Source organism: Hevea brasiliensis, chromosome 8 (genome assembly GCF_030052815.1).
Source record: "Hevea brasiliensis isolate MT/VB/25A 57/8 chromosome 8, ASM3005281v1, whole genome shotgun sequence".
NCBI lineage: Eukaryota > Viridiplantae > Streptophyta > Magnoliopsida > Malpighiales > Euphorbiaceae > Hevea > Hevea brasiliensis.
This window is the reverse complement of record NC_079500.1, coordinates 11,129,663-11,273,841: the sequence shown is the minus strand read 5'-3', so window position 1 is coordinate 11,273,841 and position 144,179 is coordinate 11,129,663. Positions and strand designations below refer to the sequence as shown.

The 144,179-nt window shown below is 34.2% G+C and overlaps 4 protein-coding genes, 3 long non-coding RNA genes and 1 other non-coding gene across 18 annotated transcripts; 2 read left to right on the top strand and 6 right to left on the bottom strand.

Annotated features, from left to right (window-relative positions):
• Positions 1–4,951: 4,951 nt before the first annotated feature.
• On the bottom strand, positions 4,952–8,172 carry LOC131182289 (uncharacterized). 3 transcript variants are annotated; one of them, XR_009150573.1, is made up of 3 exons: positions 7,828–8,117; positions 6,804–6,870; positions 6,457–6,649 (listed from the first exon to the last, which is right to left on the bottom strand). It is a non-coding gene; the product is annotated as an uncharacterized LOC131182289 (long non-coding RNA). The 3 variants fall into 3 exon arrangements; XR_009150574.1 differs by lacking the exons at positions 6,457–6,649; positions 6,804–6,870 and adding an exon at positions 4,952–5,821 and having other exon boundaries at positions 7,828–8,172; XR_009150572.1 differs by lacking the exon at positions 6,804–6,870 and having other exon boundaries at positions 7,828–8,172.
• A 3,387-nt stretch (positions 8,173–11,559) lies between these two features.
• LOC131182287 (uncharacterized) lies at positions 11,560–14,098 on the bottom strand. The gene is made up of 2 exons (XR_009150566.1): positions 13,919–14,098; positions 11,560–12,470 (listed from the first exon to the last, which is right to left on the bottom strand). It is a non-coding gene; the product is annotated as an uncharacterized LOC131182287 (long non-coding RNA).
• Positions 14,099–39,286: 25,188 nt separating this feature from the next.
• LOC131182482 (uncharacterized) lies at positions 39,287–41,118 on the bottom strand. The gene is made up of 4 exons (XR_009150789.1): positions 40,888–41,118; positions 40,628–40,785; positions 40,120–40,178; positions 39,287–39,550 (listed from the first exon to the last, which is right to left on the bottom strand). It is a non-coding gene; the product is annotated as an uncharacterized LOC131182482 (long non-coding RNA).
• A 23,593-nt stretch (positions 41,119–64,711) lies between these two features.
• On the bottom strand, positions 64,712–71,465 carry LOC110656047 (uncharacterized). 8 transcript variants are annotated; one of them, XR_002495059.2, is made up of 4 exons: positions 69,317–71,465; positions 67,871–68,043; positions 66,340–66,406; positions 64,712–66,185 (listed from the first exon to the last, which is right to left on the bottom strand). XR_002495059.2 is itself a non-coding variant. In XM_058151280.1 (2 exons), exon 1 carries the CDS (start codon positions 71,040–71,042, stop codon positions 69,321–69,323), a length of 1,722 nt encoding a protein of 573 aa, XP_058007263.1. In that variant the 5' UTR covers positions 71,043–71,465; the 3' UTR covers positions 64,712–68,043; positions 69,317–69,320. The 8 variants fall into 8 exon arrangements, 4 of the variants coding, with proteins under 4 accessions (XP_058007263.1, XP_021668274.2, XP_021668286.2 ...); XR_009150564.1 differs by having other exon boundaries at positions 64,712–66,406; XR_002495062.2 differs by lacking the exon at positions 66,340–66,406.
• A 5,963-nt stretch (positions 71,466–77,428) lies between these two features.
• LOC110656039 (beta carbonic anhydrase 5, chloroplastic) lies at positions 77,429–83,226 on the top strand. Of its 2 annotated transcripts, none has more exons than XM_021812572.2 (9): positions 77,429–77,708; positions 77,832–77,899; positions 78,852–79,010; positions 79,097–79,145; positions 79,286–79,399; positions 79,524–79,577; positions 80,110–80,192; positions 80,310–80,415; positions 82,783–83,226. In XM_021812572.2, exons 1-9 carry the CDS (start codon positions 77,604–77,606, stop codon positions 82,984–82,986), a joined length of 942 nt encoding a protein of 313 aa, XP_021668264.2. In that variant the 5' UTR covers positions 77,429–77,603; the 3' UTR covers positions 82,987–83,226. The 2 variants fall into 2 exon arrangements, with proteins under 2 accessions (XP_021668264.2, XP_058007262.1); XM_058151279.1 differs by having other exon boundaries at positions 77,664–77,708; positions 78,860–79,010.
• Positions 83,227–86,178: 2,952 nt separating this feature from the next.
• Positions 86,179–86,625, bottom strand: LOC110656465 (putative zinc finger A20 and AN1 domain-containing stress-associated protein 8). Its single transcript, XM_021813292.2, has one exon. It carries the CDS (start codon positions 86,614–86,616, stop codon positions 86,206–86,208), a length of 411 nt encoding a protein of 136 aa, XP_021668984.2. The 5' UTR covers positions 86,617–86,625; the 3' UTR covers positions 86,179–86,205.
• A 1,623-nt stretch (positions 86,626–88,248) lies between these two features.
• LOC110656457 (protein PELPK1-like) lies at positions 88,249–90,534 on the bottom strand. The gene is made up of 2 exons (XM_021813281.2): positions 90,216–90,534; positions 88,249–88,523 (listed from the first exon to the last, which is right to left on the bottom strand). Exons 1-2 carry the CDS (start codon positions 90,532–90,534, stop codon positions 88,249–88,251), a joined length of 594 nt encoding a protein of 197 aa, XP_021668973.2.
• A 14,942-nt stretch (positions 90,535–105,476) lies between these two features.
• Positions 105,477–105,583, top strand: LOC131182611 (small nucleolar RNA R71). Its single transcript, XR_009150874.1, has one exon. It is a non-coding gene; the product is annotated as a small nucleolar RNA R71 (small nucleolar RNA).
• Positions 105,584–144,179: the final 38,596 nt, after the last annotated feature.

Genomic DNA, 144,179 nt, shown 5'->3' with positions numbered 1-144,179 from the left:
AAATAGTGTTGTAGATGCTAATAGAGTTAGTTTAATTGGTAAAATTCATTTAGTGCTGCCATTAACACGAGAGTTCAAGTATTACTAACTTTCCTAGTGAGAAATCCATAATTTCTTTTTGTAATCCTCAACAAAAATAGTGTTTAAGAAGGTGGGGTCGATAATGGAGTTGTGGATTAGATATCAATAATAATCTTACGAAATAAATAAATAATTTTAAATGAATAAAGACGAAAAACTAAAAAAAATGTTTTGCACTTCTGATGTACAGTGCCAAATTATATATATATATATATATATATATATATATATTATTACCAAGTACTAACATGTATCCTTTTAATTTAATCGCTTAAAATATTTTTTAGTGATTTATTGTTTTGATTTATAAATTTTTTAAAATTAATAATTTTTTAGAATTAATTATTTTTTAAAAATATTTTCATATTAATTATTGTTAATAAAAATTATCAGCAAACTTTTAATAGTGTACGTAAATTTCATAATTTAAAATTTTTAATAATATTTTATATTGATTTACCACATTCTTTCATATAATATTATATATATTATTTATTATTTTATATATTAACCTAATATCCAAATATGTTATCTTAATATTATTTATTATTTTAATAATATATACAAAAATGATGATAAAAAGGCATTGTCAAAGCTTAAATTTATTGTAGTGTTTAATTGATAAAATTTAGGAATAGTAAAGCCTATTAACATTAATAAATTTTTATTTATATTTTGTAAAATATAATTAGATTAAAAAATTAAAAATTAAAATTTTATTAAAATACAAACTAACAGATCTTTTAAAAAAAAACATTATCCAACAACTAAGCATTTTTTTTATACTTTAAACAAAAATCTAAATTTATATATTTTTTAATAGTAAATATGTAACACCCCAAAATTTTAAAATTTATGAGCATTTTTGGTATTTTAATTTTATTTAAATTTTAGGAATTTTTTTGAGATTTTTCGGATTTTAAAAATCGGGTTCGATTTTCCGAAAATATAAACTTTGATGATTTTTAAAAATTAATTTAAAGACCACGTGGCAAAACTAAAAATATATTTGGAGTCTACGTATTTTTCTGAGTTTTATGGAATTTTTTCGGAATTTTTGGACCTCGTTTTCGGTCCCGAGGCAGAGTAAAAATTCAAAATTTTGTATTTCGAATCGAACCGGCCGAATCGAACCGGACCGGATCGGACCGGTCGAATCGGACCGGTCTTCTTCTCTTTTTCTCCTCCCTCCCGCGCGCGATGGCCCTCTCCCTTTTCTCTCTCGTTTCTCTCTCCTCCCCACCCCCAGCCGCCGGCCAGCCACCAGCCCAGCCCCCCAGCAGACCGGCGCCGCCGCCCAGCCCAGCCAGCCGGCCGGCCGCCGCCCAAACGGCCGGAAAAACGCGCGCGAAAACGCCCCCTGCGTGCGCGCGCCGCTTCAGCGTCCCCGGCCGATCCGGCCACCGATTGGACCGGGTCTTGTGTCGAAAATCATCTACTCGGCGAGAGCTTTCCATAGACACCAAGAACGCCGAAATCCATCGAGCGGTTTGTCCGATTTTTGCTCGGGAAGATTTTAGCCCATTTCGACTTTTGGGCTAGATTTCTCGAAAACCGTGAATCCCACGAGAAAACCGAGGCTACCAGCACGCTCCATTCGACGAGAGCTTCGCAACGACATAAATTTCGAATTTTTTCGACATCGTTTTTCGGTGGGTCCCACGGAGCTTCGCAGTGTTTTTCCGAGCATTTAATGAGCTTAGAAAATTCTGAAAAATTTATGTACTAACCCCCGTGTTATGGGCTTCGTGTAGGTATCCTCGATTCGCGGAAATTCGACAGTTGACCGGGTCTGCAAATTTCGGGCCAGACAGACCCGTTACCGGAAAAGTCTCCGAATTGGACCGAGGTTTTGGCTAGCCCCCCATTGTCAGACGTCCCGAGCGCGTTCCCGAAGTCGGAATCGGCAAAGGTAAACCCGAACCTTGCTTTTTCGTAATTTTCTAGTGCTTAAATAGGATTAAAAATCCATAAAATATTCGTGGTAGCTTAGAAAATTACGATTCTTTTTGCAATAGCTTAGTAATATTGCTAAGGACCGCGGGGCAAAGTTTTATAATTTTTAGAGCTTGTTTGGGCAGTTTTTGCAAAAATGATCAATAATAAGGACTAAATTGAAATTTTGCGTATTGTGATGGATGACTGATTTGATGGGCCCAGGAGGGGCTGTGTGATATGATTGAACTGTGGATATATGGATTGTGAGTATAGAAGTGTGTTTTGAACCCTTTTGCAGGTTGGGTAGGTCCTAGGTATAGGGGAGACTCTGCCGGATTTTCGGCACGACTTAGGACGTAATTGGTCTTTTTCTTTGTTTGTATTGAGTCAGATTGTATTAAATAATTGTAATATAATTGTCAGGTGAGCCGGGACAGCCTTCTTCCTCCGCCTTACCGACCAAGTCAAGTCTGTGAGTAAAATATTAATTTTAATTGTAATTTCGATATTATTATATGTTTAGCATGCCCATGCATCACTTATATACATATATTTATGTAGTTAAACTCTAGGCACGATTTATGATGCATTGATAAATGTTTAAGTGCCATGATGTTGTTGTGGTAATTTGGAGCAGTGTGCGTGCGTTGGCGTGCGTGTGATGTGGTGTGGACTATGGATAGGACGGGTAGTCACGGCTTGAGTTCTTCGCTGGGAACCCGATCCTTCGAGGGGTAGTCACGGCTTGAGTTCTTCGCTGGGACCCTCGATTTGGTTTATTAAGCGAAAGTCCGGCTTGAGTTCTTCGCTGGCACCAGGTTGGATTTAAGAGAGCTGTATAGGGGATCAGCTCCCATATATTATGATTGATACTACGGGGTGCGTGAGTGCTCCAAATTACCTTTTTGATGTTATGATGTGAAAATGTTGTGGATGTTGCATTTCATTCTACAGGGTGCATTAGTTTTAGATAGTTATAGAGATTATGGTTAAAATTGATATTTTACTCTCTGAGTCGAACGCTCACTCCTGTTCAAAAATTTTTACAGGCCACAAGAGGATATTTTGTTCTGGGTTAACCTGCTTTTCTACTTCGCAGGTTGTTTATTAATATTTGTGTAATTTTAATTACTCCTAGAATTTCCGCATGTGTTAGCAGTAATTATTTGAATTTGGTCTGTAATATTATTATCATGTTGGACCTGTAAACTTAATATTTTAAGTCTGTTTTGATGGATTGGATGAGGGAGCTGAGCTCCCATTTATTATTATGTTGATGAGTATGTGGAGGGTGAGCTGAGCTCCCAAATTAGCTATATATTGTGTTTACAGGTCGGGTGAGTCGAAAACTCCCCGTTGGTAAGTCCATTTTATGGCCGGACTCTGTCCGTTTGTTTTCTTGATATTGGGCCCAAATGGGCCTTAGAATTGGGTAAATGAACAGTTAAGGCTTACTACGGGCCTCGGGGGCTTTAGGCTGGCCCAGGTCCTAGTGCCGGTCCGGCCCATAGGTTGGGTCGTGACAAAATAACTTGTCAATAAACAAAAATATCCTTAACTTCAAATTTTTTATAATATTACAACTTAAATAAAAATAATAAGATAAAATATTGTAAATACTTACAATAAAAGGGGAAAAAAAAAAGCTCTATTTTAACTTGAAAAAGGAAAAAAAAAATAGCATTATGCGAAACATAAAAACAAAATAAAACTTTAACATTATTTTTTTTCAAGGAAAACTCTAAAATTATTTAATATATTGAGAATTGAAAATTTCATAATATAATAAGTGTCTTTATTTTCATATAATAAATTATGCATTGAGATTCTATTCACATATAAATGTATTGTGAGAATGAGTTATATTTCATTTTAAATATTTATTGATTTTTTTGTAATTTATTAAATAAGAAATATATTGTTAACATTGCTATAATTAAATATCATGTAAATTTAAAAATTAATAAAATATGTTAAAATAAATTAAATTGGATCTTTTATAATAATTTAATCTAAAGTAACAATAATAATTGCACAATCATGAATATTAAATAAAGCTAAATATATATTTTTAACTTTTTAAGACTATAAATTCTAAAAAATTAAACAAATAAATAATAAATCAACCAAAGATAGATATTAATTCTGAAACCTAACTAAAGTATATTTAAAAGGAATTTTATTTGATTTTAATAAAAAATAATGCTAACAATAAATCATAATGATAACTCGATTTTTATTTTTTATCAATAATTATATTGTACCGAAAACATATTATATTATGCCAAAAAAATAAGTAAAAAACAATTTTATGAATGTATACTTTATATTTTTAAATATATTATAAAATTTTAATATAATTATATGTTTATACGTAATTAAATAAAATATATAGTATATTTATAATAATAAAATATTTATATTCTAATATTATAATTTATTTCTTTAATTAGATGTACATATGCAAAGAGTATTAACAAGTAGAGTAAAATTGTCTACTTAAAAAATAATAAAAATTGTAGGTAGTTATTAAGTCTATTGAGGTATACATAAAGAAAAAATATTTATGAACAGAATAAAAACATGTACAGAAAAAAGATAAAAAAAATTTCAAAATTTTAGAGTACTAATATATATATATATATATATATATATATATATATATATATATATATATATATATATATAAAGAAAACAAATATATAAATAAATAAAGAAAATAAAGAAGATAAAATTTTATAGATGAACTTAAATATAAATATATATAAAAAGAAAAAAAAGCATTTAGGGCAAATATTTCTTTTAAGTGTGGTGTGTGTTGTGACATTGAATGTGAGAAACATATCTTCATCATTTATCTAAAATCTAATTGGAGGAATATTCATATTTTTCTTTGTTAAAACAAAATATTTAGTGATTTGCAAATCAATACAAGAGAACATGACATAGAAAAATTTTAAATAATAATGAAAATTAAACAATAAATCAACATTTACACGTGTTATATTGTCATTAAGTAAAAGGAAACAAGAACTTAGCTCTACTTCAGATCAAGTGTTATACCTGTAGTTATTCAACAAAGTCAGACTAGATAAAATTAGTTAACTCGATTTTGATTAGTTTTTAGTTAGACACCTCTCTTGATGCAATTTGCTATTCCTTCCTTTCCATGTGTCATAGATGTAAGTGTAGCAAGCATCCATAAGAAAAGAAGACATGAAATTCTCTTGGGTTAAACGCTTATTAGCCTTGAAAGCAACAAAATTGCATTCTTATTCCATACTGCCTTCAATGTCTTTTCCTATTCCAACTAAACCAACTAGCCTTCTCTCCCTCTTCTCAGTCCACTCCAAATTTAGCTTACTTCTCCTTGTCCAAATTTAGCCACCCATCTTTCTCAAATGTAGGGTTTAGGGTTCACCTCTGTCATATACTCCTCTTTATTTGAACGCTTTGATATTTTCTTCATGCAATTCCCGAAGGGGTATGGTAGCCCTTGTAAACAGATCCAAATCCTCCCTGACCCAACTTCCTTTAACTCGAGAAGTTTTTGGTAGATGAAACAAGATCCTGGTAAGAATTATCTTCTTGGACCTGCTACTCTTTCAATCTCATCGTTCATTGATGTTAAGTTCATTTTCTCTGTTGTCTGTTCACCCTACTTCTTCCTTATCCAGAAAATAAGGAAGGAATAAATGTTGGAGTTGTTCAGGCCCATAAAAACTCACTCCAGAATTTAGTGGAATGTGAGATCCAACAGGAACAAGGAAGAAAGCGAGCCCAGAGCCATACTGGTTAGGACCTTGGATGACAATGAAGAAAGAGAAATGGGCAGTGATATCGGAGAGATGTTTGATTTTGGAATTCCTGATGGGCACCTTCTAAACATATAAGTGGCTCGACCAACTTGGCCCATGTAATCGACACTGTTAAATTTCAACATTTCCAGCAATAGGTGCTGGTGTGTTTGGGATCAAAGTGTGTTATTTCAAAGGATATTGGATTAAAGAGGAGGAGGAGGAGGAGGAGGGAGTGGAGGTGACTTTTTCAAGTTGTGGCAAGAGGTGACCAGAGAGTGACACCGATGAGGAGGAGAAAGGTAGGAAGGGAAATGTGAGATTAAGAGGGAACAAGTCAAAGGTAGTTCGGTTTAAGGAAGGCACCCTTTAAAGGTTGCTAACATGCCATATTTAACTCAAAACCAAACTTTAACACTAATTCAAATAACAATGCCAAACGAGTTCCAAGTAACTTGAACAGCCCAGTGGAACTATCCAAAACCCCTGAAAAGGATGAGACACTAATTTTTGGTGGGGGAAGGGCTGGGAAGAGAACAATAAGAATCCAGATTTCACCAAGTGAAGAAGGGGGCAAACCATCACCAACTATGCACGAATCCATCATGCAACAGCTCTAGAAAACATTTAGACACCGAGCCAACATAAGAAGCAATCACAATAAATAACAGATCAGTTGTTGCACAAAATAGATTAGCGTAATCAGATTTTTGAACATGGCGACAGTGTTGCAATTTGCTGTATCACTTTGACCATCTTGTGTCTTAGTAATTTTCAAGTACCCCACTTGCCACTTGTCTCAGCTGTGCATTCATGCCCTGAGTTCTGCTAAACTAGGAAACAAAGGGAAGAAACATGCATACTAGATTAAAAAAGGGTGAGACAACAGTATCGTAAAGAAAACAAAGAAAATCACAACAAATAAATTCAGAATAATTTCAATGGCATGACAATCGTCCACCAAATCAAGGAAGTAGAAACACTCACAAGAAAAAGATTCGCAGTTTAGCCCAATACATTCAATGGTCTCTCATTGCTCAAAAATACTTTGGTCCTGAATTTTATAAAATCAGCAGTTTAGAGTTTTTCCATTTTCCAGTTTCTTATGTTCTTTAGAGACCTACTTTAGCCAATAAAGGACCTAAAGGTTAAATTTTTATAAAGCCAATGGAGCAAAGTGACCAATTTGAAACAAAAATGAAGTCTCAGCCCAGGACCTACCAAACATGCCCCAAAAAAATGCTGCAAAATCTTTAGCAAACAAGAAATAATCATGAAAACAGATGGAGATATTTCACTTCCATGCACTTGCAATGTTGTTGGACACGTTGAAAATCATGAAAAGAAACAGAAATTGAAGTAGATGAGAGAAGATAACTACTCAAAAAAAACACAATACATGATACATACAGAAGCAAAGTTTTCATCACAACATATCTCATTTTTTACCCTAAAGCACCTCTTCATTTGAGTAATTTGGTACATGGACCTTCAGTGATTAAGCTTGGGTTGAGAGGGAAGATGAATTGAGAATAGTTAGTGATTATTAATTACAAGAAACCAATCACAGATCTTGCTTTTTACTACCTAACCCACCAAGAAAAAGGGAAAAAAAATTAAAGGATATTCAAGAAGATCATCAATCAAAGAAAATAAAGAAAATTTTACCTATAAATGGAAATTGCAGAAGAGGAAAATAAATTTTCTTTCTACTAATACTGTATTTAAAGGGGAGAAAACTTGAAAGAAATTGAAGATAAAGAGGAAATTAGCAAGTACACCCAAGTTAGAGAATGTTTCTGTAAATGGAAATAAATAGAAAACTCTCAGCAGTGATAAGGGGAAATCCTGAAGGAGCTAAGAATCTGAACATATGCTTAAAACGATTTTTAAAAAAATAAAAAAAGAATCTGTACCAACACTAACAGGAACAGAAAAAGACCTTGCAAAGAACCCTAGGTGAAGAAATTAAGAGGCGAAGAAAGAAAGAATAGTTGATGACAGAACCTACCAGTGGCAATCTAGGCTACAAATCCAAGCTCATTTACAAGAAGCAGAAGGCACGAGGATTGACCAGTACAGATGTCTAGTTTCAGCCATTGCTTTGCTTTTCTCTGGTGCTGTCCTTTTTGGTGCTGTTGTCACTGTAAATTCAAGGCCACCAATGGCATTAAAGGAAAGAAAGAGAAAGAGAAAGAGCTTATCAACTTAACCTAGTTGATGAATGAAAAAGAAAGATTCTTTTTATGGCCAAACAATGAATAAAGTGACTGTGTGAAAACTTCTCGCTTTGGTTTTGGTAGATAAAATGGAAAATATAATAAAAGAAAATTCTTTTTTTTGGGAAAAAAATATAAATAAATAAAATATATTTCAAATTTCAATATAATTTAGTGTCCACAAACAAGTGTACTCTTACATTATTAATGGAGATTTCATGTACACTTATTTTGTTCTTTTTGTTTTAGTGGATAAAATATTTTTTTATTCAATTTAATAATTTATTTCAATTTAAATTTATTATTAAATTAAAATTATTCAAATCCAAATGTTGAATAGATTTGAAAGCCAAATTTAGAATTAAAATCGATATTTTATGACTTTGAGTCAATCAATTCAAATTTCACTGATAAATTTTTTAAGAAATTGATATTTTGAGTGAGAAATGCATATCTTAATTTGAATATAACTTAAAATTTATTTTCCCTTATAAAAAGTTGATGTTTAATTTCTTGTATATTAAAAAAAAACTAGATTAATTATAGAATTACTTAAATTCCTATGCAATAAGCAATAATCACTCAATTATTAATTATATTTGCTAAGTTATTGTTTAATGATTAAATAATTTATTTATTATATAATGTTCTTTTATTAAAAATTTTAAAATTTTATCTAAAATCTCCATTTAATTTCAGTGTGACTAATTTCTTTTTTCTAGAAAGTAAATAATTTCTTAAACAAGATAAAAAAATATAATATAAAAATTAATGATGATAATTAATTACAATAAATGAAATTTGAAATAAAAGCTTATTTTTGCTCTAAACTTTTTATTTATTTTAATTTTATCCATTTTTATGTTTTTAGTCTATGGCTTTATTCAGCAATAACTTTTAAAGTAGTATTTAATATTTTGAATATAGTCAAAATACTACTACTCTTATTTATATTATTTGGGTATAATATTTATACTAATATTTAAAAGTTAATGAATAATTTATGAAAAATTACCCTCTAAATTTTTAACAGTTGAGAAAGCATCTGATTAAGATAAAAAATAATACTAGTATTTTTAAATTTAATAGTTAATCTAATAATTATTTTTATCAAATAATTTTACTTTAAATTACTATATAAATAATTAATTATTAATAATTAATATTTAATAAAATAATAATAACTGTTAAAATAATTATTAAAATAATTAATATTATCAAATAAGGCCTAATTTATCTAAACTTTTTAATTTAAGCTCAAATGAGTCATTTCCATATGAAAGTAATGTATTTGTTTATTTTTTAATAAAATTAACAAATGAGCAAAGTTAAGATGGACAAAGTTCAGGAGAAAATAGCTTTAATCTAATGAATTTTCTAATATATATTAATATACATTAATTATTTTTTCCGTTCAGATGGACATGCAGACTGGGCTGTTAGCTTGCGACACCTTTGTACCCTCGTACCAATTTTGTCTCTCACCATTTAATAATTATTAAATAAATATTATTTTTTAAATGAAAATTATTATTATTATTATTATTATTATTATTATTATTATTATTATTATTATTATTATTATTATTATTTAGTTTAACCACTATATGCAGAAGCAATTTCAGATTTGAAATGTGGAGAAGTGTCCATCCATCCAATTCATTTCACAGTCTCATGTTCAGAGGGGCACCCTTCACCATTCTTGGGGTTTGATTAGAAATTAATAATTTAGGTTTTGTTTTATTATTGCATCTTCGAACAGATGGCAATAGTGTATTACAAGTGAAATTATTTCGCATGATGTTACAAACTATTATTATTATTATTATTATTATTATTATTATTATTATTATACAAATTAAATAGAAAAAAAAGCTTGAAGTTAATTATTTAAACAATATGAATAGTATAAATGAAAATGTGGATTATAAGAAATGAAAATATAAAATTTTAAAAATTGAAGAATTGAAATGAAGAGAATTCGAAAATTGAAAAAATGTTGATATATGTAATCGTTGATTGTTCAATGGTCAACTTTTGGACCGTTAGGCGGCCAATATAAAGGAGAGGGAGGAGGGTGGATGTTGAGTCATTAGAGTCATCCCGTAATGCCTTATAGACCAATCAGAGAGTACCATGTAGCACTTTTTAATTGATCCTTTTAGTATAAATTAAAAGAAAAAATAAAATGAACCTCAAAACTGACTCAGACTAATAATTTGAATCGGCTAGAAACATATAACCAACTCCTATAAGCCGATACATGAATCGGAATCATTGATCCAAGTCAATATCAATTCAGTTCACGATTCGAATCAACTTATAATTGAGTTTACTTTATTTGTCTTGTTTTATAAAGATAGATTTTTTTTTATTCATCTCAAATTATAATCCACTCTCATTTTAAAAGTAGTTAATATATTAATTTTTAATACATTTAATATATATTTTATCAATAAATATACTATTAATTAATTGTAATTAGAGTCATTAATATGAGTAATGTAGTATTAATTAAATATATTAAAAAGCAAAATTTATTATTTTCATAATTTTAATATTATTTAAAAAATTTAAAAAAATTTATTTAATTATTTTAAAGTTTGAAAACATTATAAAAAATTAAAAAGAAAAAAACTATTTAACACTGTGGTAAATGATTAAAAAAATTATAAAAACATAGTCATTGTTAAACTTTAAAAATAATTTAAAAATGAGAAAAAGGCACTAAAAGAAGGGTGTTTAGAAGGGAGAGGGTACATAATAAAGCCGTTGGTGGAATTGGGTTGACTTACATTCTAGGGAAAAAGAGAACAATTTTATAAAATTTGTAAAAAATTGTAGGATTTTATCTGTATAATTTTAATAATTAAATAGGTCAAAGTTAATTTTTTAATGTGATTGGTATTAATTGATATTTATTTTAATTAAAATAAATAATAATTTTAATTGTATAAGGATTACTTAATAGATGTATCAGATTAACTGTTGAATACATATTTATATAAAATTTAATTCTCTCTCTACCTAAAAGATTACATATATTTTCTTTCATAAAGTTTGAGATATTAAGATCATTTCAAGAAAATTTTTCATCATTAAAGTTTTGTTTGTAAATAACAAAGGTTCAATAGAGAGAAAACAATTTATCAAATCAAATGATCACTCTCAACAACTAATATGGTTCAATCAAATTCTGCATCAGATACACTTTATAAATCTGTAAAAATTTATTTATTTAAGATCTAGTTGAATTTTCTATTTATAATTAACATTATATTTATAATTTATTATGATGTATTAAAATTATTTTACACGTGGTATCAAAACTCTATTTTTAAATAATTAAAATTCTCCATTAAACTTATGATGATGAACATGATATTGATATTCTTAGATCGTGAAAGTTTAATGATTATTTAATGATTAAATTTAATAATTAAAATAATAATAATAATAAAATATAGCTAAATTAAGTTTTAGACATGAAGATTATTAATACAATGAAAAATCGTGTTATACAAAAATTTAAGTTTGGAATAATTTAAGAATTATCCTGGTAAGAATTATCTTCTTGGACCTGCTACTCTTTCAATCTCATCGTTCATTGATGTTAAGTTCATTTTCTCTGTTGTCTGTTCACCCTACTTCTTCCTTATCCAGAAAATAAGGAAGGAATAAATGTTGGAGTTGTTTAGGCCCATAAAACCTCCTTCTCCAGAATTTAGTGGAATGTGAGATCCAACAGGAACAAGGAAGAAAGCGAGCCCAGAGACATACTGGTTACGACCTTGGATGACAATGAAGAAAGAGAAATAATTAGTGAAATCGGAGAGATGTTTGATTTTGGAATTCCTGATGGGCACCTTCTCAACATATAAGTGGCTCGACCAACTTGGCCCATGTAATCGACGCTGTTAAATTCAACACTTCCAGCAATAGGTGCTGGTGTGTTTGGGATCACAGTGTGTTATTTCAAAGGATATTGGATTAAAGAGGAGGAGGAGGAGGGAGTAGAGGTGACGTTTCTAAGTTGTGGCAAAAGGTGACCAGAGAGTGACACCGATGAGGAAGAGAAAGGTAGGAAGGGAAATGTGAGTTAAGAGGGAACAGGTCAAAGGTCGTTCGGTTTACGAAAGGCACCCTTTAAAGGTTGCTAACATGCCATAATTAACTCAAAACCAAAATTTAACTCAAAACCAAACTTTAACACCAAATCAAATAACAATGCCAAACGAGTTCCACGTAACTTGAACAGCCCAGTGGAACAATCCAAAACCCCTGAAAAGGATGAGACACTAATTTTTGGTGGGGGAAGGGCCGGGAAGAGAACAATAAGAATCAAGATTTCACCAGGTGAAGAAGGGGGCAAACCATCAACAACTATGCTCGAATCCATCATGCAACAGCACTAGAAAGCATTTAGACACCGAGCCTACATAAGAAGAAATCACAATAAATAACAGATCAGCTGTTGCACAAAATAGATGTGCATAATCAATTTTTGAACACGGTGACAGTTTTGCAATTTGCTGTATCAATTTGACAAACTTGTATCTTAGTAATCTTCAAGTACCCCACTTGCCACTTGTCTCAGCTGTGCATTCATGCCCTGAGTTCTACTAAACTAGGAAACAAAGGGGAGAAACATGCATACTCGATTAAAAAAAGGGTGAGACAACAGTATCGTAAAGAAAACAAAGAAAATCACAACAAATAAATTCAGAATAATTTCAGTGGCATGACAATCGTCCACCAAATCAAGGAAGTAGAAACACTCACAAGAAAAAGATTCGCAGTTTAGCCCAATACATTCAATGGTCTCTCATTGCTCAAAAATACTTTGGTCCTGAATTTTATAAAATCAGCAGTTTAGAGTTTTTCCATTTTCCAGTTTCTTATGTTCTTTACAGACTTACTTTAGCCAATAAAGGACCTAAAGGTTAATTTTTTATAAAGCCAATGGAGCAAAGTGATTGATTTTGTAAAAAGAAGACATAGTTGTTTATTACTAATTTTGCCATGGAATATCACTGCAGTATTTTATAGTGACCAATTTGAAACAAAAATGAACTCTCAGCCCAGGACCTACCAAACATGTCCCAAAAAAATGCTGCAAAATCTTTAGCAAACAAGAAATAATCATGAAAACAGATGGAGATATTTCACTTCCATGCACTTGCAATGTCGTTGGACACGTTGAAAATCATGAAAAGAAGCAGAAATTGAAGTAGATGAGAGAAGATAACTATTCAAAAAAAACACAATACATGATACATACAGAAGCAAAGTTTTCATCACAATATATCTCATTTTTTACCCTAAAGCACCTCTTGATTTGAGTAATTTGGTACAAGGACCTTCAGTGATTAAGCTTGGGTTGAGAGGGAAGATGAATTGAGAATAGTTAATGATTATTAATTACAAGAAACCAATCACAGATCTTGCTTTTTACTACCTAACCCACCGAGAAAAAGGGAAAAAAAATTAAAGGATATTCAAGAAGATCATCAATCAAAGAAAATAAAGAAAATTTTACCTATAAATGGAAATTGCAGAAGAGGAAAAGAAATTTTCTTTCTACTAATACTGTATTTAAAGGAGAGAAAACTTGAAAGAAATTGAAGATAAAGAGGAAATTAGCAAGTACACCCAAGTTAGAGAATGTTTCTGTAAATGGAAATATATAGAAAACTCTCAGCAGTGATAAGGGGAAATCCTGAAAGGGCTAAGAATCTGAACATATGCTTAAAATAATCTTAAAAAAGATCAAAAAAGAATCTGTAACCAACATTAACAGTAACAGAAAAAGACCTTGCGAAGAACCCTAGGTGATGAAATTAAGAGGCAAAGAAAGAAAGAATAGTTGATGAGAGAATCTACCAGTGGCAATCTAGGCTACAAATCCAAGCTATTTACAAGAAGCAGAAGGCAGGAGGATTGACCAGTACTGATGTCTAGTTTCAGCCATTGCTTTGCTTTTCTCTGGTGCTGTCCTTTTTGGTGCTGTTGTCACTGTAAATTCAAGGCCACCAATGGCACTAAGGGTATGTTTGGGAAGGGAGGAAAGTGAGAGGGGAAAGAAAATGTGAAGTCCATTCTTTTGTTTGGATTGAGTAGAAAATAAAGAGGAAAAATATTAGAGAGAAAATAAAATTATTATGTTTTTTTCTCCTTTCTCTCTAAAATGGGAGAAAAATAAGAGAAAAATATTTAAAAATATAAAAATATTTCTATATTTAATAATTTTTTTTTTAATTTAAGGGTAAAGTTATAATTTTATTATTCATAAAATAATTTTTCCTTTAATATTTTCCTCTCTCAATTCAAATAAGAGAAAGAAAAATAATTTTTATTTTTATTTCTTATTTTTCCTCTTTTATTTTTCTTCCCTCTTTTATTTTTCTTCCTCCCTTCCCAAACATAGTGTAAAGGAAAGAAAGAGAAAGAGCTTATCAACTTAACCTAGTTGATGAATGAAAAAGAAAGATTCTTTTTATGGCCAAACAATGAATAAGGTGACTGTGTGAAAACTTCTCGCTTTGGTTTTGGTAGATAAAATGGAAAATATAATAAAAGAAAATTCTTTTTTTTGGGAAAAAAATATAAATAAATAAAATATATTTCAAATTTCAATATAATTTAGTGTCCACAAACAAGTGTACTATTACATTATTAATGGAGATTTCATGTACACTTATTTTGTTCTTTTTGTTTTAGTGGACAAAATATTTTTTTATTCAATTTAATAATTTATTTCAATTTAAATTTATTATTAAATTAAAATTATTCAAATCCAAATGTTGAATAGATTTGAAAGTCAAATTTAGAATTAAAATCGATATTTTATGACTTTGAGTCAATCAATTCAAATTTCACTGATAAATTTTTCAAGAAATTGATATTTTTGAGTGAGAAATGTAATTGGTATCACACAAATGTAATGGCCCGGCCCACTAGTGATATTGTCCGCTCTGGACCGAAGCCCTCACGGTTTTAAAACGCGTCACTAGGGGTTACGAACCATCAACTTATGAATCCAGCATCTCTCCCGTGTTTTGTCGATGTGGGATTTGCCTAGGGTGTTACAATCCACCCCCCTTATGGGACTCAGCGTCCTCGCTGAGGTTTGCCCCACCATCGTTCAAGTTTGCACGCGGAACCTGGCTCTGATACCACAAATGTAATGGCCCAGCCCACTAGTGATATTGTCCGCTCTGGACCGAAGCCCTCACGGTTTTAAAACGCGTCACTAGGGGTTACGAACCATCAACTTATAAACCCAGCATCTCTCCCGTGTTTTGTCGATGTGGGATTTGCCTAGGGTGTTACAAAACGAGACTCAAGAATCAAAGGACTCATTCCGTCAACATTATGGTCAAGTAGCTGGTAAAGGACTTAAGCCAAAGGCCAACAAGTTTAAGAAGAAAAAAAAAAGGATATTCAAATGGTTCTCAAGCCGAGAAAAAGGAACAAATGGCAAATAAGTGTTACTTTTGTGAGAAAGTAAGATGCTATTAGAAAGATTTCCGGAAATGTAAAGCTTGGTTCCATAAAAAAGTTATTTCTTATGCATATGTATGTTTCAAATTAAACTTAATTGAAGTTCTAATAATACTTGATAGCTTGATTCTGGTGCTACTACTCATGTACCCAACTTGATCAAGGATTTCTTATGATCCAAACCACAAACCCAACTAAGGACTTCCTATTCATGGGGAACCGAATGAGAGCTTCAATTGAAGACATAGGGATTTACCGTTTGATCTTGGGTAATGGTTACTAGTTAGATCTTTTATAAACTCTCTATGTACCTTCAGTTTCTAAGAATGTTATTTCTATTTCAAAACTTGATGAATCTAGGTTTAATGTTAAGTTTGGACATGGATGTTTCAATTTATTTAATAATAATAATAATAATAATTCCATTATTGATTCTGCAATTCTTACTGATGGTTTATAAAGGATGAAACTTGATAATAATTTTGCTGAATCCTTACTTGTCACTTGTAGCAATGTTGGGATTAAGCGTAGTAGACTAAATAAAAAATATGTTTTCTTGTGGCATAAGCATTTGGGTCATATATTCAAAGAAATATTAGAGAAGTTGGTAAAGAATAAGATTCTACCGAGTCTAGATTTTATCGATCCTGATGTGTGTGTGGATTATAATAAGGAAAAACAATGTGTGTGGATTACAATAAGGAAAAACAAACCAAATACAATAAGAAAGAAGTCACAAGAAGCAATCAGCTTCTTGAAATTATACACACTTAATTTGGTTTAGGTTCAAATCAACTCGTGATAAAGTTTACTTTTATTTATCTTGCTCTATAAAGATAGATTTTTTTTTTTAATTCATCTCAAATTATAATCCACTTTCATTTTAAAGGTTGTTAATATATTAGTTTTTAATATATTTAACGTATATTTTATTAATAAATATATTGTTAATTAGTTGTAATTAGAGTAATTAATATGAGTAATATAGTATTAATGAAATATATTTTTTTTAAAAAAAGCAAAATTTATTATTTTCATATATTAAAATCTCATTTGTTATTGAGGTTAGGATTCTAAAAGACTTTTTTATTTGAAAAAATATTTTTTGTCAATATCATTAAAAAAACAATTTAAAAAATTATTTAATTATTTTAAAACTTAATTTTAAAAAGTTGTACAAAAATTAAAAAGAAAAAACTATTTAACACTGTGCTAAAGGATTAAAAAAATTATAGAAACATAGTTATTGTTAAACAAAAAAAAAATTGCACTAAAAGAAGTGTGTTTAGAAATGAGAGGGTACATGATAAAGTCATTGGTGGAAATTGGGTTGATTGACATTTAGGGAAAAAAAGAGCAATTTTTTGTTAAAAAAAATTAAAAAAATTAAAAAAGAAAATCAAAGATATATGAGATGGATTAAAGCTTCCACCTATAGGAGTTCTACTATGCCTTTTCCCGGTTCATTTGGCATTTTCAAGGATCCTATCTTTGTTGGTTGAAGAAGTGGCTTCCTAGATTTCAAGCATCTGCTTATTGGTTTGGAGTCTATTGATCATGGCCAAATGATTGCTTGCTTCCTGTTTGGTGCAACTTTCCAGCATTTATGCTCTGTTGAGCGAGCCGTGGCTACTAATGGTAGCTGATGATAAGGGTGTAAATGAGTAGAGCCAAGCTGAGGTGAGTCAAGGTTTAGCTCATTCAGGCTTGGCTTATTAGTACTAGTTCAGGCTCAAGCTTGAACTTGAGCTCGGTTTGAGATTTAACATTAAGGTTCGAGCTTGGCTCACTCAAAATATGTTAAATTCAAGCTCCATTCGAATTTGGCTCATTTTAAATCCTTTTATTATATTAAATAGCTAAATTTGAGCTTTGCTCGTGTCAATCTCGATAAGCTCATTAAAACGAACTTGAGAGTGAGCTCGATAAGCTCAAGTTTGAGCTCGAGTTCAATAAGCTAGATTCAAATTCGATAAGTTTGAGCTCAAGTTCGAGTTTAATAAGCTGGAGCTCGACTGTTATTATATCTATTTTAATTCATAATTATTTTCATAATACATTATTACATGAGTCTATAGAAATTAATAGTAAAAAATGTAACACCCTAAATTTTTAAATAATTATTTTATAAGTAAATCATAATATTTTATTTTATTAAATATTATGAAAATGAAATTGGAATTTTCTGAAATTTTAAAATCAGGTTTAATTTTCTTAAGACAATAAATTTCATCGATTTTTAAAAATTAATTTAATACTCACGTGGTAAAATTAAAAATATATTTGGACTCCACAAATTTTTCTGAGTTTTTGATAATTTTTTTTTTGAATTTTTGGACCTCGTTTTGGGTTCCAAGACAGATAAAAAATTAATTTTGAGTCCCTTGAATTGAATCGGCTGAATCGAATTGGATTGAATCTGACCAATAGAATCAGACTGACCTTTCCTTTTTCTCCTCCCTCTTTTCCCATGCTCAGCACCTCCCCCCCTTCTCTTCCATTTTTCCCTCTCTTCTCCCTTCCCCCACACCGGCCGACCACCCCCAGCCCCTCCCCACTTGCTGGTGCCCCCATGGACACCTCCCAATCGCCGACCGCCACTACTGTTGCTGAAAAATCGACCTTGGATCCCTCCCCATGAGTAGTGCGCCGTTTTGCATTCCCGACGATCCAATCGCCAATCAGACCGGGTCTTGTGTCCATTTTGTTTTACTCTTTAAGATCTTTTCAAAGACACTAAGAACACGAATTTTTATTGAGCGATTTGTCCAATTTAAGCCTAAAATGTTTTAGTTCATTGTGACTTTTGGGCAAAATTTCTACTAAACTGAAAATCTCATGAGATTCTGAGAGTACTAGCATGCTCTACTCGGTGAGAGCTTCGCGGTGATATGAATTTCAAAATTTTTCGACACCGAAAATCCGATGGGTCCTATAAACTTCACAGTATTTTTTTGAGCCTTTAATGAGCTTATTTAATTAACAAAAATTATATTCTAACTCCTGATGTTGTGGGCTTCGCGTAGGTACTTTGGTTTTGTGAAAATTCCACCGGCGCTGGGATCTGCATTTTCAGACTGAACAGGTGGGCTGCCAGAATTATCTCAGAAGCAGTCTGATATTACAATCCTCGCCAATATTTTTAGATGCCCTGAAATAGTTCTCAGCATTAGAATTAGCGTAGATAAACCTAAACTCTAAATTCCCTTAATTGCCTAGTGTCGGGTTTAGAATAAAAATTCTTAAAATATTTGTGAGTGACTAAAAAATTATAATTCCTTTTGCAGTAGCCTTATAGCGTTATTAAGGATCGCGGGGCAAAATTTTAAAATTTTTAGAACTAATTTGAATGATTTTTACAGAATGTCAATTTTAAGGATTGCAACTAAAATTTTTGAGTATGTGAGTTTTGCCTAGTTTGGAGAGCCCAGGAGGGGCCATGTGATGTTGTTGAGATGTGAGTTTGAGACTTGTGATTTTAAAAGTGTGATTTAAACCACTTTGCAGGTTGAGTAGGTCCTAGGTATAGGGAAAACTCTATCGAATTTCTAGCATAAATTAAGATGTCTTTGTTCTCTTTAAAGTTTTCTTTTAAAGTTAGTACTGATAAATTTATAATATAACTGTTTAAGTGATCAGGGTTAGCCATCCTCCTCCACTCAGCTGCCATAGTAGCTTCTAGTAAATCAGTGAGTAGATATTGATTTTATTTATGATTTCAATATTATTATACATTCAAGACATGCCCATGCATCATTTATAAGTATATGTATCTAGCTATTATTAGGCACGCCTTGTGTTACATTCTTATTTGATGAAATCGATGTGGGTGTCGCCTTAGGGTACTTTGGAGCTGTGTGCATTTGTTGGTGACTGTGGCATGGTGCTGGATATGGGTAGGACGGGCAGATCGATTAGAGCTAGTCTTACTGGGGCCCGATTCTTTTTGTGATATGTCAGAGTGAGTACGACTTTGAGTTGATCTCACTGACCCCTGCATTTAGATTATTAAAAGAAAGTCTAGCTCGAGTTAATCTTTCTAGCAGGTATTGAATTAAGAGAGCTGTATAGGGAATCAACTCCCATATACATACATATGTTTGTGTGATATGCGGGTGTGTGAGTTCTCCAAATTATTTTTTGCACGAATATTGTTTGAATTTAGTTGAATATATTGGTTATTATTGCATTTCATCCTTAGGGATGTATCAGCCTTAGGTAGTTACAGAAATTATATTTAAAATCAATATCTTACTCTATGAGTCAAACGCTTACTCCTATTCACTCTATTTTTCCAGGTTACATGAGGATCTCCTTCTTGTGATTAACTTGTTTCCTTCTTCATAGGTCTCTTAGCAGTAATATCAGTATTTCATAGTATTAATTAAAAATCTAGAGCTCCGCATATGCTAGAAGTATTTTATTTAGCTTGAGACTGTAATAATTTATTTATTTTGAAATTGTAAAACTATTATTTATGCATGTATGGATATATGGGATGGGTATTTATCTTGAATGATGGAGTTGAGCTCCCATTTGATTAAATTGCTATGTTGAGGATTATGAGGGTGAGCTGAGTTTTCCAAATTATATTATTTTGTGATTATAGGTCGAGTGAGCTAAAAAAAACCTGTTTGATAGTCTAATATATGGCTGGACTATGTCCGTTTATCTTCTTGAAATTAGACTTTAGTGATGGACCTTAGGTTTGGGCTTGGAATAGCTAGGCTTACTACAAGCTTTGGAGGCCTTATGCTAACCCAAGTTTTAGTGCCGGTCCAGCCCATAATTTGGGTCATGACAAAGTTGGTATCAGTGCTTAGGCTCCAGATTCTTGGAAAAGAGTGTATTTGGGAATGTAAAAGGAGTTTTATTATGAGTCACATGCGGAGTATAGGATCCATATTCGTTCTTACACTGTTATCCTTGCATCTAGTTTCTACTTTATGCACTTGTATATGATTATGGGTTATAGAGATGATTAGTATACTGTTTTGGATTTGTGTGGGCTAATACTGTTGAATTTTAGGAAAAAAATGTGTAGAGGTAAGAGAGTTACCACAGCGCCAGAACGGGAAGTGCCGGACGAAGTATCGGCATAAGATGAGGCACTTGTCCTAGGAAATGGGGTAGGAAACCTAGAGCTGGTCAAGTGGAAGAGCAACAACCACTAGTACAAAAATTGTCCTTTATTGCCTAGGGTCCTATGGATCCAATGGCAGCCACCCTAGCTGGTCTATAGAGAACCATTGACATGATGGCACAGTATGTGGTCTGCCTTCCACAACAGCAGCAGCCCTCAGTACAGAGAGTGAACCTTATAAACAGATAATAAATTTCAAGAAGTTAGTGCTTGGTACTTATAATACTATAGATGATGCATATTGGTTTCTATACTTTTGTAAATAGGTAGGAGTGGAGCTGCAGTTAATTGACAAGAGGCTAATAAAGTGTGTGTAGCATGTGATGGGACCTGTGCCTAAACTATAGATGATGGATTATGTGCTCCCTCGCATTGAGGGGTTATCTTGGGCACAGTTTGTTGAACTGTTCATAAATAGATTTGTGCTAAAAAGTTTCTGATATCAAAAGCAGTCAACCTTTGAAGCCCTAAAATAGAATGGCAGGTTAGTGGATGAGTATACTTCAGAGTTCTTAGAGTTGAGCAGGTATGCTCCTACTACAGTGGCCATAGAAAATATGAAGGTAAAGAGATTTTTGAAGGGGCTGGGCAGGAGGTATGCAAACTTAGCCTTATTGTCGGACCAACCATTTGATGTGGTAGTTGATCGGGCTCGATAGATTAAAATTAGTTATATGGGAGATGATGAAAGCAGAGCAAAGAAGAATAGAGTTGAAGGGTCACTTGGTATGCCATACATGAGTACCATGGGTGGTGGCAACTAGAGTCACCATAGTGGAAAAAGTAAAGGGAACAAGAAAGTGGGCTTCAGACACTGAGCTAGAGGGTTTAGGTCAAGCTATGGTTCTAGCAGTGGACAGATTTCAAACTACAGCAGTTCTTTCAAGATCTTCCTTGGCACCATGCACAAAGTGTGGGAGAGTACACTCGGGGCCTTGCTTGGTAAGCTCCAGTGGGTGTTTCAGATGTGGCCAGTAGGGCCACTTTTCCAGGGAATGTCCCATGTTCAGTGAGCACTTGATGGGGTCACAAGGTTCAGTTGCTAATGTACCCTACCAGTTACACCCTAATACTTCCAGCATGGTGGGCAACCAGTTCAGTGGCCAATAGGGCCGTGGTTAGGGAGGACATGGTTCTGGAGGTAGATCTGGAGGTAAGAGTCAACTTCAGGTTTCTGCAATTCAGGGCAGAGTTCAAGCTCGGGTTTTCACCCGACACACCAGGATGTTCAGGCTTCACACACAGTGGTGGCAGGTATTCTTCCAGTTTTTTATTTTGAGGTACATGTTTTGATAGACTTGGGTGCTACGCATTCATTTGTTTCCCCTGTGTTCGCCTTAAGATTGGGTAAGAATCCTATAGCTCTATCCATTATCTATAGCTACCCCTCTTAGTGACAACATAGATGTAGATATGGTTTTTTTGAGTAGTCCAGTGGTAGTTAGTAAAAAGATTCTTCCGATAGACTTGATTCCTTTGCCAGTGATAGTTTTGATATGATCTTAGGTATGGATTGGTTGTCAACTCATTATGCCACCCTAGATTATAGAAATAAAAAGGTGTATTTTCATATACCTGGAGTAGAAGAATTCAATTTGATGGTGACAGAAGCGTGGCTCTGTACAACTTAGTGTTGGCCATTAGTGCTAGAAAGATGTTGAGACGTGGATGTCAGGGTTATTTGGCACTAGCAAAGAACACATCTGTTGAAGGTGTCAATGTGGAAGATGTTCTCGTTGTTAGGGAATTTATGGATGTATTTCCTGAGGAGCTTTTAGGGTTGCCACTGGATCGAAAGATAGAGTTTTGCAAATACATTGTGCAGGGCACAAACCCCATTTCTATGCCATCCTACAGGATGACACCAGCAAAGTTAAAGGAACTGAAGGAGCAGCTACAAGAGCTTCTGGACAAGGGTTTCATCCAGCCAAGTACTTCACCTTGGGGTGCTTTTATTCTATTTGTGAGGAAGAATGATAGATCTTTGAGATTGTATATTGATTATAGATAGTTAAACAAAGTGAGTGTTAAGAACAAATATTCACTTCCTCGGATTGATGACCTGTTTCATCAACTGCAAAGGGCTAGATTTTTGTCAAACATAAACCTACGGTTGGGCTATCACTAGTTGAAGATCAGGAATGAGGATGTGCCAAAGACAGTGTCCAGGACTAGGTATGGTCATTATGAGTTCCTAGTGATGTCTTTTGGACTCACTAATGCACCGGTGGCCTTTATGGACTTAATGAACAGGGTATTTAGGCTGTTCTTGGATCCCTTTGTCATTGTATTCATAGATGACATTTTGGTGTATTCTGGAATCGAGGAAGAGCATGTGTGGCATTTGAGGATGGTGTTGCAAACATTGGGGGAGCATTAGCTGTATGCTATATTTTCAAATTGTGAGTTCTAGCTGGAGAGCATCTCATTCTTGGGACATGTGGTCTCTAGTAAAGGTATTTGAGTGGACCACAAGAAAATTAAAGTAGTAACTAATTAGCTTAAACCTACCACAATCACAGAAGTATGGAGTTTTTTAGGCCTTGCAGGATATTACAGACGTTTTGTGCAGAACTTTTCCAAGATAGTAGCTCCTCTAACACGGTTGATTCAAAAGAATGTCCCATTCTTTTGGTCAGACGAGTATGAGGAAAGCTTTCAGAAGCTTAAGGAATGTCTAACTACAGCCTTTGTGTTGACCTTGCCAATGAGTGGAGAAGGATATATAGTGTACTGTGATACCTCCAGAGTTGGGTTGGGGTGTGTCTTAATGTAGTATAGTAAAGTAGTGGCTTATGCTTCAAGATACTTAAAGAGGCAAGAACAGAACTACCCCACTCATGATCTAGAGATGGTGACTATAATCTTTACATTAAAGATCTGAAAGTACTATCTATATGGTGAGGTGTGCGAGATATACACTGACTATAAGAGTTTAAAATACATCTTCCAGCAGAAAGATTTAAATCTTAGGCAGAGGAGATGAATGAAGCTTTTAATAGTGTCACGACCCAACCTATGCGCCGGATCGGTACTAAGACCTGGGCCAGCCTAAAGCCCCCGAGGCTCATAGTAAGCTTTACTATTCCTAAACCCATGACCTGACCCATAATTTAGGGCCAATATGCATATAAAATAATTTAAATTAAACTATTATAATTTTATTTCGGGCTAACTTAACCCAAAAATTATTCGAATATAAATTAGGGGAGCCCAGCTCAACCCTATTACATTATTTATAAACTATTTAAAACTCATAAAATTTTTTCATTCATTAATACAAAAACTTAAATTCATACAGTCCCTGACAGAATTAATACTATTACTAGTACATGCAGAGTTCTAAATTACAAATTTAGATAATAATAATACAATTAAGTAATTTTTCATAACCTGCGAGGAAAGGAACAGGTTATTTTGAAAAAGGTCTCCTCCTGTAGCCTGAAAAAAAATAAGGTGAATAAGAGTGAGCGTTCGACTCAAGGAGTAAAATACCGATTTTAAGCACAATTTCTATAGCTATCTAAAGCTAATGCATCCTAAAGAGTAGAATGCAACACTTTCATAATTTTCATACAAATCACATCATAGCAGCAAAAAGGTAATATGGAGCACTCACACACCCAGTAAGGTTTAAACAGTACATATATGGGAGCTGATCCCCTATACTGCCCTCTTAATCCAACCTCTGCCAGCGAGTGTCTCTCAAGTCGGACTTTCGCTTAATAAACCAAATGCGAGGGCTAGCGAGTGTCTCTCAAGCCATGCCTACCTCAACTTATCCATAAAAGAACCGGGTCCCAGCGAGTATCTCTCAAGCTGCGTCTACCCGTCCTGTCCATAACCCATATCACACACCACACGCATGCCAATGCACGCACACTGCTCCAAATTACCATAAAACAACATCCATGAGCATTTCATCAATCAAAGACGCAACATATAATATGCCTAGCATTTAACTACATAAATATATTTATAGATGATGCATGAGCATGCCTGAACATATAGTAATATTGAAATTATAATTAAAATCAATATTTTACTCACAGTACACTAAGGACTATTGTGGCTACTGGATGGAGGAATATAGCTGACCTTGATCACCTAATTAATTATATTATAAATTTATTAGTACTAAGTCAAAATAAAACTCTAAAGAAATAACAGACAGTCTAATTCATGCCGGAAATCCCGCAGAGTTTTCCCTATACTTAGGACCTACCCAACCTGCAAAAATGGTTCAAATAACACTTCTAAACTCAACCCAATCTCATCATCATTATATGGCCCCTCCTGGGCCCTTCAAACCAGGCAATACTCACAATCTTAAAAATTATGTTTTAGTCCCTATAATTGACATTTTGTAAAAATCCACTCAAACAAGCTCTAAAAATTCTAAAATTTTGCTCTGCAGTCCTTAGCAATATTATAAGGCTATTGTAAAAGGAATCAAAATTTTCTGATCATCCACGAATATTTTATGAATTTTATTATAACTCAGTATAAGACAAAAATTGAGTAATGTAGAGTTCAGGTTTATCTATGGCAAATTTGACACTTGGAACACGTCCATAATGTCTAAAAATGCTAGGATTGACTATAATATCGATCATTTTCTGAGACGGGCCACCAGGCAGCCGGATCTGGCTGAAAATGCGATCCCGGCACCGGTGAGCTATCCTCAATCTTATTGCATCTAAATTAATTCCAAATTTTGTTAATAATTATCATAAAATTATTTTTAAATTTTGGGAATCGAAAAAGTTCAAAAATCTCACCAAGCGATCTGGACCGTCCGATTATCGCCTTTTTCAAACGGTGTCTGATCAGAGCTGGACCAGTCCTATCTTGAAGATTTCGCCGTCCTGAGTCCATAGGTGGTCTTGGATTTTTGATCCAATAGTTAGATCAGCGGGAAAATGATCGAAACCAATGAAACCCACATGATTTTTTCTCAACTTTTCCTTGCCGGATTGTCTCTCTCCGGCCACCATTGGAGGTGAGGCTAGTTGGGTCTTGAAGCTTGTTGTGCTAGGAGTTGAACAAGCCCTACCTTGCCGGAAACAACCATCGGACGATGCCGAAATAAGGCCGAAAAGTAGCTGCCTCACACACGCATCTGTCTCCCTCTCTCTCCTTTCTTGCTGCTATGGTGGTCCTTGCTGGCGTCCATGGTTCTTTGGAGGGCGACTGTCGGTCTGAGGGTTCTTTGGTGAAGGCGGTATCACACCGCCGCCATGTCACCCTCATTATATATATATATATATATATATAGAATACTTTATAAATTCATTTAAATATAATATTTTTTTTAAAACACTTTATCAAATCTCTAATCAAATCAATATTAAGGTATTATTAATGTTTATAATAAACTCTTACTTCATAAATTAATTAAATATAATAATATTATTATTAATAATAAGAATAATTACATTAAATTTAAAAATATTTAAACATAAAATTATAATAAAAATTCAATATTTCTAAAGATTAAATCCAAAATAATTTTATAATGTATTAAAATGACTAAACAATTTTTAAGCAATTAAATACATAAATTGTTTATTCTTTAGCTAATAATAAGATCAAGCACAACTTAATAAATTGTTTAAATCAATAAAATAATATTAAAATAATATTAAATTTATAATTTATATTTTTATATAAGAATTTGGATTGTTACATTCTTTCCCCCTTTTTGAAAATTCGTCTTCGAATTTTCAAATAAACAAGGGATAAGGAAAGAGGGCTATTGGGATAGGTGTGAGCATTTACTCTTTCAGCTAAGCAAAATGATTAAAACACTTTATTCTCCAAACTCTTCGTGCGCTATAGATCGCATTCCTCTGCTCTCTGATTTTACTGTAGTGTCCTAACTGTCATCATATTTTACTAGAGATGCTCTTATCTCTTAACTATTCATTGACCATTTTTCTGAGATCTCAAATATTCACTATACCTCTTTGTACTTGACTTGATGTCTCTTAACTTCAATCAACCTTGGTGCTTACCCCTCAACCTTTCACTTCCCAAGGACACGGCTTATGTTTCTTATCCTACAATATTCTATAAGATGTTTTCTGTAGCACCTATTATAGGCATCTTTATTCTAAATCTTTACTTGCCCTTTGACCTTAACGGTTAGTACATGTGCATCTTCTCACTTTCATGATACTTTAAATTTCTAATTTATTTATATCATTGCTAAAATACTTAGACTAAACTCTATCCATCTTATATAACTAGTCAGGTAGAGTTCCCTCCAAGAGACAAGTGTATCATTTATCAACATTGGAAAGTGAACTGGGTCTCTCCTTCTATGTGACAAAAGTGTTTGTGTTCCCTGATAACTTAGTTAGTGCAACCTTATCATTTCCCACTCCTTCTCTAGAATGGAAGTATCTTGACTTCTTCCTAAAGCTTCTGATAGTGTGACATACCTTTTGATACAATGGCACTTAGATCGAGGCTCTATTACTCCCTTAATCTATCATCTCACTATAACTTGTTTTGAACATCCCTTAGTGTATCCTTAGCATACTTATTCCTCCTTATTCTCCTCATTGTAACCAACTCTATTTTTGCTATTGTTGATATCTTTTCACCCTACTGTACTTATTCCTTAACCTTAGTCCTATCTTGATTACTAGTTCCATTACTTCTAGAATTCTAACCTTGCGATTAACTCCTACCAGCACATTCTTCCATTATGTGACATTTATAATCGACCATAGAAAATTTCTTCTTGTATCTCTTTTCCCAACTTGACCTTCAGAATATTATTATTTCCTACTACCCTTTGTAGTAAATTACTCTTCATGGTTAGATAAGTATCCTTGAATCTATAATTTTTACCTGAACTTTCATAGTAGTGAGAAATGAGTATTGTATTATAATCCCAGACAAGATATTTCACGTATTCTATCTCTTTAATATAGTCACATCCATGGCCCATAGCTTTCCAAACTTCAGCCTCAAATTTACCTATCAACAGCAATTTCATCCACTGAAACTCATCCACAAATAACACCTAATACAACTTATAGTTCAAAAGGGTTGCAAGCCCTGATATTTAACTCAATTTAACTCTTCTTACTACTTTGATCATCCTTTCATACTTAATATTAGGTACATACTTAATGTCATTTCCTTTTAAGGAAAATGTGTGCAGACTGGTGCCTTCCAAATTCTTAAATACTGAGTCATCTCAATATTATTTTCCTTGCCTATGTAGACTTTCAGAGCCAAAAGTATGATCTAAACTTGAAGAAAAAGAGAAGTTTTCTCCTACTGACATCAACACACTATTTATATCTCATGGTCTTCTCCCTGAAGTTTCATCATCTTTTCTATAAGATATCAATTATATCAATCCTTCTATTGTACCATCGATTTGCCTGACATATCATCTTAAGATTTTCTATCTTCACTTGTACTCCATTTCTACCTTTTTATGCCTACCCTCGCTCCTTCGCATCCCTATATCTTATTATGTTCTAGAAGATACCTCTCACTAACAGATTCTTCTAGAACTGATTCCAGTCATACTTATGGTCATAACTCTTATCCTTGTACTACTCAGTAACTTGTGACTACAACTGATACATATCTCTTCCTAATCTATCTCTTACTGTTGTCCTGTTATTATTGCTTCACTGCAAAGTGATTCTATTGATCACACTAAAAATGTTCGCCTGACATTCATAACAAACCTCTAACTACCTTCTCACTATCTCAAAAGTCTAACCTAAAGCCTGTATGTCACTATCTATAATTCTTTCCTCTCATCATACCTATTTGATTCATTAGATCAACTTTTATTCAACTTACTACTTACTAACTTCTTTTCTCTACCTAATTAGATAATTCATAATACCATTGCACACATTCTAGCTTTTGCTCATTATTATTTTATTTCTCGCCTAATCTTCTTGATACTGTTAATAAGTTAAAGAAATCTTGCTCCATTGCTATCCACTTCACTTTAGGAATAGGGAATAGATAGAGTATGATCCAATCATGCAACTCCAAAATCTATATTCTAGCCCCTGGCACTATCTCAACTACATCATGCTAGGAGTATCACATTTCTAGATTCCATACCTCCATCACTATTATCACTAATGTGGTCCCATTTTGGGTTCTCCGCCCTTGTCATTCACCTTGCCAAGAATAACACTTAGCCTACCCTATATCTTAACTTTGTTCATTTTATTCTGCGCCCTTCAGGTTGTCCTTTCATTTATTTCCTTTGTCTTACCTAAAATAGAACTTGACTATTCTATCCCTGGTTCCATTTTTCTTCTTAACATGACAGCTGTACTTGCTAACTATATCTTTCAGAGTCTCTACCGGGTTATCACATATCTGTGCTACTTAAATTTGCTCCTTTGACCATTCTAGCTAGTACTGCCACTGCCATTTAGATTATATTGCATCTGTAATCAATTGTCCAAACTTTCATTCTACACTTTCTCTATCCATTGGCCTTCTGTGATTTATCTTCGCTAATTTATTACTCTTAATACTATTATAATTAGATCATACTATTATTTTGAACAATATGAAGTTAGAAAGGAATTCAGGAAATTGTAGTCATACTTTTATTGTATGATCTCTATTCTTATCTTTTAGCTTAGATAATACCCTTACTACCTCGAGAACTGATTCTGCGGCAATTTTATTTATTTATTTATTATTATTATTATTATTAATTTATTATTATTTTTTTTTTATTTTATTTTTTCACGTTTACTCAATTAGCCAAAACTTAAGATACTAAACACCCAAACCCGTCATTCAAAGGCTTTACATCATAACTGACTACAAAAAAATGTACTACATCTACCACCTTGCCACAACCATGTCAGGCTATCTGCTCTCTTATCATACTTTAAACCCCTTAAAGTGTAGTTTCACAGGCTATGAACATCATCCATAGCATCCTGTCTCCTTTAGGGGAGAAAAATCGTACCCTGCGTCCTGTTGCTACACAAAGAAGACACTATTTTTCACTAAACTTTAGGCAAAAGGCCCATTGCAATGCCAAAACTATCTAAAACCCCATATCAAAGACCAAATGGCCTCAACCTATAGGTGTTACCTTTAATTTATGACTATATTGAAACTTTTAGCCTTTCGGCAATTCCTGATGTAAATGTAACTCATGCTATGGTAATTGAGTCACTGACTCTAGCTACGTTACAGCTGTGACTCTTCGATATTTTAGCTCTAGGGTTTTAAATCTCTACTTAGGATTTCCAAACTCTGTTGCAGTAATAGAACCTTGTTCTGACATAACTGTACCAAAGCAGAGACTGTCTGCAAACATCCTCATAATGAGCACTACGGAGAAGCATGTAGCTCTACACAATAATTCCATGTCAGTACTATAATTTGGAACTTACAGTACAAACATCAAGAATGTTGCATAGTTAATACGATACGTCCTGACAGACTAGGTTTCCTAATTTCTTATCACTCTTGAATCTACTTATATCATAAACTTGCTCTGACTGGGTCATCCACTGACAACTGCCAGCAATGGTATCCTCACCCTTATCGAGGGCAACTGTATTTTCAAGACTCACTTTTATTTACTCATGCCTTGCACCAGATAGGCACACCACTTAAAGCCATACTGACAAAAATATAGTATTTCTTGGAATACATATTTCCATGGTAGACCTCAACACGTCTGCTAAATCTATTTCACATCACCATGTACTTCACAAAACTAAGGTGCTAAACTGAAGCTCTCTTATACTAACAGTGGAATAACGCAGAATCTAGAAGCAAGGAATTACAGAAGAAGACGAAACAGAATCCTATACTCCGCATGTGACAAAATCTAGGTATTAACTTTCCCATGAACCTAAAGCCTAAGCTCTGATACCACATTTGTCATGACCCAACTTATGGGCTGGACCGACACTAGGACCTGGGCCAGTCTAAAGCCCCTAAGGCCTGTAGTAAGCCTTACTGTTCCCAAACCCATGATTAGGCTCACAATTTAGGCCCAACATGCATATAAAATAATTTAAATTAAACTATTATAATTTTATTTCGAGCCAACTTAACCCAATAATTATCTGAATCTAAATTAGGGAAGCCCAGTTCAACCCTGTTACATCATTTACAAACTATTTAAAATTCATAAAAAATTTTCATTTATTAATAGAAAAACTTAAATTCATACAGTCTCTGACAGGATTAATGCTATTACTAGTACATGCGAAGTTCTAAATTATAAATTTAGATAATAATAATACAGTTAAGTAATTTTTTTATAACCTACGAGGAAAGGAATAGGTTATTCTGAAAAAGGTCTCCTCCTGTAGCCTGGAAAAAAAATAAGGTGAACAGGAGTGAGCGTTTGACTCAGGGAGTAAAATATCGATTTTAAGCACAATTTCTATAGCTATCTAAAGCTAATGCATCCTAAAGAGTAGAATGTAACACTTTCATAATTTTCATACAAATCACATCATAGCAGCAAAAAGGTAATATGGAGCACTCACACACCTAGTAAGGTTCAAACAGTACATATATGGGAGCTGATCCCCTATACAACTCTCTTAATCCAACCTCTGCCAACGAGTATCTCTCAACCTGGACTTTTGCTTAATAAACCAAATTCGGAGGCCAGCGAGTGTCTCTCAAGCCGTGCCTACCCCAACTTATCCATAAAAGGACCGGGTCCCAGCGAGTGTCTCTCAAGCCGCGTCTACCCATCCTGTCCACAACCCATATCACACACTACACGCACGCCAATGCACGCACACTGCTCCAAATTATCATAAAACAACATTCATGAGCATTTCATCAATCAAAGATGCAACATATAACATGCTTAGCATTTAACTACATAAATATATTTATAGATAATGCATGAGCATGCCTGAACATATAGTAATATTGAAATTAAAATTAAAATCAGTATTTTACTCACAGTACACCAAGGACTATTGTGGCTGCTGGATGGAGGAAAATAGTTGACCTCGATCACCTAATTAATTATATTATAAATTTATTAGTACTAAGTCAAAATAAAACTCTAAAGAGACAACAGACGGCCTAATTCATATCGAAAATCCAGCAAAGTTTTTCCTATACCTAGGACCTACCCAACCTGCAAAAATGGTTCAAATAACACTTCTAAACTCAACTCATATCTCATCATCATTATATGGCCCCTCCTGGCCTCTCCAAACCAGGCAATACTCATAATCTTAAAAATTATGTTTTAGTCCCTATAATTGACATTTTGTAAAAATCCACTCAAACAAGCTCTAAAAATTCTAAAATTTTGTTTCGCGGTCCTTAGCAATATTATAAGGCTATTGCAAAAGGAATCAAAATTTTTTGATCATCCACGAATATTTTATGAATTTTATTCTAACCCAGTACAAGATAAAATTTGAGTAATGTAGAGTTCAGATTTACCTATGTCAAATCTAACACCTGGAATGCATCCAGAACGTCTGAAAATGCTAGGATTGATTATAATATCAACCATGTTCTGAGACGAGCCGCCGGGCAGCCGGATCTGGCTAAAAATGCAATTCCAGCGCCAGTGAGCTATCCTCGATTCGATTGTACCTAAATTAATTCCAAATTTTATTAATAATTATCATAAAAATATTTTTAAATTTTGAAAATAAAAAAAGTTCAAAAATCTCACCAAGCGATCTAGACCGTCCGATTATTGCCTTTTTTAAACGGTGTCCGATCGGAGCGGGACCGGTCCTATCTTGAAGATTTCACCGTCTTGAGTCCATCGGTGGTCTCGAATTTTTGATTTGACAGTCGGATCGCCGGGAAATGATCGGAAACCGATAAAACCCGCATGATTTTTTCTCAACTTTCCTCCTCGGATCATCTCTCTCCGCCCACCATTGGAGGTGAGGCTAGTTGGGTCTTGAAGCTTGCTATGCCAGGAGTTGAACAAGCTCTCCCTTGCTGGAAACAACTATCGGACGACGCCGGAATGAAGCCGAAAAGTAGCTGCCTTGCACACCCATGTGTCTCCCTTTCCCTCCTTTCTTGCTGCTATGGTGGTCCTTGCCGGCGTCCATGGTTGCTGGAGGGCGGCTGGTTAGTGAAGGGGTGGCTGGGGAAGGCGGCTGGAACCTTGGTTGGCAGTGATGGTGGTTGGCCGGAGGAAAAAATGGGAGAAAATATGAGGGAACGGGAAAGAGAAAAGAAAGGTAGGGGGGGTTGTTCCCGTTTCTGGTTCTTTCAATATGCATTTTTTTTTTTTGTGATTGACAAATGAGGGTGCACTGCAACTGAAATTGCAGTTTTCACGTCACCCTCCTTATATATATATATATATATATATATAATACATTAACATTTAAATTCATTTAAATATAATATTTTATTTAAAACACTTTATCAAATCTCTAATCAAATCAATATTAATATATTATTAATGTTTATAATAAACTCTTACTTCATAAATTAATTAAACATAATAATATTATTAATAATAATAAGAATAATTACATTAAATTTAAAAATATTTAAACATAAAATTATAATAAAAATTCAATATTTCTAAAGATTAAATCCAAAATAATTTTATAATGTATTAAAATGACTAAACAATTTTTAAGCAATTAAATACATAGATGATTTATTCTTTAGCTAATAATAAGATCAAACACAACTTAATAAATTGTTTAAATCAATAAAATAATATTAAATTTATAATTTATATTTTTATATAAGAATTCAGATTGTTACAGAAGGACTGTGACTATACCATTGATAAGTGCATAATTTATTAATTTTACTCCCATCACATTTAGTATTTCGAGTATGTTTTTATGTTTAATTCAGCTGGTTAAAATATATTTATCATTTAGGCATATTTTTAGATAGTTGTAGAATAATTGTGTTAAATGGAGAAATTTTCAGCATTTGACCTTTACTGTATTTTTTAGGTGTTTCTAAAGTTGTGGGTGTCCAAATTAATTGCTGTTTAATCCATTGAAAAGCTAAGATAGAGCGCTTCAAATGATAAAGAGGGACCAAAGCCCAAATCAGTCTCCAAGGTTGACAAAATGAGCTATGGATATATTGCAAAAGCCCAGACTCAATGGGTCACAACCAGTTTTAGTATTTATTTTGTATCTGGAGTTTCAGTCATCCAAATAAAGCAAGGCCAAGCCCAATTGAACCTTAAGAGCCACCTGTACAACTTCTATGAAGGGCTGGACGAGAGATGAGGCCATTTTAATTGTAAAAAACGGCAATGAAGTCATCACAATGGGCTGGATCGTCTAACTGAACCAGTCCTAGTTTTTGGGCCATAACTTGGGCTGTAGACCTCGAATTTAGGTCCATGAGTACCCGTTGGAAAGCTAAGAAATAGGGCTACAACTTTCCTAAAGAGGACAGAGGCAGATTCAGAAAGAAAATTGTTGAAAATCTGCCTTGATTCCAGAAACGTGAATGCAGGCTGAAAATTTGTATCTTGAATTTCAAAACCTTTCCTAGTTTGGTTTGGTTCCTATCTTTGGGGTTAGGTTTTTTACTATAAATACGTTTTTGGGCAGCAGCAAAGGGCATCCCATTCAGACCTTCGTTCTCCATAGAAAACATTCGTTCTCCATTCTTTCTTTAGATTTCTTCTTTATTTTTCTTTATTTTTCTGTAAGCCATGAACATGAGTGGCTAAGTTTTTAATTTAGTTCAAGGGATTCAAGTTCTTTTACTTGATTTGTGAGACCAGGTTCTTAATTTAATTTATATCTTTTTGAATATCTATTGTTTTCTTATTTAATTATTTCTGATCTATTGAATGATTTGCTAAAAAGGCCTATTAGTTAATTGTTTGATTTGATCAATTGCTAGTTCATCTTCATAATCCGTAATTGTTGTGTAAGGGTGAACATGAGTAGCAATTAGGTTTTATTGATTATGATCCTAGTTTTCGATAATAACCTAAGGAAACAATAGGGTGAATTAAATGATTTATGCTTCATAAATTGTTGTTCAGCTTAGCTACTTCCTATTCTTAAAGCGATTATTAATTTGATGAGGATTGCTTAATACCAACTCAGTTACTAATTAGAGTCAATAAGAGTGCTGGGCTCGAATTGATGAGTATAGGGAAGTCAGGGTTTTACCTCGCTGTTTGGTAAATCTACGTTAAGTATTCAATAAGATATAATTGTATTTCTTTTGTCTATGTTCAAATCAATGCATTGGAATGTGAATTACCTTGGACTGAAGTTTGTTTAGATTGAGATTTTCATATTTAGTTCTTGAATTTCTGTTTTCTTTTGATTTTGTGTTACAAAAGCCCCCCCCCCCAATCTTTGTTTCTTTCATTTTCTATCACACAAGTGCACGAAATTTAATAATTCAGTCTCTAGGGTTCGACCTGGATTCACCACTTACTGCAGAAAATATTTCATACTTGGTGATTTCAGTTAATTTAATTTCTGGTGGATTCGACACCCATCAACCATCTAGTATCACCCAGGTAAGGCGAATGTGGTAACAGATACCTTGAGCAAGAAATCTTCTGGCAGCTTGGTTAATATATCAATGGAAAAAAGACCATTGATTTTAGAGATACATGAGTTGATGGATTAGGGCCTGATCTTGAATATGACAGATATGGGTGCACTTTTGGCACGTTTTAGAGTAAGGCTAGACATGCGAGACAGGATTAGAGTTTCACAACATAGAGACTCACAATTAATGAGGATTGTGGAAAGGGTATAGCAAGGAAAAGACTGTGAGTTTGGGTTTGGTACAGATGGTACCCTTTTGCAAGGCTCTGGGGTATGTGTGCCTCATGTGGACAACCTCTGAAATGAGATTATGTAGGAGGCACACCATGCAACTACAATGTCCGCCCAGGCTCCACCAAGATGTACCATGATGTGAAAGATAGGTACTGGTGGAATGGCATAAAAAGAGACATTGCAGATTTTATGTCCAAGTACTTGACTTATTAGAAGGTAAAGTTTGAACATCAGAGGCCATCAGGAAAGTTGCAGGAGATTCCGATTCTAGAATGGAAGTGGGAAATGATTACTATAGACTTTATAACTGGGTTGCCTCGTACCACATGAGGATATGATTCTATATGGGTGATTATGGATTGTCTGACTAAGTCGGCTCACTTCTTGCTTGTGCAGACCACCTATTCTATTGCCTAATACACCAGGCTATATATTCATGAAATAGTCAGATTGCATGGTGTTCTTGCTTCCATAATATCTGACAAGGGGCTCTTGTTCACTTCTCGATTTTGGAGAAAGCTGCAAGAGGCACTTAGCACATAGTTTAACTTTAGTATAGCCTTCCACTCTCAAGTAGACGGACAGTCTGAAAGGACAATTTAGACATTAGAAGATATGTTTCATATGTGTGTCCTAGATTTTGGAGGACAATGGGATGATTAGTTGCCGTTAGTGGAGTTTACTTATAATAACAACTATCATTCCAGCATTGGGATGGCACCTTATGAGGTGCTATATGGCAGGAAGTGTAGGTCCCCTCTGTGTTGGACAGAAGTTAGAGAGGCAAAACTACATGATGTAGACCTGGTGCAGTATACTTCAGAAATGATTCCTTTGATCAAGGAACGTTTGAAAACAGCCTTCAGCAGGCAGAAGAGCTATGTAGATTGATGCATGAGTCCGCAAGTATACGGATCGTATCAAGTAATAAAGTGATAAGTAAAGTATCGTTCCCATGAGAATTTTCTGTTTGAGTACCAAACTATGAATGAAGTGATTATTTGGGCTAATGATAAATGAAAGTAAGATGTAAACGCAAATGAACTAGGTAAAATTGATAAATCTAAACAAAATAGATAAAGAGCAAGTAAATAAATTCTAAATCTAGATGCAATTGAACTAAATTAATAATGGAAAATTGAAATTAAATGCTAATTAATAGTAAAATAATTTCAGAGTTGGGGGTTCATGCATAAATTAATTGGGATTTATCTTGGTTATTCCAATTTTAAGGGAAAATAGAGTTTGAAGGTGATTGATCCTTGATTTCTTTGATATCTTTTTTAAGCAAATCAAAGTGTATTTTAAGAAAATCAAGCCTACTTTCGTACAATATTTGATTAACTTAAAACCCATTAAGTTTTGTAACGAATCAATAAATCCTCTTAAAACCTTAGTTTATTTCTAAATCTAGGTGATTTTAAGTTCTAATATTTGATTATCTGTCAATGATCTTCACCTTTTGGTCATTCAATCAAAGATTAATACAATTCCCAATGGGTACCAACATTAGGCAAGTAAATTAAGCACACAAGGAAAGAATCAAAACTCATGTTTATATAAAAAATGAAAATAACCAGTCCAAATCCATAAATTAATCTAAAATATATTTTCTAACTCTGAAATCGAAAGATTCTACTCACTCATATTGGTATTTACAAGAGAAATTGATGGAAAAGCAAAGAAAAACATGATAAGGGGACTAAAAATAGAAAAACTCAGGTAGAAGAACCCAAAACTCTGAGTCGTGGAGCTTCCAAAAAATGGCTGCTGCAGCTCCTTTTCTTTAGAATTGATGGCATTCACCTTCCTTCTATTTTTGTAATTTTCTTTCCTTTCTTTCTTATTGTTACTTCTTGTGGCAAAAACTAGAAAATGATGCTTTTATATGGTCCCAAAAGTTGCCTTAAAAATGGATAAGAGTCAAGGAGTGGATAGGAAATGAGGTGTAAAAATATCCAGGTCAGTAAAGTTGTTCACGTTCTGGGCAGTCTGCTTAGGGTACTGCTTACCCAAAGTAACATTTTCAGCAATTTTCGGCTCTACATACACTGTCTGCTTAAGGTTAAGCAGACCCTCAGCAAATCTCAGCAGGTTTGAGATAAAATGATTTTTTCTGCTTATGTTTGACTTTCAGCTTGACCTGAATTGTACCTTAAGCAGTGCCGCTTACCCTAAGCAGGATCTCAAGGAGGACCAGGACCCTAAGCAAATCTCGATAAGCTTGTGGATGAAAACTTGAATGTGTTGGATTTAAGTTGTGCTTAACTTGCGGCTTGCCCTAGGCTTAAAGTTAAGCAATACGACATACCCTGAGCAACATCATAAGCAAAATCTCCAGTAAAATTCGGCCACTTAATCTTCCAAGGCTTGATTTTTTCAACTTTCCTCCATGCTTAAGGGGCTCCAAATTTCTTCAAATCACTTCCTGATGCACTCATTGACCTTCAATTTGCCACAAAAACCTATTAAAAATAACAAAATTATAAAAATCAAATACAAAGTAACTAAAGTTAACAAATAAGCTAAAATAAAGCTAAAAATATAAAATATACTAAAATATAAGGGCAAAATGGATGTAAAGCTACCCTAAAATGCCTATATGAAATGAGTGCAACACAGATCCCAGACGGAAGGATATAGAATTTACAGTGAGTGACTATGTATTCCAGAAGGTCTCTCCTATGAAAGAGGTCATGAGGTTTGGGAAGAAAGGCAAGCTAGCACCCCCATACATAGGGCCTTTTGAGATCACGGATAGAGTAGGAGCAGTTGCCTACTGGTTGGAGTTACCACTAAGCCTTTCTCATGTCCATCTAATACTCCACATCTCAATGCTTAGAAAGTACATTCCTTATCCTTCTCACATGCTGCAGCCAGACACAGTGGAGTTAAATAAGGATTTGAACTTCGAGGAGCAGCCTGTTACCATAGTGGACTATTAAATAAGATAGCTTCAATCAAAGCAGATCCCTATAGTTAAAGTTTTGTAGAGGAGCCAATCAATGGAGGAAAGCATGTAACACCCCTATTTGTATAGCCTGGTATATTTCACTGTTCCGGTGACCAGAGTCGGTCCGGACAATTAAGGACATTAGAACCATACTTAAGACAACTAGATAACCTATAAACACAAATAATTAGTAATGTCCAATTAGTTAAGTATAAACAAGAAAAATAGAACATAAGAACTTAAACGAGCCGAGAGTCACAGCGATGGGTGACCTTCTCGGGAACGACTGCGAAGTCATTTTAAACTCAAATTTTGAACCGTAAAATGTGACGCCGCGGTCGTTAGGACCCTTATAAACACAGTGGAAAAGAGAAAATTACGAAAAAGAACTGTTAAGCCAGTCAAATAATTAGGTCAGGGAGCCGGAAGAAATATTGGATTATTTGCAAACCGGAAAGAACCGGCGATGGGCAATTTGATCAATTGACCCCGAGAGCTGACTCCTGACCTAACTGTCAAATAAAATCTAAGAAAAGAAAATTTCGGAATCGAGAATTAAATTAAAGAAATAATAAAAAAAATAAATAGAAAAAAAAAGAAAATAAAAAAGTTAAAAGGTGATGACATCATGCATGACTTCATGCATGATGACATAAAAACAATACTTAATATATGTCACGACCCAACCTATAGGCCGGACCGGCACTAGGACCTGGGCCAGCCTAAAGCCCCCGAGGCCTGTAGTAAGCCTAACTGTTCATTAACCCAACTCTAAGGCCCATTTGGGCTCAATATCAAGAAAACAAACGGACAGAGTTCGGCCATAAAATGGACTTACCAACGGGGAGTTTTCGACTCACCCGACCTGTAAACACAATATATAGTCAATTGGGGAGCTCAGCTCACCCTCCACATACTCATCAACATAATAATAAATAGGAGCTCAGCTCCCTCATCCAATCCATCAAACATGCATAGCATATTAAGTTTACAGGTCCCAAAATAATAATTTAGTTTACAGACCCAAATCAAATAACATTTCTAACACATGCGGAAATTCTAAGATTTAACAAGTTTATACAAACAGTAATAATTGACCTGCGAGGGAGAAAAGCAGGTTAACCAAAATAAAATCCTCCTGTAGCCTGAAAAAAATATTGAACAGAAGTGAGCGTTCGACTCAGAGAGTAAAATATCAATTTTAACCATAATCTCTATAACTATCTAGAACTAATGCACCCTGTAGAGTGAAATGCAACATCAACAACATTTTCACATCATAACATCAAAAAGGTAATTTGGAGCACTCACACACCCTGTAGTATCAATCATAACATATGGGAGCTGATCCCTATCTGACTCTCTTAAATCCAACCCGGTGCCTGAATTACTCAATCTCGGACTTCCACATAATAACCAAATCGAGGGTCCCTGAATTACTCAAGCCGTGACTACCCCTCGAAGGATCGGGTCCCTGAATTACTCAGCCGTGGATCGCCGTCCTATCCATAGTCCACACCACATCACACGCACGCCAACGCACGCACACTGCTCCAAATTACCACAATAACATTCATGACACATTAACAGTTATGAATGTAACATAATTCGTGCCTAGAGTTTAACTACATAAATATATACATATAAGTGATGCATGGGCATGCTGAACATATAATAATATCGAAATTACAATTAAAATTAATATTTTACTCACAAACTTGACGACAAATTACTGTGGCGGCTGGGCGGAGGAAGAAGGCTGTCCCGGCTCACCTGACAATTACATTACATCTATTTAATAAATTTGACTCAATACAAACAAAGAAAAAGATCAAGTACGTCCTAAGTCGTGCCGAAAATCCGGCAGAGTCTCCCCTATACCTAGGACCTACCCAACCTGCAAAAGGGCAAAAAAATGCACTTCTATATTCATAATCCATATATCAACAGTTCAATCATATCACACAGCCCCTCCTGGGCCCATCAAATCAATCATCCATCACAATACGCAAAATTTCAATTTAGTCCTTATTATTGATCATTTTTGCAAAAACTGCCCAAACAAGCTCTAAAAATTATAAAACTTTGCCCTGCGGTCCTTAGCAATATTACTAAGCTATTGCAAAAAGAATCGTAATTTTCTAAGCTACCACGAATATTTTATGGATTTTTAATCCTATTTAAGCACTAGAAAATTACGAAAAAACAAGGTTCGGGTTTACCTTTGCCGATTCCGACTTCGGGAACGCGCTCGGGACGTCTGACAATGGGGGGCTAGCCAAAACCTCGGTCCAATTCGGAGACTTTTCCGGTAACGGGTCTGTCTGGCCCGAAATTTGCAGACCCGGTCAACTGTTGAATTTCCGCGAATCGAGGATACCTACACGAAGCCCATAACACGGGGGTTAGTACATAAATTTTTCAGAATTTTCTAAGCTCATTAAATGCTCGGAAAAACACTGCGAAGTTCCGTGGGACCCACCGAAAAACGGTGTCGGAAAAATTCAAAATTTATGTCGTTGTGAAGCTCTCGACGAATGGAGCGTGCTGGTGGCCTCGGTTTTCTCGTGGGATTCACGGTTTTCGAGAAATCTAGCCCAAAAGTCGAAATGGGCTAAAATCTTCCCGAGCAAAAATCGGACAATCCGCTCGATGGATTTCGGCGTTCTTGGTGTCTATGGAAAGCTCTCGCCGAGTAGATGATTTTGGACACAAGACCCGGTCCAATTGGTGGCCGGATGGGCCGGATTTGGCCGGGGAAGCTGAAACGCCGCGCGCGCGAGGAAGGGAGATCGCGCGCGTTTTTGGTGATACAGGCGTGCCGGCTACCGGGAGGAGGGGAGGCGGCGAGGAGGAGGAGAGAGAAACGAGAGAGAGAAGAGGGGAGGGAGCGTCGCGCGCAGGAGGAAGAAAAAGAGAAGATACCGGTCTGATTCGATCGGTTCGATCCGGTCCGGTTCGATTCAGCCGGTTCGATTCAGGACACAAAATTTTGAATTTTTACTCTGCCTCGGGACTGAAAACGAGGTCCAAAAATTCCGAAAAAATTCTATAAAACTCAGAAAAATACGTAGACTCCAAATATATTTTTAGTTTTGCCACGTGGTCTTTAAATTAATTTTTAAAAATCATCAAAGTTTATATTTTCGGAAAATCGAACCCGATTTTTAAAATCCGAAAAATCTCAAAAAAATTCCTAAAATTTAAATAAAATTAAAATACCAAAATGCTCATAAAAATTAAAATTTCAGGGTGTTACATTCTTCCCCCCTTACAGAAAATTCGTCCTCGAATTTTTACACAAGGCAGAATAAAGCACATGATTATACATTGAACAGATAAGGGTACTTGCTACGCATGTCCCGTTCTGACTCCCAGGTGAACTCTTCCACTGACTGACTCCTCCACAAAACCTTAACCATAGGGATCTGTTTTGATCTTAGCTGTCTTACTTGGTAGTCCACTATGGCTACAGGTTGCTCCTCAAATGTCAAGTTCTCTTTTATCTCTATCACATCCGGCTGCAGTACATGAGAAGGATCGGGAATGTATTTCCTGAGCATGGAGATGTGAAACACGGGATGAATGTGAGAAAGGTTGGGTGGTAGCTCCAACCGGTAGGCAACTGCACCAACTCTATCCGTAACCTCAAAAGGTCCAATATACCGAGGTGCTAACTTGCCCTTCTTTCCAAATCTCATGACTCCCTTCATTGGAGAAACCTTCAGGAATACATAGTCGCCCACTGCAAACTCCACATCCCTCCGTCTGGGGTCTGCATAACTCTTACGCCATCTTGAAAATTGTCGTTCCTGATTAAGGGAACCATCTCTGAAGTGTACTGCACCAGGTCTACATCATGCACCTTCGCTTCCCCCATTTCTGTCCAACACAGAGGAGACCTACACTTTCTTCCATATAATGCCTCATAGGGTGCCATCCCTATGCTGGAGTGATAACTGTTATTGTAGGCAAACTCCACCAAAGCTAGCTGCTCATCCCATTGACCTCCAAAATCCAAGACACTCATGCGAAGCATGTCTTCCAGTGTTTGGATTGTCCTTTCAATTTGTCCGTCTGCATGCGAGGTGGAAAGCCGTCGAAGTTCAACTGTGTGCCAAGTGCCTCCTGCAACTTTCTCCAAAACCGAGAAGTGAACTGGGGCCCTCTGTCAGATATTATGGAAGCCGGAACTCCATGCAATCTGACTATTTCTCGAATGTAGAGCCGGGCATACTGTGCCACAGAATATGTAGTCTTCACAGGTAAGAAGTGAGCTGATTTGGTCAAGCGGTCTACAATTACCCATATCGAATCATATCCTCGCGTGGTACGAGGCAACCCAGTCACAAAATCCATAGTGATCATTTCCCACTTCCATTCTGGGATAGGGAGCTCTTGCAGCTTCCCTGACGGTCTCTGGTGTTCAAACTTCACCTTCTGACAAGTCAAGCACTTGGACACAAAGTCTGCAATGTCTCTCTTCATACCATTCCACCAGTAGCTATCTTTCACATCATGGTACATCTTGGTGGAACCTGGGTGGACACTGTACAGTGTGTAGTGTGCCTCTCGGATGATTTCATTCCTGAGGTTGTCTACATCGGGCACACATATCCTAGAACCTTGTACTAGGGCACCATCATTGGTAAATCCAAACTCACCACCTTCACCTTGCTGTACTCTTTCTATGATCTTCATCAATTGTTGGTCTCTGTGCTGGGAAACTCTAACTCTGTCCCTTAAGTCTGGCCTCACTGAAAAGTGAGCCAACAATACCCCCTCATCTGAAAGATCTAGGATTAAACCTTGATCCATCAACTCATGTACCTCCTGAATCAATGGTCTCTTCTCTACTGAAATGTGCGCCAAACTGCCAGAAGATTTTCTGCTCAAGGCATCTGCTACAACATTGGCCTTTCCAGGGTGGTACTGGATGGTGCAATCATAGTCTTTCAGAAGCTCCATCCATCTCCTCTGTCTCAAGTTTAAATCCCTCTGCTGGAAGATGTACTTCAAACTTTTGTGGTCGGTGTATATCTCGCACACTTCACCATACAGGTAGTGTCTCCAGATTTTAAGTGCAAAGATTACAGCCGCCATTTCCAAATCATGGGTGGGGTAGTTCTGCTCATGCCTCTTCAGCTGTCTTGAAGCATAAGCCACTACTTTTCCATTCTGCATCAAAACACACCCTAGGCCAACTCTGGAGGCGTCACAATACACGGTGTATCCTTCACCACTCACAGGTAGTGTCAACACAGGCGGTGGTTGGTTAGACACTCCTTAAGCTTCGAAACTCACCTCACATCTGTCCAAATGAATGGAACATTCTTCCTGGTCAACTTAGTTAGGGGAGCCGCTATCCTGGAGAAATCTTGTACAAAACGCCTATAGTAACCAGCTAAACCCAGAAAACTTCGCACCTCAGTGACTGTTGTAGGCCTAAGCCAATCAGTTACAGCTTCAATTTTCTTGGGATCCACTTGAATGCCGTCACTAGAAACCACGTGTCCCAAGAATGAGATGCTTTCTAGCCAAAATTCACATTTTGAAAATTTGGCATATAGCTGGTGCTCCCTCAACGTTTGCAACACCATCCTCAAGTGCCACACGTGTTCTTCCTCGGTCCGAGAGTATACCAGAATGTCATCTATGAATACGATGACAAAACGGTCCAAAAATGGCTTGAACACCCTGTTCATCAAGTCCATGAAGGCTGCTGGTGCATTAGTGAGTCCAAAAGACATCACCAAGAACTCATAATGACCATATCTTGTCACGAAGCCGTTTTGGACACGTCCTCATTCCCGATTCTCAACTGATGGTAGCCTGATCGCAGGTCTATCTTAGAAAAGAATCTAGCTCCTTGGAGCTGATCAAACAGATCATCGATCCGAGGAAGTGGATACTTTTTCTTCACTGTCACCTTGTTCAGCTGTCTGTAGTCAATGCTCAACCTCAATGACCCATCCTTCTTTCTAACAAATAGAACAGGAGCAGCCCAGGGTGAAGTGCTCGGACGTACGAAACCCTTGTCCAAAAGCTCCTGTAGTTGCTCCTTCAGCTCTTTCAATTCTGCTGGTGCCATCCTGTAAGGTGGCATGGATATGGGGTTTGTACCCGGCACAACATCAATGCAAAACTCTAATTCCCTTCCTGGTGGCAACCCTGGAAGCTCCTCTGGGAAGACATCCATAAATTCTCTGACAACAGGAACATTTTCCATGCTGACACCTTCTACAGATGTATCTCTCACCAATGCCAAATACCCTTGGCATCCACGCCTCAACATTTTTCTAGCACTAATTGCTGACACCAAATTATACGGAGCCACGCTCCTGTCACCATCAAAGCTAAACTCTTCCACACCAGGTATGTGGAAATACACCTTTTTGTTCTTGCAGTCTAAAGTGGCATAGTGAGTTGCCAACCAATCCATCCCCAAGATTACATCGAAATCCATTACTGGTAGAGGAACCAAGTCTGCTGGGAGGATCTTTCCATCCACTACTACTGGGCTACCCAGAAAAACCATATCTACATCTATATTGTCACTAAGTGGGGTAGCTACCGACAAAGGGCATTCTAAGGTTGTAGGGTTTCTACCCAACCTCATGGCAAACACAGGGGAGACAAATGAGTGCATAGCACCCGGATCTATCAAAACACGAGCCTCATAAGAATAGACCAGAAGAATACCTGCCACAACTGCATTTGAAGCTTGAGCATCCTGGTGGGTCAGGGTGAAAACTCGAGCTTGACCCCTACCCTGAGTGGCAGAACCACGACATCGACTTCTACCTCTGACCGCCTCCAAATCCACGTCCCCCTTGTCCTCGGCCCTGTTGGCCACTGAACTGACTGCCTGCCATGTTGGAAGTACTGGATACAACTGGCGAGGAACATTTGCAACAGAACCCTGTGACCCCATCTGTGGCTCGCTGAACATGGGGCATTCCCTAGCAAAGTGACCTGGTTGGCCACACCTGAAGCATACTCCTGATCCCATCAAACAAGGTCCTGAATGTCCTCTTCCACACTGTGCACAAGGTGCCAAGGAGGATCCTGAACTGGACCAGGCTGTTGTACTCGTGACCACCGCTTTGGATCCGCAGTGCAGATCCTCGTGGTCTGTGTCTAAAACCACTTCTCTTGCTCCTACCCTTTCCTCTGTAATTACCACGCCACCACCGTCCGAGTACCCATGGAAGGGACACACGAGGAACCCTCGCTCTGTTTTCTTTGCTCTCCCACTTTGTCATCCACAAAGATAGCTAATCTCAATCTGGCTCGATCAACCACCACATCAAAAGACTGATCCGACATCATGGCCAGGTTCGCATACCTCCTGTCAAGCCCCTTTAGGAACCTCTTCACCTTCATAGTTTCTGTAGCCACTGCTGTAGGGGCATATCTGCTCAATTCCAGAAATTCTGTAGCATATTCATCTACAGACCTGCCATTCTGTCTTAGGGCCTCAAAGGCCCACTGTTTCTGATCTCTGAAGCTTTCTGGCACAAACCGATTGATAAAAAGTTCCACAAACTGAGCCCATGTCAATCCCTCCATCCGGGGTAACACGTAGTCATTCATCCATTGTCTAGGCATAGGCCCCATGACATGCTGCACACACTCTATCAATCTTCTATCAGTCAACTGTAATTCTATTCCTGCCTGTCTGCAGGAATCCAGAAACCGATATGCATCGTCTGACACATCATAAGTACCAGGCACCAACTTCTTAAAATTTATGATCTGTTTGTAAGGTTCCCCTCTTGGTGCGGTGGACTGCTGCTGCTGTGGAGGGTGGACCATATACTGCGCCATCATGTCGATGGTTCTCTGCAGACCAGCTAGAGTAGCTGCCATGGGGTCCATGGGACCCTGTGCCATGAAAGACTGTTCCTGAACTGTGGGTAGCTGCTCTTCTACTTGAGCAGCTCTAGGCCTCCTACCCCGCCTCCTCGGGGCAGGCGCCTCATCCTGTGCCGACACCTCGTCAGGCACATCTGGTTCAGTGCGATGGCAGCTCTCACCTTTTACGCATTTTCCTGAAATTCAGCAGCATTAGCCCACAAAATTCAAAACTGCACATTGCACAGCTCTATAGACTCATATTTACACACAATATATGAAGCAGAAACTAGAAGCAAAGACGACAATGCAAGACGAATATGGACCCTATTTTTCCGCATGTGACTCCTATTAGACTTTTCCCAACACTTTAGACAACATTCCCTAAGAATCTGGAGCCTAAGCTCTGATACCACATTTGTCACGACCCAACCTATGGGCCGGACCGGCACTAGGACCTGGGCCAGCCTAAAGCCCCCGAGGCCCGTAGTAAGCCTAACTGTTCATTAACCCAACTCTAAGGCCCATTTGGGCCCAATATCAAGAAAACAAACGGACAGAGTCCGGCCATAAAATGGACTTACCAACGGGGAGTTTTCGACTTATAGTCAATTGGGGAGCTCAGCTCACCCTCCACATACTCATCAACATAATAATAAATGGGAGCTCAGCTCCCTCATCCAATCCATCAAACATGCATAGCATATTAAGTTTACAGGTCCCAAAATAATAATTTAGTTTACAGACCCAAATCAAATAACATTTCTAACACATGCGGAAATTCTAAGATTTAACAAGTTTATACAAACAGTAATAATTGACCTGCGAGGGAGAAAAGCAGGTTAACCAAAATAAAATCCTCCTGTAGCCTGAAAAAAATATTGAACAGGAGTGAGCGTTCGACTCAGAGAGTAAAATATCAATTTTAACCATAATCTCTATAACTATCTAGAACTAATGCACCCTGTAGAGTGAAATGCAACATCAACAACATTTTCACATCATAACATCAAAAAGGTAATTTGGAGCACTCACACACCCTGTAGTATCAATCATAACATATGGGAGCTGATCCCTATCTGACTCTCTTAAATCCAACTGGTGCCAGAATTACTCAAGCTCGGACTTGCTCTTAATAACCAAATCGAGGGTCCCAGAATTACTCAAGCCGTGACTACCCCTCGAAGGATCGGGTCCCAGCGAATTACTCAAGCCGTGACTGCCCCGTCCTATCCATAGTCCACACCACATCACACGCACGCCAACGCACGCACACTGCTCCAAATTACCACAACAACATTCATGGCACATTAACAGTTATGAATGCAACATAATTCGTGCCTAGAGTTTAACTACATAAATATATACATATAAGTGATGCATGGGCATGCTGAACATATAATAATATCGAAATTACAATTAAAATTAATATTTTACTCACAAACTTGACGACAAATTACTGTGGCGGCTGGGCGGAGGAAGAAGGTCATTCGCTCACCGACAATTACATTACATCTATTTAATAAATTTGACTCAATACAAACAAAGAAAAATATCAAGTCGTCCTAAGTCGTAAGAAAATCCGCAGAGTCTCCCTATACCTAGGACCTACCCAACTGCAAAAGGGCAAAAACGCACTTCTATATTCACAATCCATATATCAACAGTTCAATCATATCACATAGACCCTCCTGGGCCCATCAAATCAATCATACATCACAATACGCAAAATTTCAATTTAGTCCTTATTATAGATCATTTTTCCAAAAGCGCCCAAACAAGCTCTAAAAATTATAAAACTTTGCCCCGCGGTCCTTAGCAATATTACTAAGCTATTGCAAAAAGAATCGTAATTTTCTAAGCTACCACGAATATTTTATGGATTTTTAATCCTATTTAAGCACTAGAAAATTACGAAAAAGCAAGGTTCGGGTTTACCTTTGCCGATTCCGACTTCGGAACGCGCTCAGGACGTCTGACAATGGGGGGCTAGCCAAAACCTCGGTCCAATTCGGAGACTTTTTCGGTAACGGGTCTGTCTGGCCCGAAATTTGCAGACCCGGTCAACTGTCGAATTCCCGCGAATCGAGGATACCTACACGAAGCCCATAACACGGGGGTTAGTACATAAATTTTTCAGAATTTTCTAAGCTCATTAAATGCTCGGAAAAACACTGCGAAGTTCCGTGGGACCCACCAAAAAACGGTGTCGGAAAAATTTGAAATTTATGTCGTTGCGAAGCTCTCGACGAATGGAGCGTGCTGGTGGCCTCGGTTTTCTCCTGGGATTCACGATTTTCGAGAAATCTAGCCCAAAAGTCAAAATGGGCTAAAATCTTCCCGAGCAAAAATCGGACAATCCGCTCGATGGATTTCGGCGTTCTTGGTGTCTATGGAAAGCTCTCGCCGAGTAGATGATTTTGGATACAAGACCCGGTCTAATTGGTGGCCGGATCGGCCGGATTTGGCCGGGGAAGCCAAAACGCCGCGCGCGCGAGGAAGGGAGATCGCGCGTGTTTCCGTTGCCGGCTGCCATTGGCCGGGATACCGGTGGGGCGGCGCGAGGAGGACGCAGGGGAGGCGGCAGGGGAGGGGAGGAGAGAGAAACGAGAGAGAGAAGAGGGGAGGGAGCATCGCGCGCGGGAGGAAGAAAAAGAGAAGAGACCGGTTCGATTCGACCGGTCCGATCCGGTCCGGTTCGATTCGGCCGGTTCGATTCAGGACACAAAATTTTGAATTTTTACTCTGCCTCAGGACCGAAAACGAGGTCCAAAAATTCCGAAAAAATTTCATAAAACTCAGAAAAATACGTAGACTCCAAATATATTTTTAGTTTTGCCACGTAGTCTTTAAATTAATTTTTAAAAATCATAAAGTTTATATTTTCGGAAAATCGAACCCGATTTTTAAAATCCGAAAAATCTCAAAAAAATTCCTAAAATTTAAATAAAATTAAAATACCAAAATGCTCATAAAAATTAAAATTTCGGGGTGTTACAATATATTTATTTAATTGGGATTTTTGGGTCTTCCATAAGGATAAAAACAAAACAAAAGAAAAGAAAAATAAAAATCAAAGTCTTCTTCCACCAAGCTTGCCGCCCTCACACACACTCTCTCTCCCTCACCATTGCAAACTCCATTAAAGCTTGTCTTCAAGCTTTGAAACCCTCACTAAACCTAAACTTCTCCCATACTTGCTTCACAAAAACTTGTTCTAGTCACTTGGGAAGGAGCTTGACAACAAAAAGAAAAAGAAAAGAAGAAGTTTTGAAGAAAAAGAAATTCTACATAAAAGGTTAGTAATCAAATTTGATAATTTGAGTTTGATTCTTACATTTCTAACTTATTGAGCTTGTAAATAAACTTAAAATGGAAAGAAAATTTGTTGAGGGATTATATAGAATTTTGGACAGCTAGGGTTTGGTTGGACAAAGTATAAATTTGTTTGAGCTAAACATGTTAGGAAGCTTAATTGAGTTAAGGGAGCATGTTTATAAGTGTTTAATTAGCTAAGTGCAACAAATGACATGAATTAGGGTTTTGAACATTAGGGTTTAGAGACCAAAAATATGAAGAAGTGCTAAATGATGTTTTGACATAGTTTTAGGTGAGAAATGATCATTTGTGACCTAATTAGGTGTGTTAGAAGTGTTTGAATCAAAGCCAAATTCGGATTGGGTATGCACCATGACCAAAAGTCAACTTTGAGGGACCAAAAATGGAATTTTACAAGTCCAATTGGTATGGGAGCAATTGGGAATGAAAATAGGCACTAAATGACACAATTTTCATTTAGGAAGCATGCCCAAAAAGTGACCAAAACCTAGTGAACAAATTGACCAAAATTGGAAAATTGTAGGCTGCCCTGTATAAACTGACCAAATGAACAATGTTTGTTCATTTGGTCATAACTCGAGCTAGACAGGTCAAAATGACCTGAAATATTACCAGTGATTAGATGAGATATAGACCTAAAACTTTCATGAAGAATATAAACCCAAATTATGCCATTAACCCAAACAAATTACTGAACAAAGTTGAACCACTGAATCTGTAGAACTGCAGATTTGCCATATGAACAGTAAAGTTTCAATGGCTATAACTCTCTCTAGAAAACTCTGATTTAGGTGATTCTTGAACCGATGGAAACCTAAGACATAGTAGAACATTTCATATGAAGAACATTAGACCAAATTATGGACTTAACTTGACCAAATTGCTGAATGAAGTTGGAGCAATAAATCTACAGAACTAAATTCCACAGCATGAACAGTAACTGTATTTTGGCTATAACTTGAGCTACAAAACTCCAATTGGAGTGATTCAAAAAAGGAGAATAAACTTAAGACAATAGGGAACATTTTCTATGAAGAAAGTTTTGTTAAATTCCAACAATAAAAGGACCAATGAAACAGTGCAACTTAGGACATCAAAACTGAAAATTGGCAATTTTGCCTTAAAGACCTAAGTTTTGAGAAAATTACCAAAACCAACAAATTTAGTGACCAAAATGTGGTATGTGGGTGAAGTTGGAGTTTCCATACCTATTAAGCCTTAGAAAGTCAACAATTTGACTTGAATAGTGTAGTGAATTGTAACCCGAAACACAAAAATTTCAAGAACGTCGAGTTTAGCACGTTAGAGCTAGGTAAAAGTGAAGCTAAATTTATTTTGGGTTTATGTTAAGTTCTAGTACTGAAACATTGTAAAATTGTGTGTTTCAGTTGGAAAGAATACCAGGAAAGAACCCGAGGAACCGAGTCGAGGCCAAGAGGCGACTCGCTTGAGGTTTGTGCACAACGTGTAATTTTTGTAAATTATTTGCTGCATATTGTTTTGAATGATTTGAAAAAGTGAATTGAGACATTATTTATGATGCTTTAATCGAAATTGTTGAAAGTTATTGTGTATATTTGAAATGACAATGTTTAGCAAATTATTAAGATAAGTTTTGAAACCACAGTGTCATGACCATATATTTGAACACCTCACTAGTACGACTAGTGGGGGTAATTAGTTTCGAATTTTGATTCCTTCTCTGGAGAAGTGTTGAGGTGTGCCAGTAGAAGAGGATGTGAATGGATATCCATATATTTGAGCTAGCTAGCCTTGTGATGTGATTTCTCTTTAGCCTCTAGCTATTGAGATTCTATTTATTTCGAATGGCATGAACTAACTGTGAGTTTTATGAAATGTGTTTGATACTTCGAAATGAAATTGTTTGGAATAAAATCTCATAATTCATGTTTTGTGTTTAACTCGCATGCTCAGTTTAATTTTTGAATAAATGTGATTTAAATTCTGCATAAAGATTATTTTAGTATGTTGTGCACCACTGAGTTCTAGTACTCGTGATATAGTTATTATTCTTTATTGAGATAGAGACTAGAGGAAGCGTGGCAGCGTGAGGTTGAGGATCTATCAGCTTGAAGTTATCGGGTATAGTTTATACCCTGGCTGTAAATATTTATTTTGATGTATGTATTGCACATAAATGTATGGACATGTAAAAATGGTTCTTGAGCAGCTTGTACAAAGTTTGTATAAAATTTGTAATAAATTTTAGTTTGAATTTTCTAAATGTAAATTGTAGTATGATGTATATACAAATTGTTTATCTTTAAGGAAATATGAATGAATGATATTGATTGACAGTATTTTGAGAATTGTTGAATTTTGAAATTGAGAAAATGGTTGAGATTGATTGTGAATTTGAAGAAGTAGTTGAAAAATTATTGGAAGTGCTTTTTTTCAAGTATTTGAAGAACTGTTTTCTCAAAATACAGACGAAACTCTGACAAAATTTTTATAAAATTTGCGGAAAAATAAAATAGACCAAAAATATTAACTAGTTTTAATTTTAATTAAATGTTTTAAATACCTATTAGAAAATGCTCACCACTGAACAAAAGTAAGAAAATTGTTTTAAAATCCCTTGTAGGGTACTTAATGAGTTATCGGTAGGTGAAGTTTGGTAGTTCATTAGGTATTTTACAGGATCATGTTATGCCTTACAGAGGAGTAAGGTGTGACATGTTTTAGTGGTATCAGAGCAAATTTTTGAAGTATGTTTTAACTTGAAATTTTGTGTCTTTCCTTGTTAAGTACAACTGCTCAATGTCCATATTTGTTACATACAGTGCATTACATAATAAATATGAACTAACGGAGGAAAATCTCCTTGTGTTATTTGTTCAGGAGATACCCTAACTTCAGCCTGAAATGGAAGAAAGGGATCGCTCAGTCGAGCAATCTGTTGGAGCTGAGGCACAAGGGGAGGCCCCAGCTTTACAGAATGTCAGTGGATCTGTAGCATCAGCCCCACAAATGCCGCAGTTTTCTGCACAATTTATACAGCAGATGGCTGCGATGTTTCAACAAATGGCTGGGGGTATACCTGCTCAAGCTCCACCCCAGACATCTGTGGCACAACCACTGCCTCCAGCCAGACAGTATGATAAGTTATTGAAGTATGGGGCTACAGAATTTAAGGGTACAATTGACCCTTTAGAGGCAGAACAATGGTTTGAAAGGATGGATAGAGTATTTAAGAAGCTGCACTGCCAAGATGAATTGAAGTTTGAACATTCTGTGTCTCTACTGCAAGGGGATGCGTATGATTGGTGGAAGACCATCCCCCACAGCTTAGCTGAACCACCAGTATTGACCTGGGATGACTTTATCAGAGAATTCAGACAGAAATACATCCCAGATGCATATGTTGATCAGAAACTATAAGAATTTTTGAGTTTGAAACAAGGGAATCGATCAGTGGCAGAGTATGAGAGGGAGTTCTCCCGCTTAAGTCATTATGCTGGGAGTCTCCTTCTACCAGCAAGGCAAGATGCAAGAGATTTGAGACTGGTTTGAAGCCCAGTTTGAGGATGCAAGTAGTGGGATTCAGGCACAGCAATTTTTCAGAACTCATGTCTCAAGCACTTGAGCTAGAAAGGATTGAATCAGAAGCAACCCCAATAAAAGAAAAATCAGAGAAAGTTGAGAAATCAGAGAAAGACAAGGGGGAAAAGTCAGTAGAGCCGAGTTTTGGTGGTACCTCTGGAAAGAAAAAGAAGTTTAGTGGACCCAGCAGGGGTCGAGGTGGAAGATTTGGTAGGGGCAGATTTTTCGGACAGAGACCCCCTAGGTTTGATCAGCAGTCGAGCAGGGGTTCACATTTTGCCCGCCCCTGTGAGACTTGTGGCAAGATACATGGGGGGGAATGCTATTGGGCCACTGGAGCCTGTTTTAACTGTGGAGGCAAGGGCCATTTAGCAAGAGACTGGACTAGTGCTCTGTCTCCGAGATATGGTCCAGCTCCTACTACTGCCGAGGGATCTATTCAGAGTCCTGCTCCCAGAGGTTCACAGTCAGTTGGCAGAGGAAGAGGCAGAGGTAGAGGCACTGCTTCAGGCAGTCAAGGCACAATTGGTCAGTCAGCACAGGGAAGTGCTTCAGTCATGGTTTATTCAATGAGACAATGAGAAGAGGCTGAGACTTCTGATGTAGTAGCTGGTATATTCTCTATCTTTGATCAAGAAGTATTTGTATTGTTTGATCCGGGTTCAACCCATTCATATGTTAGTGCTAGCATAATCTGTTCACTTGCTATTCCATGTATGCAAATGGATTTTGAAGTGCTAGTAACTAGTCCGTTAGGACAAGAGGTCCAGGTCAACAGAATCTATAGAGACTGTCCTTTGGTGATCCAAGGACATGTTTTCTTGTCAGACTTGATTGAAATGCCCTTCAGAGAGTATGATATCATCTTGGGCATGGACTGGTTAGCCAGGCATCACGCCATGATTGACTGTAGACTGAAGACAGTCACTTTTGGTCTCCCTCTGTACGGTGATGTGGTAATACACGAGGAGAGGCATTTACTGCCATCAAACATCATTTCAGCTGCACTAGCCAGAAGGATGATCAGAAAGGGGTGCGAAGCATACTTGGCACATGTGATAGACACCCAAGTGGGGAGTCCAACACTAAGAGACATCCCTACTGTATGTGATTTTCCGGATGTGTTTCCTGATGAATTGCCAGGATTACCTCCAGAAAGAGAGGTGCAGTTTGAGATTGATTTTATGCCTGGTGTGGACCCAATCTCCATAACGCCATACAGAATGGCACCAGCAGAACTAAAAGAATTGAAAGTACAGTTGCAAGAGTTGCTTGATAAGGGCTTTATCCGCCCTAGTGTGTCACCTTGGGGAGTGCCAGTGTTGTTTATAAAGAAGAAAGATGGCACTCTCCGCTTGTGTATTGATTATCGGCAGTTGAATAAGGTGATAATAAAGAACAGATATCCATAGCCCCGCATTGATGACTTGTTTGATCAGTTGAGGGGTGCAGCTGTGTTCTCCAAAATTGACCTGAGATCAGGTTATTATCAGCTGAAAGTACAAGAGCAGAGTATTCTTAAAACTGCCTTTAGAACCCGCTATGGCCATTATGAGTTTTTGGTTATGCCATTTGGGTTAACTAATGCTCCGGCTGCTTTTATGGATCTGATGAACACTATCTTCAGACCATACCTCGACCAGTTTGTTGTGGTATTTATAGATGATATATTGGTCTATTCGAGGAATGCAGAAGAGCATGATAGACATCTGCGGATTGTACTGCAGACTTTGAGGGAGAAACAACTATATGCCAAGTTGTTGAAGTGTGAATTTTGGCTGAAGGAAATATCTTTCTTGGGGCATGTAGTATCAGAAGAGGGTATCAAGGTAGATCCTAGTAAAATTGAAGTTGTCCTTAATTGGAGGCCACCCAGAAATGTCACTGAGATTTGCAGTTTTCTGGGTTTAACTGGATACTACCATCGATTTGTGAAGGGATTTTCCATGTTGGCCTCTCCATTGACCAAGCTGCTTAGAAAAGATGTGAAATTTCAGTGGACGGATAAATGCCAGCAGAGTTTTGATGAATTGAAGAGATGTTTGACTGAAGCTCCAGTCCTGACTTTACCTACCTCGGGTAAAGAATACACAGTTTACAGTGATGCTTCTCACAATGGGTTAGGTTGTGTATTGATGCAAGATCGAAATGTCATTGCCTATGCATCACGCCAGCTAAAACCGCATGAGAGGAATTATCCAACACATGATTTGGAGCTTGCAGCTATTGTGTTTGCTCTTAAGATCTAGAGACACTATTTGTATGGGGAGAAATGCTACATCTACACAGATCATAAGAGTTTGAAGTATTTGGGCACCCAGAAAGAGCTGAATTTGAGACAGAAGAGATGGTTAGAGTTGATAAAAGACTATGATTGTCTAGTAGACTATCAGCCAGGAAAAGCTAATGTTGTGGCTGACGCCTTAAGTCGCAAGACTATGGCAAGTCTACGGGTTACTCCTTTGTCTTTGGTACATGAGTTAAGATCGTTGCATGCCAGCTTAGAGATTAATGATGATGGGCAGACAGCAGTTGCATGGCATGTACAGCCAGTGTTGATTGATGAAAATTTGGTCATGAACAATGTTTGTTCATTAGTTTCGAATTTGATTCCTTCTCTGGAGAAGTGTTGAGGTGTGCCTGTAACACCCCGTTTGCATAGCCTGGTAGATTTCAGTGTTCCGGTGACCGGTGTCGGTCCGGACAGTTAAGGGGATTAGAACCACACTTAAGACAACTAGATAAGCCACAAACACAAATAATTAGTAATGTTCAATTAGTTAAGTATAAATAAGATTAAAAGAAACAAAAGAAAAAAAAAATTAGAAAAAGTCTTCTTCTTCCCTTGGTTTGCCGCCCCACTTCCTCTCAAGTCCTCCATGAAATTTTCTTCCATTAAGCTTACACTTAAGCTTAATTTGCTCCACTTAATCTTCATAAATCCCCTAAAAACCTTGTAAGAACTTGCAATCTCAACTTAAGCACAAGGATTACAAGAAGAAAGAGGAGATAAAGATAGGGTTTTGAAGATTTAAGAAAGGTTAGTGTGCTAACTTATTATTTTACTTCTTTAAATGCATATGCAATGGTTGAAATGAACTTAGGATTAAGGAAATGAAATAAAAATATGGGGGAAGGACAAACTGAATTTTTGGCCAGCTTGAAGGGAGTATGAATTGCATGAATTTAAAGGGTTTGAATGAGTATAAAAACCTTAATTAGTTGAATGATGATAGTTTAGAACTTTGAAATTGTTAATGGTAACAAAGTTGTGAGTTTAGGGTTTGAATGTTAGGGTTTGTGAACCAAATTTTGGAGAAATGCATAAATGATATCTTTGACCAATTGTGGACTGAAAAATGGTCAATAATGACCAAAGGAAATGTATGGGAATTGTTAGAATGGAAGACAAATTCGTAGGTCAATTGGTCATGCTGCTGGCAGCATGACCAAACCAACTTTGAAGGAGCAAAACGAAAATTTTACAAGTCAAATTGATATGCCACCAATTGGGGATGAAAATAGACATATAAGGGCACAATTTTCATTAAGGAACCATGCCCAAAAACTGACCAAAACTGGGTGAACCAATTGACCAAAGTGAAATGAGAGCAGGCTGCCACTGCACCAAACTGACCAAATGAACAGTAACTGTTCATTTGGTCATAACTCGAGCTAGGAAGGTCAAATTGACCTGAAATTTTACCAGAAATTAGATAAGATATAGATCTAAAACTTTCATGAAGAACACCACCCCAAATTATGCCATTAACCCATTCAAATTATTGAGCAAAGTTGAGTTACTGTACCTGCGATTCTGCAGAATTCCATTTGAGCAGTAATGTTTGAAGGGCTATAACTTTCTCTAGGAAACTCGGATTTAGGTGATTCTTGAACCGATGGAAACCTAAGACATAGTAGAACATTTCATATGAAGAAAGTTAGACCAAATTATGAACTTAACTTGATCAAATTACTGAACAAAGTTGGACCAAAAATCTGCCAGAACCAAAATCTCAGCATGAACAGTGCACGTGAACAGTAATTGTATTTTGGCTATAACTTGAGCTACAAAACTCCGATTGGGGTGATCCAAAAATGAGAATACACTTAAGACAATAAGGAACATTTTCTATGAAGGAAGTTTTGCCAAATTCCAACAGTAGATTGACCAATGGAATAGTGCAACTTCGGAGCACCAAAACCGAAAATTGGCAATTTTGCCAAAATGACTTAAGCTTTGAGAAAATGACCAAAACCAACAAATTTAATTACCAAAATGTGGTATGTGGGTGAAGTTGGAGTTCCCATACCTATTAAGCCTTAGAAAGTCAACTATTTGACTTGAATAGTGTAGTGAATAGTAACCCGAAACACAAAAATTTCGAGAACGTCGAATTTAACACGTTAGAACTAGGTAAATGTGAAGCTAAATTTATTTTGGATTTGTGTTAAGTTCTAGTACTGAAACATTGTAAAATTGTGTGTTTCAGTTGAAAAGAATATCGGGAAGGAACCCGAGGAACCGAGTCGAGGCTAAAGGACGACTCGCTTGAGGTTTGTGCACAACATCTCCATGCTTTAAAATTCATTGATAAAGTGAATGAAATATGTATTTTACTTGTGCTTTGAAATTGTTGAAAGTTTATTTGTGACATTATTTATGATTTTTTGATTTAAACTGTGAAAGTTATTGTGTATATTTGAAATAGCAATGTTTAGCAAATTGTTAAGATAAGTTTTGAAACCACAGTGTCATGACCATATATTTGAACACCTCACTAGCACGACTAGTGGGGGTAATTAGTTTCGAATTTTGATTCCTTCTCTGGAGAAGTGTTGAGGTGTGCCAGTAGAAGAGGATGTGAATGGATATCCATATATTTGAGCTAGCTAGCCTTGTGATGTGATTTCTCTTTAGCCTCTGGCTATTGAGATTCTATTTGTTTCGAATGGCATGATTTAACTGTGGGTTTTATGAAATGTGTTTTGATACTTCGAGATGAACGTGGTTTGCATTAAAATCTCATAATTCATGTTTTGTGTTTAATGCTCATGTTTAGTCAAATTTTTGAATAAATATGATTTTATTTTTGCATAAAGATTATTTTAGTATGTTGTGCACCACTGAGTCCTAGTACTCAGCGATAGCTTTTATTGCTATCGCAGATACAGAGACTAGAGGAGCAGCAAACTGAGCTGCTAAAGATTGAGGATCATTCAGCTTAAAGTCTTCGGGTATAATTTATACCCTATCTGTAAATATTTCTTTTGATGTATATATTGCACATAAATGTATGGACATGTAAAAATGGGTCTTGAGCAGTTGTATAAAATTTGTATAAAGTTGTAATATATATTGTAGTTTGAAATTCTCTTAATGTAAATTTTGTAATGATCTATTTAAATTGTTTTGTACTATTTTATTTAATTTGAATGAAATGGATTGTTAGTATTTTGATGATCATTGGATACTGGATTTGAAATTGAAAGTTGATAAATGTGTTGAGAAATTGTTTGAGATTGAGTTTGAAATTGAAGCAGTTGTTGAGAAAATTTTTAGAAGTGCTTTTTACAGGTATTTGAAGAACTGTTTTCTCAAAATACGGAGGGAACTCTGTCAAAATTTTTATAAAATTTGCGGAAAAATAAAATGGGCTAAAATTTTCAACTAGCTTTCAACTTAATTACATGTTTAAAATACTTATTAGAAATGCTCACCACTTATCAAAAATAAGAAAATTGTTTTAAAATCCCTTGTAGGGTACTTAATGAGTTATCGGTAGGTGAAGTTCGGTAGTTCATTAGGTATTCTACGGGATCATGTTATGCCTTACAGAGGGGTAAGGTGTGACAGTGCCAGTAGAAGATGATGTGAATGGATATCCATATATTTGAGCTAGCTAGCCTTGTGATGTGATTTCTCTTTTGCCTCTGGCTATTGAGATTCTATTTTTTTCGAATGGCATGAACTAATTGTGAGTTTTATGAAATGTGTTTAATACTTCGAAATGAAATTGTTTGGAATAAAATCTCATAATTCATGTTTTGTGTTTAACTCGCATGCTCAGTTCAATTTTTGAACAAATGTGATTTAAATTCTGCATAAAGATTATTTTAGTATGTTGTGCACCACTGAGTTCTAGTACTCAGTGATAGCTGTTATTGCTGTCGCAGATATAGAGACTAGAGGAGCAGCAGACTGAGCTGCTGAGAGTTGAGGATCTATCAGCTTGAAGTTATCGGGTATAGTTTATACCCTGGCTGTAAATATTTATTTTGATGTATGTATTGCACATAAATGTATGGACATATAAAAATGGTTCTTGAGCAGCTTGTACAAAGTTTGTATAAAATTTGTAATAAATTTTAGTTTGAATTTTCTGATTGTAAATTGTAGTATGATGTATATACAAATTGTTTATCTTTAAGGAAATATGAATGAATGATATTGATTGACAGTATTTTGAGAATTGTTGAATTTTGAAATTGAGAAAATGGTTGAGATTGATTGTGAATTTGAAGAAGTAGTTGAAAAATTATTGGAAGTGCTTTTTTTCAGGTATTTGAAGAACTGTTTTCTCAAAATATAGACGGAACTCTGACAAAATTTTTATAAAATTTACGAAAAAATAAAATGGACTAAAAATATTAACTAGTTTTAATTTTAATTAAATGTTTTAAATACCTATTAGAAAATGCTCACCACTGAACAAAAGTAAGAAAATTGTTTTAAAATCCCTTGTAGGGTACTTAATGAGTTATCAGTAGGTGAAGTTCGGTAGTTCATTAGGTATTCTACGAGATCATGTTAGAGGAGTAAGGTGTGACAATGCACCTAGGAGTCAGAGCGGGGTATGCACAGCAAGTACCTGCTTTTGTGTAATATGTAATCCTATACCTTATTCTGCCTTGTGTAAAATTTGAGGACGAATTTATGCAAGGGGGGAAGAATGTAACACCCCAAATTTTTAAATAATTATTTTATATGTAAACTATAATATTTTATTTTATTAAATATTATGGAAATTAAATTTGAATTTTCTGAATTTTTAAAATCGGGTTTGATTTTCTTGAGATAATAAATTTCATTGATTTTTTAAAATTAATTTAAAGATTACATGAAAAAATTAAAAATATATTGGACTCCACAAATTTTTTTAAGTTTTCGATAATTTTTTCAGAATTTTCGGGCCTCGTTTTGGGTCTCAGGGCAAAGTAAAACTTTAATTTCGAGTCCCTTGAATCGAACTGGCTGAATCTAATTATACCGGATCGAACTGGTTGAATCAGACCGGCCTTTCCTTTTTCTCCTCCCTCTCCTCTTCTCCCACGCACAGCACCTCCTCCCCTTCTCTTCCATTTTTCTTTCTCCTCTCCCTTCCCCCATAGCGACCGACCACCCTCAACCCCTCCCCACGCACAGCGCATCATTTCACCTTCCCAGCCAAAGTTTAGCCCATTCGACCACCAATCGGACCGAGTCTTGTGTCCATTTACTCTTCGAGAGCTTTTCAAAGACACCAAAAACATGAATTTTCATCGAGCAGTTTGTCCGATTTAAGCTCGAAAAGCTTTAGTCAATTTCTATTTTTTGGCTAGATTTCTCCCAAACTGGGAACCCCATAGAGTTTCTCAGAGTACCAGAGTGCTCTACTCGGCGAGAGTTTCGCAGTGATATAAATTTGAAAATTTTCTAACATTGAAAATCTGGTAGATCCCATGAACTTCGCAGTGTTTTTCTGAGCCTTTAATGAGCTTATTTAATTCAATAAAAATTATATTCTAACTCTTAATGTTATGGGCTTCAAGTAGGTACTTTTGTTTCATAGAAATTTCACTGGCGCCTGAATCTGCATTTTCGAACCGGACAGGCTGGCTACTAGAATTTTCTAAAAAGCATGCTGATATTATAGTCCCACCACCATCTTCAGACACCCCGGATGCATTTTCAGTGTCAAAATTAGCGTAGGTAAACCCAAACTCTAAATTCCCTTAATTGCCTAGTATCAAGTTTAGAATAAAAATCCATAAAATATTCGTGGGTGACTAGAAAATTGTAGATATTGAACCATCATCCTCCATTCGTGGATTTCCTTTTTGTGATTAACCTGTTTCCTTTTCTGTAGGTCTCTTAGCAACAATATCAGTATTTCATAGTATTAATTAAAAATCTAGAGCTCCGTATGTACTAAAAGTATTTTATTTAGCTTGAGACTATAACAGTTTATTTATTTTGAAATTGTAAACCTATTATTTTTGCATGTATGGATATATGGGATGGGTATTTATCTTGGATGAGGGAGCTGAATTTCTATTTGATTAAATTACTATGTTGAGAATTGTGAGAGTAAGCTGAACTTCCCAAATTGTTATATTTTGTGATTATAGGTAGGGTGAGCAAAAAATTCTCCGTTGGAGAGTTCAATTTATGGCCAGACTCTATCCATTTATTTTCTTGAAATTGAATTACAGTGATAGACTTTAAGTTTAGGCTTGAAATAGTTAGATTTACTATGAATTTTGAGAGCTTATACTAACTCAAGTTTTAGTATTGATCTGACCCATTATTTGAGTCGTGAATTTTATCTAATGGAATGTTGAATAGCTCTCATTTACACCCTAGCTGGAGATTTCAGCGTGGATGGCAATAGTGTCTGACAATGTTGCTGGTGCTTTTCCGGCCGTGAGTTCCGATCTCCACCTGCTATTTAGGCCTAAGGTTCTGTTGTATGATTAAGCCTTTGACTTTTCTTTCAAAGCCTCGGTTAGGTAGTGATTAGATGCTTTGGCTTGTTTTTAGACATCGAAATACTGTAGTTGGCTTTATCAGAGATGATTATCACTTCGGAAGAAAAAAAGGACTACTTGTTTTCGTATGCTGTCCTTTTGGTTACATATTTGGTCACTTATTTAATGGCAATAGGAGAATTGCATTAAAATGTCATCAAAGCTATAATACAATTTCCAACTCTTCTTCCCAAAAATTACAGCATAAATAAAGAGATAAAGACAACAACATCATGAATTTTAAATAAATTTTGGATTATCAAATGATTTGATTTCAAAAGGTTTTTTTTTTTCTTATTTACATTGTTTTTTATTTTTTTTTCAAAATTTTCAATTTTTTTTTAAATTTAGAAATTTTAAATGAATTGATGTTGATATGTCAAATTATGTAAAAAATAATTATAATAAGAAAAAAGATTTATTAAGACTTTCTTTATTTTATAGAGAATATTTTTTCAAAATATTTTTTAAAAAAATATTTTCAACATTCTCTAGCGTTTAGAGCACTTACAAAATAATTAATAAAAAATATTTTTTTAATTAAAAAAAATTAAATTATTTTTAATGGTATTATCAAAGGGCAATATTTATTTTTTAAAAAGAGTAAGTTATTTTTTTATTTTTTAAAATTTAATAATTTTATTAAAATATAAAAATATTTAAACATAAATAAAATAAACATAAATTATTAATTTAACGTTATAATCAAATAATGAAAAATATTTTTATTTTTTTATATTAAAAATATTTTTCATATATAAATTACATTATGTGAAATAAAAGAAATTTAAAAATAATAAAAAATATTTTTTATATATAAATTATTTTTTACAAACTAAAACAAAATCTAAAAATAACAATGTACTTGCTAATGGAGTTAATTCAATTGGTAAGATTCATTCCGTGCTACCATTACTTTCTATTACTTTCTTTTTGTAATCCTCAATGAAAATAGTGTTTAAGAAAGTGGGGCGATAATCGAGTTGTGGACGAGATATCACTGATAATCTTACGAAATAAATAAATAATTTTAAATGAATAAAAAATTATGAAAAACTAAAAAAAAATGGTTTGCACTTTTGATGTACAGTACCAAATTATATATATATATATATATATATATATAAGTACTAACACGTATCCTTTTAATTTAATCACTTAACATATTTTTTGATAATTTATTATTTTTTTTAAATTAATTATTTTTTAAAAATAGTTTCATATGAATTATTGTATACTGTTAATAAAAATATCAACAAACATTTAGTGATATACATAAATTTTATAATTTAAAATTTTTAATAATATTTTTATATTGATTTATAATATTATATATATTATTTATTATTTTATATATTATCTTAATATTTAAATATATTATCTTAATATTATTTATTATTTTCATATTATATACAAAATGATGTTAAAAAAGGCATTGTCAAAGCTTAAATTTATTGTAGTGTTTAATTGAATAAAATTTAGGAATAGTCAAGTCTATTAACATTAATAAATTTTTATTTATATTTTGTAAAATATAATTATATTAAAAAAATTAAAAATTAAAATTTTATTAAAGTACAAACTAACAGATCTTAAAAAAAAAAAAAAAAAAACATTATCCAACAACTAAGCATTTTTTATACTTTAAACAAAAATCTAAATTTATGTGTATATAAATATATATATATATATATATATATATATATATATATATATATATATATATATATATATATAACTTGTTAATAGACAAAATATCCTTAACTTCAAATTATTTATAATATTACAACTTAAATAAAAATAATAAGATAAAATATTGTAAATACTTACAATAAAAGGAAAAAAAAAACTCTATTTTGACTTGAAAAAGGAAAAAAAATAGCATTATGTGAAACATAAAAACATTGTTTTTATTTTTTTCTATATTCCTCCTATAAAAATAATAAAACTTTAACATTATTTTTTTTCAAGGAAAACTCTAAAATTATTTAATATATTGAGAATTGAAAATTTCATAATATAATAAATGTCTTTATTTTCATATAATAAATTATGCATTGAGATTCTATTCACATATAAATGTATTGTGAGAATGAGTTATATTTCATTTTAAATATTTATTGATTTTTTGTAATTTGTTAAATAAGAAATATATTATTAACATTGCTATAATTAAATATCATGTAAATTTAAAAATTAATAAAATATGTTAAAATAAATTAAATTGGATCTTTTATAATAATTTAATCTAAAGTAACAATAATAATTGCACAATCATGAATATTAAATAAAGCTAAATATATATTTTTAACTTTTTAAGACTATGAATTCTAAAAAATTAAACAAATAAATAATAAATCAACCAAAGATAGATGTTAATTCTGAAACCTAACTAAAGTATATTTAAAAGGAATTTTATTTGATTTTAATAAAAAATAATGCTAACAATAAATCATAATGATAACTCGATTTTTATTTTTTATCAATAATTATATTGTACCGAAAACTATATTATATTATGCCAAATAAAAATACGTAAAAAAAACAATTTTATGCACGTATTTTTATATTCTTAAATATATTATAAAATTTTAATATAATTATATATTTATATGTAATTAAATAAAATATATAGTATATTTATAATAATAAATTATTTATATTTTAATATTATATTTTATTTCTTTAATTAGATGTACATATACACATCGTATTAATAAGTAGAGTAAAATTGCCTACATAAAAAAATAAAAAAATTGTAGGCAGTTATGTATAAAATTTTTATTAAATCTATTGAGGTATACATAGAAGAAAAAAATATTTATGAATAGAACAAAAACATGCATAGAAAAAAGATAACTTTTTTTTTTCAAAATTTGAGACTACTAAAATATATATATACAAAAGAAAATAAAAACATTTAGGGGAATATTTCTTTTAAGTGTGGTGTGTGTTGTTACATTGAATGTGAGAAACGTATCTTCATCATTTCTCTAATGTATGGTTTAGGGTTCACCTCTGTCACATACTCCCCTTTATTCGAACGCTTTGATATTTTCTTCACTGCAATTCCCAAATGGGTATGGTATCCCTTGTAAACACATCCAAATCCTTCCTGACCCAACTTCCTTTCACTTGAAAAGTTTTTGGCAGATGAAACAAGATCCTGATATTCATCTTCTTGTACCTGCTACTCTTTCAATCTCATCGTTCATTGATGTAAAATTCATTTTCTCTGTTGTCTGTTCACCCTACTTCTTCCTTATCCAGTAAGGAATAAATGTTGGACTTGTAGAGGCCCATAAAACCTCCTCCTTCAGAATTTAGTGGAATGTGAGATCCAACAGGAACAAGGATGAAAGCGAGCCCAGAGCCATACTGGCTACGACCCTGGATGACAATGAAGAAAGAGAAATGGGCAGTGAATTCGGAGAGATGTTTGATTTTGGAATTCCTGATGGGTACCTTCTCAACATGTAAGTGGCTCGACCAACTTGGCCCATGTTATCGACACTATTAAATTCAACATTTCCAGCAATGGGTGCCGGTGTGTTTGGGATCAAAGTGGGTTATTTCAAAGGATATTGGATTAAAGAGTAGGAGGAGGGGAGGAGGAGGGAGTAGAGGCGACGTTTTTAAGTTGTGGCAAGAGGTGACCATGGTGAGAGCGACACCGATGAGGAAGAGAAAGGTAGGAAGGGAAATGTACGTTAATAGGAAACAGGTCAAAGGCAGTTCGGTTGAAGAAAGGCACCCTTTAAAGGTTTGCTAACATGCTAAATTTAACTCAAAACCAAACTTTAACACCAATTCAAATAACAATGCCAAACGAATTCCAAGTAACTTGAACAGCCCAGTGGAACTATCCAAAACCCCTGAAAAGGTTGAGACACTAATTTTTGGTGGGGGAAGGGCTGGGAATAGAAGAATAAGGATCCAGATTTCACCAAGTGAAGAAGGGGGCAAACCATCATCAACTATGCACGAATCCATCATGCAACAGCTCTATAAAACATTTTAAGACACTGAGCCAACATGAGAAGTAATCACAATAAATAACAGATAAGTTGTTGCACAAAATAGATGTGCATAATCAGATTTTAGAACATGGTGACAGTTTTGCAATTTGCTGTATCAATTTGACCATATACAAGTCTTAGTAGAGTAATTTTCAAGTACCCCACTTGCCACTTGTCTCAGCTGTGCATTCATGCCCTGAGTTCTACTAAACTAGGAAACAAAGGGGAGAAACATGCATACTAGATTAAAAAAGGGCGAGACAACAGTATCGTACAGAAAACAAAGAAAATCAGAACAAATAAATTCAGAATAATTTCAATGGCATGACAATTGTCCACCAAATCAAGGAAGTAGAAACACTCACAAGAAAAAGATTTGCAGTTTTGCCCAGTACATACAATGGTCTCTCATTGCTCAAAAATACTTTGGTCCTGAATTTTATAAAATCAGCAGTTTAGCCAGTAGGTGACAACCAGCGTAAAAATTTCGTTACACCTTATGATATGGATTATGAGCAGTTTAGAGTGTTTCCACTTTCCAGTTTCTTATGTTCTTTAGAGACCTACTTTAGCCAATAAAGGACCTAAAGGTTAAATTTTTAAAAAACCAATGGAGCAAAGTGATTGATTTTGTAAAAAGAAGACATAGGTGTTTATTACTAATTTTGCCATGGAATATCACTGCAGTATTTTATAGTGACCAATTTGAAACAAAAATGAACTCTCAGCCCAAGACCTACCAAACATGTCCCAAAAAAATGCTGCAAAATCTTTAGCAAACAAGAAATAATCATGAAAACAGATGGAGATGTTTCACTTCCATGCACTTGCAATGTTGTTGGACACTTTGGAAATCATGAAAAGAAACAGAAATTGAAGTAGATGAGAGAAGATAACTATTAAAAAAAAATACAACACATGATACATACAGAAGCAAAGTTTTATTCACAATATATCTCATTTTATACCCTAAAGCACCTCTTGATTTGAGTAATTTGGTTCAAGGACCTTCAGTCCATAACATATTACAATATATGCAGCTGATAAACCAAGGAGTAGAGAGGAGAAAAACCAAGTCAATGTGTAAAGAGAGATAAAGATAGAGAGGCATGCCTAATGCATTGCCCATTGGACATTTGAAGAATAGGAGAAAGAAGTCGCTATCACCCCTTTGCCAATAAATAGTATCAGGAACATAAAACTAAAAAGAACTTGAGGCATCTTGATCTTCCTATTTAGAATCAAACCAATTAAGTAGCAGGCAACAGGGAATGTAGAACTTACAATATGAATTCTCCATCATATAGGAATCAGTGTTTGAATATAAAAGATTTAGTTGCTCATTTAATAGAAGTGCTGGGATTTGAAAAACCATAACAGTGAGGAAACTTGGAGGGCATCTCTCAGAAAAACTAAGTGTGCATTAATGGTTCAGATATAATATGTGAGAAAAAGTTTTGGAAAAAAATAAAATAAAATAATGTCCCAGATTGTTGGCAGGTGCCTTAAAGTTGAACTATACAATGCTTCCTTCATAAGCGAATCTCATGTTAAAAAACAAGACATGACATCTGAATAGATCAAAAGATTGTGCAACCCCTTTTTTCAATTTAACTTCAGTGAGAAACATTGTATAGCAAAAGGCAGCTCCTATATCACTCAGAGTGACTAATCCACAAATCATAAAATATTCTTGAGTACCATAAAAATCAAAGTATCAAATGACAAAGTCTTAAATTTGAACATTGCAAGCTTCTAGGATTGATTTTAATGCAAAGTTATAGAGTAGCATAAAAAATAGCAGCACAGCAGCAAAGCAAGATAAAAAAATAGCAGCACAGCAGCAAAGCAAGATAAAAAATAGCAGCACAGCAGCAAAACAAGAAGCGTACTTACCAAGAACACAAATGCACATCCATCACATCTAGAAATATCCATGGCAAAGCATGGAATAAGCCCAACAGTAGATCGTGCTAGCTCAGTAGCCTAGGATGAAAATAACAGAAGCAGAACCAATCCATAGCAGCAGCGAACATGGAATGATGGAAAATTTGGGCATAAAAGTATCACTGAGCAAATTCCAAGTCAAAGAAACCAGTTTAGCCACCTCAAATGTTTGTCTATAGTATTGACCTCATTTTAGAGCACAGCTTCAAGACACTATACAAATGAGAAATTTTGCCGTATTTATATCAAAACTTCCTGGTTTAGAAAAACCTTTGCATTTTGAAATTAGTTTTTAGTTAGTATTTGATTAGGTTTATACGGATAGAAGACAATATGTAGTTTGCAGACATATCTACAACATCTGCCTAGAAAGAGAGAGAGAGAGAGAGAGAGAGAGAGATTTTAAATATCAAGCCAGTGATCTATTTCTGAAGACTTGCATTCAGCAACTATAATAGTTCTCTCTAATATGCTAAGAAACTTCTGTCATGTAATTTTATTCCATTTCCAAGTTCAAAAAATAACTTCACTTTATTGATTGCAATGACATCCAACAGGAAATAAAAGTCGCTCCACCTTGTTTTAGCCACTTAACCGTTTAAAATTAATATTAAGGTACAAGTAGATGATTTTCTTAGAGACTAATTTGACTCAAAAGTTTTTAAGCACGCTAATAACATAAACCTCAACATGAAAATATCACTATATTATTTTACTTTTATCCAGTATGCAAACATTTGAAATACGTAAACAGCAGTCACAGCAGAGAAAGTCATCTCTATTGTATTTTATTCACAGAAAACAACTACTAATCCTCCTCTTTTAAATTTTCACTTGGTATTTATGTTCCAATACAGAACCTAAAATCTGCTCAAAAACTGATATCATCTCCACAATTCTAGTTCTCGCACATCTAGAAATTTAAGTAAACAGTTAGAATCTAGACAATGAAACGACATATATTTGAAGCCAATTTATTCAGAAAGGTAATAACAAGTTGGGAAGCATTTTAAAAGAGAAGATGAAAAATCATATGTATAAAAAATGGGTATAATGCACATTGGCAGAAAGTTATCTTTAACACATTAAAGGTTCTGCTACACAGAGATTTTATTCGGACTTCAGCTGACATTGACTTTCTTAGCCGTCCACTGGACCTAATTAAAAGTTAAAACTTGCAAAAGCATGATCCACAGGGGAAAAGCACTCATTTCAGAAAGTTAAGAGATCAGGAAAGCAACATGCCTGCAAAATATACACTGGATTAAACAGCTAGGCATATTTGCAAATGAAATGCTGGCACCTCTCCATGATAAATACTACAGCCATACAACAATAGACTAACAAAAAAAAAAAGGGAAAAAAAAAGAAAATTAACAACGAAATAGGTCTTACTTCACTAACTAGCCTTGACCTTGTCATCCCCAACAACAGAAAGTATTGGCAAGCTGCTCAAAAACTCATCAAGACCCTCGAAAAATCCAATCCCTTCAATATTATCCTCCTCCCCGTTTCCGGCTCCATTCCCTTCGCTCACTCCTGGCACTGCCTCCTCCACCTCATTGCTAAACATTACATTCAAATCCAACTTCCCCAAGTCCTTTGCTCCCTTCTTCTTCCCACTAGTCCCCTCTCTCTTCCCTACCACCTCTCCTTGCACATGACTCCCGCCATCCACATTTTGAACATTCACCTTCTTTGCCCTCTCATTTTGTGATTTCTTCACATTTTTACTAGGGGTTGCTTTCCCTTTGGCATTTTTTGCTTTCTTTCTTCTACCATCCCAATCATCATCATCCGAATCAGACTCATCATCACTCGTGTCAGAAAGATCTATGTAGACATCATCTTTGTAAATCACTTTCGGCTCAGATCTCTTAGATGGATTACTCTGTTTTGATTTTTCTCCTCCTGGCAAAGGGGTAGTAAACAATGCCGATATTGGTGACCAATTACTACCAAAACCACTTGCACCTTTACCATGACCGGAAAACCCTAATGGGAAATACCCCCAACAACAAAAGTAAGTGTTTTTACCTGTTATGGGCGGTGATGGTATCACTACCGCATGGAACGCTCGTTTACATTTCTCACACCTAATTGCACAGTTTTCATAACCCTTTGGATACTCGTAGAGAATGTAACAGTACGGACATGCAGTCCAGAAACTCGGCACCTGTGACTCAGTCGCACTTGGCTGGGTCGTGGACAGTGTTGTACGTGAGTCAACGCTAACAGGCTGGGCAGCTGGTCGAGCAGGCTCGGAAGCTTTCAGCTGGGGTGCTGGCCGACTCGGCTCCACTGCTTTCGGCTGCGGAGCTGGCCTACTCGGCTCCACTGCTTTCGGCTGCGGAGCTGGCCTAATCGGCTCAGTTGCTACAGGCTGTGGTGTAGGACGAATAGTCTCAGTTGTTTTAGGTTGAGGTACCGGCTGCGGCACAGAACGACTCGGCTCAGTGATTTTATGCAGAGGTATCGGCCGAATCGGCTCAGTCATTTTGTGCGGAGTTTCTAAGCGAGTTGACCGAGTTGACTCTGATTGAGCCACGTCATCCTCGTCCACTACTACTCTACCATCCCTGCTCATTCTAGGGCTTCTCTTCACATTTCCTTGTGACGATTGCCCCTGTGAAAACTCTTGACCAGGCATGCCAAGTTGGCCGAGTGGCCCCAGTTGCCCAAGCTGTCCGAGCTGACTCAACTGCAACTCGTGATCGTACATTGCCTTCTTTGACGGGTTCGAGAACACCATCCAAGCCTCAGAAACAAGTCTAAAAGCATGATCAGAAAAAGAAAGCCTATTCCTGGTAGGATTCAACAACAAAGCAAGCTTACGGTACTGACTCGCGACAAGTTCCATGGACTGAGACAATCTCGGGAGTTGAAGGATCGCGTAATAGTCATGGCTACCACCGCCGTTGTAGTTAATGATTCTCAACTCTCCGGCCAGGAGCGTATCAGCGATGGCGATAATTTGATCGGAGAACTCTAGGAGCCTCGGGTCAGACTCTCGCGCTCGAATCGCGAAGGACTTGGCGCCCTGGAAATCGCGCGCCGTGAGAAGCTTCTCGGCTATGGTGAGCCACCGCTCCGCTTCTATTCTGTAGCCACTACCGTCCATTTTCCCCTTTCTCTCTCTACACTTTTTTTCTTAATTTTTATTTTTTAGGTCAAGGGAAGAAGAGAGAGAAGAGAGACAAAAGGAAGAGGAACTTTCTGAGTGGACGAAAAAGGACTGTACTTCTCTAGAAATGATGACAATTTTCAAGCTTCGGGTAAGGTATCAGGCATTTTAGAACGAGGGCGTTTTAGTCATTTGGTAATATCCAGTTCTGGTAATCGGAGATGTCCCTTCTGTTTTGAGCGGACGAAAGAGGACAATGAAGAAGAGGAAGTGAAAGGTGAGGAAGAGAGACAGTGAGAGGGTAATATGGTCATTTAGGGGGACGGAGCGGAGGGGTCGAGCTTACCTCTGTCAGGTTTTCCTTACGTTTTTTTTTCTTCTGGTTGGGAGAGTCTGAGAAGGGCATAGACGGAATGTGGGATTTGGAAATATGTTTTGGGTTGACGAAAAAGGACAGGAAATTTAGGTAAGTTTGAGGGGTAAAATAGTAATTCAATGAGAGAAGAAATGGAGTGACGTGATGATGAATTGGATATCTTACCTCTCTTTGGTGAATTGTTATTTAGTCCTGGCTCTCACATAGAACTCAGCCCAAAAATTACAGCGCCAACGGTTTAGATTTTGGGCTAACTCGGTGTATCGTGGACAAAATTTTATTGTAATGTGGGCTTGTAATGTGCTTATAGGTTTATTTACTTTGATTAACCAATTTTTTTCTACTGAACCAGATGTGAATTTCCCTCCTCCCCACCTTGGGTTAGGCTGTGAATGAAGTTTTTGTAAGTTTTGTTGTTTGATTGCAACTCCTCGTGCTCATCAAAGAGGGCATAAAAAGGAGTTGCGTTTTCATTGTTGGCAAGGCGTAGATTTGCAAACATTTGTTTGGGGGTTTCTGTCTATAGAGGATGTTATCTCCAAAGACGTTTACGGCACCTCAATGTAGGGTATCTGGTCCCTTACGACTTTAAGAGATTAAGCTCTGCCATTTTCTCCATAGTGCTTTGGTCATCCATTGTCCTGTTGGCTCTTAGTTTTTGTTGTTAGATCTGGGTGATGACTTGTGGAGGGGATTTGTCTTTTTTAGCGTTACATGGCCAGAGACCACGACGGAAAGAGTATCAATGAAAATTATTATATTAAAATTCTAACTCAATTAATATTATTAATATTTAAAAAATATTCAAATCAGTTTAAGTTTATATATTTTAATCAATAATATTTATGAAAATTATTATTATTAATTTTTATGTTAAAATTTAATTTTTATAAAATATTTAAATTCTATTTATTTAAAATAAAATATATAAAGTTGTATAATTATTTTTATAAAAAACTTATATTTTTTATTTAATTATTTATTTATATAAATAAGTTCAGATAATAATACCAAATATATAAAACTCGATCTAATCAAAATTCGTCACGATTAATATTCTTTAACTCGAATCCATTTCAAATCTAATTATATTCCACTTAAACTCCTTAGATTGTCATCAACACATACCCAATCCATCTCTATGCATGGATCTGAGGAGAGAGACTATAAATATAAAAGTATAAATATAAGTAGTTAGATTGTAATATTAACTTAACTAATTATATTAATATGTAAAATAATTTAACCACTTATATAAACTTAAATTAAAATAAATAAAAAACGTAATTTAATCAGTACCCTCTCTAACTTTAACAGAGCCACCCTTTGTTATGTGATTGTTAGAAAGTTTTTCGTTTCCCTCAGCTCTAGAAGATTGAAGGACAATGACGATGAAGCTTCATTTTTGCTGGTTCTGTCTCCTTTAAATTGGGCACCTAGCTAGCTTTAGAGTTTCTCTTTGTTGATGGTGCTTGCTTCTCTTTTTGGGCTAGTATTTATAATCAAGAATCATTCCATGTTTTGGGCCCTGGCCATGTAACTTCCTTGCACATCACCAATGAAATCTCTCTGTCTATTGATTAAAAAAAAAAAAAGAAAAGAAAGAAAAAGTCCACTTTGAAGCTATGCCTTAAAGTTGATGTGCAGTTGCCCATATGGATTGCATAACCACATAGCCAACTCACCATTTGAAGTCACTGTCAATTTCTTATTCTATTTTCTTTTTATCTATATAAAGAGAATTTTACCAATGATATATCATTCACAGTTGAGAGGATGGAGCCTCTGGCTAATAAAAGAGGACATTTTCACTTTCTACATGTTTATTGAGTTATTTTTCTTCATTCCTTTAATTTTTTACTACTAAAGTATATTTTATGCTAAAGAAAAGAATTTTTATTAAATTTGATGATATATCATTAAATAAAGGATTTGGATTCATAATATAAAATTAAAATAGATTTTTTTTATTGATTTAACTTTCACTAAGTTTAAATTCGAGAACTTATAATTTACAATTAATTATAATATCACTGAATTAAAATTTATTAATAAAAATAAGAGCAATTTGAGATGCTAATAATACTTGCCCTAATTAAAATAAAATTATTTTAACCCCTTAAAGAAGTCAACTCTATTTGAAATTTAATTAATTAAAAAAATCAATTCAAATTAAAATGATATCAACTTATTATGTGTTAAAAATTCAAGCAAGAGGAAGAAAATGATTAATTATTTATTTATTTAATTACTATTAGTATAATAGAAAAAGGATAATTTATTTAATTACTATTAGTATAATAGAAAAAGGATAATGAAAAAAAAAGTTGATTGAATTATACTAATAGTATCTTAATTTAGTATTATGTAACAGTAAAATTGTGACACCCCTCATCCGTTTACAGTGTAGCCAAGTAAGGCATGCCACACAATGTGTCGAAGCATCTTAACTTATCTTATTACAATTTTTAATACCTATTTTATTGATTAAAAAGGCTTTTATGCGAAATTCATACCATTTATGTCATTTATTTAAAATTTTTATTTAGTTGAATTTTCATAAATTTTATTGAAAATCCGGCAGAGCGCCGGTCATAAATTAAAAAAATAGGTCTTTCTGAACCTGTTGAAAACACTTCAAATATAATCATGTTATTAATTCCAGTGAACCACCAATACAATTTCACAATTTCTCATTCATCTCAATATTTCAAAAGCCAATTTATTTCATATCATACTCAAGCCCAATTCATAAAGAAATACTCAAATTTTATTTATTAATAAAGTTTACAGATAATTACATCATCATATAATTATATGAGTTTATAATGTACAGAATAAAAACTAATATTTATTACAAAATAAAGAATACAAAATCCAAAAGATGTCTAAGAGTCCTACTAAGGATGCACTGTAATAGAGATGACTCTGGACTCACTGCAGCTCTGAATGATCACCCAATTTGAGATCTGCTCGGCTCTCTATCAATGTCTTCAGTATTTACGCGTGGCAAATAACGACGCGCTAAGTAATACAATTTAATACTACCAATATAAACTAAAAATAAATTAAAATAAACAAATATGCCGGCATTTTATTGATATTTCATGCAACCTAAAATTTTAGTAATTATTAATAATATTATCAATTTGGTACTTATATATTCATTATTTGATAATAATTTATTAAAACTTAATTTAGTTGTCAAAGTAACCTATGCAAATTGACCAGACTGGATAAATGGGTAAACTGGCACTGAGTACCAAATACCTCGGGCCATCACACCATCAATCACAAAGTGTCTCCAAGTGTGCAACAGAACAATTAATAACCCGTAATAATCATTGGGCACAAGGTCAAGTGTATCAAGCATAGCAAAATGGCCATAGACTATAATATTACGAAACGGCGCTAAATGCCATAAATCATGGAACAGTATAAAATCATATGTAGTACTGCTATCAGAACCCTATTGGTAAACCAACTTATCTAAAAAAATCATACTATGACATATTACAAAGTTAATTGTGTAATTCATTGTATTTGATATTTAGGAGCTACTATTCACCTTACTAGTCAACCAAAATATTAACTTTTTCATAAACAATAAGTATGTTAGTTCTAATGACACTAACATACCACATTTTGAATTCTACAATTGTTGGCATTTATTACAAATTTCATTTCAAAGCTCATTAAAGGTTATTTCAAATTTTTAGATTTCATGGCTTATGTTTACTATTCAATTGGATATTTCTACAATAGAAATTTGATTACATTCCTTTTATTAGAGTTGCTCCTTATTGTGTTTTCTTTAATTTCCTTTTTAAATCACTCCATTTGGAGTTTTGTAGCTCAAATTATGTCATTTTTCCCATGGCTAGCCAGATTGGTCATTACCCAAAATTTCTGAGCAGAAATTGGTTCTAGTTGTTTTAGTGTCCTGATTTTGGTGGATAATTTCATTAGGTTATGATCATAATTTGGGTTTATGTTCTTCATAAAAGTTGTTCTAAATTGTCTGAACTTTCTATTGACATAAAAATCAGGTCAATTGGACGTTTCTATACTGAGTTATGACTATTTGAATAAACAATGTTTATTTAGTCAATTTCCAAGTCTAGCAAGTTGATTACCTGGATTGAGACAGATTTTAGGTCATCATAAATTGGTTTTCTGGGCAGAGTTTTCCTCATAAAAAATGTGATTTAAATTTCATCTCCAATAAGCCTTACACCAATTAGAGCAACATAACTCAAGTTATAATTCCATGAAGACACTAGACTCAAAGGGTCCAACATCCAAATAATGAGGCAGCACACCACTTTCAATTTCAATGCCACAATTGCTTCCAATTTAAGGTCAAACTTCATCAGATGGTCACTAATTGACCATTAGAATGTTCATTCACTATCACATGAGAAAAACCCTAATTTTGCTCAAAACTCTAATTCTCAAATTCCAATTCTCGCACTAAACTTACAATTCAATGTTTTAATTACTCAATTCATGTCAAGGGGTCATCAACTTCCATATACAATTCAACTAAATCATTAAAACCCTAATCTATACAAGGCTGCTGAAATTTCAAGCTAATTAAATATGCATATTTCTTTACCATTCCTTCAATTCCTAACCTAATTCAAGGTTAATCCAAGAACATAAAGAGAGAGGTAAGAAAATTGAGCACTAACCTTATGTGAAGACTTTTCCCAATGCTTCAAAGTTCACTTTCCTTGATTTTCTTGACTGCCAAACACCTTCCTAAAAGGAGTTGACAAGTTTTAGTGAAGAGAATTAGGGATTTTATGGTGATTTTGGTGGGAATTGAAGCTTGAGACAAAAGCTTCAATGGAGTTTCTAGAGAGAGTGGTTTGGCCTACAAAGGAAGAAGATGATGGCTGTTTTGTTTTTGATTTTTTTTTTATCTCTTTTTATTTGTTTTATAAGAGTTTGTTGCATTTTGATTGGTTGGGATTTTTAATTGCATGATGCATATGCCATAAATCCTATTTAATTTCATTTTTATTTTTCTTTTCTTTTCTTCTTTCTTTACTCATTTTTAATAAATTTTTCATCAATATTTATTCACATTTTATGTCATAAATCTCACTTACTTAAATGGACAAGTTGGTTAAAAATCATCTCTAAAGACGAAAATGCCTCCTCCATTTAGCTTAGCGAGCTAAAATCGTCTGTACCAATTGATTTAATTTTCCTTGTGTTTTCTTAGCAATTTATTTTCATCGAAGCCTCAATAACTCTTCACTAGAGTCCCAGTATTTATTTTACAAGGTTTTCAAAAGTTTAGGGTTGCTAGCTGTCTTTAGCTTCCCGTTAGGGCATCTATCACTGGAGTTACGACTCATTTAACCTTATTGTATTTTATTTCTAAAATTTTTCTTAAATTTTTGTTATCATTATTTGATTTATTTATGACTCCTAACTCTAGTTTAAATATAGTTCTAGACATTCTGACTGTCCGGTCAAACATTTGTTACTGGAACAGTAAAATGTACGAACTATCTAAAGTGACGGCGTTACAAAAATATTTAAATTTTAATTTGTAATATAAAATTTTTGATTTTTAATTTAAATAATATAAAACTCCAAATAATATTTAATAGCCAGTTTATAATTTATTTATACTCACATGTTATTTATTAAATTAAAAAAAATATTTTAATAAATTAATAGCTTTAGGTATATAGGTTCTGGATTATTTGAGTATTAAGCATAAATTGAATCATTAAAACTATGAATGAAGGCAATAATTTTTTTTTAATAAATGTCTAATTAATAAGAAAAAAATAATCTTTTAATTTAAATAACAAGCGCCATATTAAGAAAAATAATATAAATATTTGCTGCCAAAGGTTGTAAGAATTTTTATATTTATAAATTAAAATTTAAGTACTTTATTGTTATATATTTATAAGTTAAGGTATTTTTTATGTAATTTACCAAAAAAAAGGATAAAAGTTGGGAACTTTCAACATCTGGCCATTTAACAAGAACTTCGAATTCTCCGTCTTTCTTGGAGACAAACGAGTATTCCTTGATCCAACCAACACCTACCCACCTTTTTTTAAAGCTATACTCATAAATGCCTGTCTCAAATCCACATTTCTTTCACCATTTCACGCCTCAAAAGCACCCCTTTACCTTTATAGGCCGCTCCAATGGCACTTCTATCTCCAGCTCCCTCTGTTTCAAAGGAACCCTTGCCTTGTCCTCCCCTGATGCAAGCCACCAATTCCAAAATTTTATCATTGAGAGCACAGACAGTACTTTCTTTCTCTCTCTCTCTCTCTCTCTCTCTCTCTCTCTCTTGCTTCATATACACGTTTGTATCTATGTACCATTTAGTTCTTGCTTCTTAAGGTGTATGTTTATTTGTATTGTTACAGATCTTTGGTTCTAAAGGGAAATTGGATGGAATTGAGCAGACCCATTTGAAATTGTGCACTGATGCGAAGTAAGTTGATGTCCACTTCGTTTTCCTTTTTTTTTTTTTTTTAATTCTTTATTCTTTTATGGCTTATTATTATTATTATTATTATTATTATTATTATTATTATTATTATCTTTCCATATATAGTCCATTCACTTTTGGGTATTAAAGAGGCGATATTTGATATTTTTTTATTTGGTGTTTTCAGCCTTGCCTGAGCGTCTTATATTTTTTCCCCAATAATATTTTATATTTATGTTGCTATTTCCTTGATTTAGTACAGCTACTGGTGCTGTAAGTTGCTTTTGCTGCTGAATTGTTTACTCCAAGAGATGATCTTAATTAACTGAGCTGAATGTCTTAAGTTGCTTAAAATGTTAGCTTTTCAGCTTTTTGATATGTTGTATGCTGCTTTTTATAATTAGAACTCGGCGTATTCTGGAACATGACTTGATAATTCTTAAAAATTAACTCAAACAATACTTTTAGCAGATTTCTACTGATACATATTGATATTCAACTTGTGTTGATTTGGTTCATCCATCTAATTATTAGAGTTTAAACGTTTTATAAAATTTTATCAAGATATTGAATGATGTCTTAATTAAATATTTTTCTTAGATTTATGATATAGTTCATGTTGAAATTTGAATTACAAATTCTGGTTATGATTTAATGCCTACATGAAGCAACTCACGTGTAATACCTTGGATCATTTATAATTTGAGGTGGAAAATTTACTGATTACATTTCTTCCAATGAAAATTTTCTAATGGGTATCTGAGAATTTTATGCCTGGTAGTTTCTGAGTTCAATATGTTATTGTCAATGATATATTTATAGGAAAAAGCTTGGAATTATATGACAATGACTACAATACAACCTTTGGAATTGTATAGGCATGTCTCTTGTTTGATACATTAAAGCTGTTTTTCATTGAACTTGCTGTTACAAATGTCTTCTTCAACCTTTTCAGCATTTCAGGCCTGAAATTGAAGGCTTCAATGGAGACTCCAGGGCTGACCAGGGAACCTAAAAGTGACAAGCTGGAGAGCCCTGTGGTAACTAAAAATGGTAGCAAGTTATTTGATGAGATGAAACTACGTTTTTTGAGTTTCAAAAAGCATAAATACATGTAAGAGTGAAGAATTTTTCCATGATGTTGTTTATCTTTCGTGAAAATAATTTGGGCCAGTTAGCGTGGCATTCATTTTTGAACAGGGAAAACCTGGAACATTTTGAAAATCTTGCCAAGGGTCAAGCACCTAAGGTAATAATGGCTGTTCTAGTTTACTAAATAACAATATGTTATTATGCTTTACACATAATTTTCATGAATCTTGTTTGATTTATTGCAACTGGCTGCTGAAGTGTTGGAAATATAAAATTGACTAACAATTTGAAGATCAGTTTATGGTGATTGCTTGTGCAGACTCCAGGGTTTGCCCCTCAAGCATCCTGGGATTCCAACCAGGAGAAGCATTTGTGGTACGCAATGTTGCAAATATGGTCCCCTCATATGAGGTATATTATATGTCAAATTTGATTTATCCAAACTTGTTAATCTTTGATGCTTTGAAGTGAACTGTTATGAAAGGTAATATGTAAATGTTTATTTTTTTGGTTTCTTCCCTTTTTGTTTATGCAGAGTGGACCATCAGAGACAAATGCTGCACTAGAATTTGCTGTAAATTCTCTTAAAGTAAGTTATGCTATAAATCTTGGTTCCCCACAACCAACCCCCACACCCCCCCCTCATCATAAGTCATGCATCTTGTGTCTTTGGGGACAGAGTATCAATTGTAAATTCCCTGGATATATAGGGTAAATTGAGTTAAAGCAATGAAGGTAGCTGATTGCCACTTGAATTCGGATTATTTCAGAAATGGTTCTTATGGTAAATTTGAGCAAGAAGTTAATTAGAGTGTGTGGCAGAGCAAATAAAACAGAAAATACATAGAAGCATACTTTCTTATGTCAAACTTAGAAGTGATTCATGAGATACATTGCAGTTTTGAATCATGACCAATAACATTGGGTTGTTGGCTTGTTGTAAGACAGTCGAGCATAGTTGGGTTTTCTTTCAAAAATTGGCAAGTTGATGGAACATGGAACAATCACATATGTACTATGGTTTTTCTTCGAAGCATGAAACCAAATGTTTTAGTGATTAAGCTGTTGAGATTATATTTCATCATTCTTCTTTGAGAAATCATATATAATTCCTTTTTCAGGTTGAAAACATTTTAGTTATTGGCCACAGTTGCTGTGGAGGCATTCGTGCGCTAATGAGCATGCATGATGATGTAGAAACGAGGTTCCATTAGACGACTTTTTTGTTGTTTCTTATGATCGCTTCCTTCTGTTTTTGGAAAAAACGTGCCATATGTTTCTCATTCTATTAAAAAATTTTCTTTCTTTTCTGTATTCTCAGTAGCTTCATTGGAAGTTGGGTGGTAGTTGGGATGAATGCAAGATTAAGAACAAAGGCTGCTGCCTCCAATCTCAGTTTTGACCGGCAGTGCAGACACTGTGAGAAGGTGACATATCATTCTTACCCCCTCCTCTTAGAGTTCAGAACATCCAAATTCTGCTTACTTGTTCAATCATGCACATCTACATTTTCTTAGTAGATATGTCTTTATTCTCTTAAAAGCCAAAGGCCCCAATTGGCATCTAACCTTAGGTCCAATAATCAAATAGGCCCCTGATTTTTTTTTTTTTGGTGCAGTCAATTGGGTCATTTATTGTCTATTTTAACTCAATTTAGCCCTAATTTAACGGATTCAGTTAATTTTCTGTTAACTAGAGTATATGAAACTCATAAAAATAATAAAATATTATCTAGAAAAAGAACTCAAGAAATTTATTCTTCCTTTCAAAGAAAATCTACCCAGAAGAAGAAATCTGCCGAGCTTCCAGATTTCCTCACAATTGTTGTTGCTGTAGCTGTTGTAGTTGTCAGCGCACCTTCTCTACTGGCTGGACCCATTTATCATGTCAGTCTGGTGACTAATATTTGCAACAAGAACAGAGAAAACAAAATAAGAGCAATAAATTTATACAGTGTAGACTAGAAGACAGAAAATTTAATAAATAAATAAAGAGGAAAGTAAAGTATAAATGAACTAAAGATGGAAAAAAAAAAAAAATACTTGATGGTAATCTTAATGTTCTGAATTGATCGTGAAAGGAAGTATTTGAAAGGCCCAATGGGCGAGGCTTGGGGCAAACCATAGAGTTTACCACCATTGTCCTCCTCTCCTTGCGGCCTCCTGTGTTGCTCTTTCGTTGATATCCACAAGAATTCATTTTCGATGATTTTTCACACCACAAACCCATGTCAATATAAATAAGATTTGTGAAATTCTACAATAAACCAACAAAAAAATTAATACTAATAAAACTAAAAATTTGGGTAAGCAAAAGAAATTGAAGTTGTTTGAAGTTTCAAAAGTTTGCCTTTTTCCAAGAAGGGAAAAAAATTTTCAGCCAACCAAACAGAAAACTGCAAAATTACACAATAAATTTATCCTCAGAGAGAGAGATGAGACAAAAGCAGCTTGTATTTATATCGTGTAATATGTCATAAAGAAAAAAAAATTCAAGAAAATAAAAATGAGCTCACGAGATAAGATAAGAGGTTAAGAAGAGTGTGGCCATTCCTTTCAATCTCCGCATTCCTTTCTCAAAAACTTTTTGGTCTTTGTTAGAAAACCATTTACTGTTAATTCAAATTATAGCTTCTGCTGGGTAGATTTTCTTTGAGTGAAGAACAAATCTGGTTTTGAGTTTTTCTTTTCTTAGATAATATTTTATTATTTTTATGGGCTCCAGATGCTTTAGTTGACAGAAAATTAATGGAATTCATTAAATTAGGGCTAAATTGAGCTAAAATAGAAGTTAATTTGGGCCTTTGGCCTTTCTTAAATGGATTTAAAAATGATTCCTTGTTCCTAAAAAATTCTTCTTTTGGTCCTAACGTTTTCTGTTTAATGTCATACTAGAAATCTTCTCCTCCTTGCCTTTATTCTTCTTCTTTTATAATTATTATAGTCTTCATTTTTTTATAATTATTTTGTTTTTTCTTTTCTAAAACAGTTGGTGGTGATTGAAAACAAGTATAGTTGTTGTTAATAAACAAAATGAAGGCATATAATGAGTGCATGTTCATACCGGATTTAGTACCTATTTGGCTTTAATGTTGAAATTTCTATTTTTAAAATGCATCCTTTAGATGATGTTGCAAAATGCAATTGGAACTCATTTTTAGAGGGTTCTAACTTTTTTTATAACGAAAATATATCCTATCTACCTTAAAAACCATTTATAATTGCTTTTGATTAAAAATACAACAACAACAACAACAATGACATAAACTACAACAACGTCTAGACTCCTAAGGATTGTGGTTGGGAAGCCAAAAAGTTAGTTTAAAATTGTTTTTGGAAAAAGCACCATTTTAGATACTGATGAAACTTGAAAAAACAATTTGAAAAAGCCGTCTTGCTGTTTTGAAATTCTTATGATTAAAATATGTCAAATTTAAATTAATCAATTTTAATGGTCCTTAATTAATATTTTTAGATAGTGCTTTTCTCGACAATAGCTCAAACAACAATGCCAAACAGATTAGTCTAATCCTTTTTCTGCCATTCTGCTTTGGAACTGGCCACATATGGTTTGTTCTTTCATCTCATTACTGTTCCTTTGTAAAACTGAAATTTTGAGTTCCCATATAATAAACCTGCCTTGGCGTCTCCCCAGTTGAAAATGGCGTTAGGATTGCAATGTAGTGGGTAGAGACAATTTAATTTATGAGAGGTGGCCTAAAATCGTAGAATGATGCATAAAGTTTTATTCTTGAAATTTGCTGAACAATGTTTTTCCTGACATATTTTTAACAGGAATCAGTCAACTGTTCATTGGGAAATCTCCTCACTTACCCATGGATAGAAGAAAAAGTGAGGAATGGTGAACTCTCCATTCACGGTGGCTACTATGACTTTGTTGACTGTACATTTGAGAAATGGACCTTGGATTACAATGCAAGCAATTGGAAGGAAGAAGGTGGCAAAGTTGCTACAAAAAACAGAACATTTTGGTGCTAAATCTACCTTTGCTTTTTATGTTGTATTATTATGTGTTTTTAATGTTCTTCTGGTTTGTGTCTTTTTTTAATAGATATCACAACAGTTGAAGAATGATGTTACTACCTTGTTGTATGTGTGTTGCAAACTTGTAGTTATATTTTTCATTTTCTGTTTTAGTCTCAACTTTTGTAGAATTCTACCACCTTCATGCATCATTGCTCATTTGGCAGAAATAATTTGCAGTTGCAGATTCTAGTAGATGATATCTTGTGACTTTTTTTTTATACCTATGTGGATGAGTAAAAGATGAGGCTAAACTTTTTTAATTTTTTAATTTTTTAGGTTTTTCAGTGGTAATGATGCAAAATTTTCAATAATATAAACTTAGAACATAGAGAGGCCTTCAGAGCATTATATTTTTTTTTCACCACAGAAAGACAGCTAGATCCCAAGAAAGAGATAGTCGCAGCTCAAACTTATCACTTGCTTCTAATTAATGGTAGTTCCAATGGCCATGATCCTGCTTCTTTGTGTCTTATGGCACACCCAGGCAGAGATGAAGCAAAAGATATAACAGTGAAGGCAAAGACAGTTGCAGCTCTTATTCCAAACAGCAAACCTACAACTCTTCTTCTTCTTCTTCTTCTTCCTTTTTTTTTTTTTTTTTTTTTTTCACTGGGAGGCTTATGAGCGAGAGGAGAAGCTTCTGCAAGATGAAATGGAGCAAAACTTGCATGACATAAACCCTTGTTCTCCTCAAAGCGTGAATTTTGAAAGGTCATGATCTTACATCTTGTTGGGATTTTCCAACATAATGAACTGGAGTAATTTCTGCATTTGTTTCAGACTTTTGGTTTAGTATTTTCATTTCCTGCAGCTTTTGTCTCGGTTGCTGCTCTGTCCATCTGGTTTGAGTCTATGCATTTCTTTTTGTGTCTATTGATGATTTTGGGCTCATACTATGATAGTCGCACTATCTTGGTTTGTCTTGGAACTTATAAGCTTTCTTATCCCAGATGAAAGAGATTCTTGCTACTGATATCCATGGCCAGAGCCAGTAGATATAGCTTAGACAATAGTCCTTTCGTATTATGATTTATGAGGTTCTCTGAAAGATATATGCAAACAATGTTTGAGTGAGACAATGGAATAATTGAGATTATTGGCCTTCAGCTTGTTGAGACCTGTTAATATGAAAAATAAAGTGAAGGAAAGAGTTAGAGTTTTAGATTGGAAATGTGATTTTGTGGATGTGAGTATGAACTTAGCTGCTTTGGGATTTAAAAGCTGTTGCAAGGAATTTTGGTAAGTTCTCATATCAGAATTTGAATTTGGATAAATTCATGATGATTTACAGGAGGAGAACAGTGCTAAAGGCAAGAAGAGAGGAAGAATATGCTGATATTTGAGGGTGGATTCTAAGACTCTCTTCATTGAACATTTTAAATGTACCTTTAGAAAAATTAATCTTGATAATCTTATCTTTGAAGCTGGAAGAAGAGAGAATTGCTCGAGAGAAGATATACCTAGTAGATAGGTAAATCAAGTAACCTGTGGTTGATCATGATTAAGAACTATAGCCTAGATGCCAACTAGAAAGTAACCAACAAGCAACAGATACCATTGGTCTTTGGATGGTGCATTCTCCACTTCAAGGGTCTGTTTGAATATTGTCTGGTGATTCATCTAGCTGCAGCAAGGAGGTCAATTTTAAAAGAATCCCAAATTTTCTTTATGAAGCATATTGGGATTTGAGAAGTCTGGAAAGAAGTTGGGAGAAGATTTCGCATTCTGAGTGATGGGGTATTAGTAACATGGTTGAGAAGTTGAATACATAATCTTTTCCTACCAACTCACCCTTGAAGTCTCCTTTCATCTTCTTCCAAACTCATTGTTAGTTTCATCAAATATGGCCTATCATCATTTCTCAGCTTTGATATTACCACTTTTGATGATTAGTATGTCAATGATGAATAGCCAGAGTGCCAGACAATTCTGGTAGATACGCGACAGCTTCTGGGAATAACGTTATCTGATATACCTGAGCTTCCTAAGCCTGAATTGCCAGAGCTGCCATATTTCCCTAAGGTTGAACTGCCACCATTACTAAAATTGCCGGATCTGCCAGAGCTAGAAGTGCCGGAATGGCCTGATGTGCCTCACTTTCCTAAGCCCACATTACCTGCCAAACCAACATCAATCCCTTCCTTTCAACCACTAGTCCTTAAATGATTGTACCTTCTCATATTTCTGCAGTGGATTTCATGGTGAACTTCATCCAATGATTGATGTTTTATGATGTGCTGTCTGAGTGTCTGGTCAACATGTGTTTCTCGAGCTGAAGATTTATGTAAACTTCATTGTGTTTTCTAAGAGTAATACTTGTATTTCTTACCATTTTCCAGTTACATTTGACACATTGTATGCTATCTTCTTGATTTTATGATGAATTAATAACAGAATTTTTGCCACACTCTATATGCAAAAGTGCCATAATGTCAATGCAGTTAGTGTTTGATTTCCTTCCAAATAAGGAGAGTAAATTTATCATTGTATTGGATACAAGGGAGTGGCAGGGCCATTACTGTCCCTCTAAAATTTTAATTTTTAATTGAGGGTAGGTTGAGTATGAGCATATGTTTAAGAAATCTCACATTTGTCCTTAAAATTTTTGTAGCAAAAATTTAAAATATTGATATTTATAAACTGACCTAATTAAATAAAAAATATTTTAAAAACTCATACTTTAAACTTAAAAAATTATTTTTTTATTAATCCAATTAAAATAAAAATTATTAGATTATATATTTAAATTTCCTTTTAAATAATTAAAAGTAAATTTTAAAAGGAATCAAATTATGGGTAATTAAACACATTAAAAAATACTTAATTTAAATGTCGTGTTCATCGTTGACCTTACAACTTGCTTTCTTGGCTGCCTCCTATGCTGGTAATTTTCTTTTTGTATTGCACCCCTATCATGTAGTGAAAGTTTTATAATTTTTTCAGATCTCTTTATTTGTTCTATTAATCATTCTTCTTCCACTAGTGAATTTGAATGTATATTGTGAATTGTGATAGAAAAGTACAGCCAGAAGCCTAAACTGAGAAAGCAACAATATGTTTTCTACCAATATGACTCTTGAAAAAGCAAAATTATGCTAAAAAAATACCACACTATGCCACAAGACAAAGTAAGAAAATCTGCAATTTCTTCTTTAAATTCATATGCTGCAACTAGATCCTGTCTTGCAATTTATCAGCCTTGAGAAGTGGATTTTGCTTGATTAAAAGCTGACGGCCAAGTCCTTTATAATCGACTGTACATGCATGGGCTTCAGGGTATCTATGCGACCTGCAATACACATTCCCACAACGGCAGTTGAACCCCATTAATCCTAGCCTCTTGTTGCAGCTAGTGCACCGATTCTTCGTGCTTGTTGAAGCAGCTTCATCAATACTTGAATCTACAACAGTTTCAGCTGCCAAAGAAGGCTGGGATATGGAGGAAGTCACCACTTTTATTGCATGTTCTTGCTTTTGGTATTCTTTATAACACTTGGAGCATAAATTCAGATTCTGTACTGATCCATAGAAGCCGCAGCCATTAGCGCAGAGCGGTGGATCCATGTTGTGTTGTGACTCCATTCTTTCTTTCTTTCTTTCTTTCTTCTGTCTTGATGATGTTGATTTTGGGATTTTGTGGGGAAATATATACATATATATAGGGAGTGAGTTTGTGTTTGATTTCACAATCTTTTTGGGATTCCAAGTACAATTGTATTTGAAAGAGGACGCAACTCTTGGAATAATTTTTGGAAGGGAGTTTAATTTAATTTATAAATTTCCATTGAAATTTATAAATTGCAGTTTGTATTAACTTTATTTTTGGAATTATTTTTCATTAATTTATAATTGAGTTGATTTAAACTTTTATTTAGACTATAATATCTTTTTATAAAATTTATTAATTATAGGATTTTTGCATTTAAATTAATTTTCTTGTGTGACTAAATCATTTAAAATTATAAGAAATAATAGATAAAAAATATGGAAAATATTTAATCTATGGGTGTTATTTTATATTATATTTTAGTCCCTAAATTTGGAAAAATTAATTATTTATTCCTAGGTTTGCACTATATTACACTTTAGCATCTAAATTTTGAAAAATTAATTATTTAACCCTTAGATTTTGTATTATATTACACTTTGGTCCCTATAATTTTAATAGATAAAACAATTTAATTCTTACATCAATGGATGAAATTTTTATAAATATTAAACTCACATGGATTGAATTATTCTATATATTAAAATTATAGGGACTAAATAATTTATTTCCCAAAATTTAGGGACTCAAGTGTAATATATTGCAAAACTCAGAGACTAAATAGTTAATTTTTCAAAATTTAAAGGCTAAAGTGTAATATAGGGTAAAATTCAGGGACTAAATTATAAATTTTCCTAAAAAATTATAAATAATAATTAAATTAGTTATAATGTTAATCTTGTATGATAAGAAATGTATATATATATAAATAATTATATTTTTAAAAAATATAATTTTACTGAATTCCTTATTAATTGAATTTTAATTTACTAATTAGATATTAGATTTGATATCAGTAAAATCAAATCGACAAATTTGATTTTGTTGAAGAATTATTAAAACATTCTCTGATTTTGTTGAAGAATTATTAAAACATTCTCTAATTTTTAAAATTATATAAAAATATAATTTATTTAAAATTTTCGCCATGCTTGTAAAATTTTTCTACTTTAAGAGAGATAAAATCCTACTTAACAAAGAAAAATAAGATTTATTTATATAATTATATTTCAAAATGGAGTGCGAGCATATACCTTGAATTCTTATTATGATTTTCTATTGATCTATTTTGAGCATTCATATCAAATAATGATGGCGGCCCAAAGAAGCAGCAAACGAAACATTCATGGTAATTGGGATTTGGATAAGAAGCCACGGTTCACTCTATAGTAATAGAAATTCTATCATAAATTCAGAATAAAATAGCAGAAAATACAAATAGCCCTCCAGTATAGAACCACTCTCCAATAGAAACAACACTCCAACTAGTAGAAAATACGAACTTCAACAGAACCAACACTCAAGAAATTGTAACAACATGCATATATATACATGAACCAGACCCTCAAGATGCAACACTCTCAAGTCTGATATCGTATATGACACTGGAAATGTAAAAAAGTAATCAGAAAATAAAATATTGAAGCATAAATGGTATGGCTATTAATTTAAGGACTAGTGGTTGACTGAGGTGGTGTGACGTCCTTGGGAAGAGTTGGTATGGTAGGCAATGTGGGCTTGGGCAGCTCATCAGGAAGATGGGGAAAAGGCGGCAATTCAGGTTTTGGCAGAGTGGGAATTTCAGGTTTTGGCAAGGTTGGAACTTCAGGAAATGGTGGAAGCTCAACCTTAGGCAGTGGTGGCAGCTCAGGCAATTCAGGTTTAGGAAGCTCAGGTACCTCAGAAAATGTTGTCTCCAGGAGATGACGCGCCTCTACCCTGACTGTGTGGCAGTTCATCAGGCAAATCAGCAACAGTGGAAATATGAAGAATGAGGCATGAATTTTAGCCATAGCTTGGAGCACAGACAAGGACTACTTTAAAAGGTATAAAGAGCTTGCAGCAACTGCTAAATGTTGAAATCTGTATTGTGTCTTGTTTGTGTTAATTTTGCACTTGTGCTGGGCTTTTATAGGGATATTGGGAAGTGGAAAATTGGGGAGTTTCAAGTTTGAGTAGGTTGGAAAGCTTGTATGCAGGCAGTTCAACTTCTCACCTGTAAAACTTCCATGTTGGATATAGAAAGTTATCTATTTGGCATATTCTCTTCTTCTATCTCTTTATGTGGAGATTTGTTGGCTATTTTCCTGTTTGCTGCAACCAAACGAAGCATTAAACGTACCCATTAGTTTAACTAAACAAGAGGGAAGATTATATTCCAAGCTAAAATATTACAAATATGGAAGCTTGGCTAGCTGGCTGTTGCTTCGTGTTCTATATATAATCAATCAAAAAGCACAAGTCAATTATAGATGTAAAACTTACCTATCTTGTAAGTACATGTACATCTCTTGGGAAATTTAATTAATAGGAACTCTATCTTTCAAATTGGGTATTTTATTAATATGTATGGTAAGCTTATCTCATAAAACAACAACATCTAAATCTTAACTCCAAATTAATTGGAATCAGCTATATGAATTAGCTTTTTTGTCATTCAACTTTGTTAACACTTATTTGGTAAAAATAAAAAATAAAAAATGCGAGTTTTGGCAAATCCTTCTTAGTGATTAGCAAAATAAATTTACTGGATAACATTGCCCTTTGATAACATTGTGTAAATATTAAATGATGCTAAGTTAATTGGATAAGTACCTTTATTTGTTTTGATGTCTTTCATATTCTTAATATTTGATTTCATTGTTGGTTTCTTAAAATAATTGTGCTATTTTTTTTCAAAATTTACATGGATTATGCATATGCTAGGAAGAAAAATTTTAGCTAGAAACCAGTACTTTATATTGGAATATCTAATAGCATTGTATTTTTAGTATCTTAATATATATTGATTTTATTTTTCAATTAATTTTTTGATAAATTTATATTTGTAGCATATACTTATTGTTAATTGGTTATTGTTTAGAGAAAATATTGTTAATTTAGTTACAGGTTGCACTTGTCCTATTTAAAAAGGACGGACATGACAACCAATTTTTTATGCTAAAATTAGCAATTAATTTTTTTTATTGCTAATTTTTTTTTATAAATTTAATTTTTATTTTATTGTAAATTTATTACTAATTAGTAACAGAATAACTCATTGTTAATTTTTATGATTAAGCTGTTTTTTTTTTTCCTATAACTCTTGATATTCAATGAATAAGGTAATAGTGCCACAATGACATTTCAATAAAAATACAATATAATAGCTAGTAATTAATAATCATGAAAATCTCAAATTATTATTACAATCATACACCAATATATCATAACAAGCAGCTATAATACTCAAACCCATAAAAATAAATGAAGAACAAGCTATCAGAGACTACATGAGTCACAAGGAACTCTGCAGAACGTAACAAAGGGAATTAGTAGCAGTCTTCCAATATGCATATATAAATCTAGTCCAAGTTTCCTATCTCCTCCCACAAAGTGAACTGACGACCAATGAAAATATCAATGATTTAGTTACCAGGTGGTGGAGAAAGGAATGGGATGGAAGGAATTGTTGGGATAGTGGGGATTGTGGGGATGTTCGGCAATGGAGGCAAGGCAAGCTTCGGAACGTTCGGCAAGCTTGGAAGTGGAGGCAGTGTAGGGTTAGGCAGAGATGGGTTTGTAGGCAAAGTGGGCTGTGGCAGAGTTGGAACACTAGGCAATGGTGGCAGTGTAGGCATTGGAAAATTTGGTACTGAAGGTGGCAATTGCTGAAGATGACGAGCAGCCAAGCCAACTTCAAATGATAAAGCAATGAAGAATGCAGCAAAGATCAAGCACTTGGAAGAAGCCATTGTGTTGATATAGATCTTAAAGGAAATTAAAGATCTTTGTTACGTTTAGAATGAGAAAAGCAAACTCAGGTTTTAGGATTATATAGGAATTGAGGTAGACTTGGGTAGGTGATGTAGTTGGGGAAAAGTTTGAAACTCTTCAAGTTGGTGTTTCTGGTTAGCTAAACTTCCAAGTTACAAGTTGGCCAATGTAGTTGTAGTTGGCTAAACATTGAAGTTAGAATATAATCAAATGCAAGCAGGTCAAAATATGCAGATACATAAATGGAGCAACCATGCATGCCACCAAACAAATCATCAAAATAGCTTTTGTCACTGCAGGTCAATCTAAACATCCTCTTGGAAATCCTTCTTGTGGAATGCGTATTTGGCTGTTTAGCTATACAAATATTATCTCTCTCTTTTAGTCAAGGTTTTCTGGAGAGTTCGGGGTTAAATCAATAGACTATTTATCGTGAATACTGTTTAATAAATATTAAATTTTATGTAATTAATCCAATTTATAAATATTAATATATTAATTTTAATATTAATATACTGAATTAATATTATATTATATATCATTTAATAAATATTAAATTTACGTTATGTAACTAATAAATTTTTGCACATTAATATTAATATACTAATATTAAAATAATATAAAATTAAATAAATTAATAATATAATATGTCAAACTTTAAATTATTAAATATAATATTTTTATAAAATAATTTTAGTATATTAACTTGCATATCAAAATATGTCCTTTTAATATTTGATGAAGTTGTCTAATATATTTTTAAAGGAAAACTACTATTTAGTCTCTATATTTTAACGAAATTACTATTTCATCCTTGTATTTTAAAAAATATAATGTTTAGTTTGTGTATTTTATTGTCGTTAAACTATTTACTCCCTCCTTTAAATTTCTCATTATTCATATTATTCACACTACTATTTAAACCATCTATTTAAAAAAAAACTAATTAGTTGATTCCTGTATTTTGAAAAATACTATTATTTAATTTTTTTATTTTAATTAAACTAATTAATTGGTTCAGGTATTTTGAAAAATATTTTTTTAGATAAAAATAGAAATTTCATTATGTGAATATTAAATCTGAATTTATATTTTTTTTCAAATTGCTAATTTCTTGAACATCATTTTTATATTTTCTATATTGGGAAATAACTTTCCTTAATTATTTAGAAATTCAATAAAATTGAATAATTTTTTTTGTGTAGACAACTTGTATAATTTTTATTAACAGATAAAAAAAAAAAAGAAAATGAGGGGGAGAAAGGTGTTGGTATAAAGGAGAATAAACATACAGAGAGAGAAATAACAGGAGGATAATAAAGAAATAAGAGGGAGATGATTAGAATAGTTTATATATAAAAAATAATTATAGAACTAAATAGTTAATGAAGTTAAATTATGGAGACTAATTAATGTATTTTTTTAAAATATAGAGACTAACTAATTAATTTAACTAAAATAGAGATACTAAATAATAAGTTAACTTGTATTAAATAATAAAAAAAATATGAATAAATTAAATAATTTAATAAAAATAAAATATAGAAATTAAATAATATATTTTTTAAAGTATAAAAATTAAATAATTAATTTCATTAAAATATAAAAATTAAATAATAATTTATTATATTCTTAAACTCTAATCAATAATACTTAATTTTAGTGGATTATCTTTCTTCAAAATTGACTATCCAAAAATACTAATAATAAACTTAGATTATTCAAAATAGGAGTTTAGAGTTTTGTAGAATCAGCATTAACATTGCGTCTGAAAGGTCAAAAAACCATAAAGTATAGTTATATAATGTTTTTTTCCTGTTGAGGATTATGACGTGTCACAAACTACAACTAATAATTATCACGTGTATAAAATGATTTTTTTTTAAAAAATAATTAAAAAAAAAACAGAGATTGAAACCCACTCTGCCCATATAATCAATGAATGGGTCGCCCAAGTCACCGAGTTCGGTCGAATTTCATAAATTTTCATTTTTAGGGATAGTCTAGATTGGTCATAGCTCAATTCCATTCTTAATTAAGCCAAATAGACCGATCTAAATTTAAAACAATGCTTTTAAACATCAAGATTTATGAAAAAGTTGAAACTTAAGGATGATTGGTTTTTTAGTCTGCTTGACTTTATTGCAAACTTTAATTCAAGATCTCATATCACTAATCAAGTATGATTGATTGTTTAATATATTTAGCTTTATAGCATACTTAAGTTTGAGATTTCATATGTTAAAGTATAATACACTTACAAAAAATTAATTTTTATTAAAATATAAAAAAAATAAATTCTACATAATTATTAGAAAGACCGGTGACTTTAGCTAACTTCACCCCAAACTCCATTGTGGATAATCCGCCAATTAGTTCACAATAATATCAATTACTGAGCATTAATTTTTGATGATCTTGGTATGACTTTGTCAGTTATCTATCCATCCCACAACTTCACTTGTCAACCTATAGGTGGAAAGACTGTGAGATGTTGATATGTGTGCTAACTAGTTATCATCCATGCTGATGCAGTGTGTAAATCAAGATTAAATATGAATATTTATATTTTTCATATTTTACAAAGATTTATAGTTTTAGATGAATTTTTTTTTTTTAAATAAATTTTATTTATATTTTCTAGTTTATTTAGAACTCTAAATATTACTTTTATTTAATTTAAATATTTAAATATTTTTTTATTTAAATTAAGAGTCTTTAATTTATTCTTACATAAATTAAAATTTAAAACTCTATAAATACTCATTATATTTTTATTATGTAAAAAATTTTCAGATTTATTTAATAAAATTTTCTTCTTCATAAATTATTTTTGCTTTATTTATTCTAAGGCTTTAGATTAAGTTTTATTTATTTTAAGATCTTGGATTAGTTTTTGTTTAATTTCAAGAGTTTGATCATGTATCGATCTTTTTTCACCCTAGATGCTGCATCAGAAATGACACGGTCTACAAATCCATACCAAATCAAAGACTGTTGTTTTTCCATTTTCATAAGAACTTCTAATTTTAGATAGATTCTTTGTTTTCTTAGATAAGTTTTATTTATATTTCCTAGTTTATTTATAACTCTAAAATATTACTTCTATTTAATTTGAGTCTTTAAATATATTTTCTATTTAGATTAGTACTCTTTAATTCATCATTATCTAAATTTAGAATTCTATAAATACCCATTATATTTTTATTATATAAAAAATTTTCAGAATTATTCAATGAAGTTTTCTTCTTCATAAAATTCTTTTTGCTTTATTTATCTTAAAATAAATTTATTTACTTTCAAGGGTTTAATCATGTGTCGATTTTTTTTTCACTCTACATGACTGCGTCACTTGCCATATAAAGATAGTGTGCGATTGAGTATTTTCAGATACTCACTTCGACTGCTGAACTAATAATAATAATCGAGTTCAAATTCAAATAGGTGATTTTCGTGACTGCCTAATAGTTACCCATTCCTATTGCCATAACACTAACCTAAATCTTCAGTTATATAAGTTCATTCATAGCGCTGCTTGTTTCTCATCGAAAACCACAACAATTCAACAAATTATTCCCTTAGTACTATAGCAACATCTTCTTAATTATGGCCTCTTTCTACTGTTTCATCCTTGCTTTCTTTGTTTCTTTGTCATTTTTAAGCATGGATGCTAGCTTAGCAGTTGGCAATCTTCTGCAATTACCGTCTTTTGCCTTCGGTGCCAAATTTGCCAAAGTCTGCAGTGCTACCAATCCTTGCTATTCCAACTCTCCCACAGCCTTCATTGCCAACCTTGCCAACCGCTCAACCTTCCCTGCCCAACCCCAGTCTACCTTTGAAACATTTGCTTATTCAGTATTTTTTTTTTAGTTGCTTATAAGTACATTTTTTTTCAAAATTTTATTTTGAATCCTTAATGCTTTGCTCACTTGCATGGAATGATTTATGTCAAGAATCTACTCACAAACCATGATTTCAAGACAAACCCAATTAGAGAAATGAAGAAATAATGAAAATCTAAGCTAAGAAAAAGAAAAACCCTGTAAAATGACGAAGAATCTGCTACTAGAGTGTTGCAGAAGGCGTCCTCTGCTGCTGCAAAACTTGATCTCACGTGCTCCTCTTCCTTCTTCTCTCTCTTGCAAAATCTCCCTTCTTTTCTCCTCTTAGATTCCTTTTTGTTGGCTCGATAGAAATTTTCAATTTCAGGGTTGAACAACAATTGAGTATCACTTGTACTTTTCTATCGTCTCATAAACAAGAAAAATACCTAAAAAACATAAGGAACAGCGGTGAAAATAAAAGAAAATAAAAATTCTAATCATCTTAAAATAATTAAAATCCAACTTAAAACAAACAATTCCCTGGCAACGGCGCCAAAAACTTGATGTAAGCTCAAAAATATAATCATGAGATATCCATTCATCAAGTGAAATTTCAAAGTAACATATCAAAAGAAAGTGAGCAAAGCATTGAGGATTCAAAATAAAATAAAAAAAAAATACTTATAAGCAACTAAAAAAAAAACTGAATAAGCAAATGTTTCAAATAAAAGAAAAACAACACATGCGAAATATTACCTAAACAAATCGCTAAAAACACTAATTAATTAAGCAACTAAAATAAAAACATAAAGTATGTAAACTGAAACTAAAAGCTACTCAGTCACGAATGATAACTCCTTTGCCCTTGCCATCGGGTGGAGGTGGTGGTGCTTTTGGTGCTTGCTGTGGAGAAATGATGCTCAGAATGAGTGCTTGGTTATTTTCTATCTACTCTAGCTTAGTTTGCATGGCTTTCAACTCATCTTTCATTTCAGCACTCCTGAAGACTTCCCTTGGTGCTTTGCAATTGATTTCAGGATTCCAATACGAGCACCAGGTACAACAGAAGCAGGCTGCTGGGTGGATTACAGTTGTGTGGTGAGTTCAAGTTCCTTTCTTTTTGTGCCACCTGTGGTTTTATGTGGCTTGATATTTTTGGCTTTCTTCTTCTTCTGGTATGTAGTAAGAGTTAGGGAAGAAGCAACATCACTAGAATGGGCTACCAGCACGTCAGTATCCATGGAGTGGGTGGGTGGAGGTTGTGGCATTGGGTGTGACGAATGGGGAGGAGAGTTTTCAAAGGGGAGAAGGGAATCGGCCATGGTGGAGAATAGCAATAGAGAATAAAATAAAAGAAGTTAATAATGGAGAAGAAGAATGGGAAGAAGGAGAAGAAATAATAGAAAAATGGCAGTCGTGGATAGTGGTGCGAAGAAGAATGAAGTGGTGGCGGGGGCTGCGAGCAGAAGAAGAAGAAGGAAGTTTTTGTGAGATTGGGTTAATGGGATAGGGTTATGGGCTTTTTGGGTATAAGTTTGGTGAAATGGGCTACGGGCTATGGGTTAGGGTTGATTAGTTAGTGGCTTCTGGGTTTTTGAAATAAATATGGGTTATTGGGCTTTTAGGCTAAAAAAAAAATGTGTTTGTGGATTTTAAAATATAAAATGGGTTGGGCTTTATTTTGATAAATATGGGTAGGGCCTTAAAATGAAAGGTGAAAAAGGCTTAGAAATCACTTGGATGAAGGGTTTGGATGCGGGCCCATTCTGGTGAATTGGGCTATCAACCTGTAAAACCCAATAAACAATACAAGTTAGAACACAAGGATACAAGTTGTGCCAGAAGTTATGCAACTTTCTGTCCAAAATTGCACCCAGTGAACATAAGCTGCGATATAAGCCAAAATCGATTATGTCGCAGGTTGTGAAACTTTCTGTCCAAATTGGTGTCCAATGAACACAAGCAACGACACAAACCAAAATTGGTTGCGTCATAGGTTGTGTAACTTTCTGTCCAAATTTGACAAAGTTGCATAGTACTTGAAAAATTGAAACAAATTAAATTTCAAGTGATCAGACCTTCGTAAAATGAGTTCTAATTTCTCAACCTGCTGTATTCATCAAACACTCATTAAAAATTCACAAAGCACCAATTCACACATCCATATGCAAATAATTTTCTTTTTAAACCAAGATGACAGAATTTAGAAAAACTTCCTCTTAAGATCAACAAAAAGAGCAATGAGTCCTACAAAATTAACCGGCAAATATTCAGCTATAGAAAGATGAAAAGTACAAAGGAACAAATTTAAAACTAAAATTTAAAGCTGAAATCTAAAACTAGAACTAAAACAGAATGACAAATGCTCATTTGCTTGCAATGAATTGTATCCCATCTGCACAAGAAAATCATAACAATGTTAAACTCTAAATAAAGAGTATAGAAAGACTTAAAACAAATATATAAAAGAAATAAATAATCAAAGAAAAATTGTAGGTTATGCCCAGAAATGCTAAGTTTAGGTCTTTAGCTTGACCTTACTCAACCAAAGTTTCATGGAGAATGAGAAATATAGCAGGTTGCTATTTTCTCAATTGGCTCACCAACTAAATAATGCCTCAACCTTTGCCCATTTACTTTGAAATTACCAGATTTTTCACCAAAAATTTCCACAGCACCATGAGGGAAAACTTTCACAACTTTAAATGGTCCTGACCATCTTGATTTTGATTTTCTTGGAAAAAATTTCAACCTTGAATTGAATAAGAGCACCAAATCTCCTTCTTTAAAGTCCTTTTTCTTTTTATGCTTATCGTGCCGTTTTTTATTCTTTCTTTACAGATCCTAGTATTTTCATAAGCATCAAGTCTTAATTCTTCTAACTCATTAAGTTGCAACAACCTTTTCTGTCAAGCAGCTTGAAAATCAAAATTGATTGCTCTTATGGCCCAATAAGCTTTATGTTCTAACTCTATAGGCAAATGGCATGATTTCCCAAAAACTAACCTGTAAGATGTTGTTCCTATGGGAGTTTAAAAGACTATTCTATATGCCCCAAGAGTGTCATCTAACTTAAGGGACCAATCTTTTCAAGACTTGCTAACAGTTTTCTCCAAGATTTGTTTAAGTTCTCTATTTGTGATTTCTACTTGGCCATTTGTTTGAGGGTGATATGGCGTGGCAATCCTATCTTTACCCCATACTTTCTCATCAATTTTTCAAATTGGTGATTGCAAAAATGGCTACCACTATCACTGATTATGGCACGTGGGACACCAAATCTGGTGAAAACTGTCACACCTTACCCCTTTGTAAGGCATAACATGATCCCGTAGAATACTTAATGAACTACCGAACTTCACCTACCGATAACTCATTAAGCACCCTACAAGGGATTTTAAAACAAATTTCTTACTTTTGGTAATTGGTGAGCATTTTCTAATAAGTAATTAAAACATTTAGTTAAAATTAAACTAGTTAATATTTTTGGCCCATTTTATTTTTACACAAATTTTATAAAAATTTTGACAGAGTTCCCTCTGTATTTTGAGAAAACCGTTCTTCAAATACCTGTAAAAAAACACTTCTAAAAATTTTTCTCAACCACTACTTCAATTTCATACTCAATCCCAATCAATTTCTCAACACATTTATCAACTTTCAAATTTCAAATCCACTATCCAACGATCATCAAAATATTAGCAATCCATTTCATTCAAACTAAATAAAATAGTTGTACTCATATTTCATTAGAGACAAAATAATTTATATACATTCTTACAAATTTTACATCAAAAGAAATACAACTAAACTTTATTACAAATTTCATATAAATTTTTGTACAAGCTGCTCAAAACTCATTTACATGTCCATACATTTATGTGCAATATATACATCAAAAGAAATATTTACAGTTAGGGTATAAATTATACCCGAAGACTTCAAGCTGATGACTCCTCACACCTCAGCAGCTCAGTCTGCTGCTCCTCTAGTCTCTGTATCTGTGACAGCAATAGAAGCTATCCCTGAGTACTAGGACTCAGTGGTACACAACATACTAAAATAATTTTTATGCAAAATATAAATCACATTTATTCCAAAAATTTGACTAAACATGAACATTAAACACAAAACATGAATTATGAGATTTTAATGCAAACCAAGTTCATTTCGAAGTATCCAAACACGTTTCATAAATCCCACAGTTAGATCATGCCATTCGAAACAAATAGAATGTCAATAGCCAGAGGCTAAAGAGAAATCACATCACAAGGCTAGCTAGCTCAAATATATGGATATCTATTCACATCCTCTTCTACTGGCACACCTCAACACTTCTCCAGAGAAGGAATCAAAATTCGAAACTGATTACCCCCACTAGTCGTGCTAGTGAGGTGTTCAAATATATGGTTATGACACTGTGGTTTCAAAACTTATCTTAACAATTTGCTAAACATTGTCATTTCAAATATACACAATAACTTTCACAGTTTAAATCAAAACATCATAAATAAGGTCTCAATACTTTCAACAATTCAAAGCAAAAGTAAAATGCATATTTCATTCACTTTATCAATGAATTTTAAAGCATAATGATGTTGTGCACAAACCTCAAATGAGTCGCCCCTTAGCCTCGACTCAGTTCCTCGGGTTCCTTCCCGATATTCTTTTCAACTGAAACACATAATTTTACAATGTTTCAGTACTAGAACTTAACACAAATCCAAAATAAATTTAGTTTCACATTTACCTAGCTCTAACGTGTTAAATTCGACGTTCTCGAAATTTTGTGTTTCAGGTTACTATTCACTATACTATTCAAGTCAAATAGTTGACTTTCTAAGGCTTAATAGGTATGGGAACTCCAACTTCACCCACATACCACATTTTGGTCATTAAACTTGTTGGTTTTGGTCATTTTCTCAAAGCTTAGGTCATTTTGGCAAAATTGCCAATTTTTGGTTTTGGTGCTCCGAAGTTGCACTGTTCCATTGGTCAATCTACTGTTGGAATTTGGCAAAACTTCCTTCATAAAAAATGTTCCTTATTGTCTTAAGTGTATTCTCATTTTTGGATCACCCCAATCGGAGTTTTGTAGCTCAAGTTATAGCCAAAATACAATTACTGTTCACGTGCACTGTTCATGCTGAGATTTTGGTTCTGGCAGATTTTTGATCCAATTCATTCAATAATTTGATCAAGTTAAGTCCATAATTTGGTCTAATTTCCTTCATAAAAAATGTTATACTACGTCTTAGGTTTCCATAGGTTCAAGAATCGCCTAAATCGGAGTTTTCTAGAGAGAGTTATAGCCCTTGGAACTTTACTGCTCAAATGGAAATCTGCAGTTTTGCAGGTTCGGTAACTCAACTTTGCTCAATCATTTGGTTAGGTTAATGGCATAATTTGGGTTGGTATTCTTCATAAAAGTTTTAGATCTATATCTTATCTAATTACTGGTAAAATTTCAGGTCATTTTGACCTTCCTAGCTCGAGTTATGACCAAATGAATAATTACTGTTCATTTGGTCAGTTTGTGCAGTGGCAGCCTGCTCTCATTTTACTTTGGTCAATTGGTTCACTAAGTTTTGGTCAGTTTTTGGGCATGGTTCCTAGATGAAAATTGTGTCATTTTATGTCTATTTTCATCCCCAATTGGTGGCATATCAATTGGACTTGTAAAATTTTCGTTTTGATCCTTCAAAGTTGGCTTGGTCATGCTGCCAGCAGCATGACCATTTACCCTACGAATTTGACTTTCATTCTAACAGTTCCCACACATCTCCTTTGGTCATTATTGACCATTTTTCACTTCACAATAGGTCCAAGACACCATTTACTCATTTCTTACATTTTTGGTTCATAAACCCTAAGTGCAAAACCCTAACTCACTAAGTTGTTTCATTTAACCAATTTAATGCCTATATACATGCTTCTTTAACTCTATCAAGCTCATACACACCTTTAAGTCCATCAAATTCATGCACACACATCAAAACCCTAGCTGGATGAATTTTGCTTTAATCCTCCAACAATTAATTTCTTTTCATTTTAAGCATAATTCTAATTAATTGAACTATAAACACAATTAATTCAACTAGAAATTTCAAGTTTAGCTTACTAACCTTTCCTTGAATTTTCAATCTTCAAATCTTTCACTTTCTTCACTTTTCTTTCCTTAGTTCTCCTTTCCAAGTTGCAAGAACAAGGTGTAATCCATAATTTTTGGGGAGTTTGTGGGAAAATTTGGGGTTTTAAAAGCTTACACACAAGCTTTAATGGAGGATTTAACTATGGTGAGGGAGAGGGAAATGGGAGGCGGCAAGAATGGGAAGATGGCTTTTTGTTTTTAATTTTTTTCTTTTCTTTTATCTTTATCACTTAAAGAAGACCAAAATCCTAATTACTAAATAAATTAATTAATTTCTTTATGACATCATGCATGAGGTCATGCATGATGTCATTACCTTTGACTTTTCCATCTTCTTCTTCTCTTTTTTATTTATTTTTCTATTAGTTCTTTAATTTAATTCTCGTTTCTGAAATTTTCTTTTCTACGATTTTATTTGACAGTTAGGTCAGGAGTCAGCTCTCGGGGTCAATTGACCAAATTGCCCCTCGCCGGTTCATCTCGGTTTGCAAATAATTCCATATTTCTTAGGCTCCGACCTAATTATTTGGTGGCTTAACAGTTCTTTTCGTGATTTTCTCTTTTCCACTTTGTGTTCATAAGGGTCCTAAGGACATAGCGTCACTTTTACGGTTCGAAATTTGAGTTTAAAACGACTTCGCAGTCGTTCCCGAGGAGGTCACCCATCGCTGTGACTCTCGGCTCGTTTAACTTCTTATGTTCTATTTTTCTTATTTATACTTAATTAATTAAACATTACTAATTATTTGTGTTTGTGGCTTATCTAGTTGTCTTAAGTGTGGTTCTAATCCCCTTAACTGTCCGGACCGACACCGGTCACTGGAACAGTGAAATCTACCAGGCTATGCAAACGGGGTGTTACAAAAATAAATTTTTTCAGAAATTTCACCACAACTTTTGCATCATTGGTAGGTGTAGCAATAGCTTCTCCCTATTTAGATACATAGTCCACCCCTACCAAGATATATTTATTCCCATATGAGGATGGAAATGGCCCTATGAAATCAATTCCTCACACATCAAACAATTCAACTTTTAATATGGATTATTGGGGCATCTCATCTCTCTTGGAAATATTGCCTACCCTTTGACACCTATCACACTTGTTTACAAAGTCTCTCACATGTTTAAACATATTAGGCCAATAGAAACCTGATGTCAAGACTTTTCAACAGTTTTTGAGACACTACAATGACCACCATACTCAGAGGAATGGCAATGCTAAATAACATCATTTATTTCTTTCTCTGGTATACATCTCCTAATCATTCCATCATTACATCTCCTAAACAAAAGAGGCTCTTCCCAAGAATAAAATTTAACATCGTGAAAGAATCTTTTCTTCTGCTGCCAAGATAAATCAGGTGGCAAGACACCACAAGACAAGTAATTCACTATATCAGCAAACCATGAAAGTGCAGAATTCAACACATACAGCTGCTCATTCATAAAAAACTCATCAATTGGTACAATATTATCATTATTATTTTTAGTTTTCAGCCTAGAACGATGATCAGCCACCACATTCTCAACACCTTTTTTATCTCTTATTTCTAGATCAAACTCGTGAAGTAACAAAATCCACATAATCAACCTAGATTTAGCTTATTTCTTACTCATTAAATACCTTATTGCTACATGATCAGTGAAAACAATTACCTTTGAGTTGACCAAATAAGAACGAAACTTATTGAGTGCAAATACTACCGCAAGGAACTCCTTTTCAGTTGTAGCATAATTAACTTGAGCTTCATCAAGGGTTCGGCTTGCATAGTAAATGGCATAAGGTTTTCTCTCTTTCTACTGGCCAAGGACAGCTCCAACAGCAAACTTGCTTGCATCACACATGATTTCGAATGGCAAAGTCCAGTTCGAGGGTTGCATGATAGGAACTGTTGTTAATGCCGTCTTTAACCTGCAAAAAACAACCTTACAATCTTGATTAAAATCAAATTTAACATCATGATTCAAAAGATTTGTTAAGGGTTTAGCAATTTTAGAAAAATCCTGAATAAATCGCTGGTAAAATCCAGCATGTCTAAGAAAACTCTGCACTCCTTTGACAGTATTTAGAGGGGGGCATTTTTTCAATAATTTCTATCTTGGCTCTATCTACTTCTATTCCCCTGTTTGAGATCAAATGCCCTAAAATGATCCCCTCTTGGACCATAAAGTGGCATTTCTCCCAATTCAACACCAGATCATTATCGGCACACCTCTGCAATATTTTAGACAAATTAGTCAAGCATGAATAAAAAATAGTGCCATATACTGAAAAGTCATCCATGAAGACCTCCATAATTTCTTCAATAAAGTAAAAAAAAAAGGCCATCATGCACCGTTGAAAGGTGGCAGGCGCATTACACAATCCAAATGGCATCCTTCGATAAGCAAAGGTGCCATAGGGACAGGTAAAGGTAGTTTTTTCTTGGTCATTAAGATGGATTGAAATTTGAAAGAAACCAGAATATCCATCTAAGTAACAAGACTAAGAATGCTTGGCTAATCTCTCTAACATTTGATCCATAAAAGGAAGGAAAAAATGGTATTTTCTTATAGCATTGTTCAACTTCCTATAGTCTATGCACATTCTCCAACCTGCAACAGTTCTAGTGGGTATCAATTCATTATTCTCATTTTTAACAACTGTCACTCCACCTTTTTTTGGTACAACATGCACAGGACTAACCCACTCACTGTCAGAAATAGGGTAAATAATTCCAGCAGCTAGTAATTTTAGGATTTCCTTTTTCATAACATCCTTCATTGTAGGATTCAATCTTCTTTGGTGTTCAATAGAAGGTCTACTATTTGGCTGTAGGAAAATCCTATGCATACAGACTGTTGGAGTAATTCCCTTTATATCATCAATTGCATAACCCAAAACTCTCATATATTCTCTTAAAACTCTCAACAATTTGTCAATCTCAATATCAGTCAAAGATGCATTAGTTATAATAGGATATGTTTCATTGGGTCCAAGAAAAGCATACCTAAGGTTAGTAGGAAGAGGTTTAAGATCTACCTTTAGGGCATCCTCTACCTTTAATGATGGTAGTTTAATCTTCAAATTTTGCACTTCTTCAAGTTGAAAAATTGTACCTTTAGGATGTGGTGGAGAGCTCTCCAAGTGTTGTGCAAAAGCAGTTATGTGTGGGTTGTCATCATCAATGCTCCCACTATGGACTAAGCAATTTTCCAGTAGGTCTTGTGGATAGCTTCTTCTGAAATGTTCTTGAACAATCTCATTAATAATGTCTACTCACAAATAAGACTCAACTTCTTCATGTTTTCTCTTCATGGCTGATTGATGTCGAATATCATTTAATCATCTCCCACTCTAAGTGTCAATTTCTCACCCTTTACATCAATTAAAGCACCATTTGTTGCCAAAAAGAGTCTTCCCAACAAGATAGGAATTTTTGTGTCTTCTTCCATATCTAAAATGACAAAGTCCACTGGAATGTAGAATTTCCCAACCTTGATAGGCACATATTCTAGAATGCCTTATGGATATTTAATTGAATGGTCAGCCAATGAAAGATACATGTTTATGGGCTTCAACTCTCCCATTTTCAGCTTCTCATATATTGAAAGAGGCATTAGGCTAATGCTAGCTCCAAGTTCACATAAGGCATTTACCACACAATTATCACCTATATGACAAGGAATGGAAAACACACTCGGATCCTTATGTTTGGGAGGTAACTTGTTTTGAATTATAGCACTGCATTGCTCTCCCAAGTTGATGGTATCATAATCCTCTATCCTTCTCTTATTGGTAAGAATCTCCTTCAAAAACTTGGCATAACTTGGCATTTGGGATAGTGCCTCAGTGAATGGTACATCGATATACAACTTCTTCAGCACTTTAAGGAATTTACCAAATTGTTTATCTAGTTTATGCTTGATGAATCTTTAAGGGTAGGGAAGGGTGGGCTTATAAGGCTTAGGTGGGATGTATGGCTTCTCTCCCTCATCTTGCTCACTTTTGCTTTCTTCTTCTTTTTCATTTTTCTTGCTCTCAATTGATTTTTATTCTTTTATGCTCTTTTTTTTTTCTCTCTTGCTTTCACTCTCTTGACTAATTTTCTTACCACTTATCAAGGTTACAACCTTACATTGTTCATGAGGGTTCTGTGGTTGGCTAGGTAATGTGCCATATGATTTACTTCCTGATGAGCTTGCTTATTAAGCCAAGTGAGTCTCCAACATACAGTTGTGGGCTTGTAATTGATCCATGGTTTGTCTCATGTGTTGCATTTCTTCCTCCAATTTGCTATTCATCTTGCTTTATTCAGCAAAAAATTCCTCCATCATGCTTTCCAAGGTTGGCTTTGGTTCATGAGGTGGAAGGGGTTGTTGTGCTCTTGATTGATATCCAGGTTATGGCTGCCTTATGGGCTGAAATAGAGGCTGAAACTGAGGCCTATTCTGCTGCATATACTGCTGGTTATGAGTATAGTTTGAGCTTTACCTTGATGATTTATGGTCTCTATGTTGAGTTATTGACATTAGAATAAGAATTTTCCATAGGTTTCTATTGATAACCTCCTACATAAGCAGCTTGTTCTTGCAAGTAATCATCACCATAAGAAGAGTAATCAACTCCACAACTTTGGGTTCCATCGGTATAGGCAACTTGTTGCATAGTTGTTGGAGTTGAGGCTATTGCTTTTGTGCAAAAATCACTAAGTAGCTAAGTTAACTGATCAAATCTTGCATTCATGTAGCTAACTGAGTCAAGTTCATAGATCCCAGCCTTCTTTGGCTAAAATGCTCTAGGATTTCCCCACAAATGGGTACTATGAGCAATCTTCTCTAATAGATCATAGCATTCTTCACTTGTAATTCTCATGAAATCTCCTCTTGTTTGTGAATCAATTGTATTTCTGTGGCTGGAGTAACTCTGGTGTAGAAATTCTGAACAATCATCCATTTGGACATTTCATGATGAGGACATTGCCTTTCAAGCTCCTTAAATCTCATCCAAGATTCATAAAAAGTTTCATCATCCCTTGATTTAAAAGCTACCATCAAATTCCTCAAATGAGTGGTCTTTCCAGGTGGGAATAACTGAGATAGAAAAGCTTGAGATAGCTATTCCTAAGTAGCTATAGTAGCTTATGGAAGTGTGTCATACTACTCTAATGCTGAATCCCGAAGAGAGAATGGGAATAAGGTGAGCTGAATCACTTCATTTGAAACTCCAGGCTGTCTTTGTGTGCCACATATCATTAAAAATTTCTTCAAATGAGAATGGGGAATTTCAAGTGGACTACCTCCAAAGTGTGAATCTGGACTATTTGAATGAGGCTAGTCTTTAACTCAAATTGATTAGCTCTAATGGTAGGTCTATTATCTCTCACATCTGCACATCTTGAAAAGGCATAATCTAACATGGATCTTATCTGAGGATCATTTTGGTTAACAATTTCATTCTGCCTGTTTTGCTCATTTCCTCCATTATTTCCATCAATAGCTTTATTTTGATTCTCCATATTTTCAATTTTCTTCTCTTGCTAAAACCTTAGTTGTTCTTCTTTTTCTACTTCCTTTCTCCTCTTAGATTCCTTTTTTTTGGCTTGACAGAATTTTTCAATTTCAGGGTTGAACAACAATTGAGTATCACTTGTGCTTTTCGATCATTTCATAAACAAGGAAAGTACCTGAAAAACACAAGGAACAGTAGTGAAAATAAAAGAAAATAAAAATTCTAATCAACTTAAAACAATTAAAATCCAACTTAAAACAAACAATTCCTCGGCAACGGCGCCAAAAACATGATTTTGCTGTAAAATAGCTTTCGCAAGTGCATGGGTCACAGTAGTATAGTTTTAAAAATATTATTCACACAAGAAATTTTGCTTAAATTGGAAATAAAAGAATAAGCTAATTAGAATGCTGAAATTTAAAGATATTGATAATGAAATTCAAAATTAAAATTGGTACTTGAGAAATTTAAGCCAAATCAAACAATTAATTAAATTAATTAAACTAGATGATTAAAATTTGAATTGAAATGACTAATTATCAAATTGGGAGGAATTAAATCTAACTTCAATAAAAAAATTAAAGTGATTCTAGAGATAGGGTTTTCAATATTGTTTGCATGTGATTTATCCCCAATTTAGCCAAACACATGAGAATTGTAATTTTGAGGGAAATCAATTCTTAGTTCTTTGAAACCTTTTTCAAGCATTTCAAAGTTGGTATTCATCAAATCAAACCCTGTTTTTACGGTATTTCAAACCTGACAAAAACCCAATTAAAGCTCTAATTGATTTTAAAAGTCCCCTTAATCCTCTTAGCTTATCTTTAACACCAAGAAAACTAAGTTTATTGCAAGATTATCTATCTTAGACATTCACTTTTCAGTCCATCTATTAAGGATTAAAACTTAACTTAATGAGGGCCTTTTCATCAAGCAAGGCAACAAGCTCATAAGCAATAAATCAAAATGCAACAAATCTCATTTAAATGACTAAATCAGTTCAAAAACCACAATACAAAGCAATATTTACAGACCCATCTCTGAAATCTCAAAGATCTACTCACAAACCATGATTTCAAAACAAACCCAATTAGAGAAATGAAGAAATAATGAAAATCTAAGCTAAGAAAAAGAAAAACCCAGTAAAATGATGAAGATTCTGCTGCTGGAGTGTTGCAGAAGGCGTCCTCTACTGCTGCAAAACTTGATCTCATGTGCTTCTCTTCCTTTGTCTCTCTCTTGTAAAATCTCCCTTCTTTTCTCCTTATGAAAAGAAAGAGAAAAAGGTGTTTATATATGATGCAGAGGTCTGCTCTAGAATGGGTTAAAAGGACAAAAGATTTTGGAGAAAATGATATATTAAATCAGAGGGATGAAAGTGCCATGTCAGCAATTTTCATTAAAACATCACAAGCTGAGTCGGTTGTGTTGCACCTTGTGTTGTAAGTTGTGTAACTTTCTGTCTGAGAAAAACTTCATATCTGACAACGACACAACCTATGACATAAGCTGTGTCATAGGTTGTGCAACTTTCTGTTTCTTTAAAACTCAACTTTTAAATTTTCTTTTTGAAATTTTGCAATTCAACTCTAATTTCCTCCAAATGTCACCAAAATTCTCCAAATTTAATTTATAAAACAAATAAATTCCAAGAATTAGACTAAAAAGTGTAAAAAGGTAAAAATTAACTAAATATATACTAATATCTACAGTAATAACTATAAACAAGGGTAAATTATGTGCAAAAATTATACCTAAATGATGATATAAAATGCATGCATCAAATTCCTCCATACTAAAACTCTTGTTTATCGCCAAGCAAAATTTCATTAAAACTCATTTGGAAGGGAATAGAATCAGTCTTTGAAAACACAAAAATCACTAATTCAAACCACCAACTTACTTCTAGCCACCAACATTCCAAATTTCCACCAGCAAAGCACAAAAAATGAAGCAATCACTCTCAACAAGTACAGAATAGCTAAGAATTAACCCATCAATCCAAGCAACATATACCAACCAGTTATAAGAGTTAATTGTGCCTAAATAAACCTAAATGAAATAGATAGCCAATGTGTCTCAAATTGATGGTGAGTAATGTATAGAGGATTATATTGCCAAACCCATATGCAAGCATAAAAGATCTAACTCCACTAATGTAACAAGCATTTTTCAAAGAATCATTAGGTCTTTTAAGGGTTGTGATGGGGTCAAATAGGGTAAAATTATGGTTAACAAAGAAAGGGAATAAGGAAAACAAAATATGAGGATAATACTAATCATAAAACTCAAAGTGCATCCAATATTCTCTTTTTTTTTTCTCTTTTTTTTCTTTTTTTTATTTCCTTTTTTAATTAATTTTTTTAATAATATTTTTTTTAACTCAAGAGGAAAGAAATTCACAATGAATCTCAAGTGCTATCACAGTGATTATATAAAGGGACTACTTTTTATACTCTTTTGATTTTGTACTTATCCCTATTTCATGTCACACCCAAAATTACCTTTGGGATATTTTGGTGACTCCCTTTTTTTTTTTTAATCAGCTTTTCACAATTACTCTAGCACTTTTCAAAATGTTTCAATCCTCCAATTTTTTTTTTTATCATATTTAATTTTTTTTAAATGCACTTAATTGCTAAAATATTATTCTCATAAATGGGTGATAGTGTTTAGGTTTCTGGCTAGACAAATGATTTGGGTTCCAAAGAAATTAAGAAATTAAGGTTCAAGGGGGTTTGCAAGGGTTGAAATGAAATTAAGGTAGGTTAAAGCTAAATATGAGGTTTAAAATATGAAGGAATGCCTAAATCATATTCTTATCAAATGCAAGTTAAAAATTTCGCTTTGAAAGATCTAAGATGTTTGTTCTAGGAATGGTGAGACAGCAATGACCATTTTCTTCCTTAAAGGCTTATTCAGACACTCAAGAACTCAAGATAACTAATCAGAATATGCACACCTAGATGAATATATTAATTTTTAGCTATTAAATAAGAGAAAGAATAATGCTTAAAACTTTGTACCAAGTTGAAAACTTTCATTCCGCTAACCATCTAGAGGCAAGTTAGATTGCTTGAATAAGCAACTTCTGGAATTCAAAGACTAGTTTAAATCCAAAAAATTTTTAAATGAATAAATAAAATGCATGTATGTATGAATGTATAATGAACCTATATGCAACTAAGTATGTATAACTAAGTATATGAAACTATATGCAGTGAATATGTGTGAATATGTACAAATATGAATTAATGAATGATTATGTAACTATATGCAAATGAAAAGGAAAAATAATTTTTGCAAAAAATTTACCCTCTCTCCCATACTCAGAATGGACAATGTCCTCAATGTCAAAAGAATGCAAGGAATGGGATAATTTGGCTATAAATTCAATGGGCTCAGTCAAATACTGTGCCGAAAATATGTGGCTAATATGTGCATGAAGAATGGATATGTAAGCTTAATGAACTTAAAAGAAAGTGGATAAGAGGTACCCTGTTTCATAAGTGGTAGCACAACTTGTGCTGAAACTAGCACAAGTCGAGATAAGAATTATTACCTCATTGAAGATGCAGCCAATTTAATTAAAGAAAATGTGGACAGCTGCTGCACTCATTGTAAAAGAAACAGGGGAATGAAATCCATTAAAGTAATTAAACTCAAAAAGTTGAAATAGGGAGGTTAAGCTCAAAAATATAACCATGAGATATCCATTCATCAAGTGAAATTCCAAAGTAGCATATCAAAAACAAGTGAGCAAAGTATTAAGGATTCAAAATAAAATAAAAAAAATGTTCTAATAAGCAACTAAAAAAAATACTGAATAAGCAAATGTTTCAAATAAAAGAAAAGCAACACAAGCAAAATATTAACTAAACAAGTCACTAAAAACACTAATTAATTAAGCAACTAAAATAAAAATATGAAATGTGTAAACTGAAACTAAAAGCTGCTCAGTCACAAATGACAACTCCTTTGCCCTTGCCATCTGGTGGAGGTGGTGGTGCTTTTGGTGGTTGTTGTGGAGAAATGATGCATGGTTAGTTTATATCTACTCTAGCTTAGCTCACATGGCTTTTAACTTATCTTGCATTTCAGCACTCTTGTCCAAATAGATATCAGCTAAATCCCTTAATGTCTGAAAAGAGACATCTGTCATCTAGTGAAAGGAATATATCTCATCACTGAGATTTTCCATGAATGTTAGGAGGGTTGCCATGGAGGGTCCAGAAGTTGTTGATGAAGTAGGTTGTGTAGCTGGTGGAGCTTGACGTGGAGGTTGTGTAGAGGGCTGATTAGCAAGTTGCTCAGATGGTGTAGAGGAGCTAATTGTAGTAAGGGAACCTGGTGGTGTTGCCGCTGGTGCTGGAATCTCATAAAGCTGTGTAGCCTCATTTTTAACATAGAATTTTTGGTTGGCTAAGTGAGGTCCATCCAAATATAGCAAGCCAATTGTGATGGTAGCACACCTATGAATTTGAGGGTCAAAACCAAAATAGTGTGCAATGGGTGTGATCAAACCTGCAAACACAATTTTACCAGTACCCCTAGTAGCTTGGTGTAGCATATGGCAGCACAAATAATAACCAGGTGAGACCTTTTTACCAGTTTTTGCACACCACAAGAAAAATAGGTCATACCGAGACATTGTGCCAACACTTGCTCCTCTTCCCAAAATTGTGTTTGCAATTAACCTTTTAAGCAATCGCAAAGAGTGACTCTCAATTTTAGAGGCCTTACTGTGCCCAGGTTTGAAAATACCTCCTAAGGGTGCTATTTGCTGCCAAAATGCAATGTCATTATACACTTTCTTATTTGTAGGCATTCGAATCAAACCATTAGTAGGAAACCCAAATATATGATTGTTGACCCCATAAGCTCAAAGAAGCATAGATTTTGATGATACCAAAACTCAACTAGAATCAAACTAACATTGTTTTTAAGTGTTGTGTATCTCAAAGAAAAAGGACAAAAGGATTTCATGATGGATTCGTGCTTCTGAAGAAAAGATGACATTCTAAGGATAACACAAGACGAATCAAAGGAGATCAAAGAAGAAAATGTTACCTTCCAAGGCTACATTGAAAATCAGAATTGAAGGTACATATAGTATAGAAGTTAATTTTATTTTTTAGGATTACTTGTGAAAAGAATTGAGGAGTAAAAGTTAATGATGCTTATTTTCAATCCCTCAAAAGATTTTCTTTTAAATATCATTATTGGCCTAAAAAGTGTTTGACTATGATTTGGTGTAAAGCTTTATAGTTTTGAAAGTTATGCAGAAAAGTTTTCCTGGTATGCCAACTGGTTTGCTACTTATTTTAGTATGCTAACTGGTTCGCTATTTTCTCAAGTATGCTAACTGTTTCAACTCTGCACAACATCGCAGAAAACGACAAAATAACGGCTATTTTCTTGAAATTCGTATCTGTAACGTTCAAATGAGTTTTGCAACGGTAAAAAACGTTCCAAAGCTATAAATACACCTTCCTTTGACCATTTTGCACTTAATGAAAGTCCCTCTACTGTTCAAAATCATAAAAGCTTTCATTCAAAGTGCTCAAAGTGATTTATTGCTCTTCATTGGCTTATTTACTCAACTCTTCTTTATAGATTCTGTTGTATTGAGTGAGAGTGAGTTTTAAACACATTATTATCATTTGTGAGAGGTCATTCAAGCACCTATTGAAGCTTGGTTGTGAAAAGTGTTTGGGATAACACTTGGTAGAAGTGTAAAGCTACTTGTAAAAGCTTTGGTGTGAAGATTTGTAAAGGGCTTTGTCTCTTGCCTTCAAAAGAGAAGAATAGTGGAGAGAAGGCTCAAAGTGGGATCTTTGAGAGAGTGGATGTAGGCTAGTTAAAGCTGAACCACTATAAAAATTTCAGTGTTCATTTTCTCAACCCTTGCTCTTTACATTTATGCATTTTAACTTTATGATTGATATGCTTTTACTGATATGAAAATTGATATCATATGCTGTTGATCTTGCTGCTATCTGAGAAAAACAGTTTACTGCTAAATCTGCTGATATCTGATATAATCTGCTTGTTGTTTAATCTGCTGTCAGTTAGTATATCTGGTATTCTGCTCTGGTTGCTGTGTTAAAAATCTATCCAGATTACTGATATATTTACTGAATGCTAATATAGTCTGTTATATCAGTATACTGATTGCATATAGCTTAACCTTGAGTCAACTTGTCAATAGAGTTGTATTGTTCATTTTTCACATTAGTCAATTTAGTTGAACCTAGCTGCAATTTTCAAAGGTTTTGAGCAAGAACCGAAAATTGTTTTTAAAGTCCAATTCACCCCCCTCTTGGACATATTTTGGGACATCAATTTGGTATCAGAGCTTGTCTCTCTTGCTTGAGGATTAAACCCCTTAGAGTGATCCACACACATGGCTAGTTCATCTAGAAATTCTGCTGGTATACCTGCCCCCTTAGCTGAAGGTTATTCCATCACTAGACCACCACTTTTTAATGGCACAAATTATTCCTTTTGGAAAACTAGAATGAGAAACTTTATACAATCTGTTGACATTGATGCTTGGAGAATAGTTAAAGATGGTCCTTATATTCCTTATAAAACCAGTGAAGGAACTGTACAAATTCCTAAAGCTGAAGTTGAATTTGATGATAATGATTGGAAGAAAATTTCTACAAATGCCAAGGCTATTAATATTCTTCATTGTGCTCTTGATATTAATGAGTATAATCGTGTTTCAGGATGTCAAACTGCAAAAGAGATATGGGACAAACTAGAAGTCACATATGAAGGAACTGATGTGGTGAAAGAGTCAAAGGCAAACCTCCTCATACGTGATTATGAATTATTTGAGATGAAACCTGGTGAAACTATTCTTTGAGATGAGTACAGTTCTGGACCTTGTAAATCTACTTAAAGCTCTAGGAAAGAGATTTGAAGAACAAGAACTTGTAAAGAAAATTTTGAGGTCTCTTCCAAAGACGTGGGAAGCAAAGACTCTTATTCAAGACACCAAGGATTTCAGAAAATACACCTATGATGAGCTGATTGGTTCTCTCATTGCACATGAGATGATTTATAAGAAAGATGAGAATGAAGGTGATCAAAAGAAAAAGAAAGGGATAGCTTTCATATCCGAAAAAGTAGATGAGAAAAAGAAAAATGTTGCTCTTAAAGCTAGTTCAAGTGATGATTCAAGTGCTTCAAGTGATGATGATGAAGATATGGCTATGATAGTAAAAAGATTCAAAAGAGCATTTAGAAAAGGTGGAAGCAAATACAAGAAGTTCACAAAGAAATATGCTCCAAAGACTTCAAATCATTCAAGTGAAATAGTTTGTTATGAGTGTAACAAACCAGGCCACATTAAGCCAAAATGTCCTACATTGAAGAAGAAAAATAAGTTTAGAAAGGACAAAAGCAAAAAGGCAATGGCGGCAACATGGAGTGATAGTGACTCTTCATCAAATGATGAAACAAGTGACAAAGAGGCTGCAAACACTTGTATGATGGCAATTGAGGAAAAAGGTGAAAGCTCACACATCGAAGATAGTGAAAATGAGGTAAATCTTGAACTTTCTAATGTTGACGAATTAGAACTTGCATTTGTGAAGACATATGATAAATATAGAACTTTTAAAAAGAAATGCAAACTTTTAGTTCATGAAAATTATGCTTTAAGATCAGAAAATATTTCCTTGAGTATGGCTTCAAAAGAAAATGAATTTTACAAATCTCAAATGAAATTATTTAAGGAAGTTAATGATGAGCTTCAAAGATCAAAAGAAGTGTGTGAACAACTTCTTGAGAAAAACAGAATTCTTGAAGAAAAAGTTGAATCTTTGACAAGAGATTTATCTAAATTTACAAAAGGAAAAGAAACACTTGATATACTTCTTGGGAATCAAAGATTCACAAATGAAAAATCTGGAATTGGATATGATGGATTTATGAAGTATGGAAAATACAAACAATTTTTTGTTAAAGCTACATCCTTTTCTCAACCGAGTATTACATGCTTTTATTGCAATCACAATGGTCATATGATTAATGCTTGTCCTATTAGGAAAGGAACCTTTAAGGCAAAGAAAGTATGGGTGCCTAAAGGAACCCTACCTAATGTTACTAACATTCAAGGACCCAAAGTTGCTTGGGTACCTAAGAACAATTAACTGATTTCAGGTCTGCCTAAGGAGTATGCTGGAAACAGAACATTGGTACATTGATAGTGGCTGCTCTAGGCACATGACAGGAAATAAAGGCAAGTTTTCCTCTCTTACTTTGAAAGAAGAAGGTTATGTGAAATTTGGTGATAAAAGCAAAGCTAAAATTGTTGGATGTGGAACTATTGGTAAAAATCCTTGCATTGAGAATGTTGCATTAGTTCAAGGATTAAAGTATAATCTTTTAAGTGTTAGTCAATTATGTGATAACGGTTTTAAAGTGATTTTTACTTCTACACATTGTGAGATTCATGGAAATAATGTTATGTTTGCTGGTGCTAGAATAGATAATATTTACTTACTTGATTTAACAAGTCTTGAAGAAAATTGTGAAACATGTTTTATGACATCAGATGATAGTGCTTGGTTATGGCATAGAAAATTAGGACATGCTAGCATGAGTACACTTGCTAAACTTTCTAGAAAGAACCTTGTTAGAGGACTTCCAAAGTTAAGATTTGAAAAAGAATTTCAATGCAAAGCTTGTGCACTTGGTAAGCATACAAAATCATCTTTTAAATCCAAAAATGTTGTAACTACATCTAGACCATTGGAATTATTACATCTTGATCTTTTTGGTCCAATCACACCTAGAAGTCTAGGAGGCAAGGCTTATGCATTTGTAATTGTTGATGATTTTTCAAGATTCACATGGACTTTCTTTCTTGCTCATAAAGATGAAACCTTTGATATATTTGAAGCTTTTTGCAAAAGAACTCAAAATGAAAAAGGATATTGCATTACATCCTTGAGGAGTGATCATGGAAAAGAATTTGAAAATAATTTGTTTGAAAATTTCTGCTCTCAAAATGGTATTTATCATACATTTTCAGCTCCTAGAACTCCACAACAAAATGGAGTTGTTGAAAGGAAAAATAGATCTTTGCAAGAAATGGCAAGAACAATGCTGAATGAAAACAGTTTACCAAAATATTTCTGGGCAGAAGCTGTAAATACAGCATGCTACATTTTGAACAGAGTTTCCATTAGAGCTATTTTAAAGAAAACTCCTTATGAACTATGGAAAGGAAGAAAACCCAATATTGCATATTTTCATGTCTTTGGTTGCAAATGTTACATTTTGAATAACAAAGACAGCAATCTCAAGAAATTTGATACTAAATCTTGTGAAGGAATATTTCTAGGCTATTCAACAAATAGCAAAGCATATAGGATTTTCAATAGAAAAACATTGACCATGGAAGAATCAATGCATATACTTTTTGATGATGCTAACACTTCCTTGCAAAGGAAAGATTCTTGTGATGATGAAATTGAGCAGATTCTAAACTCAAAGAGTTCGAATAATGATGAGCTTGAATCAAAAGAACCAGTGGAGGATGATCAAAATGACAAAGAAGAAGAACTCCCTTGCTCCACAAATGTTGAAATTCAAGATGACTCCCAACCAAATGTGGAAGAACTACAAATTGAGGAACCTCAACATCAAGATATTCCACAAGAATGGAGGTACCATAGAAATCATTCCAAAGATGACATTCTTGATAGTCCATCACAAAGAATGATGACAAGAGCTCAACTTAGAAGATATTTTGGTAATGTTGCTTTTGTTTCTCAATTTGAACCCAAAACATATGGTGATGCTCAAAATGATGAAAATTGGCTTTTTGCTATGCAAGAGGAATTAAATCAATTTGAAAGAAACAAAGTGTGGAAACTTGTTCCTAAACCTACAAAGCACTCTGTTATTGGAACTAAATGGGTATTTAGGAATAAGATGGATGAAAAAGGACATGTAGTTAGAAATAAAGCTAGACTAGTAGCTCAAGGATACAACCAAGAGGAAGGTATTGATTTTGATGAAACCTTTGCTCCGGTTGCTAGAATTGAAGCTATTAGAATGTTGTGTGCATTTGCATGTTTTAAGAATTTCATGCTTTATCAAATGGATGTTAAAAGTGCATTTTTAAATGGATATATTGATGAAGAAGTTTATGTAGCTCAACCTCCTGGTTTTGAAGACCCTCACTTTCCAAATCATGTTTACAAGCTTACTAAAGCTCTCTATGGTTTAAAGCAAGCTCCTAGAGCATGGTATGAGAGGCTTAGTAAATTTTTGCTTCAAAATGATTTTAAAAGAGGAAAAGTGGATACTACTCTTTTTATTAAGAAAATAGGAAAAGACATGCTTATTGTGCAAATTTATGTAGATGATATTATTTTTGGTGCTACTAACCATTCTCTTTGTAAGAAATTTTCCAACATGATGAAAAGTGAATTTGAAATGAGTATGATGGGTGAACTTACCTTCTTTCTTGGATTGCAAATTAAGCAAATGAAAGATGGAATTTTTATAAATCAGTCCAAGTACATAAATGATATGCTAAAGAAGTTCAAAATGGAGGATATGAAGAGTATTGGAACTCCCATGAGCTCAACTATTAAATTGGAGAAAGATGAAAAAGGTAAAGAGATAGATAACAAACTTTATAGAGGTATGATTGGTTCTTTACTCTACTTGACAGCATCTAGACCAGATATTCATTTTAGTGTATGTTTATGTGCAAGATTTCAGTCATGTCCAAAAGAATCTCATCTTGTAGCAGTTAAGAGAATTTTTAAGTACCTCATTGGGACTCACAATATTGGCTTGTGGTATCCAAAATGTGAATCATTTGACTTTATTGGTTATAGTGATTCAAATTTTGTTGGTAGTAGATTAGACAGAAAAAGCACTTCTGGAACTTGTCAATTTCTAGGTCATGCATTAGTTTCATGGCACAGTAAAAAGCAAACATCTGTTGCACTTTCTACTGCAGAAGCTGAATATATTGCAGCTGGAAGTTGTGTTGCACAGATTTTGTGGATGAAACAACAGCTTGAAGACTTTGAAATTAAATTTGATCACATTCCCATAAGATGTGACAATACTAGTGCTATAAACCTATCAAAAAATCATGTTCAACACTCTAGAAGCAAGCATATTGAAATTAGACATCATTTTATTAGGGATCATGTTCAAAATGGTGACATTCAAATCGAATTTGTCCCTTCTGAAAAACAGCTTGCTGACATTTTCACAAAGCCACTTAGTGAGGAAATTTTTTGCAAAATAAGAAGAGAACTTGGTATGATTGATGCTCTTGATTAAGTTTTGATGCATTCTCATGTTTCTATATGAAAATGAAGTGATATATGTTGGTTTGCAGTGTTAAAAATGCATTCTGATATTTTTGGTGCAATTTGAAAAATTCTGGATTTTATCAGATATGAACAGTATTATGCAGAATTTGATCTCAGTGGCACTGACTTGTTTGCTAATTTTCTTGATCGCTAAATGCTTTACCACTGCTCCTACTTTTTCGTTGGCAAACTGGAAGTCAGGTCTGATTGCTCTAAAACTCAAAAATTTTTTTTTTTGTTCTCGAGCGCCTATTCTGCATGTTTAAAACCCATATTACTTAAATACCCCTCTACTTAGAGTATTGCATCTTTATGTATTTAAGGGCAAAATGGACTTTTTAACACATTAATTTGCGCGGGATTCAATTTTTTTCTGAACCATCAATCTTCTCACCGTCTCTCCTCTACTACACGCTACCTATTCTCTGCAAAAACCTACAGTTGTGTCTTTTCAGTTTTTAAAATTCAAAACTTCTTTTCCTTCCGTCGCTCCGTCTCCCAGAACCCGAACGGCTGCATTTCTCTTTCCACTTGCAAACCCATTTCGGTCGCACCATTCCAAGCAATCGTCTCCCTTCATCATTTTTAAATACTTCCGAAACCTATTGGCAGTGAATCGATTAAATCGATTGTTTGCAGATAGAAAATCCCCAAAATTTTTCGTTTCCGTTATTTCTCTAAATCTGCCGAAAGAAATTATTTGCTGTTGGATATTTTTCTTTTGCCTAAGTCGATTCGCACTCTCTGTTTCAGTATATCTCAGGTATAAAATCTAAAACTTTAATGGAATCGTGTTTTACATTTTATCTATGCTTGTTTTATTTGCTTTTGCAATATGCTGATAATTTTTTTTTTCTGTTTGATTTGCTCTCGCTTGTTTGTTCTGTTTTAGCACTCAGTTGTTTATTTTTTTTTGGCATTAACATTTCGTAAAAATGTTGTATTTAACAAAATTATGAATCGGTTGCCATGGATTCTTAAGAACTCAATTATCTCTTGCTGTCTGTTCTATTTTTGTGTGACATTGCGCTCAGTCGTGCTAAAAGTATGCTGATATGGTTCGATTGATTATATATATGAATATATATTGGCTGCTCACATCACTGAATTTATAATCTCAGTCCTCATTGTCCTTACGACCTAATTTGCTTCTAAGATTGGTTATGGCGCGAGACAAAGGAAAAGTAAAAGCCAAAATCCCCACATATTCATCATCGGACTCAACTGACGCAAGTATTCCTGCGTCACCTCCTCCATAAAAAGATGCTCCTCTGGTAATTGGCAAGTCAAAAGAAACACCCAAGAAAAGAACCAGTGAGCCAGTTCAAGAAAAGGGAACCAAAAAGAAAAAGACTTCAAAAGCTTCAGTTGTGCATATGGAGAGGGCTATTCATGAGCCAAGGTATATCCACTGGCCTGCTTTTGTTGAAGTTTCTGTTCCTTTGCAATCCTTGTTTGAATATCAGAAATGGGATAAATTGTGTTCTGACACTGAAGGAGTGTATGTGGATTTAGTTCAAGAATTCTATAAAAATTTGAGGGTTGATGATTCTGACAAAGATGAGTCTTTTAAGGTGAAAATGAAAGGGAAAATCTATGAAGTGACAGTAGCTAGATTAGCTAAAGCCCTAGGAATTCCAAACAGTGGAAATAAAATATGTTCTCACAAAGATGTTTTTGCTGTTGGTGGATTTAACAAAAGAGATTTTGAGGGTGAAGTGTTTAAAGGGGAAGTGAAGGATAAAACTAGCATTACCCATGCTCATCAACACATCAAAATTCTTCATAGTTTTATCATTTATGTGTTGAATCCTAGAACTGGTAGTCCCAACTATTTGAGTACCCTTGATCTTTGCATAATTTGGCATATAGTGAACCAAATTGAATTTAATCTTGCCTATTTTATGCTAAAGCAAATCATGAAATGGAAACCACCTTACAAGCTACCTTATGCCCATCTTCTAAATGGTCTGTTTAGAGACTTTGGGATACCTTTGGAAATCGAGAAACTTAGGACCAATATGATCCTAATTACTAGTTTGCAAAAAGATGATGATGGTAGAAAGCTTAGGTTTGAACAAGGTGCTAGTTCCAAAGATAGTGCAAGCGGCACTATTAATGTTGAAGGTATTTTGGAGGAAGTTAACAACTTGAGGGAATTTGTTAAAATGGAACTTGGAGAGCTACAGAAATTTAGAGGTTTTCAAACTGTTCTTATGAATGCTCTTGATTCTAAAGTTGATGGGACTTTGATGTTAATGTACAAGATTGTGGAAGAATTGTTTAAAATCAAAGTTCATTTGGGTATTTCAACCACTGAGGCTGGAGAAACCAGTAAGGCTGCTACTGGTTCTATTCCTCAAGCCGAGAAAGAAAAAGAAAAGGAGGAAGAGAAAGAAAAAGAGGAAGAAGAAGAAACAGAAGAGGAAGAAGAAGAAGAAACAGAAGAAGAAGAAGAAGAGAAAGAGGAAGAAAAGGAAGAAGAGGAAGAAGCTGAAGCAGAAAAAGATGACAATGATTTTGATGATGAGAATGGTAATGGAGGTAGCAAAGATGGTAGTGGGAAGGATATGAGTGACTCAGAGTCTGAAGCAGAACCAGAGACCCCTGCTCCTGCTGCTCCTGCAAAAGGAAAAGGAAAAACAGCTCAAAAGGACCAAAGAAGCAAACAAAAAGAGGAAACTGGTAAACCCTCTGGCAAAAAGGCTAAAACTGGCAAAAAGTCTACAGCTGAGTCTGGTACTACTGCTGTCACTGAGCTAGCAGCTGGGCCTATTGTTCCTTTGACACCCGGAACTGAATTGGCTGCTGCAATTCTTCAAACCTTGAGTGACAAACCTGTCAAGCCCAAAAAGCTGAAAATGGCTGCTCCAAAACCAATCAGGAGAAGTTCTAGGCTGAAAGGATAAACTGAATTCTGATTGAATTTTGTCTAACAGTCTGTCTGTTAGTTTGCTACTTAGTTTGCTACTTTTGGTTTTTTCTGAACTTTAAATTAGTCTGCTATATCAGTTACTGTTTTGACTGTTTATTCATTGCACTTAAACTGAATTTTGATTTATTCACATGTGCATGCTTTCTCCCATATTCTTTTGATGCTGACAAAAAGGGGGAGAAAAGTAATGGATGAGTAATCTTGATGGTATAACTTGTGGTTGATATAGTTGTGAATAGTGTGTTGTTGATATAACTTTATGGTGTGCATATTATTGATATGATATAACTTGTGAATGATATACAGTTTGTCATTAGTGTGCATATTGTGCATATTTAGTTAATATCTTTAGTCACACTTGACTCCTTAAGAAAATGCTTATGAATATTTCATTGAAATTATTAAGGGGGAGTTATTTGTGATTAATTGTTGATATAAGCACATACATAGGGGGAGTTATTCACACATATACATTCATACACATACTCACACTTATTAACATTTACATGGTGATTCAATTGAGTTTTGTCATCATCAAAAAGGGGGAGATTGTTGACCCCATAAGCTCAAAGAAGCATAGATTTTGATGATACCAAAACTCAACTAGAATCAAACTAAACTTGTTTTTAAGTGTTGTGTATCTCAAAGAAAAAGGAAAAAAGGATTTCATGATGGATTCGTGCTTCTGAAGAAAAGATGACATTCTAAGGATAACACAGGACGAATCAAAGGAGATCAAAGAAGAAAATGTTACCTTCCAAGGCTACATTGAAAATCAGAATTGAAGGTACATATAGTATAGAAGTTAATTTTATTTTTTAGGATTACTTGTGAAAAGAATTGAGGAGTAAAAGTCAATGATGCTTATTTTCAATCCTTCAAAAGATTTTCTTTTAAATATCATTATTGGCCTAAAAAGTGTTTGTCTATGATTTGGTGTAAAGCTTTATAGTTTTGAAAGTTATGCAGAAAAGTTTTCCTGGTATGCCAACTGGTTTGCTACTTATTTTAGTATGCTAACTGGTTCGCTATTTTCTCAAGTATGCTAACTGTTTCAACTCTGCACAACATCGCAGAAAACGACAAAATAACGGCTATTTTCTTGAAATTCGATTCAGAACGTTCAAATGAGTTCTGCAACGGTAAAAAACGTTCCAAAGCTATAAATACACCTTCCTTTGGCCATTTTGCACTTAATGAAAGTCCCTCTACTGTTCAAAATCATAAAAGCTTTCATTCAAAGTGCTCAAAGTGATTTATTGCTCTTCATTAGCTTATTTACTCAACTCTTCTTTATAGATTCTGTTGTATTGAGTGAGAGTGAGTTTTAAACACATTATTATCATTTGTGAGAGGTCATTCAAGCACCTATTGAAGCTTGGTTGTGAAAAGTGTTTGGGATAACACTTGGTAGAAGTGTAAAGCTACTTGTAAAAGCTTTGGTGTGAAGATTTGTAAAGGGCTTTGTCTCTTGCCTTCAAAAGAGAAGAATAGTGGAGAGAAGACTCAAAGTGGGATCTTTGAGAGAGTGGATGTAGGCTAGTTAAAGCCGAACCACTATAAAAATTTCAGTGTTCATTTTCTCAACCCTTGCTCTTTACATTTATGCATTTTAACTTTATGATTGATATGCTTTTACTGATATGAAAATTGATATCATATGCTGGTGATATTGCTGCTATCTGAGAAAAACAAGCATCTTGCTAAATCACGATATCTGATATAATCTGCTTGTTGTTTAATCTGCTGTCAGTTAGTATATCTGGTATTCTGCTCTGGTTGCTGTGTTAAAAATCTATCCATATTACTGATATATTTACTGAATGCTAATATAGTCTGTTATATCAGTATACTGATTGCATATATCTTAACCTTGAGTCAACTTGTCAATAGAGTTGTATTGTTCATTTTTCACATTAGTCAATTTAGTTGAACCTAGCTGCAATTTTCAAAGGTTTTGAGCAAGAACCGAAAATTGTTTTTAAAGTCCAATTCACCCCCCCTCTTGGACATATTTTGGGACATCAATGATGGAATTCATCAAGTGACAGTACCCTATCTTGACCCAGACATCTAAAGTGCATTGTTAATTTATGATCCAGCTCATGCTTATGCGTATTAGCAGATAGGGAAGCCATAAATTCCTGCACTAAAGTGGGGTAAATTGATTCCTAATTATGAACAAATCTCACCCAACCCAAAGCATCCAACAGATTTTGCATTTCATCATATATATTCAGAGACTTAAGTATAAACACATCCAAATACCGAGTCTGAACAATTTCTCTACTTTTAATTCTTTTCTTATTTTTCTTCATTTCGGCAGTAGGCAACACCCATTATTTGGCAATAGTTACAGAGGAAGGAATAGAGGGGTTACTTGAAGACTTCCCTGGGTGCTTTACAGCTGATTTCGAGATTCCAATGCGAGCACCAGGTACAGCAGAAATAGGTTGCTGGGTGGATTGCGGTGAGTTCAGGTTCCTTTCTTTTTGTGTCGCCTGTGGTTTTGTGTGGCTTGATATTTTTGGCTTTCTTCTTCTTCTGGTATGTATCAAGAGTTGGGGAAGAAGCAACATCACCAGAATGGGCTACCGGCGTGTCAGTATCCATGGAGTGGGTGGGTGGAGATTGTGGTGCTAGGTGTGAGTAATGGGGAGGGGAAGTTTTCAAAGGAGAGAGGGGAATTGCCATGGTGGAGAATAGCAATAGGGAATAAAATAAAAGAAGTTAATAATGGAAAAGAAGAATGGGAAGAAGGAGGAGAAAGAAGAATGGGAAGAAGGAGGAGAAGAAATAATAGAAAAATGGCGGTCGTGGATGGTGGTGCGAAGAAGAAGGAAGTGGTGGCGAGAGTTGCGAGCCGAGGCTTTAGGGCTAAAAATAAATGTGTTTGTGGATTTTAAAATATAAAATGGGTGGGCTTTATTTTGATAAATATGGGTAGGGCCTTAAAATGAAAGGTGCAAAGGGCTTAGAAATTAGGTGGACTGAAGGGTTTGGATGCGGGCCCATTCTGGTGAATTGCATTGTCAACCTGCAAAACCCAATAAACAATACAAGTTAGAACACAAGGATGCAAGTTATGCCAGAAGTTATGCAACTTTCTGTCCAAAATTGCGCCCAGTGAACATAAGCTGTGACATAAGCCAAAATCGATTGTGCCGCAGGTTGTGAAACTTTCTGTCCAAATTGGTGTCCAGCGAACACAAGCTACGACACAAACCAAAATTGGTTGTGTTGCAGGTTGTGTAACTTTTTGTCCAAATTTGACAAAATTGCACAGTACCTAAAAAATGGAGACAAATTAAATTTCAGGTGATCATACCTTCATAAAATGAGTTCTAATTGCTCAACCTGCTATATTCATCAAACACTCATTAAAAATTTACAAAGCACCAATTCACACATCTATATTCAAATAATTTTCTTTTTAAACCAAGATGACAGAGTTTAGAAAAACTTCCTCTTAAGATCAACAAAAAAGCAATGAATCCTGCAAAACCAACCAGCAAATATTCAGCCATAGAAAGATGAAAAGTACAAAGGAACAAAGTTAAAACTAAAATTTAAAGCTGAAATTTAAATCTAGAACTAAAACAGAATGACAAATGCTCATTTACTTGCAATGAATTGTATCCCATCTGCATAAGAAAATCAGAACAATGTCAAACTCTGAATAAAGAGTATAGAAAAACTTAAAACAAATATATGAAAGAAATAAAAAATCAAAGAAAAATTGTAGGTTATACCCAGAAATGCTAAGTTTAGGTCTTTAGCTTGACCTTACTCAACCAAAGTTTCATGGAGAATGAGAAAGATAGCAGGTTGCTATCTTCTCAATTGGCTCACCAACTGAATAATGCCTCAATCTTTGCCCCATTTACTTTGAAATTACCAGATTTTTCACAAAAAATTTTCATAGCACCATGAGGAAAAACTTTCACAACTTTAAATGGTCTTGACCAGTTTGATTTTAATTTTCCTAGAAAAAATTTTAACCTTGAGTTGAATAAGAGCACCAAATCTCCTTCTTTAAAGTCCTTTTTCTTGATACGCTTATCATGCCATTTTTTAGTTCTTTCTTTATAGATCTAAGCATTTTCATAAGCATCAAGTCTTAATTCTTCTAGCTCATCAAGTTGCAAAAACCTTTTCTGTCCAGCAGCTTGTAAATCAAAATTGATTGATCTTATGGCCCAATAAGCTTTATGTTTTTACTCTACGGGTAAATGGCATGATTTCCCAAAAACTAACCTATAAGGTGTAGTTCCTATGGGGGTTTTAAAGGCTGTTCTATATGCCCAAAGAGTGTCATCTAACCTTAGGGACCAATCTTTTTTGGACTTGCTGACAGTTTTCTCCAAAATTTGTTTAAATTCCCTATTTGTGATTTCTACTTGGCCATTTGTTTGAGGGTGATATGGTGTGGCAATCCTATGCTTTACCCCATACTTTCTCATCAAATTTTCAAATTGGTGATTGCAAAAATGGCTACCACCATAATTGATTATGGCACGTGGGGCACCAAATCTGGTCAAAATAAATTTTTTCATAAATTTTACCATAATTTTTGCATCATTGGTAGGTGTAGTAATAGCTTCTACTCATTTAGATACATAGTCCACCCCTACCAAGATATATGTATTCCCATATAAGGATGGAAATGGCCCCATGAAATCAATTCCCCACACATCAAACAATTCAACTTTTAATATGGATTGTTGGGGCATCTCATCTCTCTTGGAAATATTGCCTACCCTTTGACACTTATCACACTTGCTTACAAAGTCTCTCACATGTTTAAACATATTAGGCCAATAGAAACCTGATGTCAAGACTTTTCAATAGTTTTTGAGACACTACAATGACCACCATACTCAGAGGAATGGCAATGCTAAATAACATCATTTATTTCTTCCTCTGGTACACATCTCCTAATTATTCCATCATTACATCTAAACAAAAGAGGCTCTTCCTAAGAATAAAATTTAACATTATACAAGAATCTTTTCTTTTGCTGCCAAGATAAATCAGGTGGCAAGACACCACAAGACAAATAATTCACTATATCAGCAAACCATGAAAGTGCAGAATTCAACACATACAGTTGCTCATTCATAAAAAACTCATCAATTGGCACAATATCATCATTATTATTTTCAGTTTTTAGCCTAAAAAGATGATCAACTACTATATTCTCAACACCTTTTTTTATCTCTTATTTCTAAATCCAATTCTTGAAGTAACAAAATCCATCTAATCAACCTAGATTTAGCTTCTTTCTTGCTCATTAAATATCTTATTGCTGCATGATCAGTGAAAACAATTACCTTTGAGTTGACCAAATAAGAAAAGAATTTATTGAGTGCAAATACTACCGCAAGGAACTCCTTTTCAGTTGTAGCATAATTAACTTGAGCTTCATCAAGGGTTCGGCTTACATAGTAAATGGCATAAGGTTTTTTATCTTTTTGCTGGCCAACGACAGCTCCAATAGCAAACTCGCTTGCATCACACATTATTTCAAATGGAAAATTCCAATCTGGTGGTTGCATGATGGGAGCTGTTGTTAATGCCGTCTTTAACCTGCAAAAAGCAACCATACAATCTTGATTAAAATCAAATTTAACATCATGATTCAAAGGATTTGTTAAGGGTTTAGCAATTTTAGAAAAATCCTGAATAAATCGCCGGTAAAATCCAGCATGTCCAAGAAAACTCCACACTCCTTTGACAATGGTTGGAGGGGGCATTTTTTTAATAATTTCTATCTTGGCTCTATCTACTTCTATTCCCCTATTTGAGATCAAATGCCCTAAAACGATCCCCTCTTGGACCATAAAGTGGCATTTCTCCCAATTCAACATCATATCATTATCAGCACACCTTTGCAAGATTTTAGATAAATTAGTCAAGCATGAATCAAAATTAGTGTCATATACTGAAAAGTCATCCATGAAGACCTCCATAATTTCTTCAATAAAATCAGAAAAAATGACCATCATGCACCGCTAAAAGGTGGCAGGTGCATTACACAATCCAAATGGCATCCTTCGATAAGCGAAGGTGCCATAGGGACAGGTAAAGGTACTTTTTTCTTGGTCATCAGGATGGATTGGAATTTGAAAGAAACCAGAAAATCCATCTAAGTAATAAAAGTAAGAATGCTTGGCTAATCTCTCTAACATTTGATCCATAAAAGGAAGGAGAAAATGGTCTTTTCTTGTAGCATTGTTCAACTTCCTATAGTCTATGCACATTCTCCAACCTGTAATAGTTCTAGTGGGTATCAATTCATTATTCCTATTTTTAACAACTATCACTCCTCCTTTTTTTGGAACAACATGCACAGGACTAACTCACTCATTGTCAGAAATAGGGTAAATAATTTCAACAGCTAGTAATTTTAGGATTTCCTTTTTCACAACATCCTTCATTGTAGGATTCAATCTTCTTTGGTGTTCAATAGAAGGTCTACTACTTGGCTCTAAGAAAATCCTATGCGTACAGACTGTTGGACTAATTCCCTTTATATCATCAATTACATAACCCAAAACTCTCCTATATTCTCTCAAAATTCTCAACAATTTGTCAATCTCAATATCAATCAAAGATGCATTAATTATAATAGGATATGTTTCATTGGATCCAAGAAAAGCATACCTGAGGTTGGAAGTAAGAGGTTTAAGATCTACCTTTGGGGCATCCTCTACCTTTAATGATAGTGGTTTAATCTCCAATATTTGCACTTCTTCAAGCTGAAAAATTGTAGCTTCAGGATGTGGTGGAGAGCTCTCCAAGTGTTGTGCAAAAACAGCTATGTGTGGGTTATCATCATCAATGCTCCCACCATGGACTAAGCAATTTTTCAATGGGTCTTATAGATAGCTTCTTTTGAAATGCTCTTGAACAATCTCATCAATAATGTCTACGTGCAAATAAGACTCAACTTCTTCATGTTTCCTTTTCATGGCTGGATTGATGTTGAATATCATTTGATCATCTCCCACTCTAAGTGTCAATTTCTCACCCTTTACATCAATTAAAGCACTAGCTGTTGCCAAAAATGGTCTTCCCAATAAGATAGGAATTTTTGTGTCTTCTTCCATATCTAGAATGACAAAATCCATCGGAATATAGAATTTCCCAACCTTGATAGGCACATTTTCTAGAATGCCTTCTGGATACTCAATTGAATGGTCAGCCAATGAATGATACATATTGGTGGGCTTTAACTCTCCCATATTCAGCTTCTCATATATTGAAAGAGGCATTAGGCTAACACTAGCTCCAATGTCACATAAGGCATTTTCCACACAATTATCACCTATATGACAAGGAATGAAAAACACACCCGGATCCTTAAGTTTGGAAGGTAACTTGTTCTGAATTATAGAACTGCATTGCTCTCCCAAGTTGATGGTATCATAATCCTCTATCCTTCTCTTGTTGGTGAGAATCTCCTTCAAAAACTTGGCATAACTTGGCATTTGGGATAGTGCCTCAGTGAATGATACATTGATATACAACTTCTTTAGCACTTCAAGGAATTTTCCAAATTGTTTGTCTAGTTTATGCTTGATGAATCTTTGAGGGTAGGGAAGGGTGGGCTTATAAGGCTCAGGTGGGATGTATGGTTTCTCTTTCTCATCTTGCTCATTTTTGCTTTCTTCTTCTTTTTTATTTTTCTTGCTCTCAACTGATTTTTTTTCTTTTGTGCTCTCTTTTTCTTCTCTCTTACTTTCACTCTCTTGACCAACTTTCTTACCACTTCTCAAGGTCATAACCTTACATTGTTCATGAGAGTTCTGTGGTTGGCTAGGTAGTTTGCCATAGGATTTACTTCCTGATGAGCTTGCTTGTTGAGCCAATTGAGTCTCCAACATACGGTTGTGGGCTTGTAATTGATTCATGGTTTGTCTCATGTGTTGCATTTCTTCCTCTAATTTGCTATTCGTCTTGCTTTGTTCAGCAAAAAATTTCTCCATCATGCTTTCCAAGGTTGGCTTTGGTTCAGATGGTGGAAGAGGTTGTTGTGCTCTTGATTGATATCCAGGTTGTGGCTGCCTTATGGGTTGAAATTGAGGCTGAAACTGAGGCCTATTCTGCTGCATATACTGTTGGTTATGAGCATAGTTTGAGCTTTGACCTTATTGACCAAACGTTGCTTGTGGTCTCCATGTTGAGTTGTTGACATTAGAATAAGAATTTCCCATAGGTTTCTGTTGATAACCTCCTGCATAAGAAGCGTATTCTTACATGTAATCATCACCATAAGAAGAATAATCAACTCCACAACTTTGGGTTCCATCTGTGTAGGCAACTTATTGCATAGTTGTAGGAGTTGAGACTGTTGCCTTTGTGTAAAAATCACTAAGAAGCTGAGTTAATTGATGAAATTTTGCATTCATGTAGCTAATTGAGTCAAGTTCATAGATCCCAACCTTTTTTTGGCTCAAGTGCTCTAGGATTTCCCCACAAATGGGTATTATGAGCAATCTTCTCTAACAGATCATAGCATTCTTCACTTGTCATTCTCATGAAATCTCCTCTTGCTTGTGAATCAATTGTATTTCTTATGGCTGGAGTAACTCTGGTGTAGAAATTCTGAAGAATCATCCATTTGGGTATTTCATAATGAGGACATTGCCTTTCAAGCTCCTTAAATCTCATCCAAGATTCATACAAAGTTTCATCATCCCTTGGTCTCTTGTAATATGAATGAATGAAATGCACCTAGGAATGCCCTGATTCAATTTTTGGTGGCTCAGAATTGAATCCCTTAGAAAGTCCATGATCATACCATATTATATGTTTATCCATGTATGCATGAGATGTATAGGAATGTATGTAAGTATATGATATATGCATGCTAATTGGATAATGTGCAAAGTGAGACCATAATAGTAATTAAGCCGACCACTAAATCTTCCAAATAAATGATTAAGTTGGAAATGGTATAATTAATGTAATTATATCATGGGCCCTCCATTGAGGCAATTATTTTAAGAAATTTTAAATACTTGCATATGATGCAATTAATTTAAATGATTTTCTTAAGAATAATTGTTAAGCATGAGATGTTGTAAATATGTAAATGGTTTGGTGGCCAATAATAGATGTGCCTGAGGATATTAAAATTATTTACATGTTTATTGGCTCAATGGGATCAACTTAACTAATGCAAGATAAGTCAATAATAGATGTGCCTGAGATTTTGAGCATTAGGGGCTAGATAAATGATTGAACCTCACATGAGATGTGATTGGCAAGGAGTTGCTCACTTATAGTTTATTGTAATTCCAATAATAGATGTGCCTGAGGATGATCAATAAGACTATAAGAATTCAATCACCCATTAGAAATCTATCCAACTAGGATTTCCGTTTCCTACTTTGGAAGTATAGGATTCACTAAGTTAGTGGGAGGACCAATTTCATTAAAAGACCATAATCATTTTGGTTAAATACTTGATACATTTACTAATTAATCTAGTTATTTTCTACAGTTATTCTTCTGATAATAATGAATACACAACAACCACCACCATCCAATATCCTTGCGAGCATACTTAATCACAATAGGTTAACAGGACCTAATCTTTTTGATTGGCTAAGAAATTTAAAATTTGTCCTGAACTTAGAATGTATTGGATATATTCTAGACTCAAAGGTTTCTAGTCCCTTACCTCTAGAGGCCACTCAAGAGGAACATGATACTTTGGACAAGTGGAAGGAGCATGATATGAGAGCCAAGTGTTACATGCTAGCTTCTATGAGTAATGAGTTATAGAAGCAATATGAAAATATGCAATATGCAGGTGAGATCCTCCTTCACCTGCAAGAGTTGTATGGTGAGCATAGCAGGAATGCTAGGTATGAGATATCTAGACAGCTATTCCGCATGAGGATGTCTGAGGAACAGAATGTTGGGGATTATGTCCACAAGATGATTCAGCTTATTGGATAGCTGGAATATCTTGACTTTCACATGGATTTTCAACTGCAGACGGATTTGATCCTTCAGTCCCTACCTGAGTTATTTGGAAATTTTATGACAAATTTCCATATGACTAAGCAGGAATATATCTTGGCTGGTTTACTTAACATGCTAGTTATTACCCAAAAGAATATGCCGGGCAATAAAGGAAAAGAGGTAGCTTTGATTGCATCTTCTCCTGCTGGAAAGTCCAACAAGAAGAAGGGCAATAAGAAAAAGAAACCTCAAATTCCTAGTCCTTCCAAGAAGATAGCTAAACAGAAAGGGAAGACCAAAGCTGATGGAGGCAAAGGAAAGTGTTTTCATTGCCAGAAGGATGGGCACTGGAAAAGAAACTGCCTAGAGTATCTTGCTTCTCTAAAGGATAAGAAGGATACACCTTCAGAAGGTATGTCTATATCTTATTATTTAGATGCTAATGATGCTCATAGTTCATCTACAGCTTGGGTTTTAGATACTGGTGCCAGTTCTCACATTTCTTATGATATGCAAGAACTAGGAAACAGTAGCAGCTTGCATGTTCGAGATGTTAGACTCTGGATTGGCGATGGCTCAACTATTAAAGCTTTAGCCATAGGATCTAAATCTTTTTACATGTGTGGACATGTTTTGTGTTTGAATAATATTTTATATGTACCTGATGCTTTTAAGAACATCATTTTTATATCTAGTTTGACTAGAAATGGCTATGAATTTCAGTTCACAGATGATATTTGCAATATTTATTTTGGAAATAAATATGTTGGCTCAGGTTATATGTATGACGGTCTTTATTATTTGGATAATAATGATAAACACAAAATGAATGCAATCAATCTAAAAGAATGCATTGCTATGGTGAAAATCAACTCAAGTTCAAAATATATTTGGCACTTAAGATTAGGTCATGTTGCAGAAGATAGGATTGCAAAATTGGAGAAAATGAAGATTTTATCCTCATTGGGTTCTGAGCCTACTCCAACTTGTGAATCCTACCTTTATGGCAAAATGACTAGATCACCCTTTGTTGGACAAGGACTAAGAGTTAAAAATATTTTGGAGCTAATACATAGTGATGTATGTGGTCCATTTAAAGAAATGGCTAGAGGTGGTTTTCATTACTTTATTACCTTTACTGATGATAAATCAAGGTTTGGGTATTTGTATTTGATGTAATACAAACATGAATCCTTTGAAAAGTTCAAAGAATTTAAATCTGAAGTAGAAAATCAAACAGGAAAAAGTATTAAAACTCTTCGATCAGATTGTGGAGGTGAATACTTAAGTACTAATTTGATGAATACTTGAAAGAACATGTCATTGTTTCCCAGCTAACTCCTCCAGAAGTGCCACAGCTGAATGGTGTATCTAAAAGGAGAAATCGTACCCTATTAGATATGGTACGTAGTATGATGAGCTATACTGATATGCCAATCTCTTTTTGGGGATTTACATTAGAATCAGCTTTGCATATTCTGAATATGATTCCATCAAAATTAGTTTCTTCCACACCTTATGAGATATGATATGGAAGAAAACCAAGTCTTAAACATGTTAAGATTTGGAGCTGTCCAGCTTATATCAAAAAGTTGAACACTGATAAATTGAAAACTAGATCAGAAAAGGGTCGATTTGTTGGATATCCAAAAGAGAGTTTTGGGTATTATTTTTATTTGCTTACATAACAAAAGGTTGTGGTAAGCAGAGATGCCATTTTTTTTGAACAGCAGTTTATTCAAGAAAGAGGTAAAGGAAGGCAAATAGAATTAGAGTTGGAGAATTCTGACCAACCAACAGATCAAATGGATATAGATCCATCTAGTCAACCTACACCTATTGATGAAACATCTACAGTAATTCCTGCAGATCAACCAGGATATTTCACCCACCAGTGAGATATGGTTTCCTTCATAAAGATGAACAAGAGTTGTTTACTCATGAAGAAGTAGATCATAGAGATGATCCACTTACCTATGAAGAAGCTACATTAGATATAGGCTCTTCAAAATGGATTGAAGCTATGAAATTCGAAATTGATTCTATATATAAGAATCAAGTTTGGGATCTTGTTGACCCACCTGAAGGTATTGTACCTATAGGGAATAAATGGATTTTCAAGAAGAAAATTGGTTCTGATGGAAAGGTAGAGAACTATAAACCAAGGCTAGTAGCGAAAGGGTTTCGCAAAAGGTAAGGAATCGACTATAAGGAGACTTTCTCGCATGTTGCCATGCTTAAATCAATTAGGATTTTATTAGCAATAGTTGCATACTATAATTATGAGATTTGGCAGATGGATGTCAAAACAGCTTTTCTCAATGGATACATTGAAGAAAACATTTTCATGGAATAACCTAGAAGTTTTGAATCCCAAGATGATTCCAAGGTATGCAAGCTAAAGCGATCCATTTATGGGTTGAAATAAGCTTCGAGAAGTTGGAACATCTGTTTTGATGAAGCCATTAAGTCATTTGGTTTTATAAAAAATGAGGATGAACCATGTGTATATAAGAAGGTTAGTGATAGTACTGTCACTTTCCTTATCTTATATGTTGATGACATTTTATTGATGGGTAATAACACAGGTAGGTTGACAGCTGTAAATGTATGGTTGTCAAATACATTCTCCATGAAAGACTTAGGGGAGGCAACCTATATTCTTGGAATTCGCATCTATAGAGATAGAGCTAAAAGAATAATTGGTTTATCCCAAAGTCTATACTTAGAAAAGGTGTTAAAGAGGTTTAGCATGCTTGATTCTAAAAGAGGATTGTTACCAGTGAGACATGGTATCCACCTTTCTAAAGAGATGTCTCCAAAAACACTTGAAGAAAGAGATAAAATGGTCAGGATTCCATATGCTTTGGCTATTGGAAGTTTGATGTATGCAATGATGTGTACTAGGCTAGATATTGCACCTGCTGTTAGTTTGACTAGCAGGTTTCAATCCAATCTAGGTTTGGAACACTGGATAGCTGTCAAGAATATCCTTAAGTACTTGAGAAGAACTAAGGATTTATTCTTGATTTATGGAGGTGGTGACTTGCAATTGGATGGTCATACTGATTCTGATTTCTAATCAGATATCGATGATAGAAAGTCTACCTCTGGGTTTGTATTCATTTGGAATGGAGGTGCAGTCAGTTGGAAGAGTTCCAAACAGAGTATGACTGTTGATTCCAATACAGAGGCCGAGTATATTATTGCATCAGATGCTGCAAAAGAGGCTGTTTGGATATAAGGAACCCTAGTCTCACCAAAAATCCAAACACATAGAAAGGCGCTACCACATTATCAGAGAAATAGTTGGGCAAGGCGATGTAGCCATGTAGAAAATAGCATCAGTTGAAAATCCAGCTGATCCATTCACGAAGCCTGTGTCATAAGCTCAGTTAGACCAACATCTTGAGAAGATGGGTCTAAGATATGGTAATGAATGACTCTAGTGCTAGTGGAAGATTGTTAGTCCTAGAGCATATCATTTAGTATGTATCTTGTATATATTTTATTAATAAAGACAATTTCACTTTTTCATTTACATAATATATTTATGTGTAATAGAAAAAGTCCATTGATATTTTGTAAAAAATTCTATTCTTAAGTTGTTAAGAATATGAGTGACAGTATTTCTAGCATAAAATATTATAAATTGGTTCACAATCGAGGATACTTCACAATAAGGACATGACTTATCCAGAAAGATTATAATCATGTTTGTTCCCAAGGTATTTATATGAGATATAAAAAAGATGGAATGGTGAGTCTCATGCCATATAACAAACATGATAGGCACTTATACATGATAAGTAGGTCAACTTGGACGCATATGACAAGCACATGGAGTTTACTCTTGTCAATGCATTGTCATATATCATATCAGTGCATATAATCTTTAAACCTGAGATAACACAGTTATCTTGTATATAGGTGGTTTGAATTTGATACTACTTTCATATTTGTACTGTGTATGGGTATATGGGCATGTGTTGGCTCCTACTAGTTATATATGGAGGTAGGTGTTGATCAAGATGGAATCTGTTACCCTAAGTAAATAGAGATAAAATCCTATGTTCATTTAATTATTCTTGATGTTTCAAGTTCCTGGTCAGGACAGACAGATTTAGTCAGAAAAGAGTTTATGACAAGAAAATCTAATTAATCAAGAACTAGAATTAAAAGAGAACATAGTATTTATAGCAAATGGGATTTGACATAAACCATGACTCCAGCTCAAATTGGGATTTTGTAATAGAGAGATTCTAGTGCATGGTAACATATGATTATAGGTTCATTCAAAGGTATTCCTTGTTACTGATTGGGTGGCCATGACATGGTATGCTAGGTATCAACCATGGTCTATGAGATGCCTAAAATGATTTAGAGAAATCATTTATGGTAAGAAAGAGTTCTGATGATATTAAGAGTTAATATCATATCTCATTGCTAATTAGTGATGAGCCTAGCAAGTCACACACATACACAAGTTAATCACCAAGTTAAATGTGATTTAATTGATTAATTAAAGAGTTTAATTGATTAATTAAATAGGTTTGGTTTGCAATAAGATTGCAAAGTCCCTAGCATGGCTTGAAACCAAATCTAGGTTATTGGATGTATAGTACAAGTTAAATTTTATATTTAAAGTGTTTAAATATGAATTTAATTATGAGAAATTAATTAATAGAGATTAATTAATTAATTTATATTTGATATAAATTGATTAGAAGAGGAGAAATAATAATTTTGGGTTGAGAACTCAAAATTACAACATAAGAATATTTTGGTCATTTCACAGGGTGACATGTGGCACCATGAGATGGTGACACATGGCACCATATAAGCTTACCATTTGTCTTCCTATTATGCAAGGTGATCAAAGTCAAGATTAAATCTAGCTTTGACACTTGGCTTAATGTGATTAAGTCAATTAAAATTAAGATGCAATTAGATGATGATATGTGGCAAGGGTTTTAAGTGATGACCTAATTATAAAAGGGAAAAGAAAGAAAAATAAACACTCTCTTCTTATTTTTCCTCAAGTGTGTTGCCACCTATAGCTCTCTCTCCTCTCTTCATCTTCTCTCATCAATTCATAGAGAATTGCCCAAATTCCTTTGAATTAAAATTGCTAAAAATTATTTCTAGTGTCCTATACACATCTACAACCTCTCTAAAGGTAAATCCCTAATTTATAATTAGTTGGCAAGGCTTGAGAAGCTGGTTTAGTGGTTTAGGGGCTGCCCATTGGTGATCTTGGTGTGGACAAGCTAGATGGACAACTCTTGGAGTCCTAGGTGCTTCCCAAAGGTACCAATCACATCTACAGTGCATCAAAAGGTTAGTGCACATATTCTTCTTTTAAATTAGGGTTCAATTGAATTAATTTGTTAATTCAAAAATCTTAAATGGCAAATATAGATCCTAATACATATTAAAAGTGTTGTAATATGCAATTGAACATTAAAATCAATTAGGCACATAATGGATGTGGCATGATGCATGAAACCCTAGAAGAAAAATTTTGAATTCAATGTTCTAATCTAACAATTTACACACTTCCGCTCCTTCAGTCTTTGTGTGCCGCATATCATCAAAAATTTCTTCAAATGAGAATGGGGATTCTCAAGTGAGCTGCCTCTAAATTTTGAATTCTGAACCATTTGAATGAGACCAATCTTTAACTCAAATTGATTAGCTCCAATGATAGGTCTATTATCTCTCACATCTGCACATCTAGGAAAAGCATAATCTAACATGGATCTTCTCTGAAGATCATTTTAGTTAACAACTTCACTCAGCTTATTCTGATCATTTCCTCCATTATTTCCATCAATAGCTCTATTTTGATTCTTTATATTTTCAATTTTCTCTTCTTGCTCAAACCTTAGTTGTTCTTATTTTTCTGCTTCCTTTCTCCTTTTAGATTCCTTTTTGTTGGCTCGATAAAATTTTTCAATTTCAGGGTTGAACAACAATTGAGTATTACTTGTATTTTTCGATCGTCTCATAAATAAGAAAAGTACTTGAAAAACACAAAGAACAGTAGTGAAAATAAAAGAAAATAAAAATTCTAATAAGCTTAAAACAATTAAAATCCAACTTAAAACAAACAATTCCCCGCTAATGGCACAAAAAACTTGGTGTTGCTGTGAAATAGCTTCTGCAAATGCACAGGTCACAGTAGTATAGTTTTAAAATTATCGTTCCCACAGGGAATTGCACTTAAATTGGAAATAAAAGAATAAGCTAATTAGAATGCTAAAATTTAAAGATATTGATAACGAAATTCAAAATTAAAATTAGTATTTGAGGAATTTAAGCTAAATCAAACAATTAATTAAACTAATTAAACTATATGATTAAAATTTGAATTGAAATGACTAATTATCAAATTGAGAGGAATTAAATCTAACTTCAATAAAAAATTAAAGTGATTCTAGAGATAGGGTTTTCAATATTATTTGCATGTGGTTTATCCCCAATTTAGTCAAACACATGATAATTGCAATTTTGAGGAAAATCAATTCTTAGTTATTTGAAACATTTTTCAAGCATTTCAAAGTTCGTATTCATCAAATCAAACCTTGTTTTCACAGTATTTCAAACCTAACAAAAACCCAATTAAAGCTGTAATTGATTTTAAAAGTCTCCTTAATCCTCTTAGCTTATCTCTAACACTAAGAAAACTAAGTTTATTACAAGATTAACTATCCTAAACATTCACTTTTCAGTCCATCTGTTAAGGATTAAGACTTAACTTAATGAGGGCCCTTTCATTAAGTAAGGCAACAAGCTCACAAGCAATAAATTAAAATGTAGCAAATCTCATTTAAATGACTAAATCAGTTCAAAAACCACAATACAAATCAATATTTATAGACCCATCTCTAGAATCTCAAGGATCTACTCGCAAACTATGATTTCAAGACAAACCTAAGTAGAGAAATGAAGAAATAATGAAAATCTAAGCTAAGGAAAAGAAAAACCCAGTAAAATGATGAAGAATCTGATTCTGGAGTATTACAGAAGGCATCCTCTACTGCTGCAAAACTTGATCTCACGTGCTCCTCTTCCTTCTTCTCTCTCTTGCAAAATCTCCATTCTTTTCTCCTCATAGAAAGAAAGAGAAAAAGGTGTTTATATATGGTTTAGAGGTCTGCGTTAGAGTGGGTTAAAAGATAGAAGATTCTAGAGAAAATGATGTATTAAATCAGAGAGACAAAAGTGCCACGTTAGCAATTTTCATTAAAACATCACAAGTTGAGTCGGTTGTGTTGCGTCTTGTATTGCAAGTTGTGTAACTTTCTGCCTAAGAAAAATTTCATATCTGACAACGACACAACCTGCGACATAAGCTGTGTCATAAGTTGTATAACTTTTTGTTTTTTTTAATTCAACTTCAAAATTTTGCAATTCAAATCTAATTTCCTTTGAATGACTGCTCTGATCAAAATACACCAAAATTCTCTAAATTTAACCTTCAAAACAAATAAATTCCGAAAATTAAACTAAGAAGTGTAAAAAGGCAAAGTTAACTAAATATATGCTAATATCTACAGTAATAACTATAAATAAGGGTAAATTACGTGCAAAAGTTATACCTAAATGATAATATAAAATGCATGCATCCACCTCCACTTCCCAGCTTGCCCACCACGCCTGCTGTGCCAAAGGTCACCTTGCCTTCATTGCCAAACATCCCGTCAATCCCCAATATCCCAACTACAATTCCCTCTATCCCATTCCTTTCCCCACCACCAGCTAGAAACTAAACCTTCATATCATGTGTTTGAAGGTTGGACTGTATCTCACCATTGCTTTGGACTATTGAACATCATATTACAAGAGCCCATGTCCCTTTAGTTGCATCTCTTGGGACTTGGGCAATTACTGTTTCTGTTTTCACCTATTTGGGCAATTTAGTTTCTACTTTCATCTTCTTATTGTTCACTTTATCATACTGTGTATGGCTACCAGCTTCAAATTCAGGGATGTACTGCATTTGACGCGTGAGTTGTCACTTCATATTTTTATGTTTAATAACTAATGGTTTTTTTCATCCTCTTTTACTATATAAGCATGGTAAAATTAATAGGTATGACTTATTTTCTAATAATTTATTATTATTTTATAAGCAAATTTATTAATAGAAAGTTCAAGAAAATCTTACTATGTAACATTGTCTAATGTTCAGTCAGTAAACCTTCCCACAATATCTAATTTAGGACGATAAATGTTAAATGAAAATTTCTAAAATCAAAGCAACGCACAAAAGTTCTGAAAAGAAAAGGAGACCCACGGCTAGAGTACAAAAATTCCCCAAATTAATTATTTGCTTTCCAATAGATTTATAATATATAAATTTCATAAATTAATCAAAAACAAAAAATATATATATATAATAATTACAATTACCTAAATTTGAATGCTTAATTCTATATTTTTCAATGTCGTAATCCAGCGAATGATATATCAGTCGGATAATAACACTGTGACCCTGGGATTACAGCATCCCAAATTTAAGATTGAGGATGTCACTCTTTCTGCGTGCCTCTTAAGGTTTTCAGGCTATTCCAAGACGTTTAGGGATGATAAGTCCAGTGAATACTATTGTTATAATCCAATCAATAAATAAATAAGGCTGTGTTTTCATAGATTTTTTAATTATTTTTAATTTTTATTATATTTTATAATGATAAAATATAGAGTAACACTTTAATAAATAATTTTTTTTTCTCAAGTGAACGAGAAAAACAAACTGCAAAATAACATCAAGAAGGATCGTTCATAAAAAAAATAAATAAAGATTTGAATTTGTTAATGATTAATGAAAAAAAAAAAAGAATTAGTTATTGTTAATTTAAGAAAACAATGGAGTTGTTAGAACATTAACATGGCACCATTACATGCTGCCACGTAGTGATTGTAGGAAAATATTATTTCATGATGGCGTAGGATGTTGAGGTTGAAGGAATAGGAAATATGTCCCATTACTCCTGGTTACGCTCTGAATCTCGATTGTTGTTGTTGAACCCAGTAACGAAGAACTAGCATGCAATTCCAGTTGATAAGGAGAAGACTATTAATTGTATTCCTATAAGAATCTACTTGATTTTCAATCAGCATTTTCTTGGATTTGGTACAGAAATCTGACAAGAAGCAGCTTCATCCTGAGGATTGCAAACATTACCAGATTGCCTGAGGATATCCTTTTTGATTAACAGTGACATAAGCCCCAAGAACCTGCATCCTGTCAAGTAGATGCAGAAATCTCTGGACATTCTGTTCTGCTAAATTTCAATTTCATGCCTCGTCAAGTAATGGGAAGATCCGCAGAGTTGTGAACACTCTGCACGAAGTCTTGAAACAGCTCAAGTACAATTATAGATGACTTTGAGATTTGTTTTGACAGGGAATTCTCGGTTAGGTGGCGTTTATTATCATGAGGTTCATAGTTGGATAAATATTTCCATCAAGAAAAGAGTTAAGAGGCTTTGGTTAGACTTCAGGATTGTCTGCCTGTGTCCTTCACCAAGCTGCTACGCTAAAATTCTCTTCCAACACAATCACTTGGTTCTTTCAGGTTTAGCTTACTTATGGAACTCCACTCGGAGCATGTGAAAGTGTCTAGCCATATCATCGAGTTCCTTTAAGTAGCTATGTAGGTGGCTTTAGCCAGCATTTGAAACTCTCTGGTAGTCCTTCACTGGAGAACCTTGATTTGCGTTGGATTGACATCAAATCTATTCACATATCAGCATTTCCAAATCTCATATCTTTCAACTATGCTGGGAAAAGGGTAACTGTGTGTTTACATGATATCCCTTATCTTGCTGACTTAGCTCTCAGGGATGGCTCTTCTCTGGCACTTACACATGATCTGTTTCATCTTTCCAATTTTATTTCTCAACTGGAGTCACTTTCATTGAACTATAGTAATCTATTTGAGTATGAGGATGAGGATGAGGATGAGGACTCTCCAATAATGTTTCCTACAATGAAAAATCTTAAGTTAATGCAACTCAAATTAGATGGGTATTCTGAACAAGGCTTAATCCAAGCACAAGGGAATTTGCTAGGCATCAAAAACAGCAATGACTTCAAAGACCTTGTCAGATAACCCACCAATTAGATCACAAAAGATCAACTACCAGTACACTCCAAAATTTATATTTTATTAATTTCTTTCTAATAACCACTATATATGTCTGTTTTTAAGTAGATGAGATTGATGAGAAGGTGAACTAAAAATTGAAACTAATGGCCAATCGAAATGAAGCTTCAGCTATATAAGCCCAAAATAAGACCTTGATTTCCTTATTCAAAACCATAGCAAATTATTCCTTGCATTTAGCACTAACACTTGCAAATTGTATTGATGGCCTCTTTCAATAGCTTCATCCTTGCTTTCTTCATTCCTTTGTCATTTTCAAGCATGGATATTAACTTTGCAGCTTGCAATCTTTTGCAATTACCACCTTTGCCTTCGGTGCCCAATTTGCCAATGCCTACACTGCCTCCATTGCCCACTATTCCGAATCTCCCGCAACCCACATTGCCAACCTTACCAACCACCCAGCCTAACCCCACTCTGCTTCCACTTCCCAGCTTGCCCACCCTGCCTGCAGTCCCAAAGGTCACCTTGCCTCCACTGCCAAGCATCCCTTCAATCCCTAATATCCCAACCGCAATTCCCTCCATCACATTCTTCTCCCCACCACCAGCTGGAAACTAAAGTTACTAAACTGTATGCCTTGTGTTTGGAGTTTGGACTATATTGAGATACAGTAGAAGTTCGTGTCTCTTTTTGTCACGACCCAAAATTCTGAACCGTGACCGGCGCATAATTTAAGTATTCTTAAATCATGCAAGCCTTGTCAGAGCATCTTGAATGAATATATTGTCACTTACTAATCCCAAAAATAGACAAAATCTAAATAAATAAAATACTGAATAAACATCATAAATATTCCATAAGTAAACTACGGAGTCTCTACAGATTTCAATAAAAACTTAAACTGTTCAATAAACTAAACTAATTATTAGCCGAGAAAATATGAATTCGGGCATATCATGAGAACAAATCAAAGTTGTCCCTCTTCAGAAAATGGACCGAATATTTGGATCAGCTGCAGAATTCTACTGATCTGAAACAGATAACAGACAGAGAAAACGTGGTTTGAGTTAGATGCTCAGTGAATGATAATTATAGCACACAACGGAATAGGAACAGACAGACGCTCTATTAATTTCACAATAAATTTTCTATTCAATAAAATCATGCTCATGCTGTCAAAATCATTAATAAAATAACTTCATAAAACATATATATAAAAGAATTTCATTCAATAAAAATTTTATGGTACAGTGCACCAGGGTGATGATACCCCACACCACCAAAGGCCAGATGGTAAGCGCGCTACCAGATATTAGATACTTTCCTCTTCCTTCACAGATATCAATGCATATGATACTAATGCAACCCATAAACTGCAGTGATGCATGACTCGACAATGCAACCTAATACCGTGATAGTCTACACGGCGGGGCCAGATAACAGAAACAGATACTGGGCACAGGTACCAATTCAAAATAGAAAATCAATTTGTACAAATCAATCAAAATCAATAAAAAATTATAGATAGCAAATAATAACTAATAGTGCAATTCCAATAGTGTATTTCAATAGTTTCAGATAACCAATAAAATCAAATCAATTCAGTAACACATCGGTAAATTTTACATTCAAATATCAATCAATATAAATACATTAAAGGCTTGTTCCCGGAATCCTAATGGTTCTAATGCAGAGATAGTTGACAAAATCAATTATTTAATCAAAATTGAAATAAAATTCAATAATAAAATAAAACTCTAGAAAATCACATGTAAAATAATTGTTAAAATATTGATTTAAAATTTCATTTAATAACAAACTTAATGCTAAGAAATTTTAAAATGGACTAAAACAGTGCCATGTACTATAATTACCACTCACCTGGAACGTCCAAGACAATAGTTATTTCAATGGAAGAGAGACAATTTTGACTGACTGATTGAATATTCAAATCTCCTACACACTCAAAATATTAAAGAAAAATATCAAATAATAATAAAATATAATAACTTATATATATATATATATATATATATATATATATATATATATATATATATATATATATAATAATCAATTATTGTTCAACAACAATTATGATCAACCCAATTCAATACTAATGATCAAAGAAAAAAAAAATAAATTTCTAGGGTAGTTGTAACAAATTAATGAAAGAAAATAAAATCAAATTCACCCATTATTGAATAAAGAATGAGAATTTTTACCTTGAAAACAGAATTGAATGTGATGAATAGAGAAGTAAAAATTTAGGGATTCTCTGTTGAGAGTATTTGATAGAAAAAGGAGATGACAAACAGGTTTTGAGAGCAAAGTTTAGCAGAAGAGATGATTAGGGTATATATATATATATATATTTATATATATATATATATATATATATATATATATATATATATATATATATATATATATATATATATATATATATATATATATATATTTCAAGAGTTCTATTAGGTGTAGAATGGGATAAGAGTTATTATTGAACTGGGTTGTTTAGATTGCAGATATATATTAAATTTCAAAAATAATAGATATATATCTAAAAATAAATAAGCAGACCATCCAATAAAAAAAATATATTTTTTATAAATATATTAAATTATTGTTAGCTAATTAAAATAAAATAATAATAAATAATAAATGTATATGGGTTTCCACATACTTCCCCCTTTAAAAAAATTCGGTTCCCGAATTTGAATAGACAAAATTCTAACCTGAAGAATCAAATAAGTGAGGATATTTGGCTCGCATTTCAGATTCTGCCTCCCATGTGGCCTCACTACTTGAGTAATTATGCCACAAGACTTTGATCAAAGTCACTTCCTTAGACCGGAGTTTCCTAATTTGTCGATCTAAAATATTTACTGGTTGCTCCTCATATGACATATCATCCCTAAATTGCATGGTTTGAGGTTGTAAAACATGAGATGGATCTGGTACATACTTCTTAAGCATAGAAATATGGAAAACTTGATGTACATGTGCAAAACCAGGTGGAAGGGCTAAACGGTAAGCAACTGCTCTAATTCTCTCTAAAATTTCAAATGGACCAACAAAACGAGGGCTAAGCTTCTCTTTCTTCCCAAACCTCATGATTCCTTTCATGGGGGAAACTCTCAGAAATACATGATCACCAATCATAAATTCTACATCTTTACGCTTAGGGTCGGCATAACTTTTCTGTCGACTTTGAGCAGTGAAAAGTCGATCACGAATTACTCGAACCTTTTCTGAAGTTAATTGTATCAACTCTGGTCTAGTAAGCCTTCTTTCTCCAACTTCATCCCAACAAACCGGTGACCTACACTTTCGACCATATAATGCCTCATATGGAGCCATCTCTATACTTGCCTGATAACTGTTATTATAAGCAAACTCCACTAAAGGCAAATGATGATCCCAACAGCCACCAAAATCCATAACGCATGCACGAAGCATGTCCTTTAATGTTTGTATGGTCCTTTCTGACTGTCCATCCATCTGAGGGTGAAAAGCAGTACTAAAGTCTACTCGTGTTCCTAAAGCTTCTTGAATTTCTTCCAAAACCGAGAAGTAAACTGAGTACCACGATTAGAGACAATGGAAACTGGAACTCCATGAAGACTAACAATCTTGTTTATATACAACTGTGCAAATTTAGCAAAGTCATATGTAGTCTTCACAGGAAGAAAATGAGCAGATTTTGTCAATCTGTCCACTATCACCCAGATTGCATTGTAACCACCTCGTGTACTAGG

Excerpts from the sequence above, each read along its gene's own strand:
- LOC110656039 (XM_021812572.2), top strand. The coding sequence starts at position 77,604 with ATGGCACTTCTATCTCCAGCTCCCTCTGTTTCAAAGGAACCCTTGCCT. Across the intron at positions 79,400-79,523 it reads ATATGGTCCCCTCATATGAG|AGTGGACCATCAGAGACAAA; the intron begins GTATATTATATG and ends TTGTTTATGCAG. Across the intron at positions 80,416-82,782 it reads AGTGCAGACACTGTGAGAAG|GAATCAGTCAACTGTTCATT; the intron begins GTGACATATCAT and ends TATTTTTAACAG.
- LOC110656457 (XM_021813281.2), bottom strand. The coding sequence starts at position 90,534 with ATGGCTTCTTCCAAGTGCTTGATCTTTGCTGCATTCTTCATTGCTTTA. Across the intron at positions 88,524-90,215 it reads ATTCCTTTCTCCACCACCTG|TCAGGGTAGAGGCGCGTCAT; the intron begins GTAACTAAATCA and ends ACTGCCACACAG.
- LOC110656047 (XM_058151280.1), bottom strand. The coding sequence starts at position 71,042 with ATGGACGGTAGTGGCTACAGAATAGAAGCGGAGCGGTGGCTCACCATA.
- LOC110656465 (XM_021813292.2), bottom strand. The coding sequence starts at position 86,616 with ATGGAGTCACAACACAACATGGATCCACCGCTCTGCGCTAATGGCTGC.